Source organism: Manis javanica, chromosome 3 (genome assembly GCF_040802235.1).
Source record: "Manis javanica isolate MJ-LG chromosome 3, MJ_LKY, whole genome shotgun sequence".
In the NCBI taxonomy this organism is placed as follows: Eukaryota; Metazoa; Chordata; class Mammalia; order Pholidota; family Manidae; genus Manis; species Manis javanica.
Genome location: NC_133158.1, coordinates 139,127,948 through 139,272,126, shown reverse-complemented (window position 1 = coordinate 139,272,126; position 144,179 = coordinate 139,127,948).

Sequence of the window (144,179 nt, the reverse complement as noted above, 5' to 3'; positions counted from 1 at the left end):
TTTTAAATTAAATAATCTAGGATATTTCCAGGTCTTAGAATTTTTGTCTTGATTTAAAAAAAAATTTTGTAGGGATAATTTATGTTATTCTCAATGTTCTTTAATGAATTATTTTATTTATTTTACAAAAAACATAGTTTTCAAAACCTAATATCCTTATCCTAAGGAAATATGACACAAAATTCACATTTTTCTTTCTGCAATGTGGACACACGAGGGTCTCATTATAAAGTCTTTATCTTTCTGCATGTATGAAATAGTTTCTTAAGTGTATCTCTGTTTCAGTAATAATTTTGCTTCATTCATCATTAAAAATACTAAACAATAGAAAATCAGAACTCTGCAGAAATTTGCAAACTGTATTTCAGGGCTCTCGCTCCACCTGCGGAGAGCTGGTGTTAAGCAGCCTACAATTGTATAGCAGACTTTTTCAATCTCTGGTACAATACAAATACAATTTCTACCAGAAACACAGTCTCTTAGTAATTTGCTCTGCAGAATTGGCTTCTTACTGGATGCACTGTTATGTTGCCTGCATTGTTGCTGATTGGCAGTCTCACCTTGGTTTCAGCCCAGCCGTTACCTGCCAACTCCACAATGAGAAAAAGGCTGCCATTCATAAAGTCCTCAGATGGTGAAATACTTCATTTTTGAATAGCTTCAAAATGTTGAAATTTGGTTTTTGATGAATTCACCTAATTAATCTCCCTGCTTTGCACTCATAACCTTATTAAAGTTTGACTAGATACAAACTTAAAGTCATGACTAATGCAACTATTCATTTAATAGTGCTGATAATATTAACAATGAATTTTTGTTGATAATCAAACAATGTATATAAAGATTCCATTTTAGAATGGAATATCATATAATGAATATTAACTTCATGCCAGGGAAATGTGCTAAGTAGTTTTCATATCTTTATTATCCTATTTCTTTCTCAGTCTTTCTACCAGGGAGATACATAGTACTTGCTTATATCCTACAGTAGAATATAAACCTCACCAAGAAAGGAGTGTTATCTGCTTCTTCATTGGCATATCCAAAGAACCTAGAACAGTGCTGGGAACATAGTAGACACTCAATAAATATCAATTGAATGAATGATTTTTACTCTTGTGTAAACTGAAATTAAAATTTAACTTTTCTATGTTATATAATTTATAAGGCTATAGTGATCATTTCTATGGGTGTTTTCTCTTAGTTATGTCACAATATTAGTCATACAACAATTAGTTATACATCACGTATTCAGCAACACATTAGATACTGAGAACTGAGAACTCTGTCTGATAACCTTTCTCTTACTCTGGAGTTGGCAGAATGCACGATAAGATTTGTGACCCACCTAAAACAGTGAAGGTGTTTTGTTGTGGTATCCTGCAAGACAATAAATCCATGGAGATATTTGTCTATCTTTCTCCCTGATGTATCTATAGCCCCTAGAACTAGGGACCAACACATAGTTGGCATTCAGATCAATAAATATTTGTTGAATAAGCCAATTGTATTTTCCATGTGAATGCTGAAATTAGAAGAATTTAAGATACATTAAAGTGGAAACCACAATTTAATGTGTTTTACTATATGGCACATTTTGTAATACTTTTCAGCAGTCTTTTCTGTATTTTACTTGATCCTAACAGTAATTCTGAAGATGACGTAAAGCAAGTGTGATTGTAATCTTTTAATAAATGTATGTGCTAAATTGTCTAAGTTCCAGTGAATTTTCTGAAAACACAGAATTAAACTGGAGAACTATGATTACATATTGATCTTTTGCCTACTTTTTAATAAAACAGGGTTTTTTAAGGCCTCAGAATTTAATGTTATCTGAGAAATTTTCATGATTTTAAATAATTATCTAAGAGCCACAAATATCATTACTTCATTACGTGAAAATAATGTCTAAAAATAGTATACCACATGAAATACCGAATATTTTTGTAGTAAAAAAGTACTGAAAGTAAAAACTTTATGGCTTCATGAATTTGCCTTTCCTTAATGTTAAAACTGCTTGAGAACAGACCCTGTCTATTGATAAGTTAATTCTTTGAATCCGGGAGCTTCTAGTACCAATTGTGAGTAGACTCTCTTGTTTAAAAATGAGTGGCAATGCTTTGATTCTCAATAACTTTTATCTTTGTAGCCTAAAACTAAAAATTATTATCTATTTTATTTATAAGCCAGGGTATGAAATCCAGAACTCTTACTCCTGTAAATTGGTCTTAGTTGAAAATAATGTCCCATGTCCATTGTTGGTAATGCTCATTTAAATAAAGTTAAGTGGAATTTTTTGTTGTTTTTTTCATTAAATTTTGATTTGTTTTGTTTTAAATATAGAACAGCTTAGATTATTTTATATGCCAGTGTGCAGTATGACTTTCTGAGAGTGAAAGTATACTCAGCAGTATTTCCCTAAACTATTTGAGCCTGAAAAAAATATTTCTCCCCTATAGGACATCTTATGGGATTACTATTCTGTGGATCACACTTTGAGATAAACTGGACCAGAGTTTACCTTATGGTTAGCTAACTCTCCTGAACTGATGGTCATACTGGTTTCTGTAATATATGGTTCTTTCACTATTTTAAATTTTACTTTGGTAAAAACACAACATGAGATCTACTCTCTTAACAAATTTTATATGTATGACACAGTATTGTTAACTATAGTTACAACATCATACAGTAGGTCTCTAGAATTTATTCCATGTTGTGTAATTGTGACTTAATGCCATTGTTGACTTGCAACTCTCCATTTCCCCACCATCCAGCTACTGGCAATCTCCATTCCACTCTTCGATTCTATGAGTTTGACTATTTTAGGTCACTCATATAAATGGAATCATGCAGTATTTGTCATTCTGTAACTCGCTATTTCTTTAGCAAAATATCCTGTGTTTTCCATGTTGCCACATATAGCAGGATTTCCTTCTTTTCTAAAGATGAGTAGTATTCCATTGTATGTATATACCAAATTTCTTTATCCATTCCTCTGTTGATGAGCATTAGGTTATGTCCACATATTGGCTATTGTGAATAGTACTTCAATGAACATTGGAATGCTAATATTTCATTGAGATCCTGTTTTGAATTCTTTTGGCTAAGTACCTAGAAATGGGATTGCTGGATGCTATGGTAGTTTTATTTTTAATTTTTGATGAATCACCATACTGTTTTCCATAACAGCTGCCTATTTTGCATTCCCACCAAAAGTGCACAGGGTTCTAATTCTTCCACATCTTACTCAACACTTGTCTTTTTTTTTTAAATAGCCATCATAACAGGTGTGAGGGGAATATCAATATAATTTTGACTTGATTTTATATTACCTTGATGGTTAGTGATGTTGAGTCTCCTTTCATATACCTCTTAACCATTAGTATGTCTTTGGATAAATGTCTTTAGCCCATTTTAAAATCAAGGTATTTGTTTTTTTGCCATTGAGCTCTATGCATTCTTTATATTTTTTTATATTAACCCCTTATCTGATATATGATTTGCAAATATTTTCTCCCATTCGGTAGGTTGCTTTTCACTCTGTTGTTTCCTTTGCTGAGGAGAAGCTTTTTAGTCTTGTGTAATCCCGCTTGTCTACTTATGCTTTTGTTGCCCGTGGTTTTGGTATCATATTGATGAAATAGTTGCCGAGATCAATGTCACAAAGCTTTTTTCCTATGTTTGTTTCTAAGAGTTTTACAGTTTTAGGTCTTACATTTAAGTATTTAATCCATTTTTCTGGAGAACCTTAAGCAATACCGTGAAAGATGGATTCTATAATCTAAGTAAAATCCCCCAGAAATGTCAGCCAGGGTAAGGCATTGGCTGAAGCACCCTAGGAAGCAGTAAAAGAAATCCCGGGATTTGTGTGGGGCAATGATACCTGCCATGACTATGCATCCTACTTTTATTAGTTAATCCATGTCATATTTGACTCTCCTTTATATATTCTGGGAAACTGCCTGCATATAGATAGCATCTCCATTCAGCTTTTCTCTCCCAGCCAATACTCCAGCCAATCCTTGAAAAGTTTGAAGTTCTGTACATGCGTGTAGAAAAAATCTTGTCTCTCTTATCTTACAGTAAACTTGTTTCTTATGAATTTTATTCCCCTGTCTAGCTCATAATTTATTCTAAACTAATTTTTAGCCTTCTAGATTTACTTAATTTTTATGTATGTTCCTTACCTTTTACTCTCAACAAAGCTATTCCCTATGTCAAATTATTGCAGTGTTCTTTTTGGGGAATTATGTCTCCAAAAAATTCAGAAAGACATATGAAAATTACATAAATAATCCAAGAGATGATCAATCTCTTACTTGAAGCTTAAACAGTTACTTACTTCTTAGCAAAGATTGGGGTACTTAGTACTGATAGTACAAAAACTCCCTTTTAAATAGAATCAAGAATACAATCATAAAGCTTTAGTACTGGAGGCTTCCAAAAGATAATCTTGTCTAATATACTTTTTCTCCTTCCATGTAAACTGAGGAAGGATATATGAAGTCAACTGAGGAATAGAGGATATATGTGAGACAACTTTTTACTTTACATTTTAACACCTTAATCAGCAATTATTTTTAGTTGTAGCTCAGTATAAAATCATTTATATATGATACATTTTTAATGTTGAAATATTATTGCTCATGAATCTAAATTCAACTCAGAAAATGCTTCAGATGCAATTTTCCAGTAAATGTTTTATTAAAAGGAATGTATCCTTTATGGATAACAGACTATTATGAATAAAATATAGACATGATTTTAAAAATCATTTATCATTAAAAACTTTTGAGAAAACTGTAATAATGATGGTTGTTACAATATCAACAGCATAGGCACATTAACGTATTTAATCCTCAAACAATCCCATGAGGTCAGTACTTTTATTACCTCTATTTTACGTATGAAGAAACTGTGGAATCTAAGCCCACAAAATTGTCTTCCAAACCACTGTTTTTTTCTGTAGAACAAATATATCTGAACACCTAACTACTATTAAAAACAGTTGAATACACATTTAAACCATTCCCATTGACATTTGCTGGAGACTTATGAATTTACAAATACTGTTTCAATACTTTTCTTCTTTTGTGTGTGAACACAAAAGTCTACAGTTATTACATGTAATTTAGTGATCAAATAAAAATTCTTGTATTTCAGCATGAGACTCTTGATCAGTTTTTGAGTAATGCAATTTGCTAATTGAATATGAAGATGAAAGTCCTGATTCACTGCCAAAAGGGCATATTTGTGGGGTTGATTTTGCAGTTAATGAAGGATTGCATAGGTTATAATCAGTTTAGGAGAAAGGACATTGACACAGAAGTTAGGTACCTAGGGTTTAATTTCTGCTTTGTAAATAGTCATTTGGATTTACCCAGGTCACAACTCTGTGAGAATTATTTCTTCTCTTTTAGAGTAAGGAGGTTGGAGTTTTGATCTAGATCAACTTGAAAATTCTCTCTAGGTCTATGACCTGGGCCTCATTAATGGTGTATGCATATCAAAATTAGGCCAAAATGAAATCATTAGGTTGGTTTTTGTATGTGATAGATACTTTTGGATTTGATATTCCAATTTTTAACTTCCATTTTGAGATCTTCTTGCTCTATGCTCTTCCACAATCTTTTGCTCTTAGAAAAGAACCAAATTGCATGGAGTGAATAGAGGTAGTTCTTTGAGTATTTTTAAATTATTTAACAACTAAATTACACGGATTTAATAAGAAATTAAATGTCTACATTTTATAAATCTTAAGTCAGTTGTCCCCTGCTTGAACAGGAATAACAAATAAAATACATTATCATACCTTATCTATGTAGACAAGTTATGTAATGTGTCAAGAGAGAAGAATGAAGCTGCCCTCTGAAAAAGATGCCCTTACTTGTTATTCTTCACTGTAATCCTAGAATTGTGTGCCTAAGAAGTTGGAAGCAGGCTGAAACAATTGGAAAACACTGAATTAGTGGGAGGTATGGGAGATATTTGCAACAGCTGAAGCAAAATGAACTTTTCTGCAGAGAAAAGCAGCTTAGTTACAACCCTCTGAGCTTAGATGTCAATCCATCTGCAAGCAGGACAAGTGTGGGTGATATACAGAAAGGATATTTTAAAATCTGCTTGAGTTTGCCAATCTGCAGATTTGCCCAGGGAGCCTCAGAAATATCATGATAGAACCAAAGAAATTTTATCATATTTGTGCAGGACTTGAGAGTCATGGAAACTAATTGGACAGTCTCCCAGTGTTAAACAGAAGAAGATTTCATCATTAATAATTACTATGACAGAAAGCTATTTTAACTGTTTTTGTCTAATGTCTGTTGCAGTGATTAAGTAAGTAGGTGTATTAGTTTTGCATGAACTTGTGATGAAAAAAGCATTTTTCTCATATGCCCTTATAAAGATAAACCTCCTCTCTGGTAACTGGCTGAATCTCAAATTTGTTTTCAAACATGGCTGTGCTGTCAAATGGAAGTGTGCTAGGAACATTTCTTTCTAAAGTGAAGCATTTCATTTTGAATACTCAAGAAAATCACAATGCCAAGGGCTTTATTCCTTTAAAGTGAAGGTATGTTTAATATTTTTAATTATACAAAATATTTGTGACACGAAATATAAATAATGTACCTTTGCTTTAATAAAAACAATCTTTTTGACATCAAAGTGAAACATTCATGTATTAAAAATAATACTAATGCTCACTGCATGCATTATTGTTTTTTGCAGACATCAGCTGAATCACTATGATTTACTCCAAATGAGATATTTTTAGTGAAAATGTATCACATAGACAAGCTAACCCATTTCCAGTAATATTGTAACAGCTTCAAAAAGAGACACTGTGGTGTTAAAGAGAAGCATATGATTTTTGATACCAGTGCCAGAGAGCTACAGTTTAATGTGTTGAATCAGTACAAGTGATGACATGAATGATTAGATTTTACAATAGCAATTTAATTTGAAAGAAGGAAACTTTCATATTCAGGGACTTAGCTAAAACTCCACAATAAGATTATAAAGGATTAAAATTTGCTAAAGAGTTTTCAGATAACTATTTGTTTTTAAATAAAAATGACCTTTAAGGTATGGTGATTAATTTTATATCCAACTAAATAGTTTTGAGTTAGTGAAAGTACTCTAGATGGAGTGTAAGAAATCATATTTACTTTTGCAAAAATATTCAATATGTAACTATTGAAATGGTCAACCTAAATCTTATTTATTTAAGGATGCTAGATTCTAGCATCTCAGATTACAGTGCTGTTTTAGGACAGGTGGATAAATAAAACAGGTTATGTTTATTAATAGTTGGTGAATTAAATAAATAATCAAATCCATAGCACCCAAAATAGGATAGAATTCATCAGAGGCTTAATTGGCTTGCACTCTTTTAGAATACATTAGTATTGGGGCACACCTTAGTAAAGGACTAGCAATAACACTGTGAGCCCAACTCTCTTAGATCCCTGTTGTTATCAGACCCCAATCTTCACTGCATATTGTCAATGGAGTTACTGTTCTAAGGTCTATGGTCCAACTGCAAAAAAATTGAAAGAAGCTACATTAATAGTAAAAGTGATATTTAAGAAAGGATCCCTGGTAAATGTTAGAAGTAACTTTTTTATCATTACTTGGCTGGCTCAAACCACCTCTAGATACAGTGTACTAAGTATACTTGGAAACTTTAGTTTCTGTTTCTTTTTGCAATGAGTAGCGTAGGACATGCTCTGCTTTTGGGGGAAAGACCCATGATTATAAACTGTGTGAAGACTGAGGTAGTGTCTGCCTTTTTGAACCACCCCCCAACCCCTAGCATAAGGCCTTAATACAGTAGGCAGTTCCTCCCTAAGGAATTGTTTGTTAATTAAATGATGGCATGGGCCCACAGCTAGTAGCCAGGAGAGAAGGGGATGCAAGCCCAAATTGCTAACTCCATGTTTAGTGGGCTAGATACTATACTGGATTTGTGACAGGGTAAAAGTACCAAATTCATAGATATATTTCTCAGTGAATTTGAACATTAATATTGAATAAGTTTTGTGTATACTGAGTAGCTTGACCAAATCACTTGATGTGTTCCTGTGATGTGATTTCATGGCTTGATTTTTGGAAATGCATTTAAGTTATAGTTTATATGGTATGTCATGATTCTGGAGAGCTCCTGGCTAAAGCCAATGATTCATTTCTTAGAAGGAAAATTAAATTTTCCAGGGAAACTTTCTTTTTCCACAGAGTTTGTATCCCCCTACTTAAAAATGCCTGTCTTTGTTTTAACAGAAAAATCCAAGACCAAATGTCAATAAACATCAGCCGTTTCCCATCTCCAACTCTCAATCATCACTTGACCAGTTGGGTCACTGTTAAGAAATTATCTTAAGTATTTTCTGAATCCTTTTTAGTTCTTTAAGTTTAATAGCAATCAAGTTATGTAAATACTATCTTTTTTTAATTCTGAAAACAATTCCATGAAATAGATTTATCATCCCAATTTGAGATGAGGAAATTAGTCACAGAGGGAATTCAAACTTAGGTCTTCCCATCTTAAACATACTCTTAAGTGATTATTCTGCAATAAGATTAAGAATGACAGAATACTATTACTCATAGCATTTTGTTAACATTAAATATGAGAAAATATTACTATGATTAATGATATTTGTAAACTAAAAAGTAATGTAAGCATCACATGATATTAGTATCATTTAATCCAAGCTTCAGAGTACTGCAACTGGAGAAAAAAATATCCTGAATTGATATGAAATTCTACAAATAACAAAAATATCAAAATTTTCCCTGTTGCAGAATTACAGGAGCACTTAAATACTTTGGAATTAACTTTTATGATTCTATGAGTTTTTAATCCTTTAGATTGTGTAATCTTTTTAAAGTACAACCATGAATGTTATTAGCACAGTGTAGATGGAACTTTCTGTGGCATTTTGAATAAGGATTCTCATTCTACATGGAGATGAAGACTAGCCAGGCCAACATTACCCCTCTCAGAGCTTCATCTGAGAAGGAGAATCAGATAATATGTGGGGTCATACTTGTAGCCCAAGATTTCTTTTTTTTTCATATTTTCCCACTGTATTTGGCAAATTTGATACCAAAGCTTACAAGATGGAATTTACCTGAAATTCCAGCTAAGAGACAGACATTTGACCAAGATTCACCCAGTGAAATATACCTTCACAATGTTTCAGTTCTGCAGGTAAAAATAGAAGAAGGAGGCTTTGGATGAAGCCATACCTAGTGAATATGGCAGAGTTTGGCATAGACACTGAGTATGAGAAGGACAGGATCCTTGTTGAAGTTAGAGTCCCATGTTCATTCATAGTTTACAATGCTTATGCTGGGATCAAGCCTGCTAGTAGTTTAGTGGTGTGATTTGGGTATTATTTCTGGTGGCACAATCTCCAAAGCCAGTTGTCTGGCCTTCCTAGAACTTCTGAGGGATACCTTATATTGTTTAAGAAATTCTTCTGATTCCCCTAGTTTGATTTTGTTATTTTTTTGTAGCTAATAAACCTGACTTAAATAAATAAGCCTATTCTACATAGCAGGATTTTGTTAGAATAATTATCTCCTAAAATGTCCAGGGTCTTAATCCTTGGAACCTATAAATATATGAGATTGCATGGTAAAAAGGGACTTGTGCAGATGTGAATAAGAACACAGACATTGGAATGAGGAGGTTATCCTGAATTATCCAGGTGCATGCAATCTAATCATGTAAATCTTATAAGTAAAATCCTTTTTCTGTATAGCTCCAGAGAGAAAGAGACAGACAGACAGAGACAGAGATATTACGGATTTTAGGCATAACAATGATTCTATCCATTGTTGGTGGAGATAGAGGAAAGGGACCATGAGCCAAGGAATGCAGATGATTTCCAGAAGGTCAGAATGATGGCCCTCAGCTGACAATGAGCAAGGAAATGAAGACATTAGTTCTAGAACTGAATGGAACTGAATTCCTCTAACAAACTGAATGAAGAAGAAAATGGAATCTAGAGTCCAACAGAATTCTAACTTATAAAACTGTAGTATAATACATTTGTAGTGTTTAAAACCATTAATTTTGTGGTTGTAGAAAACTAACAGGGCTAGAACAAATTCACTAGTTCATGGAGTAGTGTCTGACTGAGAACATGGTCCAGCATTTGTATAAAGCTAGCAGAGTCAAGCCAGTCTCTGAAGACATTGACAGACTAGAGAGTCAAATTCTTAGTCATGAACTACAAAGTTATAATCATCTATTCTTTTACAGTCTATAGTAGAATCATCAGGTGTGCTGTGAGATTACAGAGCCAGCATGCAGTTCACGCGGGCCACCAATACTATTTCATTATGCCTTGGTTCTTGTTATAACCAGCTTCATGTGCTTAACCCTTCTCTGCTCTGGATCCTGCCATATTTTGTTCCTGTCACTCATTCTTTTGTTTGCTGCCATGAACCTTGCCACAGCTTTGCTAGCTGTCACTTTGGCCATGACATACTCTAGTTCCAGCTTGACTGTCATTTTGATTCTTCTCTTGCAGAATGCTTTGTTCCACTGTCTGCCCCAGTCTATCTCATAAGACTGTCACCTTGATCCCTGCGCCCAGATGCTAACTCACAAAGATCTTTGTGCTTAACTCCAGAGACAAACTATAGAGCACAAATAAACAGTGATATTGGTTACGGCAAAATTCAGAGAGAGAACATGAAATACAAGATGTGGATTGAATCAGGAGATATTGAAACTAGCGCTAGCAACATTGGACAGTTACATTGTTAACACTTCTGCTTCTCTATATGTAAAATTTGGATAATAGTACTTTATAGAGTGCAATAGTACTGAATAAAATAATACACTTAGAGCTGTTGGTATAGTCTCTGGAACACAGTAAATGCTTTACAAGTGAGAACTATTTTTATTGGTATAGGGTATACATGCTAGCATACTTTGTGTATACAGAAAGCGTACTGAGGGGGAGGGAAAGAGAGGCTTATCTTCTTAAATTATTCTCTCTCAATTGAACTGTTGTCTTTGTTGAAGGCAGTCCTTTGATTTTGAGATATATCTGGTCATCAACATTTAATATTCTAACAATACACAGTTAATTTTCAACTAACAAAATTTTCAACATTTAATATTCTAGCTATTAATACACAGTTAATTTTCAACTAACATAAAATCAGTAAGAAGGCACTTTAGGATTGAGACTTAGCTTAATGGAAAAATTGGTGATCCAAAAAGCCTTGTTTTTCAAAGTGTGGTTTGTGAGAGCATGTTTAAATGCAGAATCGCAGACCCTACCTGAGGCTTGGAATCTGCATTTTAATAAAATCTCCAGATGATTTGTGTGTATCCTAAGGTATAGAAGCACTGATGTAAAACACAAACAATAATTGGAAAGGTAGCCAAATTAAAATTTTAAGCTACTTAAAGTTATTGTTACAATAAAACAATCCTTATGCTTTCTCCATTTATTATATCATGTATGAAATGAAGACAATATGCCATCAGTTTCATAAGGTTATGGTGAAGATTTAATGTCCCATATCATTATTAATTAGATTATACATGTAATACTCTGTAAGTCGCCTGGCCAATAATAAGTGTTTATCAAATGTAAATATCATCAGCATTCCTCTTTATCAGCCCATTCTTCTACACAAGGCTTCCTCCCCCCTTGTCCAACAGTCTTATTTAAATAACATCTATATAATAACTCAGGGGTACTCTGGTGCAGCTGATCATTTGAAATGGCAACCATAGTACATCAGGAGAACCAACACATTTTTTATCCCTCTTTTAGGTTGGGCAGAGGTTATAAGATTAAAAAAAGGGTCCTACCTTAACCTAATTAAAATACCTAATCTTTATTGAATATTTTATATGATTCATTTCTTGCCCATAAATGTCCTTCAGCTCTAGATATTTAGGCTTGTGAAATGTTAGCCTATAAGAAGGAAGCCACATATAATATATAAAATAAGAAAAGAATGATTAAAATATGTAGATTTTTATATCCCCTATGGAAATGCAAATATGAAATAGAAAAATGGAGTCCTCATTCAGAAGACAGCAGGACCTGAGTTTGATTTCTGTTTTCCTTACTGAGACATTTGGCAAATCAGTTAACTGCTCTGAAGTTTAATTTCATTCCACCTTGTATCATCAGTAGTCCAAGACCATGAAGTATATCCTAAACATAAATTGAAGGAGTTAGGCAATATATACTGGTGACCAAGATGGAACAGAACAAGAGATGAAGTCTTATATAGACCTCATCTATACACATCTGCTTTAAAGGATTGTTTTTTATTAAATGTAAATACCTCTTCCATGCTTCTGGCACATAGTGGGCATAAAGGAAAATGTCCTTTTCTGTCTTTCAGATTTTTAAACACTCAAATAGTATAAGGTACATGACAGTATTGTGTCTCTACATATTAATGTGTATTTCCTATTTTCCTCACCCTCTTTACTTTGTTTTCCAAGGCCATTTTGCCCCCTCTCAACCTGTTCATGGGTAGGTACAAACCGAGAGTTACATGTAAGTATGTGACAGAAAGATTCAACTACCTACTTACAGAGCAACCTAAGACCAGCTAAGAGTGGAACAGCATATAGAAAAGAATGTGGGGGTGGTTAGGGGAGACTCTGATTGGAAGAAAAAGAGGAAAACTCTAGACATTGAAAGAAAACAAGGAAATAGTACCTTTCTTTTCAAGGGTTAGAGCCACAAGCAAAAGGGATTGAGCATCATTTCTCCAAGTGCAGACTCTTTTTTTTTTTTTTTTTTGATATGGTCCATTGGTATGGACTCTAGAGACAAAACTCTGTCCCCATTAAATATATCCTGACAACATAGGTTGAAGGAGATAGACAGTATATTGGTAATTAATTTGGAATCAAACACACCAGATGGGATTTCATTATGAGCAATAGCAGGATCTAATATGCTGCCAACAATAATTCCTGTCTAGTTCTTGACTCAAAAGAAAGCATAGACATACCAGTTATCTTGAAAAGAATCATAATTGAGGCTACATCTTCAACTGACTCTGTCTGACACTTGAATGTGGAAGATTTTGAACTTCTTCAGTTTATAAATTTGAGTGACTACTAGAACTTTAAGTAGTTGTACAAAGACTAGAAAATTGTTAATATCATGTAATGTTTCAAGTGCATGTATTATTACAGATTATTATAAAGAAATTACTTTTACTGATATATTTTGATTCATGTATATAATATTTTTAGAATTTATATATTATGTTTCTTTACTGTATTGTTAAACTGACATTTGACCTAAAAACCTACTCAGAACCTAAAAAAAAAGATAATTTTACATGGATATTTAGTTGTATTTCTATATGTATTTTTGTAAACTGCTAGGGTAAAAGAGTTTTAAACTGATTATTCGGACTTAGAATTTTTGTAATAGCAGATTAGGTAATTTGAGCCAATCTTCATACTGAAGACAAAATTAAAAAGCTGGAAAAAGGTAAAAACAATTGCTTCAAATCATTGTAGAGCTAACAAGGCCATGAAAAGTTACAAGGCTAATATCTGAAGGGTGGAAATCTAAAGACTGTTTGGTGCCACTTTCTCCTGAGGGGCATTTGTGTGTTTTCAGAGTTAGCTCAGTGTTAGAGCATCTGAGCAGACCTATTGAAATTCTCTCAAGACTTGGGGGAAACTTAGGTGACTAACACATAGTTTAGCTCTCCCACAAATTGCTGCCTAATTTCATAGCATCTCAAACTTGAAACTGAACTAATCCCAGATTCCTAATGCCTCCAGCTGCATTTAAGAGTTTAAATAACAACGTTTATTATATTCAGGAAGATAAGTAATAAGATTGAAATTTTTGGAGGACTACAAGAAAAAAATTAATAATCAAATGATTATTTCATAACTTAAAAAAACAAGAATGAAATCTAGGAATTTAATAGATTGGTTCAATAATATAGATATGCTAAGAAATAACTAGTTTGAACTTGAAATAGGTTAAAAGGAAATTTCCAGAATGAAGCAAAGACAAAGTATGTTAAACACAGAAATGTGTTTAAGAGATAAACAGGACAAAGGGAGATGATCAAATACATATGTAACTGGAATCCCAAAAAAGGATAGAGAAAATGGGTTAGAAGCAATGTTTGAAAGATGATTTCCAAGAATTTTCCCAAACTGACCATAACAAATAATAACTGCAGAGACTTTATGAGTGCTAACAAAAATAAGTTCGAAAGAAAATATCTCCCCTAGGTAAAATACAGTAAATTCTCTGGAAAATGAGAGAAAGTGTAAAGGAATATTTAATATCAGAAACTGTAAACATTAACACACTAAGAGGATATCATAAACAATTTCACTCTAAATTTTAAATTTTAGATGAAATAAACAGACCTAAAAAAATACAACAATGTAATATAATTCAGCCATAAAAAAGTAAATCCTGCCATTTGCAACAACATGAATGAACCTGGAAGATATTACTCTAACTGAGCTAAGCTAGAAACAGAAAGTAAGAAACTGTGTGACCTCGCTTATATGGTGAATCTATAAGTGTTGAATACATAGCAGCAGAGGGTAGAACAATAGTTACCAAGTGTGGGAAGGTGGGATCATTGGGAGATGTTGGTTTAAGAGCAAAAAGTGGCATTTATGTTGAATGAGTAAGTCTAGCTGCCTAATGTATGGCCTGATGATTATAGTTAATAATACTGTATTAAATACTGGAAATTTTCTAAGAGGGATTTCAGAGGCCTCAAATACATAAAAATGGTAACTATGTAAGGAGTCCATATGTTAATTAGTTTGGCTATAGTAATCATTTCACTGTGTATATGTATATCAAATTATCATGCTCTACCAATTTTTATTAAAAGTTTAATTTTTTAAAGATTTGCATTCTTTCTGGGATGTAGTAAGTGTAGAGATTTTAAATCAATCCCAAGTGGGTTTTCATATCTTACTGTGACATGAAAGAAGTATAGCCAGAAAATAATAGAGTAGGAAACCCTAATGGTATTTGGAAAGAGGGAAAAATATTAATAAGTACCCAAGAAAGCATTGATTATAAAGGCAAAGAATGATGAGCTTCACTCCATTAAATTAAGAACACCTATTTGGAAAAATACTCTGCTGACAGATTAAGAATGTAAAATAAAATATGAGAAAGTATTTCAACATGTGTGCATGTGTGTGTACTTACCACTTAATAGGAAAAATTAACAAGAGACATGAAGAGACACTCTCCAAAAGAGAATATCAAAGTGTTCTGTAAATTTCCTTAAAAAGTGGCAATTTATTAATATTTGGGGACATATAAAGACTTTTATAAATTACCATGTTTTAACCCACCAGAACAGGTAAAATTAAAAGAACTATAACACAAGTTATTGGAGAAGATACAGAGTACCAAGAACTACCAAATGTTCCTGGTGGGAGGGTAAATGGTACAAACATTTTGGGAAAGGATTTAGCATTGTCTGCTTGTGTCACAGATCTATATATCAACAATTTCACTCCTGGGTATGAGAGAAAGGGAAAGGCATGCACAGAAAGACTGTATAAAAATTGTTCATAGCTGCCCTCATTCAACAGAATCTATGCAGTAATGAAAATGAATTCAATGAACTATTGCTACAAAAACAAAAAAGAGTATGAGTTTTAAGTATACAGGTTAGATACCAAAAAAAAATATACTGAATAATTAAATTTATCTAAAGTTCTAAAACTGGCAAATATGAACTAAAATATCAGATATCAGAGTATTGGTTACTTTTGGGGAGGAGGGAAGTGCTAAGGATATAGAAGATACATAAAGGGGTTTCTCTTATGGTCTATTTCTTGACCTGGATTATTATTACATGATTGTTCTCTGTGAAAATTTGTTGCACTATAGATCTGTTTTGTGCACTTTTCTGTGTATGTATTATATATACTTCATTATACAAACATTTTAAAATCTTGATTGTTACTATATAGAAATACTTTTAAAAATAAATACTTTGATTAGAAAAATTTAAGAGAAATCTACCAATATAGAAAGTATACTAATCCATTTGTTTAGTTAGGTGTTGCATTTGTTTATGTGTATGGAAACCAATAGGAATTATCTCACTTATGTCCCAGTTTGCTTGTGCCAGTAACAAAGGACTAAACTACCTACCTGGTAACACCTTAACTCTTTCAGTCCAGTAGAGGTTGTTTAGCAAATTACCTCTTTGAAATGAGTTGAATCATCCAAATAGATTTATATAGCCTTATACGCCAAATGTAAGTGATAAAGCTGCCCCTACATTTAGGATGAAACAATGGACACTGACTTATTTGAAAAATTGAGTTTTATCTGCCAACAAAGGAAAACAGTGCTATTTAGAAAATACAAGCACAATGATTATCATTGTATTTCACATTAACTGTGTATGGGGCCTGAAATGAATTGCCAGTCTCTTTTATGAATTCCTCTTAGCAGATGGCAACTACTCCTCACAGCTATTAATATATTGAAAATGCCTTCCTCCGAAAAATGTAAAATCTTTTGCTTTGGTCAGGAATTGGGTGCTGTATTAAGACCTAGGAGACCTGTGTAGATTTATTGTTCTATTGCCAGTTAAATTAGCAGCTTGTATCTAACCCTATGAACTTCCTACAAATTCCTTCTGTTACAGCTTTACTATTGAACATAGTACAATACAGGGTTGAGTAATGATCTGGTTGAGTAACTGACTGTAAAGATATGCAATGAAGATAATTATAAATTACTCTCCTAATTGAAATAAGCATAAAATCTATACATTTAGGATATAAAAAATGAAATCAAACAAATATTCATTTAGACTTTTTGGTTCTTTGTTAATCAATTAAAATAAACCTAGGCTTTAAATTGATTTTTATTTGAGAAAATTCATCTTTTAACTAGTTTTAGGGAGGATTTATTTTTTCTGTCACAAAATAAACATAAACCAACACTAGTATGTTTTATTATTTAATACTTCAGAAATTACAGAAGCTGAGATAATGAAGAAACTAAGTTTCAGGTCAGGGTTTCAAATGTCTTACAATATAATTATTTAAGTATTCAAGAATTCAGTAAGTGCTAAAAAGACATTCTAGAAGCTATGTATATAAAATATGTTTTTCAAGGAATTCTAATAGTTTTCTAGAGGTTTTATCACAGCAATTAAACAAGGTGGGGATGGTTGTCAATTGCACACAGAGAAATTCAAAATACTAGGGAAAAATCTTGTAACAATACCAGTATTGCCAATAAGTTAAACCTTGCAATTACCTACAGATAATACACCTAAGTCTAAGTAAGAATGATGTAGAAAAAGTGGATGAAAAATTGTCTTCAATGATTATTGGAAGTAGCTACTGTAAAAGTTCCAGACTGTAAAGAAGCAAAAGCAATTTTAGACTTTTAAAGAAAACAGAAATCCTTTGAGTCCAGAGTATTTTGCCTTACCTTACACCAAAACCTTCTGAATAAATAGGTATTTAATTGTGTGTGTGTAAGCCATAAAATGTAAATGGAAAAAAACTCGAATTATAATTATGATATCTTTATTGTTCAGGGGCTTTTGAAGCTTGAATTTCTTTCAAATATTTATTTCTCTGGTCCTTTGGTATATTAACATGTATTTAGGCTTCAACTATAGTTAATGATGTGCACCTAATTTTAGTTTGTAACTTTGCCTGAAAATGGAGCAGAATGTATGTCCTTGACCAATGGGAAAACTGCCATCGTTTTCCAAATTTACACCCGCTAACCTCACTTTTGGTCTCTATGTTGCCTTAATTATTTTGTTCCAAAAGTGGGAAAGAAGATTTTATTGTAGAGATGAAGTGATATTTTGAGGAACACTCCAGAAGTTGACTGTGACTAGAAACAGTCACAGATAAGGGAATGCAAGAAGTGGTATGATCCAGGAAATCAGGATACTCAAGAAATCGGGATACAGATTAAGAGTTGAATCATCCTGACTTTTTAGTGAGATATATACCAACCTCTAAGTATGAATGGTATTATTTTTTGGAGCAAGAGTTTCAGTAGGTGATAAAGGTTCATCATTTCTAAGAGAGATACAAAACAAAACTAGCGCTCATGGTACTTTGTGCTATGTATTTGCATAACTGCAATCACATGCTAATAAGCCTCAATAGATGCATCTTATTCAAATTTGAGTTGCATTAGATATTGTACTAACAAACAGCACAGGTGTTAGTTTCTTTTAGTTTAGTTTTTTTTTTTTTAATTGTATCGTGGAAAAAACACATATACAAAATTTGCCATCTTAATCCATTTTTAAGTATGTAGTGTTAATTGTATGCATATTATTGTACAACAGATCTCTAGAACTATTTTATCTTGCAAAATTGAAGATCTTTATGCATGGATCAACAACTCTCCTTTCCTTCCCTCCCCTCACCCCTTGGCAACCAGTATTCTACTTTCTGTTTTCAAGAGCCTGATTTTTTTCTAGATATCTCATATATACGGAGAATCATACAGTATTTGTATTTTTGCAACTGGCTTATTTCACTTAGCATAATGTCCTCAAGGTTCATCCATGTTATGCCATGTGGCAGAATTAACTTCTCTAAGGCTGAACAATATTCTAGTGTATATGTACTACATTCTCTTTAGCCATTCATCCATTGATGGACATTTATTTGTTTGGCTAGTGTGAATAATGCTGTAATAAACATGGGTATGCAATGTTTGTTTTTAAAAGGAGTTTCACTAATTGTGTGCTCTTTGAGATAAGTCCATCATGTTAAAAGGTTGTTTTTGACCCCTGTAAGAGAGACTTCAGTGGAGCAATATGTGGGATAGACAAATAAAATGAGCTAATTATTTATAATTTTAGTAGAAGAAAAGAGATTATCAGGGGGCAAAAATACTGAACATAAGGGGGTGTAATTGAGGAAGCAAAATTTTATAGAAGACCAAAGATAAGGTTTGGACTTTAGGCTTGGATTGCAAGAGAGAAACTTCTACCTCTGAGACATGAGGCAAAGAAGTACAGTTTTTATGTATGTATATGTATATATATATATATATTAGGTAAAGAATTTCATGCCTAGAGTCCTCTGGTTTCTTTATGAAATAGAAGGCTAAATTATTTGTTTAAAATGAAGGTAACAAACTGTTGAGGAATAAAAAAGATAAAGCAAATTTTAACTTAGCTGAATTAGAGAAGGAATGGTTAAGATATTTAAGAATATTTCAAATCACTTTTAATACCACCACTGAAGTTAGAGAGCATATATGTATTGACAGGGGTGCTGACCTGACCTGCATAATTTTCTCCAAGTGTTTCCAGTGGTTGAATTACTAACAGAAGTCGTAGTTGTACCAAAATTGATTTATTCTTTCATTTTTACTCATTTAAAAGTATACTAAGTGTTTATTATTTTCTAGGACTGGGTTTTGCACAAGACATACATGACAACAACAAAAAAAGCAGAACCCACACATATCAGTTAGGGCTTACCCAGAGAAGCAGGGGCAGTAGGATTGACAAGCAGGATGAAACCTCCCTGGCATGGGCTGAAGCTCTCATCCATACGGGAATATCTTCTCTCTTTAAGGAAAACCTCAGATTTTCATTAAAGGCCTTCCAGCTGATTCAGTGAAGCCCACCCAGTTTGTCCAGAATAACCTCCCTTGTTTAAAGTCAACAACTAGAAATTGGCAAAATACCTTCACAGTAACACCTAGGTTAGTGTTTGACCAAATCACTAGGGACTATAGCGTCGCCAAGTTGACCTATCAGAAAAGCTATTTTATCATATCACCCTTATTTCCTAGGTCAGAGTAAGATAGGTAGACAGATGATAAGAGTACAGAAGGCTTGTACTGTAAAAGATGTGGGAACTTTTGAGTACAGGCCATGGACATAAGGAAAGGACAGCTGTCTCTTGAGTAGGAGCTAGCCAGAAAAGGTTCGCAAAAGGGATGCAGGCAGAGAACACATCAAAGATCCAAAGAGAGCATCTCATTCAGAGAGTAATAAGTAATTCAATTTATTTCAGTTGTGATATATGAGATGGGAAGAGATGAGGGAGTCAGTAAGAAGCAGCTGAAGTCAAATTATAAAGGATAATATATACCATAATAAGAGTTTTGGATATTATCTTGAAAGTTATGCAAAGCATTCTGGGTTAACTGAGATATGCACTTGAATTACTAGCACAATGCTCATTACATACTATATCCTCAGTAGAAAAGATTTTTTATTGTATAAATGGCTTTAAGAAATAAATTTGACATAGTAAATTAGCAGCAGATTGAAAGAAAAAAACAAGACAAGAATGAGGCCATGGGGTTATTACAATATTTTCGATTGGAAATGATGTGGAAAGTTAAATACTGAGAATGTAAAGACACAACAAGATCTGTTTGAGTGACTGAATGTGGGGGCAGACATAAAACAAGGGATAGTAATTATATCCTTAATTTCTGGTTCAGTCTAGTAGGAAGATAACTATATCATTCATCAAGGGTATGGCAGGCAGAGAATTTGAGTGTTAGATGAGATCATGAGTTTAGGATTGGACATGTAGAATATAAGGTGCTTTAGACACATCCACATGTCAGAAATGTCACATAAAATATCACATTGGATATCCAATGTGACTCTTCAGAAGTCAGATGTGAAGTCATAGATCGGTAGTTCTCAAACCCTTGTATGCCTGACATGAGAGAAAATCTTGTTAAAATGGAGCTTTCAGAACTGTATTCCCTATTCTTGAGGCCATGTCCAAGAATCAAAAAGTAATTCATGGACCAGCTTAGAGTCATGCTTATAAAAATTTTACAGGAGGTGTCAACAAGTAGAAATAAGTCAAAACTGAAATAGTGGAATTCACCTAGGCAGAGTAGGAAATGAGGAGAGCTAAGAATAGCGCCCTGAAGGAGATCCAACAGACTGGCTGAGAAACTTGATTGACCCCTCACTGGCAGCTGGAAATGGTGGGGAAGAGAATGCTATGAGAAGCACTAGGAGCGTGGGAAGGAGAGCTTTATCCAGAGTGACAATCAGAAGCAATGCCAAGTGGGGCAGAGCAATCAAGGATGGTATTCATCTGTAAGGTCTCATATAATATATCAGCAAACTCCTTGAAAAGGCAATTTTCAATTAAGGCAAAGTAAAGTAATGGAGATAGTGTTAGAAGAGATTTGTTTATTCATGGAACAATTATTTATCTAGTTCTTATTCTTACTCTAAGTCAGCCTCTGTTCTAAATACTGGGAATGTACTGGTGAACACAATGAAAAAAAATCTAAAGTGGGAGATTTTCAAAAAGCAATGGATATACATCTCTTAGATGGTGAGAAGTGCTGTGGAAAATAAAGCAAGGGAAAATGCAATGCCAAGAGAAAGAGGGTTACTTTTTGTAGGGTGGTTAGGGAAGCATCATTAGTAAAGTGGCACTTGAAGAATGAGCAAAAGTACGTATAGAAGCAAGCCACATAGTTTCTGGATAAAGAATATTACAGGAAAAGGAAAAAGGAAACATGCTAAAGCCTTGTGTTTTATGCAAGTATTAAATGTTTCAGCATTAGCAAGGAGACCAGTGTGTGTGAGGGGTAGAAAAGTAGGAGAATGGATAGAGAGATAGTAGGGTTCCAAAATATGTAAGACTTTGCAGGCCTTTTCAGATTATTTAACTTTTATTCTAAATGAGTTGGACTGCCACTGGGGAGTTTTGAAAATAGGAATAAAATTATATGACCAGTGTCTCAACAAGATTATTCTGGCTATTGATTGAGAAAAGACAATTAAAAAGTAAGAGTGAATAAAGAGAGCCCAGGTGGAGGTTACTGTTCACATAAGTATTCAAGTTAGAAATGGTGGTTTGAGCCAAGGGTAGCAATGGAAGTAATGAGAAGTGATTAGAATTGTTTTATATGCTGAATATAGTACTCAGTGCATTCACTGGTGAACTGGATGAAGGTTATGAAAGAAATTATCAAGGATAATTTCAAGTATGTAGGCCTAACCAACTAAAAGGACTGAATTCTTATATAATGGGGAAGAAGATGGTAGAAGGCACAACTGGATCAGGGGTTCTCCAGAGTGGGATTTGATTAGGTGGTCAGTATTAGACATACTACGCTTCAAGTGTTTGTTTAAACTTGCAGGTAGTGATGTTGAAACAAAATTGTTTATGTGACTCTAAAGTTCAGGGAAGAGATTGGGCTGGAGTTAGAAATTTGGGAACCATCATCATATAGATACCATGAAACTGGAGCAAATGACCTAGAAGTTTAGTGAAAAGAGAGAAGAAAAGAGATCCAAGGACTGAGACTTGGGCCACCCAATATTTAGGAATCATGAAATTGAAACATGAAACAGAAAAGTAGACAGAAGATATAGTCAGGGATGTAGGAAAAAGACCTTGATCTCCTGGGCCATTTCTATGAACTTACTAATGTATTGGTATTTCTTCCATTAAAACACTCTGTTCCCACATTTTCCTCCAGCTCTCACCACATTTTTTTTTCCATCCTTTTAAGCAACAGTTCTTGAAAGAGTAGTCTTTTCTCACTGTCCCAATTTTTCTCTTACAATTCTTTTTTGAAGTCACTCCAGTCAGGCTTTTGTTCCAACAAACCACCAAAGATGTGCTTTTCAAAGTCACCAATGACATCCACATTGTTAAAGTCCTGGTCAGTTCTCAGCTATCATTTTGCTTGGCTCATCAGTATCATTTAATGCAGTTAATGCTTTTTTTTTGAAATGTTGGCTTTACGTGGTACTCTGTTCATATACATGTATATTTGATATAATCTATTTTTTTTCTCAAGGCTTAGGCCTTAGAATCCTTCTTTTTAATATCTACACTCCCTATGCAATCATCCACTTTCACAGATCTATCTACTAATGGTTCCACAATTTGTATCTGCAGCCTATATTTTCTTTGAACTATATACTTCTATATAGAACTCTCCAGTTAGCATCTCTACTAATCTAATCTTAAACATCTAATGGCATCTTATTGTAGTATATTCAAAGCTGATCTCATGATAATTGTCCCAAATAGATACACAGTGTCTTCTGTATCTCAGTAAATGTCAACTTTATTTTTCTTGTACTAAATCAAAAACCCATACATCATACTTAACTCCTTTCTCTCATATCCAGTATTTGATACAACAGTGAGTCTACTTTCAAAATATCTTGAAATTATGCTATTCTTCTCAATTCCTCCAATGGCTTTCCTTCCCATTCTAAATAGAAACTAAAATCCTTAAGTGGTTTACCAAACCCAAAAGATTTGATTTGTCATTATATGATGTTTCCTCCTTGCTCTAATCTACTTGAGCTCAACCCCATTGACTGTCTTGCTGTTCCTCAGACATACCAGGAATGCTCTTGAATTAGGACATTTGCACTTGCTGCTCTGTCTTCTGGGAAGTTCTTTCCTTGACGTAGTTTCCTAACTTTTTCAGATCTTTACTCAACTATCATTTTCTCAATGAGACTTTTCCTGGTCACCCTATGTAAAATTGCCTGCATTATTTTTCACTTTAGTAAGTAGATATATCTCATATATTTTACTTAATAATCCTTGTTTATTATGTTTTCACCCAAACTAGAAATAAGTTCCATATTTCCTCAGTCCAGAACAGTACCTGAAGGTATAATAGTCAAAAAATAGTTGTTAAAAAATGAATAATGAATCTAACCTCTTTCTCTTGCATTATCAGCATCTGTCTCTTTTCTAGACCATTCCTATCTAAAATAATTTTAATATCTTTCATCTTAAAAAAAGAATCTCCCTTATAATTCTAACTTGTCCTAGTTACTACCCACTTTCTCTGTTTCTTTGTTAGCAAAACTTAATGTAAGATATATCTTCATAGTTACTATTTCTTCTTCCTAACAACTCATCTGCATCATATCTGGGTCCTTCCCATTGATGACATTTTTGTTGCTAAAACAAAAAAAAAGTGTTCACATATTTGTCCTTGTATTCCAACCTCTTAGCAGAATTCAACAAAGTTGAACATTGTCTACATCTAGACATGCCTTATTCTCCTGGCTTTTGGATGACATATCTGTACCTCTTATCTAAGATGTTGGTCTTCTGTAACAGTCTCTGTCCCTTGTATGTCTGATTGACAGACATAATTCATATGACTGATATGGATCTCCCAAGAAGTGTTGTGAGAGTGAAATTTCAAACTCATTGTTCAGTCAGAAAGAACTCACAGTTGTCAAATTAAAAATGAAGAAATGTGTTCAAACATGTTGAAAGCCAAAGTATAACAAAAGTTCACATCTCCGCAGACCTAATTCATTATGAGAGAGTCTCTGCTTTACTTTCAGAATATCTTGTGTATCTGTCTTTGTCTTTAGCTCCACTGCATCACCTTAGTTCAAACTACCATTATCTCTTATCTGGAATACTGAAATAGCTACTTGCTCTTCTGTGGCCACATCTTTTCCTGTTCAATACATTTCCCATAAAGTAGCTGAAATGATTTTTTTTAATATTAATATTCAACAACTTAGAAGACTTGGTGGTTTCCCATTGTATTTTCATGAAGTCATGATCTTACATGACTCCTTTAACTTCATATAGGTCTCAAGCATGTTCCATACTTTTCCTAATTGTCAAGAGTTTTCCTGTCCTTAAATCTTTTCCCCTTGTTCTTTCTTCCCTTTGCCTGCAATATTCTGTTCCTGACAATGTGCCAATGAGAACTTCGAGCTAGTTTCTTCTTACTATTCAGTTCTCATCTGATAAGTACGTCCTTAGACAAACTTTTCCTAATTAAAATAATTAGGGCTTCCATCTATCAGATAGTCATTTTAGTGCATTATACTTTTTTTTCTTCATGGCACTTATAATACTGTTTCTTATTTTTTTGTTCTCCCCTATCTAGAATGAAAGCTACACATATCTCTACCATGTCACTAGGGCCTAAATGTGACACATAGTAGGCACTCCAAGATGACCCCTTATGATCCTCACGTCCTGATATTTGTGCTCTGTGTAATTCCTTCCCTTTGAGTGTGGCTGATTTATTGCATGCTTCTAATGAATAGGATAAGGCAAAAGTGATGTGCTGTCACTCCTGAGATTAGGTTGCAAAAAACTGTGACTTCCGTTTTGGGTATTGCATTCACTCACTTGGTCTGAGGAAATCCAGCTGTCATGTGTGGCAAGCTGATGTGGTATAGAATGGATGTTTCCAAGCAGGAGCTACTGAGGACCTGAGACCTGTCAATAATCATGTGAATAAGTTTGCATAGGGTCTTTCCCAGTGGCGCTTTGCAATAACTGCAGCCCTAGGCTGCAATTTTTTGAGAGATGCTGAGCCATAACCAGTAGGCTAACCAATACAAATATTCCTGACCCAAAAGAACTGAGATAATAAATGTGATCTGTTTTAAACCATGAAGTTTTGTGACATCTATTACACAACTATAATTAACAAATACAGCAGGAAAATCTTCACTGTGGTGGATTTGGAGAAGGTATTGAATGGAAGAGTTTCTGTAATCAGAAACCAGAATAAGAGAAGACAGTTACAACCCCACAATTCTGAGAGGACCACAGGATAGAAACTTGTTAAGGAAAAACACTACGTATATTTTATTTACTTCAACGTTTTACCTTGTGTCACCACTTTTTTAGATGCCAAGGCATTTTTAAAACTACCTTTCTGATTTTATTTCCCCCAGCCACTTATGTAGCTAAAACAGTGATAGAGGGACAAGTGGACTGGAAATGGAGCATTAATCTGAAGAAACACAAACATTTATCAGATTAGACAATAAACAGCAATGCACTTTGATGTAGCCTAAGAAGAAAGTGTATCTTGCATAATGTAGTTTGTCAATATTAGGGTTCTGATTATAATATATATTTCTGATTCACAAAGATATATTATTATGTGATCTTGAGTATTTATATTTGTTGATTCCAGTCAAAATAACTGAGATATTTCAACTGAACTTCAAGTGTTCATAAAAACTTCATTGTTTATATTGGAAATCAAACATTTTGAGTACCCTTTGCCAAGATTAGTTTGAAAATTAGCTCTCTGAAAGTGTTGATATGTGTATATTTCAAGAGCATTCAATTATGAAAATGAAAAAATACATGACATTGTCAGTTCATTATGCTAGGAATACTTGAAGGATGAATTAAATTTTATAAAACATATTAAATGTACTATGTAGTCAATATATCTTTAAGATACTTCAAATGTATGAAAAGAAAAGAGCATTTTAATTTTTTGTCTCCAAAATGCAACTTTATTCTTGGCTGATTCAACATAGTAGAAATAATTTTGACATTTGTAGTTTCTAGATGTGGTTTTATATAAGAATAAAAATCCTTGTGGGAGATGTGTTTGTGGATTTAAAAGTTTATATTGAATAATTTGTAAGTATGAGAACTACTTTTACAACTGAGAAAAAGGCAGACATTTGAAACTGAATTGAAAGACTAAATCAACAGCATCTGTAACTTCTGCTGATATGATTAGCATAGACTTGCCTATGATATTACTCTTAAGCATAGAAATAACATCACATCAACTAAACCAAGAAAATCCCATGTCCATGGCAATAAAGACTGGCAATTAGTGGAGTGTCAGTAGCAGTGGTAGGGCTGACAGAATTTCCAGATTAGCTCTTTGTTTGGCAAATCTTAGGGGGACTTTTATAACTGTCAGTTGTGATTTAATTTTTTTTATATTATAAATAAAAGTTTAGTCTATAGTAAAGTTCATGCAGGTATCTTGATTTATTTTTTTAATTGTGTAATTCTATTGTGAAATATAAGTTGGTTTCATGTATTATATCACATATTGACTAACATTTATAGTAGACAAAGTCAATCTATTCATTTGAGAATTATATCATAATTGAAGCTATGCAATAAATATTTTGACTGAATTGTTCTTTATGATTGGTAATTAGAAAGTTCATGCTTAACTGTATACATTTAAGACAAATTACCAGTGTGAGAATCTCAGAGTAAGCCTGTTAAGGCAAATGTGAATATCAATTTTGTTATTGTGAATTAACTAATGTTTAGAACATGTTTTAAGATTTAAAAATTTTTAAGTTACATAAGAAAAAATAATCAGTGTTCATATATTCCCATCAAGTACTTAAAAATACTTAGAATTCTGTTTGATGATGACCACAATATTTTCAGTACTAGGGTGTATCTAGAAGTCCACAGTATTGTAGTCTATCATGAAATATAGTAAGTGCACCCAATGGTCATAGGATTAAAAATGTGACTCAAGGTAATATACATATTATTTTTCACCATTGATATTTTGTTTTTAAATGTGTTTATTCTTGAGGCATGTTTTGGCATTTTTCTTTAGAATTTTTGTTGTTGCTGGGGTAGGATTTTCTGTAGATCTGACTTTAATTCATTATTTGGGTATAGAATGTTGCTTAGAAAGGTTAGAGCAGCATTTTGAGCCATTGAGAAGAAAACTGTAATATTAAGACAAAATTTTTAAGAGATGAAAGGTTTATATAAAGTAAAATTGTATCTACAGTTACGATAAAGAAAGAATAGTGCTTTCAGGGTTTACTGCATATACTTGCTTGAAAAGGAATTTCCCTCTGGTTTGGCATTATAAAATTATGTGAGTTATGGAGCTTTTGTATTTTCTTTGGAGTCATCTATCATTGGCTATGTCACACATAGCATTTGATGATACTATGCACCAAGAGGTGTGTTCTTTTGACCCAATTTTCTACATTATGGTATTCATTGAGGATCAGATCATACCCACTGAGAATTCTAATGTAAATAATAATAATAAAACATTATTGCTTTTAAAGACATAGGGTTAGTTTGTGTCATCTTCCTTGAATATATGAAATGCGATATCCTGTTTAAATGCCACTAATTTTGAAGGTGATTTAATCTTCTCTGAAGATTTGCTTAATAATTTCCTATAACCTTGTGCTGACATATTCTAGAATTTTTAATGGAAAACATTTAGTTCTAGGATTTTTATGGCTGAACCACTATTGGACATATCTAGTATGAAAACATTGAAAAATACAATATAGCAAAAGCAAGCCATTCACAATAATACATTAAAACAACAATTATCAGAATTTACTACTTATCTATAGTTTTGCAACACAGAGTTTTTCAGTGATCTTTTTCTTATTAAAATATTGCAAAGAATAATTCATTATATAATTATTTCTGTGCTCATATTCATTATTAAACAACTCCTGTTTTTCAAATTTTCAGGGACAACCAACCATAGATACAGAGTTTCTGTTTTTACTTTTATATAAGTCTTTTTATATAAGGTCTTTTATATAAGTCTCATCATTAATTTCATCCCCCAAAACACACATTCAATTCAGAGTTTCCCTGGTTTGATGAGTTTACTAGAAGGTCCATCTTTAAGAGTAACAATTAGTAATGTTTTGATAGAATGTTTCCAGGAAATTGCCATGTTCATAGATCATTTTACTGGGTGTAGGGAAATCTAGATGATCATTTCCATTTTGTATGTGGTCTGAAAATTGTGCTTACCTGGTTGGCATTTTCCAATTCTGCATACCAGTCCTTGATGGAAAGTCTCATAATTAGTTTTTATTCCTTGGGTTCAGGATATCTTGCTATTGTCCTGCAGTTAGGTGACAGCAGCTACACAGTGTCTCTTTGCATAAGAATGCACTTGTCTGGTAGGTTCTTTTGAAATTTTTCTGTTTTTCGACTGAAATTTTCTACATGTATCTGTCTTAGAAACTTTTTTCATTCATTCATTTCATTCTTCATAATTTGTTTCCATAAAGTGGTTTTCTGTTATAAATTATATTATTATTGAAATTATAACTATTTTGAATCATAATTATTATTGTTATTATTTTTTTTGAGAGGGCATCTCTCATATTTATTGATCAAATGGTTGTTAACAACAATAAAATTCTGTATAGGGGACTCAATGCTCAATGTGCAATCATTAATCCACCCCAAGCCTAATTCTTGTCAGTCTCCAATCTTCTGAAACATAATGAACAAGCTCTTACATGCTGAACAAGTTCTTACATAGTGAATGAGTTCTTACATGGTGAACAGTACAAGGGCAGTCATCACAGAAACTTTCAGTTTTGATCACACATTATGAACTATAAAAAATCAGGTCAAATATGAATATTCGTTTGATTTTTATACTTGATTTATATGTGAATCCCACATTTCTCCCTTATTATTATTATTATTATTTTTTAATAAAATGCTGAAGTGCTAGGTAAATGCAAGATAAAGGTAGAAAACATAGTTTAGTACTGTAAGAGAGCAACTTTAGATGATAGGTGTGTGCCTGTAGACTAAGTGTTAATCCAGCTAGACAAGGGCAATAAAACATCCACGGATGCAGAAGATTTCTCTCAAAACAGGGGGGGGAGGTTCTAAGCCTCACCTTTCTTGATCCCCAATTTCTCATGTGATGACCCCCTGCGACTGTGCCTGTCTTAGGTTGTTCCTCCCTTGAGGAATCTTACCCGTCTCTGGCTAACCAGTCATCTTCCGGGGCCATACAGGGAAATGTAAAGTTGGTAAGTGAGAGAGAGGCAATATTGTTTGAAAAGGTGAGCTTTTTACTTCTTTGCAGATTTATGCCCTGTGGCTTTTATACCCAGTATTTGTCTTGAGGTATGCCACTTGGAAGAATGATGATACTCGGTAAATTCGATATGAGGCACGAATTCTATTTAAGGGTTGTAATTAGGAAGGAAGAAGAAAAGCTATTGGAGTAGCAGATGGAAGATAACATGGTAAGATTGATTATTTCTTTGACATATCTTCTTGTACAGTAACATAAGCATGTATAGGTTTTAAACTACTAATTAAATTACATACACACATTAACATAATAGGAATACAGTTACATAACCAAAGCAGACCTATAATTACCAGCCATCTACAGTGAAACCAAGAAAACCAGTTAGGCACCCTAGGCATTTGTGAAAACTTATCTATGATATGGTGGATATTGTCCAACTGAACTTGAACAGTCTGAGAGAAATCAGACAAATTAAAACAACCTATTCCTGGGGACTCTTCACATCCTATATGTTCTTTTAACAGTAGATAGTCTGTAGTCATAAGATTTTGGAGTGCTACAACTTGCACTTCTCCTAATTCTTGGTTGAGTTCCAACAGTATAGATCCAGTCAAATTTGTTGTTTTACTGTATGCACAGGCCAGCTTAGATATCTCCTTCTTCATTCCAATGGCAAGTCCAGGAACCGGTGGGATGGATGCAGCTACAACTGCAGGATCGCCTGGATCTTTGTGGAGGTTTTTGTTGATCATCTTCTGGTATGACTCTTCCAGAGACTGCTGAAGGTGGAAGTTCTTCTTCATATCGTATCTTAATTCATTTTCTGGATAGCCAAATTAGGCTTTGATCCTCTGTATAGACACAAACAGACCCTTTGCCCACACTTTGATATGCCCTTTATACCATTGGGTAGAACTCATTGGAGGTCACCACACAGGAACTGCTTTTTTTTTTTTTTTTAAGAGAAAGGAATATTATCAGAAAAATCTACCTCCATAGCCGATCATCTGACACCCTTTAAGTGATCAAAATTAAGGATATTTAAAGCATGCATTAATCATTGATTTACAGTTAGTTTTACCCTATCAGGTAGTAATCACCCTTTTTTCTTTCTTTCTTTTTTTTTTGTTATCATTAATCTACACTTACATGAAGAATATTATGTTTACTAAGCTCTCCCCTATGCCAGGTCCCCCTATAAACCACTTTACAGTCACTCTCCATCAGCAAAGCAAAATGTTGTAGAATCACTACTTGTCCTCTCTGTGTTGTACAGCCCTCCCTCCCCTTTCTCCCTCCCCCCATGCATGCTAATCTTAATATCCCCCTTCTTCTCCCCCCCCCTTATCCTTCCCTACCTACCCATCCTCCCCAGTCCCTTTCCCTTTGGTACCTGTTAGTCCATTCTTGGCTTCTGTGATTCCGCTGCTGTTTTGTTTCCTCAGTTTTTCCTTTGTTCTTATACTCCACAGATGAGTGAAATCATTTGGTATTTCTCTTTCTCCACTTGGCTTATTTCACTGAGCATAATACCCTCTAGCTCCATCCATGTTGCTGCAAATGGTAGGATTTGCCCTCTTCTTATGGCTGAGTAGTATTCCCTTGTGTATATGTACCACATCTTCTTTATCCATTCATCTACTGATGGACATTTAGGTTGCTTCCAATTCTTGGCTATTGTAAATAGTGCTGCGATAAACATAGGGGTGCATCTGTCTTTCTCAAACTTGATTGCTGCGTTCTTAGGGAAAATTCCTAGGAGTGGAATTCCTGGGTCAAATGGTAAGTCTGTTTTGAGCATTTTGATGTACCTCCATACTGCTTTCCACAATGGTTGAACAAATTTACATTCCCACCAGCAATATAGGAGGGTTCCCCTTTCTCCACAGCCTTGCCAACATTTGTTGTTGTTTGTCTTTTGGATGGCAGCTATCCTTACTGGTGTGAGGTGATACCTCATTGTAGTTTTAATTTGCATTTCTCTGATAATTAGCAATGTGGAGCATCTTTTCATGTGTCTGTTGGCCATCTGTATTTCTTTTTTGGAGAACTGTCTGTTCTGTTCCTCTGCCCATTTTTTAATTGGGTTATTTGTTTTTTGTTGAGGCGTGTGAGCTCTTTATATATTCTGGACGTCAAGCCTTTATCGGATCTGTCATTTTCAAATATATTCTCCCATACTGTAGGTTTCCTTTTTGTTCTATTGATGGTGTCTTTTGTTGTACAGAAACTTTTCAGCTTAATATAGTCCCACTTGTGCATTTTTGCTGTTGTTTTCCTTGCCCGGGGAGATATGTTCAAGAAGAGGTCACTCATGTTTATGTCTAAAAGGTTTTTTCCTATGTTTTTTTCTAGGAGTTTTATGGTTTCATAACTTACATTCAGGTCTTTGATCCATTTTGAATCTACTTTTGTGTATGGGGTTAGACAATTGTCCAGTTTCATTCTCCTACATGTAACTGTCCAGTTTTGCCAGCACCATCTGTTGAAGAGACTGTCATTTTGCCATTGTATGTCTGTGGCTCCTTTATCAAATATTAATTAACCATATATGTTTGGGTTAATGTCTGGAATCTCTAATCTGTTCCACTGATCTGTGGCTGTGTTCTTGTACTAGTACCAAATTGTCTTGATTACTGCGGCTTTGTAGTAGAGCTTGAAGTTGGGGAGTGAGATCCCCCCTACTTCATTCATCTTTCTCAGGATTGCTTTGGATATTCATGGTCTTTGGTGTTTCCATATGAATTTTTGAATTCTTTGTTCCAGTTCATTGAAGAATGTTGCTGGTAGTTTCATAGGGATTGCATCAAATCTGTATATTGCTTTGGGCAGGATGGCCATTTTGACGATATTAATTCTTCCTAGCCACGAGCATGGGATGAGTTTCCATCTGTTAGTGTCCCCTCCAATTTCTCTTAAGAGTGGCTTGTAGTTTTCAGAGTATAAGTCTTTCACTTTTTGGTTAGGTTTATTCCTAGGTATTATATTTTCTTTGATGCAGTTGTGAATAGAGTTGTTTTCCTGATTTCTCTTTCTATTGCTTCATTGTTAGTGTATAGGAAAGCTACAGATTTCTGTGTGTTCATTTTGTATCCTGCAACTTTGCTGTATTCCGATATCAGTTCTAGTAGTTTCGGTGTTTTCTGTACAATATCATATCATCTGCAAATAGTGACAGTTTAACTTCTTCTTTACCAATCTGGATTCCTTGTATTTCTTTGTTTTGTCTAATTGCCGTGGCTAGGACCTCCAGTACTATGTTAAATAACACTGGGGAGAGAGGGCATCCCTGTCTACTTCCCGATCTCAGAGGAAAAGCTTTCAGCTTCTTGCTGTTCAGTATAATGTTGGCTGTGGGTTTATCATAGATGGCCTTTATTATGTTGAGGTACTTGCCCTCTATTCCCATTTTGCTGAGAGTTTTTATCATGAATGGATGTTGAATTTTCTCACATGCTTTTTCAGCATCTATGAAGATTATCATGTGGTTTTTGTCTGTTTGCTAATATTTGACTGAGTATTTTTGCATCTACATTCATCAGGGATATTGGTCTGTAATTTTCTTTCTTGGTGGGGTCTTTGCCTGGTTTTGGTATTAGGGTGATGTGGGCTTCATAGAATGAGTTTGGGAGTATTCCCTCCTCTTCTATTTTTTGGAAAACTTTAAGGAGAATGGGTATTATGTCTTCCCTGTGTGTCTGATAAAATTCCAAGGTAAATCCATCCTGCCCGGGGTTTTTGTTCTTGGGTAATTTTTTGATTACCATTTCAATTTCTTTGCTCATAATTGGTTTGTTTAACTTTTGTGTTTCTTCCGTGGTCAGTCTTGAAGGCTGTATTTTTCTATGAAGTTGTCCATTTCTTCTAGGTTTTCCAGCTTGTTGGCATATAGGTTTTCATAGTAGTCTTTAATAATTCTTTGTATTTCTGTGGAGTCTGTTGTGATCTTTCCGTTCTCATTTCTGATTCTATTGATTTGTGTTGATTCTCTTTTTCTCTTAATAAGTTTAGCTAGAGGCTTATCTATTTTGTTTATTTTCTCAAAGAACTAGCTCTTGGTTTCGTTGATTTTTGCTATTGTTTTATTCTTCTCAATTTTGTTTATTTCTTCTCTGATCTTTATTATGTCCCTCCTTCTGCTGACTTTCGGCCTCACTTGTTCTTCTTTTTCCAGTTTCGATAATTGTGATGTTAGACTATTCATTTGGGATTGCTATGCCTTCTTCAAGTGTGCCTGGATCGCTATATACTTTCCTCTTAAGACTGCTTTCGCTGCATCCCACAGAAGTTTGGGCTTTGTGTTGTTGTTGTCATTTGTTTCTATACATTCCTTGATCTCTATTTTGATTTGTTCATTGATCCATTGATTGTTTAGAAGTATGTTGTTAAGCCTCCATGTGTTTGTGAGCCTTTTTGTTTTCTTTGTAGAATTTATTTCTAGTTTTATTCCTTTGTGGTTTGAAAAACTGGTTGGTAGAATTTCAATATTTTGGAATTTACTGAGGCTCTTTTTGTGGGCTAATATGTGGTCTATTCTGGAGAATGTTCCATGTGCACTTGAGAATAATGTATATCCTGTTGCTTTTGGATGTAGAGTTCTATAGATGTCTATTAAGTCCATCTGTTCTAGTGTGTTGTTCAGTGCCTCTGTGTCCTTACTTATTTTCTGCCCTGTGGATCTACCCTTTGGGGTGAGTGGTGTGTTGACGTCTCCTAAATGAATGCATTGTAGTCTATTTCCCCCTTTAGTTCTGTTAGTATTTGTTTCACATATGCTGGTGCACCTGTGTTGGGTGCATATATATTTAGAATGGGTATATCCTCTTGTTGGACTGAGCCCTTTATCATTATCTAGTGTCCTTCTTTATCTCTTGTTACTTTTTTTGTTTTGAAGTCTATTTTGTCTGATATTAGTACTGCAACCCCTGCTTTCTTCTCACTGTTGTTTGCCTGAAATATGTTTTTCCATCCCTTGACTTTTTAGTCTGTGCATGTCTGTGGGGTTGAGGTAAGTTTCTTGTAAGCAGCATACAGATGGGTCTTGCTTTTTTATCCATTCTACTACTCTGTCTTTTGATTGGTGCATTCAGTCCATTTACATTTAGGGTAACTATTGAGAGATATGTACTTACTGCCATTGCAGGCTTTAAATTTGTGGTTACCAAAGGTTCAAGGTTAGCCTCTTTAGTACTTTAGTATCTTACTGCCTAACTTAGCTCACTTATTGAGCTGTTATATACACTGTCTGGAGATTCTTTTCTTCTCTTCCATCTCATTCCTCCTCCTCCTTTCTTCATATTGGGTGTTTTGTTCTGTGCTCTTTTTAGGAGTGCTCCTATCTAGAGCAGTCCCTGTAAGATGCCCTGTAGAGGTGGTTTGTGAGAAGCAAATTCCTTCAGCTTTTGCTTGTCTGGGAATTGTTTAATCCCACCATCATATTTTAATGATAGTTGTGCTGGATACAGTATCCTTGGTTCAAGGCCCTTCTGTTTCATTGTATTAAATATATCATGCTATTCTCTTCTGGCCTCTTGGGTTTCTGTCGAGAAGTCTGATGATAGCCTGATGGGTTTTCCTTTATATGTGACCTTTTTCTCTCTGGCTGCCTTTAATACTTTTTCCTTGTCCTTGATCATTGCCATTTTAATTATTATGTGTCTTGGTGTTGTCCTCCTTGGATCCTTTCTGTTGGGGGTTCTGTGTATTTCCGTGGTCTGTTCGATTATTTCCTCCCCCAGTTTGGGGAAGTTTTCAGCAATTATTTCTTCAAAGAAATTTTCTATCCCTTTTCCTCTCTCTTCTTCTTCTGGTACCCCTATAATACAGATACTGTTCCTTTTGTACTGGTCACACAGTTCTCTTTGTATTGTTTCATTCCTGGAGATCCTTTAATCTCTCTCTGTGTCAGCTTCTATACGTTCCTGTTCTCTGGTTTCTATTCTTTCAATGGCCTCTTGCATCTTATCCATTCTGCTTATAAATCCTTCCAGGGTTTGCTTCACTTCTGTAATCTCCTTCCTGTCATCTGTGATCTCCCTCCGGACTTCATCCCATTGCTCTTGCATTTTTCTCTGTGTCTCAGTCAGCATGTTCATGATTTTTATTTTGAAATCTTTTTCAGGAAGACTGGTTAGTTCTGTCTCCTTCTCAGGTGTTGACTCTGTGATCTTTGTCTGCCTGTAGTTTTGCCTTTTCATGGTGATAGAGATAGTTTGCAGAGCTGGTACGAGTGACAGCTGGGAGATCTTTCCTTCTTGTTGGTTTTTGGCCTTCCTTTCCTGGGAGAACATTGACCTCTAGTGGCTTGTGCTGGGCAGCTGCGCACAGACAGGGGTGTGCAGACAGGGCTTCTGCTTCCTGCCTGGCTGCTATGGAGTTTATCTCCGCTGTTTCTGTGGGCGTTGCCTGGCTCGGGCTGCCCCTTTGCGAGGCACTGGGTTCTCGCAGGTGTGGATGTGGTCTGGATGTTGTCCTGAGTCCTCTGGTCTCTATTTTAGGAAGAGTGTCTTTGTTATATTTCCATAGATATATGTGGTTCTGGAAGGAGATTTCCACTGCTCTACTCACGCTGCCATCTTGGCTCTGCCCCGAATCAATTATTTTATCCTGTAGCTACACAATATGTAATTTATGATTATTCACAGTCACAAATTTATACTAACATCATAGAATTTTATCTCCTACCAGATTAGTAATTAGCTATCAGTGAGACCTCAAGGTAGACACTTCATTCAGTTTTTTGTTTTCTGGTCCCTGTTATCAGCTTCTTTCTCTTTTTCCAGTAAGCTTTCCAAAGATATGTCTTACTTTCTAATGCTCTCTTACCACATATGCGTATTGTTTTCCTGGGAGAGCATTTATAAATGGAAATACCTGGACCATTTTTCTCATATTATGTTTTAATTATTGTGATTTATAATATGCTAAGAATCCATCAAATGCTTCCCTTTTCTATATTTTAGCATTCCAGAAAAGATGTATAAACATAATTTGTATTTCCTTATCATTATGTTTTTATATAGCCTATTATACTACTGTTTTAGGAATTTCCGTTGTGTATATTTGTATTAGTTCCAGTCTTAACAGTGAACTCAGAGGAACACCCCCACACACATACAAATAAAAACAAAACTTCTGAAATCTGAATAAAAAATGTCATTCACCTTAATAATCATTGTGACTGCTAAATAGTACCTATAGAAGATTAATTGTTTCTTACATTTGGATTGTATGACTATAATTCTGATTGGAAAAGTAAAACTCTTAAAATATTCCGTGAACATGTTTACACATCTGTATAGTCAATCATTGCCATCTATTAGTATGAGTAACTACTAAAGCATTTTGTATAAAATTTATTGTAGGGCAAAAAATAGTATTGTGTACACTTTATAAAAGGGTTATATGTTCAAAGGTATTTAAATTTAATAGGAAATTTGGCTCTTTGAAGAATAACAATTCAAAAAAGGTATCTCACTTGTCTTGCAATATTTAAGCCAGTGATCTTTCCAATTATGACTCATTGTGGCTCCATATATATATGAACTGGATATAAGCAGAGTAAATAAAGTTCAATGTTACATAAGTTGAATTTTTACCATCAACTGGCTAATGATAAACTTTTTTTTAATATACATACTTTAAAACATCATCAAAAATGAACTGAAATCTCCTAGGGATAAAATAGGTCTTTAGAGATCATTTATAATTTCAAGAAAGTATTGCAAGACTGACATCCTTTATACTTTCATAGACTTCTAGAGAGTTTCTATATATTTAACAGTTTTCATTGTGAGAAATGTTTAATTATTCCTAACCTAAAATTCTCACATTTTAGTTTCAGATGCTGCTGCTGCTGATGACTATAATTATTTTGTTTCCAGCCTCAGTAGAGATGAAGAACTTTCTCCATCTTGTGCTGATAATGTTTCATATTTTTGAAATCATTAAATTACATCTCAGCTTTCTCATTGCTTTTAAATTCTTTTATTATCTCATTAACATCTTCAGCTTTTCCATAAGAAATTCTGACCTTTGCAGATTGCGGTCTACTTTACAGATGATACAAATATAATATAAATTAATGTATATCATGTCTATAAATTTCTGCTTGTTTATCTGTAATCATCTCAGAAATCAACCAGCTATATTGTTACCTATTTTGTAGAATGTTTGTGATTGACTACTGTAAAAACTGGTTGTTAGCATACCCCAATTTTGGATTTTGGAGCTGAAAGACACTTTTAAAGGAAGTGAGTTATTTTCAAACAGCATTCAAAAAGTAACCTAAATTCTCATCCAATTTGTGAATGTCTGGAATGGTATGAAGTACATTATGTGGTTAATGAAGTATAGAAAATTCATTTTAAGTGTAAGGTCCAGTCACACCTCAAAAACACAGTCATTCTTCTGAGGAACCAAACATGAGGCACAGAAAAATGTGAAGCAATGTGTATTAAAATATCATGACCATTATTTCAGGAATGATGTGGTGATTGACTAGGAAAGAGTGGAAGAGTGTGAGAGAGCCTATTGGCAAGCTGGAAATACTCTAAAGTGTGGCTTATGGTTAATAAAGGCCCATGAATAAGCATGAAAAATTCATTTAAACCTTTATCTTCATTTTACACTTAGGTCTTTAATCCATTTTCCATTGATTTTTGTGCATGAGGTAAGATAAGAATCCAATTTATTTTTTTGCATGTAGATGTCCAGCTTTACCAGCACAATTGGTTGAAGAGACTATCCTTTCCCCATTGTATATTCTTGGCTCCTTTGTCAGAAATTAATTGACCATATGCTTATTTCTGGGCTTTCTGTTTTGTTCCATTGATCCATGTGTCTGTTTTAATGCCAATACCATACTGTTTTGATTCCTTTTACTTTGTAGTATTGTTTGAAATGAGAAAGCGGGATCCCTTGGCTTTATTCTTCTTTCCAAGATTGCTTTGACTATTCAGGGTCTTTTGAGATTCAATATGAATTTTAGGAATTTTTTTTTTCTAATTCTGTGAAAAATGCCATTGGAATTTTGATAAGAACTACATTGTATCTGTAGACCACTTTGGGTAATATGGGCATTTTAACAATATTAAATCTTCCAATCCATGAATATGAAATATCTTCCCATTTATTTGTGTTTTCTTCAATTTATATAATCAATTTTTAATAGTTTTCATTGTAGAGATATTTCACACCTTGGTTGAATTTATACCTAAGTATTTTATTCTTTTTGATGTTATAATAAATGGATATATTCCTAGAAACATAGAACCAACATGAAGAATGACAGTCATGAAGAAATAGAAAATCTGAATAGACCTATAACTAATAGAGTTTGAATCTGTAATAATAATCCCTAATAAAATAATCCATTTACTGAGCAATTTAACCCCTACAATTCCTAAATTTTGGTATTAATTTGGACTCATAGTGAAATATAATTGGCAACTCACTCTAGTTCATATAAATAAAAGAATTAGTGTTCATTGTTCATTATAGAGATTGACTTTAATTAAATCACTAAGAAATTTACTAAGAAGTTCACAAAATCAAGGGCAATAGACTAATGGATTTTGGAATTTGAATCATGTCTCTATGGAGATGACTGGAGAAATCTCTGAGTATTCTCTCTACATGTCTAATTTATTTATTTTCATTTCTCTACATAGGTAACCTTTGCATATCACCCTGCATGATGTATAGCAATTAGCTCCATTAGAGAAATGCAATAAAAAACTAAGTGGAAATACCACCATTCACCTAATTGAATAGCAAACCAACAAATAACAAAAAAAATGACTATCATATTTTATTGAGCTATAGGTGATATATATTATATTTGTTTTAAGTATACAACATAGTGATTCTACAGTTAACTATCTCATTAAATACTCAACCCAACTATTATAGTTACCATTTGTCATCACAGAATGATGTTGTGGAATTATTGACTCTATTCTCTGTGCTGTACTTCCATCCCCTTGACTAATATCTTTTATGATTAAGATTTTGTGCTTCTTTATCCCCTTTACCTATTTCACCTACCCATCCCCATGGTAACCACTAGTCCCTTCTCAGTGTCTATGGGCCCACTGTTGTTTCATTTATTTTGTTTGTTTTGTTTTGTTTAGATTCCACATATAAGTGAGAACATATGGTATCTGTCTTTCTCTGCCTGGCTTAGTTCATTTAACATAATACTTTCTAGGTCAATTCATTCTGTTGCAAATGGGAAGATTTATTTATTTTGTTTGCTTGTTTGTTTACAGTAAAAGATGGCAGAGTAGGTTGGCAAGGCAAAAATCTCCTCTCATGTACACACTGAGGAAGAAACTACAGCAAATACAACTAACCCTGAAAATTCCCTGAAGATTGCAGAATGGACCATCTTCACCTGGTGAAGAAGAGGACCACACTGAGAAGTGGAATGGGGCAAAGTCATGATTGAGAAGGACCTTAGTCCTTTCCCCATTCCAACCCACAACTGGGAGGGAGAAGAAGAGGCGATAAACACCCAGGAATTTGGCACACTGGGCCCTGAAGATCTTCTCTGGGAATATGAGGTCCACTTTGCACTGGGCTTTGGTGATTAGTGAGGCTGGACACCAGGGATATATGGAGCTCTCCAGGAGTCCAAGACTACTGTTGCTTGGGGAGAGCAGGCACTCTCTGTTGTTTCCACTGAGACCAACACAGAGGTGGCAGTTTGAAAGATTTACCAGTAGTGGACATATGTCAGAGGTGCAGGGGTCACAGGGAGCTCAATTGATGGGAAAGAGCAGGCAGATGACACTTTCCCAGCCCTCCCTCAGCTCAGTTGATCAGGGGTTTGCAGGAGCCATCTCGGAAACTCTCCATCACTCTGACTGGTGGCTCAGCCCCCCATGGAGGCACTCCCCAGTATATTTACCCTGCTCAGCACACAACACGGGAGCGGTCTGATTTTGCTGACTGGCAGGCAGACAGTGGATGCTTTCTCAGCTCAAATCAACTGGCCAGATGCTTACAGGAGCCAAGTCTAAACTCTACGTGTGCCATTGGCTCAACCCCATCACCTCACAGCATGCCTTCCCTGCCTGAAACACTTGCCCAGCAGCTGTCCACCATGGCTGACTGGAAGGCAGAGGACATTGCTGACCATAGTAAATCCTAGCAGAAGTACCTCACATCAAATAGAGGGCACAAAGTGGTTAGCTATGGGGATCAGCCATTGCCAGCAAACAAGCAGAAAGGCAGGCCCCACCAACAGCAATGGTGGCATAGCTGCAAAAGAGAACCAGGCACTGGAGAGCAAGGCCTTTAGTGTCCGGGAACCACAAGGAGCCCATTTTATAAAGTCATTACTTTAAAGACCAGGAGGCAAGTCTATCTAATACAAAGGAAGGAACACAGAAACCCAGAAAAAATGATAAGGCAAAGAAATATGTTCCAAACAAATTAACAAGATAAAACACCAGAAAAAGGGCTAAATGAAACAGGGATTAGAAATCTTCCTGATAAAGAATTCAAAGTAACAATGATCATGAACCTGGGGAAGAGAATCAATTATCTCAGTGAGAATTTCGCCAAAGAAAATATGAAAAAGAGCCACTCAGAGCTGAATAATACATTGAATGAAAAAATATAGAAGGAATGAATAGCAGATTGCTAGGAGCAAAGGAATCAGTGTGATGGCAGATAGAAAACTGTAGAGTAACCAAGCTGAGCAACAGAGAGAAAAAATAATTCCTAAAAATGAGAAATGCTAAGAGCTGTGTGACAACTCTAACCAAAATAATATTTGCATAAAAGGGATCTCAGAGGGAGGAGAGAAAGATAGAGACATAGAAAGTCTATTTGAAGAAATAATAGCTGAAAACTTCTCCAAATTGAAGAAGGAAATAGACATCCAAGTGCAGAAAACCCCTAATAAGATGAATTCCAGGGAGACAACACCAAGACATATAGTAATTAAAATGGCAAAGATTAAAGACAAAGAGAGAATCTTTAAGTTAACTAGAGAGAGTAAACAATTATCTGCAAGGGAAACTCCATAAAGCTTTCAGCAGATTTCCTAGCAGAAATTTTAGGCCAGAAGGGAGTGGTATGAAATATTCAAAGTATTGAAAAGGAAAAAAACCTACAACCAAGAATTCTCTACCCAGCAAGGTTGCTATTCAGAACTGAAGGAGAGATTAGAAATTTCCCAGATAAATGAAGTAATAAATAAAAGTTAAAAGAATAAACCACCACTATGCTGGTCTTACAGGTTATGTTAGAGGGACTTCTTTAGATAGAAATGTTGTTACATCTAAATATTTTTCATTACTGAAAATAAACCTATGGTAAATTTAGACTAATCGCAAAGAATGTATGAAGTCAAAAAAACAATAGTAGTAAAGAAATTGTACACAAAATTAGTCAAGGGATACACAAGAGATGTAGATTATAACATCTTATACATAAAGCATGAGGAGGTAAAAGAATAAAAAAGTACTACTTTTAGAATGTGTTTGAAACTGAGTGACCATCAACTTAATATAGATAGTTACATATTTAGGAAACTATAAACCTGATGGTAACAAATCTAAAGTCTAATAGAGACACAAAAAATATTAAAAAAGGAACTCAAGCATAGGATGCTGAGTTTCCAAGGATTAAAGATGGTGATGTACGAGGTGAGACAGAGGCTTCCTCCTAAAACTGCATATAATGCAAAAATATAATTAATACAACTAATCCTGAAAGAGCAACAGGAAAGAGGGCTGTGCCAGACTGCATACACCTGGAAAAAGAAGAAACCTGTCAGAAAAGGGTAATGTACCAAAGCTGTGGCCTGGCAAGACCCAAGCCCTTCCCCCACACCAGCGCAATGGTGGGAGGAAGAAAAATGGAGTGGGGAGGGAATGGAGGCTTGAAACTCCTGAAGATCTGCTCTGGGATCACAAACCTACATTTCATGATACTTTCATGGTCCTCTTGTGATTAGGGGGATTGGAAAGCTAAGACAGGCAGAATACCTGGAGACACTGAGATTCCAACCACCTGTGGAAAGCAGGGATCCATATCTGGCTGCTCTGGGATGAAAGAAAGGCAGGCAATCGGAGAGACTTTGTAACAGTGAGAGGCCTGCTAAAGGGGCAAGGATTACACAGAGATTACTGGTTAGGAGAAAGGAAAGGTAGAAAAAATTTTCTGGGTGAACACTGCCCAGCAGGTTGGGAACTTTCTCGATCTTCAGGTGCTCCAGGCCTCTGCCTAGCTACACAGCTCCAAAGCCCCCTTCGTGATACGCAGCCTAGTGCTCCATTCTCTCAGCCAGCCCCACCTGGCTCACAAACTGGCAAATCCTATCCTGGTGTTAGGCCAGCCAAAGGTAAGCCCTGTCTATAGCAGCTACAAATGCAAAGCATAGAGGCACGGACCTGTGTGCTCGGACCACTGGTTGTCAGTGGAGACAGGAATAGCAGCCGGGAAGGAGGAAACAGCTCTTGCCTCCCACCAGGCACCAACACTGCTCCCATTACCCCGAACATTGCTTCACGGGCAGAGCAGCTACAGAGAGTAGAGCTTTGGGCACTAGAGGGTGCCATATACAAACATGAAATGTCAAAGGAAACTGGTTCAAAGCAAAATTAGGAATATAAGACGAGAGAAAGATTCAAATGAAATCGACCTCATGAATCTTCCTGAAAGAGAATTCAAAATAAAAATCATTAACATGCTCATGGAGGTACAGAAAAGTATTCAAGATCTCAGGAATGAATTCATCAGCAATCCAATCATTATGGAGCACAGTATAACAAATGAAACTGTTGCATTCCTATACACTAACAATGAACTAGCAGAAAGAGAAGTCAGGAAAACAATTCCATTCACAGTTGCATCATAAAGAATAAAATACATAGGAATAAACTTAACCAAGGAAGTGAAAGACCTATACTCTGAAAACTATAAGACAGTCATGAGAGAAATTAAAGAAGACACCATTAAATTGAAACACATCCCATCCTCATAGATAGGAAGAATTAATATTGTCAAATTTGCCATCCTGCCTAAAGCAATCTACAAATTCAATGCAATCCCTATCAAAATACCAACAGCATTCTTCAATGAACTAGAGGAAATAGTTCTAAAATTCATATGGAACTACAAGACCACAAAGAGCCAAAGCAATACTGAGAAGAAAGAATAAAGCTGGGGGTATCTTGCTCCCCAACTTAAAGCTCTACTACAAAAACAAAGAGCCACATTAGTCAAGACAATTTGGTACTGGCACAAGAAGAGACCCATAGATCAATGGAGCAGACTAAGAGGCCAGATATAAAACCAAGCATATATGGTCAATTAATATACAATAAAGGAGCCATGGACATACAATGGGGAAATGACAGCCTCTTTAACAACTGGTGTTTGCAAAACTAGACAGCTACATGCAAGACAATGCAACTGTATAATTGTCTAACCCCATACACAAAAGTAAACTCAAAATGGATTAAAGTCTTGAATGTAAGTCATGAAACTGTAAAACTCTTAGAAGACAACATAGGCAAATATCTCTTGAATATAAACATGAGCAACTTCTTCCTGAATGCATCTCTTTGGGCAAGGGAATCAAAAGCATAAATGAACACATGGGACTACATCAAATTAAAAGCTTCTGTATGGCAAAGGACACCATCAACAGAACAAAAAGGCATCCTACAGTATGGGAGAATATATTTGTAAGCAACATATGCAACAACGGGTTAACATCCAAAATGTATAAAGAACTCACATGCCTCAACTCCCAAAAAGCAAATAACCTGATTAATAAATGGGTGGAGGATATGAAGAGAGATTTCTCCAAAGTAGAAATTCACATACCCAGCAGACACATGAAAAGATGCTTCACAACAATAATCATTGGGGAAATGCAAATTTAAACCACAATAAGATATAATTTCACACCAGTAAGGATGGCCAGCATTGAAAAGACTAAGAACAACAAACACTGATGAGGATATGGAGAAAGGGGAACCCTCCTACACTGCTGGTGGGAAGGTAAGCTAGTTCAACCATTGTGAAAAGCAGTATGGACGTTCCTCAAGAAAACTAAAAATAGAAATACCATTTGACCCGGGAACTCCACTCCTTGGAATTTACTCAAAGAATGCAAGTTTTCAGATTCAAAAAGACAGATGCACTCCTATGTTTATCACAGCACTATTTACAATAGCCAAGATATGGAAGCAACCTAAGTGTCCATCAGTAGATGAATGAATAAAGAAGATGTGGTACATATACACAATGGAATGCTATTCGTCCATAAGAAAGAAACAAATCCTACCATTTGCAATAACATGGATGGAGCTGGAGGATATTATGCTCAGTGAAATAAGCAAGGCAGAGAAAGACAAATGCCAAATGATTTCTCTCATTTGTGGTGTATAACAATGAAGCAAAACTGAAGGAACAAAACAGCAGGGGACTCACAGACTCCAGGAAGGAATGAGTGTTTACCAAAGGGGTGGGATGTGGGAGAGTGTATTGGGAGGGAGGGAGATGGGGATTGAGGAGTATTATGTTTAGTACACATGGTGTGGGAAGTCACGTGGAAAACAGTGTAGCAACGAGATGGCAAATAGTGAATCTGTGGCATCTTACTACACTGATGGACAGTGACTGTAATGGGGTGTGGGTGGGGACTTAATAATATGGGTCAATGTAGTAACCACATTGTTTTTTCATGTGAAAGCTTCATAAGAGTATATATCAATAATACCTTAAGAAAAAATTAAGAAAAAATAGGAAACCAAGCGTAACACTAAAAGCCATCAAATCACAAGAAAAGATTACAGAGGAGAAAGAAAGGAATTGAGAGGAACTACAAAAACAACCAGAAAACAGTTAATGGCAATAAGTACATACCTATCAATAATTACCTTATATGTAAATGGCTTAAATGCACCAAATAAAAGGCATAGGTGGCAGAATTGATCAAGAAGCAAGACCCATTTATATGCTGTCTACAAGAAACTAATTTCATACCTAAAGACATTAAAAGCCTAAAAGTGAAAAGATGGAAAAAGATATTCCATGCACATAAAAGGGAAAAGCAGGAGGAGCAGTACTTATATCATACAAAATGCACTTCAAAACAAAGTAACAAAGAAGGACATAACATAATGATAAAGGGATCAGTCCAACAAAAGGTAAAAATTATAAATATCCATGCACCAAACATAAGAGCACCTAAATATGTAAAACAAATACTCACAGACATAAAGGGAGAAAAAAACAACACAATCATATTAGAGGGTTTTGACAGCCTACTCACATCAATAGACAGAACATACAGACAGAAAATAAATAAGGAAACAGAGGCATTAAATGACACATTAGACCAGATAGTGTTAGCAGATATACACAGAACATTCTGCCCCAAACAGCAGGATACACATTTTCCTCAAGTGCACATGGGAATGTTCTCCAGAATAGATAACATATTAGGGAACTAAAAGACCAAAAAACTCAGAAGAATGAAATTGTATCAAGCATCTTTTCAGACCATAATAGTATGGAACTAGAAATTACATAAAGAAAACCAAAAAAAGAAAAAAAAAAGCAAAACTTTAAACAATGGAGGCTAAACAACATGCTTCAAAATAATCACTGGATCAATGAAGAATTTAAATAGGAAATCAGACAATACATGGAGACCAAAGAAAACAGAAACACAATTATTCAAAATAAGTGGTATGCAGCAAAAGCAGTTATAAGGTGGAATTACATAGCAAAACAGGCCTACCTCAAGATAAGAACAATCCCAAATAAACAATCTAACCTCACAACTAAAGGAAGTAGAGAAAGAAAAACAAGAAAATCCAAAGTTAGTAGAAAGAAGGACGTAATAAAGATCAGAGCAGAAATAAATAACATTGAAAATAAGAAATCAATAGAAAAAAATTGGTGAAACCAAAAGCTTTTTCTTCAACAAAATAAACAAAATAGAAAAACTCCTGGCCAGACTTATCTAGAAAAAAAGAGGAAACAGATAAACAAAATCAGAAATGAAAAGAAGTTACAACTGACACCACAGAAATTCAAAGAATTACAAGAAAATTCATAAAAAATGATATGCCAATTAGTTGAACAATCTAGAATGGACAAATTCCTTAAAACATACAGTCTTCCAAGATTGACCCAAGAATAAACAGAAAATCTGAACAGACCAATTTCTAGTAATGAAATTTAACTGGTAATCAAAAAACTCCCAACAAATAAGAATAGATGGCTTCAGAGATGAATTCTACCATATGTTTAAATAATTCCTAATACCCATCCTTCCTAAAGTATCTCAAAAAACAGAAGAGGAGGGAATACTTCAAAACTCATTCTCTGAGGCTAGTGTCACTCTAATATCAAAACCCAGAAAAAGACACTACAAATAAAGAAAATCTTGGACCAATATTGCTGATGAACAGATGAAAACCCACAGCTAACATCATACACAATAGCAAAAAGCTGAAAGCTTTTCCTCTAATATCAGGAAAAAGACAAGGATGCTCACTTTTACTACCTTTATTCAGCATAGTACTGGAGTTCCTTGCCATGCAATCAGACAAGAAAAAGAGATAGAATTCATCCAAATTGGTTAAGGATGAGGTAAAACTGTCACAATTTTCAAGTGACAAATTACTATATAGTGCATCCCTATACACTAATAACTGGTAGAAAGAGAAATTAGGAAAACAATTCCATTTACAATTGTATCCAAAAGAATAAAATACCTAGGAGTAAACCTAACCAAGGAGGTGAAAAACATGTACTCTGAAAACTATAAGACAGTGATGAAAGAAACTAAAGAAAACAGAAATAAATGAAAATCTTCCCATTATTATGGATAGGAAGAATTAATATTGTCAAAATGACCATCCTGCTTAAAGTAATTTACAGTCAGTGCAAACCTTATCAAAATGCCAATGTAATTTTTCAATGAACTAGAATAATCCTAAAATTCATTTGGACCCACAAGAGACCCCAAATAACCAAAACAATTTTGAGAAAGAAGAACAAAGCTGGGGTTATTGCACTTTCTGACTTCAAGATACCCTACAAAGCTACAGTAATCAAGACAGTATATTAATACCCCAAGAACAGACCTGTATATCAATGGAACAGAATAAAAGGCCCAGAAATAAACCCATGTGTATGTGATCAATTAATGTATGTCAAAGGAGGCAAGAATATACAATGGGAAAAGACAGTCATTTCAGTAATTGATGTTGGGAAAACTGGACAGCTACACACAAGATAATGAAATTGGGTTACTGTCTAATTCAATACACAGAAGTAAACTTGAAATGAATCAAAGACCTGAATATGAGACATGAAACCATAAAACTCTTAGAAGAAAACATAGGCAAAAATTTCTTGAACATAGCATGAGCAGTTTTTTTCCTGGAAACATCTCCTTGGCCAAGGGAAAAAAATTTGAAAATGAACAAGTGGGACTACATCAAACTAAAAAGTTGTTGTACAGCAGAAGATACCATCAACAAAACAGAAAGGCAACCAACAGTTGGAGAACATATTTGTAAATGATACATCCAATAAGGAGTTAACATCCAAAATATATAAAAACGCATCCACCTCAACACCAAGGAAAACAAATAACCCAATTAAAAAATGGCCAGAGAACCTGAATAATCGTATTTCCAAAGAAGACCGTAATAGTCATCTACGCACATGTATGTTTGCTGGTAATTTAGATGTTTAGATATTTGCTGGTACAAGTATCAAAACATTCTTTGAGTTTAAAGGTGAGCTACTAATTTACAAATGAAATTGTTTAAAATCTGATCATTCTGTCACAGAAATTATTTTTGATGTATGATAGCTAGAAAATATTTTCCCAACAATAAATACAACTATCCTCTCGATCTAGAAGTTAAGTTTTAACAATGAATGCAAAAGTAAATGCTTTTGGGGGAAGAAGAAAGATTATGTTATACAGAGTTTTGAATATGAAATTTGGAGAATTTTTTTGTTACCATGAAATTTCTCAGGAACAATTGAGCATGTTATTTATAAAAACCTGACACATTTAAATTTAAAGCAAACACACTCTGACATTCAGGATTTTCTACCTTGCTTAAAAATCACCCAAAAGAAAACTGTAAGGGGGTTTTAATAAAACACCTCTTAAAAATATTAAGTAAAGCCTATTAGAGAACAAGAACAGTTAATTGAAATCACCAAAGACGAAAAGTTTCCAGCCAGATCTCCATAGATACTTGGATAGTTGTTGGTTGTGATTTAAAAATGTTAGCAGGTTTCTTTAAAGTTTCCCCCTTAAGAAGCTAAAATACAGATTTAGAGTGCATTTTCATAGTATAAAACATAATCACTTAAAAATTCCTAGAATGTAGGGAGAAATTAGGAAGAATTAATACCTCAATATACCCTAGTTTCTGCTTATTTTCTAATTCATTGTAATCATACTATATACAAAAAGGATCTTTTAAATGTATGCTTTGAAATATACATAAGTTAAACACTGATGCTATTAGGCTTTTCATTTATTACTATCTATGTTACTTTTGTATTTATAAACTACACTATTATAGAATTTTATCTTATTTTACAAATCCCCCAATATACCTAGTGCTAGGCTAATAACATGGAATAAATTAACATGAAATTATCTAGCATCTATATTAGATCTATGTACAAAATAATAAAATATAACCTCTCTTACCCCCTCAAACAGTTATGAGAAGTGGGCATAAATTAGAAAAATACAATATATTAGAAAATACATTAGAATGAAAAGAGAAATTGTTTATATTTCTCCAATTTTTTATTTTTTGGATGAATTATTTCTTTTTGTGAACTCTTCTGGGGGTCTCTATATTGATGAATTAAGCTTTAGATATTTTTGTTTGGAAAAAAAAAGGTGGGAATTAAAATAGGGTTTATCATTGCACTTCATAAGATGTCTGTCTTTAACAGAAAAATTTTAGCCAAAGACTTCCTAGAATTAGGCAGATGTTTCTCTCATTCATAGTGGATACCCTATTATAGTCTTTATCTCCTTCTTCTAAAACACTGACACTCTTTTTGGCTTGGCAACTCTCTCCTCTATCTGTGTTTAGTTTCAGTAATTGTGCCACTATCTACTTGTAAAACAAATCTCATTTGATTACTAGACCAAATTAGCCTATTTGTGTACAGAACCCAAAGGACTAGAATTTAATCCCTTGAGTACTTAACATCTAGTGAGTCAGGAGCAAAGCTAAAGTCAACTGATGATCAGAGGCACCAGGGCCTAAAATCGTGGGCAGAGCTGAAAATGTAGACTCTTTGTTCTATTGAAAGCTTGTCCACAAATTGTTTTTCCTCAATAACCTCCAAGAGGGACTAAGTGAACACAACTCAAAATGCCAACAGACAATTTTAACCATTAGTAAGAGTGCATTGGTGGTCTCCTGTTATTAAAATTCCTAAATTTAAATGAACAGTGTTCAGCTGGAATTTCTATTCAGTTTGCTTATTTTGAAATAAAAAGCGGGAATTGTCTCTCTGGCTGCCTTCACTGCATAGTCTCATTTGAGTGCTTTTTGTTTTTCCTTTCTTAAGATTCTTTAGCTTTATCTGAAAAAGGGGAAGTTTTCTTATTAGCTAATTGTCAGTCCCAAATCCAGTTTTTGTACTGTTCTTAGCTTTTTTATTTCCAAGTCCATATTCAAATTTCCTCAGTCCTCTTCCCCTCTTGAACTGGTAAGGAGTCAGGACTGATGATGACCCAATTATTGTAAGTATGGAAGGTAACTAAAATAGACATTGGTTGCAAAATCGAATAAACCAAAACAAGAAAAGGGAGTTAAGAGGCAATATCAGGCTTTTAGAGGATCTCTGTATGACTATTAACATCAATGAAAGAAAGGTAAGTCTGGAAACATCTCATCACCTTGGAAGTTAAGTGAGTACAGTATAACAGTATAGTTCTTATACCATATCCACAATCAGTGAATTTGCCATAATGAGACCAGTTCAGGGGCGTTTGATGTTTATTTTCAACTGGTTTACCTATTACTCTTGAAAATTTTTTTAAAACATCAAGCTGAAGGTCAAAGATGGTTCCTTTTGTTTTTATTTTTTGAATATATGTAGTCTTGAGGATATGTTAGTATATAAGAGGCTGTTACCTGTTTCAGCTATTTCTCAGACATACATACCGGTGTGTACTGGCAGTGCGACGTCTTCACCGAGAAGTGAACTGTAGAAGCTTAGTGCAAATCCAGATCCTTCCAGCTTCTCTTAAGATGGACTTGCTGTGGTATTCCTAGATGGAAGTGAAAGAAGCCTCTTGTTGCTCAGATTTTTAAAATCCATGGGCTTTTTTTATCTCTCGATACTAATGTCTCAGGGACATGCTAACTGTGATCTCAAGCCATGACCAGTATTGGTTACTGCCACAGGGGCTGCATCCTCTTCTTGCTATGGTGCCTGGATTCAGAGTTTATGTGGTCCTTCTGTTGAATTCCTGGATCTGGGCCCCAGTCCTGAATCTCCTAAAGTGGATCTTTGTAGGTCTCTGTATTTGGCTAATAATTAGATTTTTCAGCTTTATACCAGTTTAACTTTAGGACGGTCAGCTGCTTTCCTAGGAGTCTCAGCTTGTCTGATTTCCTACTGTATTAATCAGGATAGTGAAGTAACCAATGGCCAAATTCCAAAATGAACTAGCTTAAGCAAAACTAAAGTGCTTTCCATTACTTTCCCCTATCCCCACCTTCTTAGTCTTCGCTTTTTCTATAGTCCGTTTGGTTACATCCTGCAGATAGACCTCCTCTACTCTGAGGGAAAATGATCACTGCAGCAGCAAATTCAGATTGGCCTACTTAGAATCCTAGGAGGAAGCAGAAGGAAAGCTGCTCTCCACCTGCACTGGGAAACCATTGCCTGGATAGAACTGTAGCTCCTGGGTCACATGCTCCTGTATGCTAGTCCCATTCACCGGGCCTGAAAAGCCTGAGTCATATGCACATCCCTGTGGTCAACAAGGAGGGATGGGGCTGATGGAAGAGGAAGATGGAGAAACTTCTGGGCTGAAAAAACAAAAACAAAACAGGTTATTTGCCAGTCAGTTTCCTTAACTTTAATATGAGCATAATAAAAATACAACCCTATGGGGCTACTTTGAGGAATAAGGAAGTACATACAAGTACATATTGATCACGTAGAATAGTGCCTGGCATATAGTAAAAATGATGTAAGTATTAGTAATAATAATTATGATAATATCTCTAAGACTCAGTTGTCTGTAAAATATGAGATATGCTCTAGATGAGGGTCTCACATTCAAATGCTCTTACGGACTACATATATAACAAATTAATGAAGCAATATGAGGAAATGGGGTGCTTAAGGCAAGTAAAGGCAAGGGTATGCTGGTCATCTGCAGGTGGAAGTCATTACCCACCTTCAATTGATTTCTGGTGTGAATATAGTACCATTCCAATCAGATCTTCCTATTTTTCAAGGGGTCCAGATAAATATTTTTATGTCCAATATCCAAAGTTTTAATCCAAATTATTGCTTTCAATTAATAAGGACAATGGAATTCAAAATCTTTTATTTCCTTAATCATGCAAGTTAGTCAATATGAGATTAAGTGCAAATTCTACAAAAAAGAAAGAAAAAGGAAGAAGAGAAGGAAAGAAGATAGAAGAAATGATTTATTATTTTGAAGCCCCTAGATATGTCTGTTATCAGTGAATTCATCACTATTTAATATTTTCAGGTTAACTATTCAAGATCTTTATGCTTTATTCAAAAGCCTCCCATTTATAGTTGGAGAATTTGCCACTAGGTGCTGCTACTTCTGTTTTTTTGACAATCAAATGGGTCAGCACATTTATTTAGCTTATTAAGAATGTAATCGTTTAACTACAATGAGATTATTTCACACCTAGTCAAATTGCTAATATTAGAAATACAGCATCAAATTTTGGTGAAGATGTGGAGTGTCTGGAATTCTCATGTATTGCTGGTGGATGTTTAAAATGGATGAACTACTTTGCTGTTTTACATTTAAAGTAAACATATCTCTAGCCTATGACCTAGCAATTCCACTCCTCCTTACTTAAACAAGAATTATGTAAACATGTGTCCACAAAAGCCTTGTACGAAAAGGTTCAAAGCAGCTTTTTACATAAGGGCCCAAACTATAACAATACAATGTCTATCCATTCATAAATGGATAAATAAATGCCACATATTCTGACAGTGAAATGCTATTTAGTAATAAAGAAGAATGGACTTTTAAAGTACACCACTACATAAATGAATCTCAAGAACATTATGTTAAATGAAAGAAGCCATTCACAAAAAGTGCATACTACATATTTTCATGAAGTCCAAAAACAAGCAAAGTAGATCCGTGATGATAGAAATTAGAAAAGTCATTACTCAGGAGCGGGGAGATTGATTGGGAAAGAGCCCAAGTGAACTTTCAGGAATGTTGGAAATGTTCTTTTTCTTTGCCATGATGATGATGTCACAGCTTTATAAATTTATCAAAACTCATCGAACTATATACTTCATATCTATGCATTCAAGTATATGCAAAAGTTACCTTAATAATTAGTAAATATCTGTATATTTGCTTCATATTTACAAGATGATTAGTGAAAATATCACTGTGTATTATTTTTAATGAAATCATCATATTATTGTGCCCAGGTATTTCGCAAAACATTATTCTTAGTATCTCATGAGGATGTTTCTGAATGAGATCAACATTTGAGTCAGTAGACTGAATACAACAGATAGCCCTCCCTAGCGTGGGTGGGCTTTATTCAATCAGTTGAAGTCTTGAATGGAAAAAAAGGCTGAGTAAGAGGGTAATTCCTGAGTACCTCTTGCCTGACTGAGTGGGACATTGTTCTTTTCTGGCCTTAGGACTCAGACTGAAAGACAGGCTCTTCTTTGGTCTCAAAACTACCAGCTTTTGGACTGGACCTTAAACTATCAGCAATCCTGGTTTTCAGCCCTTTGGTCTCAGACTGGAACTACTCACCCCCTCCTTGGTCTCTAGCTTGCTGACTGAAGACATTGAGACTTCTCAGCCCTCCTAATTGTGGAAGCCAATTCCTTATAATAAATCTCTTTATATATACTAATATTCTAATATTTTTATTAGTCAGTATATGTGTATGTGTGTGTGTGTGTATATATATATATATATATATAGAGAGAGAGAGAGAGAGAGAGAGAGTGCATCAATTCAGCTTAACTGCGGGTCTTGTTAGAAATATGGATTAAATGTGTTTTCCTTATGGATCCATAATCAAAGAGGTTGATTTTGTTCTATGATCAAATTTTGATTGGTAATACATGATTATTATCATAAAAGAGATTGTATTTCACACCTTTATTTCAGACAACTTGTTACCTAGTCTTGTGCTCTGTCACTCTCTCTTTGTAGTGGAGATACTTGTCCACTTGCAAGCTAAGTCCCTCTGCATAACTTTTACCTTGCTTTAAGCATTTAATTCTTAGACTTAAACCTCATTTATTTAATTAACTCTCAACTACACAATTCTCATCATTTTCTTAATCAACACCATCATTAACTTTATCATCATCAGAGAGTTAGATTAGTGGTTAAGATCACGGACTTTGCATCTTGAATTGCTAGCTGTTTGATCTTATTTAACCACTCTGTACTTAGTTTCAATTTCTGTGGAAATGATACCTATCTTATATTGTTGTTAGCATGAACTAACTTAGTGTTTTTCAAATAGTAGAGTACTGGACGTAAACAAAGTGACATCATTATCAAAACTTAAACTATATTGACACATTGCCTTCATTACAAGGATATATTATGAGTTTGCTATGGGCTTTCAGGACTTTAAAGATAAAAAGAGAGTGAGAGAGGAGGCAAGCTTTTCTAGTTTTATGAAGCTTACAACCTAATGGTGGAAGTTAAACACTCACACATTCACACATAAACCACAAGATTCATTACAGTCATATTGTTAAAAAAAATCTTGTATATGAGGTTAAAATATAAAGTATTAATAAGTATGAATTTAGTGTTATCTTAAATTATACCATCTCCTAAAGCATATTTTAGAACAAAAAGATGTATCTATACAAGTGTTAAAATCGTCCACTGTTATATGAAATGTGAGATGCTATTTTCATCACCATTATCATGTAGACTAAAATGCCTTTACAAAAGAAACTGAAGACCAACAAAACTGAGTTGTCAACACTAACTGAATCAGTACAGACCAAAGACCAAAACCTAACTTGGGTGACTTCCAATTAATATTCTTTCAGATAAAATATTGCAGAAATGCAGGAACTAACAAGTCAGTGGACTGAAGATGAGTTAAATTGGAGAAGAGCAGAGTTTTGTTTCAGATCATTAGGTAGAGAGAGACATGGTTAAGTTGAAGGAATAATTGTGTGATTTTGCCTACAATGGCTATTACCTTAATTTTAAACTTAAAAAATACATGAATCAAATGATATTACTAATTTCTTTGGCTGGGTTTTCAATTTCACCATATTCACCAAACCATGATTTGTTTTACTAATAAATAGTGCATCTTTAGTTACACCCGATCCCTCACGAAGCTATGGATGGAGTCAACTCTCCCATAAAAGTCCAGGTCCTTCTAACCATACTCTGAACCTCTGGCTCTCTTTCCTTTTAAAAGATTAAGTGTTCTTCCCTCCATTTTTTTCTCTCCATTATAAATATCTCTCCTAAATCACATTCCATCAGCATACAAATATTTCCTGTCTTTTAAAAAAGACTTTCTTCGAACCTATGTATCTTTCTAGCTTCTATTGTATTTTGTAGGCCCCTTCAATGGCAAACTTTCTCCAAAAGGTCTTCTAGAGTCAGCATTCTCACTTTCTCTCTATATACCTTTTTTTACCTTTCCCCAGTATGATTTTCATTCCTTTACTTCCTCTGCCATTGCTCACCCTACGCTTATCAGTGACTTCTAACAGTTGCCTCATCCAGAGCTCACTCCTATAGGCTCAATCTTCATGGGATCCAATAATGCTGACCTTACTTAATTGCTTATTGTGACAGATTTTATTTTCCAAAGACGGCTGCGCATATATTTCTCACATGCTCTTCCAACAAAGTGGCACTGAATGATGGAGTCTATGTTTCCTCCCTTCCATTGAGAGATGGGGGTCTGTGTTTCCTCCCCTTGAACTTCAGTGGATCTCTGAAAGGGTGTTGACCAATAAAAAGGTGGTGGATTTAATGTTGCATGGCTTGTGAGCAAGGTAAAAGGTGATGTGGCTTCCACCTGGCCCTCTCTTGTGACACACATCTGTGAGCCCTGAGCTGATGTAAGAAGTCCAGTTACCCTCAAGCCACCATTCTGAAGTGATTACATGGAGAAACTACATGACAGAGAAAGATGCTCTAGGACCTCCAGTTCTTCCAACACCCAACTGTGAGTCTTTCTAGTATAGGCACCAAACATATGAGTGAGAGAGCAAACTTTCACGTGATTTTATCTTGTTGCCCAGACTACCCCAGCTTATACTTTGTAAAAAGGAGTGGAGTAGAGCCTTGCTCAGGATGCAGAGTCATAGAAAGAGGAAAAAAAGTAGCAGCCTGTTTTAGAGTTTAGTTTTCATTGTACAGCAATAGTAACTGAAATAGAAGTATTGGACTTCTGCAATAAATAGGCAGTTTGGATTTCCCCCACCTTCGCTAGATGCTCCTAATTCTCTTTCTTTGGCTCCTATTTCTGTGACCAACAGCCTGATATCACAATGTTCCAGGATCCTGGGATGTCCATTCTTTTCTATACATATGCTGTTTACTTGCTTTATTTCATCACGGCATCATTCAAACCATGGCATTTGATACATGGATGGTGTCTTCTCCCTACCACATTACATTTCTATTTCTGATGTCTCCTCTGGGTCCTCTTGATTCTGGGCTTATATATGAAATAGCCTACTTAATATTGACACTTGGATATTTAATAACTCAAACTTAACATACAAAGCTGAGCTCTTGATCTTTTCTCCCTCAAAAAAAAAAAGAACAGAAAACTTATTTATTCCCTAGTCTTGCTCATCTCTCTAAATAGGATTACAATTCACACAATTTCTCCAGCACAAAATTTAGAAGAAAAATTTGATTCCTTACTTTCAATGACTGCAACTAATCTTTTTCCACTGAATATACCTCTACTATGTATTTCCAAACTTTTCTTTATCTCTGTTTCTGCTCCTTAGTGCAAACTGTCATTATATCTTTCCTAAACTACAGAAATAACCACTTCAATAATTTCCCTTTTTCCATTCTTAACACACATTAGTCTGTCTTTTACATGGTAGTCAGTGGTCTTCTTCAACAAAAATCAGGTCACATTACTAATGGGATTCAAAGCCATTCATGTCTTCTCATATGGGCAAATTTTATTTTCCAAAAATGGCTCCTATATTCTGCTCTTCAAATGTTACTTGATATTTCTGGCCCTGAAAGCTGGGAAACTACATACCTTCCCTTTAAATCTGGATAGACCTGATTATAGTGGAAATGATTTGTAGGTGATAAAATCAGGTAATACCATTTTGGCTTCCCTTGAGTTACTTGCTTTTGAACCCAACCCCCAAGAATGAATAAATTCATGCAGCCTGTGGAGAGGCCTATATGGAGAGGGACTGAGGTCCCCAAGCCTCAGCTAAGTTCCCAGCCAATCACTAGGATTATTGTGTCAGCCATTTAAGTGAGCCATTTTGACATCTGGAATCTAAACTGGCTATCCACACCAAACTCTGCTGAGATTGCAGAATTATGAGCAAAGGAAATTGCAGTTGTTTCAAGTAACTAATTGGGATAGTTTTTTTTTTAATAGAATAATAGAAAATTCACATGGATTTCAGTATCTCAAAGTAGATGTTGCTATTAAAACCCTAAAACATGTAGCCTTGGCATTGTAAATAGGCCATAAGAAGAAGCCAGAAAGCTTAGCAAAATGTTAGCAAAAACTTAAAGAATCTTGAGGAGTCTGTCTCTAAAGCTCAATGGGAAATAAGGAAAATGTGATTGGTCAGTGTTTGTAGTGATGGAAATTTGGGCAACACTATTACCTGAAGGAACGTGGAAGATAGGAAATGTTCCAGTGGACTCAATGATCAAGCTAAGGGAATTTTCAGGCAGAATACTGGAAGTGTCACCTGGCTTCTTTTTATTGCCTATGATATAATGTGAGAAGAGATGAATGAACTAAAAAGAACCCTCAAATATAGAGGATTCAAAATTTTCATAGTTTCAAACTAAATCTGTTTCCCTTTCCAAAATTCTCTACTTGGCAAATGATACTCACACTAAGAACTGGCTTAAGGGAGAAGATCAATTGTACTATAAAATCCATTATTAAAATCCCAGAGAGATCTGAGATGGTTCTTCATAGAACCTTTCAAATAGACAAAAGTCGTAAAGATCATAATGGTGCATTTACAGTCCTCTCCATTATACAATAAGGCTTACAAGAATTAAGGATGTTGTCCCACAGCAGTGTCACAGCAAGGTCAAGGAAAAGCATGGCTTAGCTGGAAAAGATTTGTTGTTACAGCTTTTGTCTGATGGAGTGAATTGAAAATCAATATACACACAAAGCCCACCAAAATTGTTAAATTGTATCAGATTGTAATAAAAGGAAAAGAAACAGCACAATATGGGAAAGGGTTAGAACCCTGAAACCTTTAGAAGCAGAAAATTGGTGTAAGAAGGTTTAGTGAAAAGGAAGGTGAACTCAGACAGAACGAACAAAAAGTCACTGAGATGAGCTGCAAGCCAAGGAGAGTAACTTCCAGGGAGTAGGGCTTAACTTTAATCGAGGAACTGTCATGTGCCTGGCTGGATTTCACTACTGATCTGGGCCAGTGACTACTGTGTTCCTCCTTTCCCCTCCCTGTCGTTTTGAATGGGAGCATCTATAACAGTTATCCAGTACTTGCCCCACCATTTCATTTTGGGTATTTGGAAACCTAGAAAAATTATCTCTTTATGTCACATGTGTCAAATGTAATCACATTGTTAGAGTTTTGGAGAGCTGTATTTGAGGAACTGCATGCAAAGAGTTTCACCTATCTCCAGATCCGATTTAGATGATAAGATTCTTACTTTATGCTGATGCGGTTATGGAATGAGATTTTTTAGTCTTGGAAAAGGGATGAATGTGTTTTACACATAAGAGGTATGTCCATTCTTGTAGCCTGAAGACAAAACTGCAGATCATGTTTTTCAAAGGTGGCTGTGAATCAAGCCTTCCTATCTTGCTTTTTCTTCTTGTAATATGACTCTGATGCTCCTCCCATCAAAAGCTGTTTCCTTCTCTTGAATCTAGGCAGGGTTGTGGCACTGGATGCTGAGTGACTTTGAGAGTAGATCAAAAAGCATGATACATCTTTCCAGTCACTTAGAATGCTTGCTCCTAAAACCCAGCCAGTATGTTTGTATAGTCCTAGGGTACTTGTATGGAGAAGGTCATGTGAGTAGAACATAGGCTCCTGGCCTTCAGTCCTGACCGGGCTACCATCTGATGGCTAGTACCAACCTGGTAGTCATGTGAGTAAACCATCTTGAACCTTTCAGCCCACAGCTTGACTACTCTTCAGTTGATGCTGCAGATTCTTGAACAAAATAATTTATATTGTGGTTTAAGCCACTAAGTTTTAGTTTGTTGCACAGAATAGACAACTGATACAACATTGAACATAGAATCAAATTAAGCTTCTACTCTATGAATACTTGCAGTCTTATGAGCTCTGTGTGATCCAGGTTCTGCCTACTCCCCAGCCTCATGTCACACTGTTTTCTACTCTGCTCACTTTGTTCCAATCACACTGACTTTTCTGCTGTTTCCTAAAATCTAGCTTGGTTTCCATCTTTAGATATTGTCATTTTCATCCCCTTGATAAGAATATTCTCTCTCCAGATCTTGTGATTCAGGATGAAGTGTATAGATTACCAGGAACTCCAGCCCATTTACCTGTTTATTTTTATCATGACATTTATCTCTAACTATCTATCTTATATCTCTTCCATCTATCTTATCCCTCCCACTCTTAGACAAGCTCTATAAGAAAAGGAACTCTATTCTTCTTGTTTTCTTCTCTTATCTCCATTACTTGGAGGACAGTGCTTGGCACATAGTAGGTAATCCACAAATATTTGTTGAGTGACTAAACCAGTGGACATAAAAATTAATTCAGTTTTATACTACAGAAAAAAATAGAAATCTAAGATTTATACAATGCATGTTTGCTAGAAAAAGTGATGCTTTTTTTGAAATTAAATCCATTACATTGACTTAGGAAAATGTTCATAACCTTGTGATATCGTGGAAAATAAGTTGATTTCTATACTACTTGGATCAACTCTATAACTTACTGATATAAGTTCCTCAATGTCAATAAATGGTATAAAATAAAATCAAGTTTTCAGATAAAACTTAATACATTTAGTTACTTTATTTTTTTCTATTGATATGAATGTTTTACTCCCTGCAAGACAAATACAGTATAATTCTGAAATTTTCTTTTTTTAATGTCATGTTTGTTATTTAGGATTAAACTACTTAAATTTCTTTTAACTATTAAAAAATTCATTTCCAAAGAGGAAAGTGTGTATAGGTAATAGCCAATATAAGAAAAGACTAAAATTTCCAGGAATGTGGGATGGGGATCCTTAGCATAATAGTTATAATAGCTTTTCATCTAATCAATGTGTAAAACAGAAAAACAATTTTAATTTATTTACTTGGATTTACTTCTAGCACAATAACTAGAATAATCTTTGTCACCAGGCAGCAGGCACCACCTCTTCAGAGCCCCAAAATAAGCAAGAGGAATTGCTGTAGTGCTTTTTTTTCCATGGGTGGAGTAATAGGGTAAAGCCTCATTAGCATCTAATTCTGAGAGAATCAGAGGATATGTTTATATCATAGCCTGATGTTTGCAGCTTTCCTTAATTTTCTTTGGGATTTTCTCAGATAGACCCACTGGGAGAGATGTACCAAATCCTTTAGGTTTGAAAAGCATGAAGAGGCCAGCTAATAGTCTTCTACTCTGATCATATACATTTCTGTTCTGAACACCCTCTACCGTTGGCTCTTGCACAAGAACCTCTTGAAATTAGTTGGTAGATTCTAATTGACTATTATTTCTTGCTCATTTTCTTACTAGTTTTATGAGAGGCTAAGTCTTCAATAGATTTTGCACTTATGTCTTATTCTATTAGCCTAATCATACTGCAATTCCACTGAAGCACAAACACAGCAACAGCAATCATTACTTAATTCTAATTCCTAACTCACTGTAAATAAACCAGCCCATGCTTTTACTAACCAATTTCCAGTGCACATAAATAATAACAAATATTTAGCTTATCACAGTGCCTAACTCTCCCTGGTGAACAAAAAGATTATCTTGTTGGTTCACAAGATGTCCCATTAATTTCCATACACTTCCCTTATGCTTATTATGTACAGTCATTCCCCCGCCCCCTGCTTCCAACCGTTGGCTCCTTATCTTCTTTATACTCCTGCTTAGCCTTGTTTCTCTATTAGGGACAGCTTTTTGGTGATCCAGCTTCCTGCACTTTCCTTATCTTCGAATAGTCTCATAGCATTTTCCATCATTCTCCACATATATTACTTGCTTTATGCTGTACTATATTTGTAAAATACATAAAAGATTGGTAGTATTTTTATTTTACAGATGATGAAACTGAAGTATGGAAGATAAGTCACTCCCCAGAGGCCATGATTTGTGGGCCCTTCAGTGGGCTTAATGGGAGGAAAGCAGAGGTGAGGTGCCAGAACAGAGGAGCTAGCCAGAGCTGAGGTGAGTGATACAGACCTCAGAAAGAGGGAGCCCAGTGGTCCAGAACATAAAATGACCTGAGGAACAGTAGAAATATAAAGAGTGAAAGACCTTAAAATTGATGACTCTTCTGTTCTGATAACTTCAAAGTGCATTTTAATTCGAAATCTCTATCACTTCATTGCATGGGGACAGATGAAAAACACACACACAGAGCATTAATCTCTTCCTGAAGCCTCCCCAGTTCACAGCATTCCTGAGGTTGAGACACAAAATACCATGAACATGTTTAGTTTTATATTAGTTATTCTCCTTATAATAAACTTCATAAATTCAATTTCATATATTATATAACTTCATCTATATAACATTGTTTAGCTGACACATTCTATTTATTAAATATTAATCACACATTTTAGTGGCCTGAAGTAATAAATGTGTTATGCTTTACCTATTAAGCAGAAGTGATTTCGGTAAAAATCATGATCCTTATTGCATGAGAATATCATCAATAGTGGACTTAAGGATGAAATTATTTCACTTGCTTTAAATTTATAAATTTCCCCTGTCCTCTCTGTTAGCCTCACGGTTGGGTATCTGTCCGATCGTTTCTTCTTTCTTGTTTACAGGGTCAATGTGAACAGTTGCAGAGTCTGTATATGATGCAAATCCAAAGGATATTTCTGGCCATTCTAAAGAACACAATTCTGAAAAAATACTGTCGAATCATTGTGTTGTATACTTGAAATTAATATAAGATTTTATATCAATTATAGTTCAGAAAATATATATGTGTGTCTGTATATATATATATATATGAATAAATAAAATGACCCTGCATCAGTCATCAGTTCCATATAGCAACATTTCCATTACGGTCCTTTGCAAAACATACTCTATTACAAAGAGAAAACAAACCTATACCTGCTAATAAGTAGAAGATTCATTTGATGAATGTCCACAACGAGACAAACTGTTCAAGAAGACCTGGCACCACTCTGAGGGAGCTTACATTCTAGTATGGGGAGGGACAGATAATAAAATAAAGCAGAATATTGGGGAGTAATAAGTGATACGAAGGAAAATAAAGCCAGGTAATAGGCTAGACTGAAATGGATTGTGTTTTAGGGGGAAAAAAGCAGGAGTGGAAATATAAGCAGAAAACATACTCTGTAAGAATATGAAGAATATGTATGAACAGAAACCAATGACATGAATTAGTGAGCCTGTCATACAAATATGTGGAGGAAGAGCACTTTGGGGTGAGCGACAGCAAGGGCAAATGCCCTGAGACCCGAGTGTGCTCAGCGTATTTAAGGAATAGCAAGGGAACCATCGTGGCTAGGGTGCAGTAGGCAATGAGGAGAATGACAGGAAATGAGAAGACACAGAGAAATCTAGAGGTAAGGCCAAGTAATAACTTATAAGCGATAAGAACTGAGGAATTTATTCTAAGCGTTATGGGAAACCACTGAAAGTTTTTAAACAGAGGAGCCACATGATCTGATTTGCCACTTAGAAGTCTCATTCTTGCTGCTCTATAGAGAATAGACTGAGAGATGTGCGACAGTGAGCCATGAGGCTAGACAGGCAGCACCGAAGGCGCTGTGGGGAGAGGTGAAGGCGACTTCAGTGCGGTTTGCCGGAGGTGGTAGGGACAGGGAGGGAAAAGGAGAACTTGCGCTAGAGGTTGCTCTGATTACCTTTGCTCTGACTACCATTTGCTGAGGGATTAAACATGAGGGTTAAGAGAAAGAGATAAAATTGTGATATTTTCATTATGAGCAACTGTATCAGTGGTGGTACCATTTTCTTTCATAGGGAGCATTGGAAGGCAAGAAGTTGAAGGCAGGAAATAATAGGAATCAGGAGATAGTTTGGAGATATTGTTGAGGTGCCTAAAAACACCCAATTAGAGGTTATTGTAGTTTGTATTGGGTTAATTGAGCTAATATGGAATTCTGTTTCCCTATATCCCTTCTCTAAATGTATCAAAAGAGACATTTTGTGTGACTTTTGGAGGGCAGAAGTACAGAAGTACAGCATCCATGTTCTTTTTATTCCCAGAAGTATAAGGCCAGGAATGAGGTACGTTTGCAGTGCACACGTATGCTCACTGATCTGCTGACTCACCCTGCTGGCGTGAGGCTGCAGTCAACTCTCACAAACGTAAGAAGTATCAACAATGGACATCCAGCACGGCCATATATCCATTATAATGAATACATGGATAGTGAGACTGAAGCAGATTAACTAATGTGACAAAGGTTGAAGTCATAATTAAATAAACAATCCTTCACTAAAAAGGATATCAAATACCTTCACACAAAACTCTAGTGGTGCTGGAGCCTGGCAGGTGCTGGCAGCGCTCTTAGAGGCTATAGAGTAAAACTGCCGCAGTTTTGCTGGGTGTTAAAAATAGCCCCTGGTCAGACACATGCCATCCGCCAGGATTAAATGGATCACTCGGCACCTGCTTCCTGTACCTTTTTTCTATTGCTTCATGTGCTTTCCCAGATACTGATAGGTCCGTGGACCTTGCTTCTAGGTGTATCAGTCATCTATGCCCAGGGAAAAGGTAATGATCCCTGGATCCAGATATGAATGGTAGACATATATACAGCATCTCAGGATTGAGCTTCCTCACTAATAATAGCTATCTCATACCGAGTTCTCTGTGCCAAGCTCTTGCAAAATACATTCCAGACTCTTATCCCGTTTAGTCCTGGCAACAGTAATATAAAGCAAGGCCTAGGATTTTGTATTAGAATAAACTTAGTTGTAAAGAAATTAAGTAAATTGCTCTAGGTCTTACAGTAAATGACAGAACAATATGGACTTTACCAGGTGTCACCTGACTCTAATGACTGACTTCAGTTACTATACTGAAGTGCTCCCAGGGGCATAGGAGAAGCTTGGGGGAAAGCTTCTTTCTTGCAGAGACTGCTGGGAGTATATGATGAGTTGCTTTGAAGTTGAACTCTGATGTGGCCTCTAGATTCTTTGAAATCTTGAAGGAGGGAGCAGAACCTACAATAACTCTTGTGATGTTTCAAAGGAAATTGCAAGTTTCTGTTTTGAAATAAAGGTAATAGATATATCTTCAAGACAGACTCTTTTAATCTAGAAAACTTACTTGAATGAACCATATAATTAGGTGAATAAAAAACAGACTGCACTCTCAGAAAAATTATTGCCGACCCTTTATTATAAGTAGTGATGCTCTGTATAATACTGAAAAATGTGGTCACTGTGATACATCTCTGCAGACTAGCATCTTCTAATTTTTTTTGTTAATAGGTTAAGGCTGGACTGTTCTAGAAAACAAAAACTTGTCCTGTGGAGAATTCTGAATAGTTACTGATGGAAAATTAGAGGCTGAATACCAAAAGGCAAAGGAGCTATTTTCCTGAGAGTCCTTCTGGGACCCCGAGAACAAGCAGTGGTGAGCTAGGCTGACACAAAGGTGATATATGGGGCTGGAGGAGCCATAGCTGGAACAAAAAGGCAACAGGTATAACCCACCAGGAATATGTAACCATCATAAGTGTGCATGTACTAAAAACATAGCTATAAATCATATAAAGCTAACCTATTAGAAATAGAGGAAATGTCACTAAATAATAGATTAAAAAATTTCCAGTAAACCGAGATTATAGCTTTTTTTCCCAAAACATTGGACATACATATTGAGATATATTTTGGGATCATGGAATATATATTGGGAAAGAAAATCAATAAAATGCAAACAAAATTCATATGATATGTTAATGGAAGACAATGAAATAAAAGTTAAATGCAAAAATAACCAAAATTAATGTTTGAAAATAAAAGTAAAATCTTTTCTGTATTATTTGTGTTAAAGAGGAAATCAAAACTGAAATTGTAGATTATTTATAAATAAATCTGACTACCTATCAAATTACATATTAAAAATCATGGTCAGAAGAAATTGTACAGCATTAAATCCATTTTTTAAAAACCTGGTAATTGATGAGATCTGTATTCACCTCAGGAATCTAGCAAAACAAACTTAATTTTTTGTCACTGTGTTACATAAAACTGGATCTAAGCACACTTTTTTGCCTCTATTAAACAATACAGAGAACAAGTAAAAATAAGTCAGCTTCTTGCTTTAGGAAATACAGGCTCTTAGAAAATAAGACAGTGAAACAACTAAAATAGCCTTTTAATCAAAACTAATAGTTTGTTCATCAATACTCATTTCAAGACCCTCACTTCATAGTGCCCATCAATCCAATACTACTATTTGTTAACCCCTGTCAAATCTCTACCAATTTCCAGCCTGGCAAGACTCACTTTAAAATCATCCAGTCCAGTCACTACAACTTAATAAACCTCCGTCTCTCCTTCTGACTTTCCCTTCTAAAGCAATGTGCTGGTCCTCAATGTAGTATTCTTTACTGCTATTAGGTCTAATAAACAGTGACTCTATTTCTGGAGGAATTTAGGAAGTTAACAGTAAATGGCAGATAGAGAATGAAATTCATATAAAAAATTATTTAAATGATAGAGAAGTGACAAATCTTTGTTACAGAAGAATTCCAAATAGTATATGGAGATACTCACCCCCCAGGATATGGAGCTTATTTCTCATCCCTTCTTTGCATGTCTGCCTTGAGGATGGGCTAGACTTGCTGATATCATCCAAGGACTTGTACAGGGAAAAGGAAAAATGTTAAATTTACAGTGGAGGAACCTGGCAACACTCTTTTAAATGATGAAGGTTAACATTGGCAGTGATGCCATGTGGGCATTATTACCCCCCGATGTGATATGACAGGAAGAGCGCTGCCTTCTATGGCATTCTTTCCCTAAGCCCAGAACTCCGTCTAATCAGGAGACAAACAATAGACGTATCCACATATGGGGACATTCAACAGTATACCTGCCCAGTATGTCTCAAGACGTTCAAGTTTATTTAAATCAGGAAAGGTTGAGAAATTCTCATAGCTCAGAAGATCACAGATCAGGGAATGGGACAACTATATGTACTGAAAAAGCCTGATTTGAAACCAGGAACACTAAGAGGACATAAAGGAAGAATTGATGAAATCCAGATAAGTCTGGAATTTAGGAATAGCAATGTTCATTTAAAAGAACTTAAACTGAGAACAAAAGTTACTTGACATATACAAAAGAAACACATCTGATAATTCTGGTAAAAACAAGGATAAAAAATTAACTAGCAGTTTAAAAGATACACAGGCAAAATCAGAGCTGATTTTAAAATGATACTATTGGGAATTTTATCATTCATTTTGAAAATTTAAATGAAATGAAAAATTTCCTTAAAAAATAATTAAAAATACCAGAACTTAATCAAGTCTGTTGGAAAGGCTATGCAATCAGTAGCTGGATTTAAGTGAAAGGGAATAAAAGTTGACCATCAGGAAAGGGTAGAGTATATAATCTTTACTTGGGAAATACAAGCCATACAAACAAACTGATATTAGAATTGGTTGCAGCACTAATACATACAAAGTTATTTTTGGGGATACTCAGCAAAACAGTGTTAGGAGAAAAAAAGATCCAATTAATGAAAAAACAACTACAAAATATGTAGGAATACTCTAAACATGTTTAAGTTTTTTGTGAAAAAATATAAAGCTTTATTAAAGAACAACAAGAAAAAAACATGCAAAAGTGTAAGGATACCAAGCCTATGCCAAATGAATTCTATACATCCAAGACAACTCTAATCATGACCATAAGCAGTGTGGCATGGAAATTGGTTGGCTATTTCCAAAGTTTATCTGGAAAAGTCAATATGTAAGGAAAATCATAAATATGTTGAAATGTTAGAAATAAATGGCTCAAAGTGGTGGGATGCCTCTGGCAGATAGCAAACGTACTATACAGTTACATTAACTGAAACAATACAGAGGAAGAGTAGTGCATGTATAGACACTGGAGAAATAAAATTTGCATAACAATCCTAAGGATACTCTGGGAAGGAAAATACCTCCCTAAGTTCCTAGTCTCTGAGATTTGAAGATTTATAGTTCCAAAAGGATGGACTTGCATGGCCCTGACCAAGATCTACTAGCATGAAAGGTCACTGGAGGCCACAGAAGGAACTCAACAGCAGTAAAGTGGCATCATCTCAAGAACTACATGGTTGTTTATTGGTCAGGCTCATTCAAGAATGTGTATGGATGAAATAGGAAGGTTCTCTGTTCTCTGGATCCAGCCAAGGTGACTCTGTGGTACTGGCCAGGGTCCTCCAGAGAAACAGAAACAACAGGAGATACACACACACACACACACACACACACACACACACACACACACACACACACCACACAACAGGAGATATACACACACACACACACATGCACATACATGCATATATAATGTATAAATATACATAATAATCAACATATTAATATAAAATTTAAAATGTTAATTTTTATTTATAATTTATGTATAAATAAAAAGCATATAATATAGAATTGTATAAATATATATGAAAATATATATTAAATCTATATAAATATATTATGTAATGTATACATTATATATATAACCTATATGTAATACATAATATATAAATATAACATAATTATATAATATATAAAGTATTTAAATATATATTGAATATATAATTGTATATTGTATATACATATATACAAAATTCCCTCTCTTTCTGGGGAGGTCAGGTATTTTCTGTTAAGGCATTCATTTGTTTGGTTTAGCCCTGCCTACATTATGGAGGTTAACGTACTTCACTCAAAGTCTATTGATTTAAATGTTAATCTCATCTAAAAACACTTCCCAGAAATATCTAGCTTAATTTTTGCACACACTTGGGTCCCATGGCTTAGCCAAGTTAACACACAGAATTAACCATCATGACTACATTTCACTTTAATGCTGTCCACGTGAGTATGAACTATTACAGCTCTCTCTACCTGAGGGTCCAGGGGCAGGAAGTGGTAGAATTGCTCTCATCAGTTTTGGGTAGTGTTTTGGGTCCTTCATGTGCAAAATGATAAAGAGGGGGATTCCATTTATCTAAGTATTATGGGCTGATGTGGTTTGGGCTAATAAAGGAAAAACAACAAAAAAGAAAGGTACTGCAAACTAATTAAATAGGTCAACAAGGTTACATCTGAAGCAATGTATGAAAAGGAAAGAGATGAATAGAATGTTTTAATATGTTGACTAGACTCTTCTGCTCAAGATAGCTTAGGAACAACATAATGACAAATACAACTATGTGTATTTACTTTTAAAGTTATTTATGGATAACTACAGCCATGATTAGTTGCCAAATGGCAAGCAACATAGTAAACTATGCATTAAGGGCCATTATATATTAATAAATTATCAAGTCAGTGAGAAAATATTTAAATACACCAGAACAGTGGGCAAAAAAGTGAAAGTAACTCAGAGAACAAATAAGAGCAACAATCATCTGGTAAAAGTCAAATGTGATAATAAGGTGATAAGGAAATATATTTTATGGTCATAAATTGCAAATCAAAAACAATGTAAATCAAAATTTATCAGGCTAACTTTAAAATATTAAATAAACCAATGATTAGTGAACACATATGGGGAAACATACACAGTTGCTGGTAAAGTAAGTTGGAGGACAAAGTAACTTCCCCTACCAATATTTGAAATGTGCAAACACTTTGACTCAAAAATTCCACTTGCAGATTTTAATCCTAAAGAACTCCCCACTTAGCTGTTGATTATCCCATCATTTTTAGGAAAGAAAGAAAATGAGTTCATCTTCTATTTTATCAGTATGGGAATGGTTCAGTAAAGGGAAGCATATTTACAGTTTATATTAGCAGGCTGCTGTGAGAATTAGATGTTCTGATGTCCAGCAGTACACATAGTCAGGTTACATCTTAATATATTCTTAGGTATTTTTCTTATAAACACGTATGTACACAAATATACATATACATGTATACTTGCATGTGCAAGTCCTAAATTGCACACATCAAAATGCTCACAGATTATAACTAGTGTATGAGAGCCTGGACATATGAGAAATTTACTTTCATTTTATACGTATCTGTATTAGTGAATATTTTCAATGAGCAGGCACTTCTTTTAAGGTTACTTATTTTACATTGTAGGTCGGTGTTATTAGAAGCCTAATACCTTCCACATTGTGCCTCAATAAGGTAAGATGCTAGCTATTGTCTCATTTATCACCCCAAACGTGACTGCTTTCCAAGTAAGCCACTGGGTGCAGCATAACAGTTACGTTATGATCACTAAATATCTTTAATGCAGTGTAGAATGATTAAAAATGTTAGACAATGAAATGAATCAAAAAAGAGTGAATAAATGATTTAACAGGAGAAAAGATGAATGAAAGAATAAGCAAAATAAGGTAACAATAGAGAAAGTAAAGAAAAACAAATATGATTTATTTGAAAGTTACAATCTTCTGAAAAGAATTAAAGAAATAAGAAGATAAACTAAACATCATCATTTCTCTGGGAGGAAGTAGAAAGTATTAGACATCAATGGAAATTATTTAATATTCTTTACCTATCTTACAAACAGAATATGATAACATATCATTAAATACAATTAATTAACCTTGCTATAAATTGCTTATTGTAGTAATATTTATTCCATTCATTAGATATCTTCAAAGCATTAGAATTTTCTTACCATTACATAGAGATATCATGAGTAGAAAAATAGCTATTTTGCTGAAAGAATTGAATTATCAGTTTTTCAAAACATGTCTAGACTAATCATATTTAATATGAAAACTTATTTTGAAAAACTATGTACTCTCCTTGGTTATTTGTGTATTACTTTTCAATTAATAGCTTTCAGTTGGCAAGAAAAGAAAGTACTTGCTATGTTACATTTATTCCTTCTGAAGGCAGTCATTGCTGGAAAGATGTGACATGTGTGGTTCAGAACACAGGGTACTTAAAATGCATCAAACACACCCATGCTGACATTGGAAAGCTGGTTTGCATCCATTACCAAAAATGTGTTAACCTTGCCACATTGTTTCTTCAGAAAAAAAAACAGTCGTATTAAAAAATTGTAACTCTGAAACGTTCCAAAAATACATGCTGAAGACGGGAAAATGAAATGCTGGCTTTAGGAATTTTTTAAACATTTTCTTTGTTGTTTAATAGCTTATTTCATTTTTGATATTTAATGGAGTGGCTAATTAATGCCACTGTAATTTTTTTGAGCTGTACAAAGTTTAACTTTTTTACTTCAGGTAGATTTTGTTCAACCTCTAAATAATAAACTGTTTCTAAGTTAAAGTAAGAAATAACTAGAAAGATTCATGTGATTTTCAGTTTTCTTTTAGAGAACTCTGCTAGCAGTATCAGGTTCCTGGTTTAGAAACTGGTAATGGGTAGTTCACTCTTGAAATGTTTCATTAACCCATATCTTAAGTCCACTCTACTTCAAGAGTCAAAAACTATAGCTAATAGATTCAAGTCTGGCCCATTGTCTATTATTTTTATTTAATCTTTTTTATTTTGGTATCATTAATATACAATCACATAAGCAATAGTTACTAGATTCCCCCCATTATCAAGTCCCCACCACATACCCAATTACAGTCACTGTCTATCAGCATACTTAGATGCTATAGAGTCACTACTTGTCTTCTCTGTGTTATACTGCCTTCCCCCATGCCCCCCCCACATTATACGTGCTAATCATAATGCCACTTATTTCCCTTCTCCATCTCTTCCCTCCCACCCTCCCCAGTCCCTTTCCCTTTGGCAACTGTTAGTCCATTCCTAGGTTCTGTGAGTCTGCTGCTGTTTTGTTCCTTCAGTTTTTGCTTTGTTCTTATACTCCACAGATGTGTGAAATCATTTGGTACTTGTCTTTCTCCCCTTAGCTTATTTCACTAAGCATAATACCCTCTAGCTCCATTCATGTTGTGCAAATGGTAGGATGTGTTTTCTTCTTACGGATGAATAATATTTCATTATGTATATGTACCACATCTTTATCCATTCATCTACTGATGGACACTTAGGTGGCTTCCATTTCTTGGCTGTTGTAAACAATGCTGTGATAAACATAGGGGTGCATATGTCCTTTTGAAACTGGGATACTGCATTCTTAAGGTAAATTCCTAGGAGTGGAATACCTGGGTCAAATGGTATTTCTAATTTTAGGTTTTTGAGGAACCTCCATACTGCTTTCCACAATGGTTGAAATATTTTACATTCCCACCAGCAGTGTAGGAGGGTTCCCCTTTCTCTGCATCCTCACCAGCATTTGTTGTTCCTAGACTTTTCTATTTTGGCCATCTTAACTGGTGTGAGGTGATATCTCACTGTGGTTAAAATTTGCATTTCCCTGATAATTATTGATGTGGAGCATCTTTTCATGTGCCTGCTGGCCATCTGAATTTCTTCTTTGGTGTCTGTTCATATCCTCCACCCATTTTTTAATAGGGTTACTTGCTTTTTGGGTGTTGAGGTGTGTGAGTTTTTTATATATTTTGGATGTTAACCCCTTGTCAGATATGTCATTTAAGAATAAATTCTTCCACACTGTAGTATGCCTTTTTGTTCTGCTAATGGTGTCCTTTGCTGTACAGAAGCTTTTTAGCATGATGTAGTTCCATTTGTTCATTTTTTACTTTGCTTACCTTCCCTGAGGAGATGTGTTCAGTAAAAAGTTGCTCATGTTTATATTCAAGAGATTTTTGCCTATGTTTTCTTCTAAGAGTTTTATGGTTTCATAACTTACAATCAGGTCTTTGATCCATTTTGAGTTTACTTTTTTGTATGGGCTTAGACAACAATCCAGTTTCATTCTCTTGCATGTAGCTGTCCAGTTTTGCCAACACCAGTTGGTGAAGAGGTTGTCATTTCCCCATTGTAATTTTCTTTTTTTGTGTGGTGTCTTTGCCTGATTTTGGTATTGGAATGATGCTGGCCTCATAGAATGAGTTTGGGAGTGTTCCCTCCTCTTCTACTTTTTGGAAAACTTTAAGGAGGATGGGTATTAGGTGTTCACTAAATGTTTGATAAAATCCAGCAGTGAAACCACTGCCTATTTTTATAAATAAAGTTTTACTGGGACACACTGGCCCAGTAATTTACATATTGTCTATGGCAGCCTTTTGGCTGTAACAGCGTGGTTGAGTATTTGCAAGAGACCATATGGACTGCAAAACCTAAGCTATTTATTTTCTGGCCCTGTACAGAAAGTATTTGCTCACTCCTGAACTGAACTAACCGACCTTTGTGTCCTGCTCCATCACTGTAATCATCTAATATTCAAGAACCATAAAGAAAACACATAGACCACAGAAGGTTTTCTTTTATTTGAGAAATGTAAATAATCTCTTTGAAGGAATAAAAGTATTCTCCTAGATCATAGGTAATGATTTAATTTCATTATAGATGTGAATAAACATATAACTATTTATAGCTTTTAAATTACAGCTTTACTTTATCCAAGATGTATTTTATGTATTAAAAAAATAAAATTAACATTAAATGGGTTTAATGATAATGTTACTTTGCACAAACTAAATCAGCAATGGAGGCATGAAAATGGCACTACCAGATATGACATAGGGTCTTCTGGGTTTGGCACACAGGCCCTACTGCACCCCATGCAGTGACTCAGGTCTCTGTTTTTCTCCATTCATTTTATGAAACTTCCATCAGATCAGAAAAAGTTGGCATCATTTGGACTTGACTTCTTAAGTAAGCATATCATAAATGGAAAAAGATTATATGATTGATGTTCTGTAACTACCTCTATTCTTTTTTCATTTTCGCAGGACCATTAAATTATTCTCTCAATGCACCAACTCATTTCCAAACTGATGAGCAATCTAGGCTCTGGAATCCCAGGGCAGTCCTTGGTTATAATGACCATCAGGTAACCTGATGTGAGCTTACATATGTATATATTAGAGTGTTACTAAAATGAAGAGGAAAATTAAACTATTCTCATCAAGAACACGTAGATTGCCAGAATATATCTGCATACCTTCATTGTTCTTAAGAAACACTGACCCACAGCAAAGCTGAAAATTGAATGCAAGTTGTTGGTCACTTACTTCATTCAGTAAGGCAAGGAGGAAAGATGCAATAATGTTACTTAATGCTAGAATAACTTTTAGTACAGACTTCTAAAACTTAAGCAGAGAGTCAAAAACAGGTCCCTCTATTTCAACAGAACTCACACTCCTATAAGCAACTGAACACATTTAGTAAAATAAAAACATTAATAGTCAATTCTGCATAATACAGAATTATGAATGAATTAAGGAATATGGAAAATAAGTTTCCTGGACTGTGAGTGCTTATTAACCTCAAAAAAAGACAAAGGTTACTATATCAAATAGTTATGTAGGATAGGGTCTCAATTCTCTGTATGACTGTCAAAACACATAAAAAATAATAAATTATTTAAAAAATTCTGAAAGAGTTTGATTAATTAAAGGAAATGGTATATGGTACAGGCATTTGTTATGGTAAAGTGTTACTTGCTGTGCTTAATAATAAACCTTAGTAAAATTCTGATTAGGATAATGCCAGAAAAACTGGCCATTATCCATTATATTTCATCAAAAAAGGGATCTCAAATTTTAATTTATGTTAGACATATCTTGATGCTTGCTTAACACCTTTAGAGAGGATTAAGTTAGATAATTATATATATATATACATACATATATGTATGTATATATATATATATATATATGAGTATGGAATTACTAAATCAATTAGGAAATTATGATCCTTCTGGATAATGCATCTCTGATTTGAACATGTTCCAGGTACCAGCAATCTCTACTGTTTAACCAACTGTTGTGTTGTATAACAGACCATAAAATTTTCCTAGGGTGCAGATGACTAAAAATGATGGCCTGGACTCAGTTATAATTACTTTTATTTGATTATCTTCCAGTTCAGCGAATAAACAGAGCAGCTGATGTCAGTGAGATAAGAGGGTAGGTGGTGGATATGATGACACAGTTTTGCTTGTGCTTCAGCGTTCGGTAGCTGTGGTAAACCACTGAGAATGAAATGTTGCTAGGGCAGAGTATGGATCTCTGGGCTCACTGCCTTTTATATCCCCTTAGTCATTTTAGCTCCCAGAAGCAACTTACACTTACTATCTTCAAAGACAATAACTCCATTATTCAGGAACCTGCATCCCCACACCATCTCCACAGGGCCTCAGTGGTTCACCTTTATGTGCACAGCAGAACCTATCATACAAATAATATTCTGCTGTCCTAATTATCAGTACATGGAAAAATATTAGTGACAAATGGCAAATACAGGTACAAGGAATAAGGACAATGAGAAAGAAAAACAATAATATATTTTTAAATTAAAAAATTCCTTATTATTTTGGGAAAAATGCTTTAGATTATTATCCTATCATAGAATATTCTGCAAGTTTCTATGATTTTTAAATTTTATTAACAGTCTCCACAATATACTAAAGCAAGTTGGTATATGAACAAATTTAGTTATCACAAATGCAATAACAGCCACATTTATATCAAGAAATGATATATGAACTCCATCTGATATGGTAGTAGTATCTTTTACGTTCCCCTTGCCTCTCAGAATAGATCGTGACACATTATGAAATAGATTTCCTTTAGTTCATGACTTGTTCAGTTGCAAATTCATGTAAACTACAGGACCAGTTTGGCACCTGCTGTGATCATGAGTCTACTGCTGTTTCTCTAATCAGAAAACATTCCTATTAGATAAACCATCTGGCTTGAAAGCATCCCTTTTGCATTCAAAATGGTTTTGTTAGAATTCAGCCAAAGTATATCTTAAAAAGAAAGATGTGTCAGCAATACTAGTCTGTTTACTAATGGAATAGTCCTCTATTAAAATACCATTTGTGGAATAAAAGCCATAGAATGACAATATTACACAACATGAGTATGTTCTAGTTACATATGAAAATGGGGGAGGTGGCAATATTTGTCTAAGGCCATCCACTGAAATCTGTTGGAATTTACTCAGTCATAGTCATCATCTGATCAGAGCTAACTGAACTGCATGTTATTTTGAATGCAATTATTTTCATTGAAGTGTAACATATGAATGTTGCTTCGTGACCATCAGAATTACCTGTGGGTGCGACAGTACTGCTTGGTTATCAGCTGAATCCTGTTTATTCTTCTGGATGCAAGTCATTTTTACTTACGCTCATGTTCTTCAGAATATATATACATTTATATATGTATATACGTACATACATATTATATCATTTAATCAAATAACAATAATGATACCATTCTACTTTATAAATAATTCATAAGAACCTAAAATATCTAACCTTAATATTTTGAGCGAATTTTGGACACTGCTAACAGAAAAATAAAATATTGAAGCATGGGACTCTTAATGTGAATTAAAGCCTAATGATTATATGGAAAAATGTGCATGCTAAAAAGAATGCTGCTTTTTGGTATTTTCAATTAATGTGTTTATCAAAATATTATAAGCATACACTTGGTAAGATGTTCTTAGTTATATTTCATAAAACAGAGACATGGCTTCTGCCTCCAAAGAGTTTATACCATTTGCAGAGGCAAGACTAATATATAAAAATAACTGGCTAGTCCTGAAAAAGTGCCTATAGATTTTTGAGATTCAATCGAAAATATCACAAAGATCAGAAGAGGGAAAATCAGAGCCATGCAGGTAGAACTTAGAATTGTTTTGCTGGTCAAGTTGGTGTTACAAGAGAAGGCAAAATGGCGCTTAGAGGAACCACAAATGGAAGAGCAGAAATGTCAAGACACAGGTGACATGATCTTTTATATAGCACGTAATGGGATTTGGTTACGTCAAACCGATGGTATTGAGAGCTATCCAGAGTCCTTGTAATGGAGTTGAATAATTTAATACTTGCTCACACAAATCAATACTGTCATGTTTTACTTTTATTTCCTCATTTGGACTGGAAGCTCTTTGCCCACAGGGCATATATTATATTCTGGAACACAGAGTAACTTACTATGTGCACTCACATGATATTTTTTTCAAAGAATGAATGTTTAATACCTCTGTCACTTTCTGGTAAAAATCAAAAAACTTTTTATATTGGAATCTCTGAAATGAGTATGAAGTAAGCTTATTGAGTTTTTGTGAAGATATGGTCATTGCTAAAATGAAAGAAATGATAAAGATGAAATTTGAGAATCCCAAGAATCTCCTCAAATCACTTTCTTCATCCTACCTTATTTCTTCTTTTTGCTTGCTTTAAATTTCCACCATTGGAATCACTCTTCTGGAAAATACAGCAAATGTAAAATCATTGTCTCCAGGAGGCTCCTGAGAACATGCTATGTGTTTTTGGAACTGTTGTGTTATCTTGATCTAGAAATTGATGCTGGGATGCTTTGACATCATACTATTAACAGGGACATTTTCATCAGATTTGGTAAGTAACAACATTGAAAGCAGAGAGGCAAGTTTTGTTCTGGAAGAAAATGAGGATGCACAGTTAAATTTCAATAGACCAGAAGAAAAGTTACAAATTTCTAGGAGCCCCATAAGTAGTTAAGCAAAAGAAAAGAAAGGCAAACTGCGTCCAAACAGATGTACTTGTACATTCAGTGTTTGTGTATGTGTGTGTACACATTCACTGGTACATGTTATATCATAGTTGTCACCTGTAAATGAGCCAGAAAAGTATAAAAATAATAAATAATAAATATATGATAATAATTATTTTGAATAATTAATGTTTATCTTCAATCTCTATATAAGCATCTTCTATTTTCTGTTAAGTTCTTACTCAATAAAATTACTTAGGCAAAGAACTTGTTTCTGTTAGACACCAAGTTTAATAAAACTGACATATACCATTTATAGATTACTTACATATGTCAGCTCTGTGCCAAGTGTTTATATATTCATATTTTGTCATTTGTTTCTAACCATATTCCTATTTTTTTTTATAGATTAGGAAACTGTTCCACAGAGATACAGGATCCTCTGCAAGGCTGTAGAGTGGGGCCTATGAGTTTAATCACTCTGCATCCCTGATTTGTACTGACACAAAACTACAAACAAAGGAAGAAGTGGTGACTTTCATTGTTTCTTTTATTGTTATGATTGATGGTTTCCAAACCTAGTGGACTTCCAAATCAGAATATAGTGCAGCAATGTACAAACAGTAAAGTTGGAGTGAACAACAAATAATTGTTGTCACTTAAAGGATGAGAACCCTGTTTGAAGCAAGACTTCTTGAAAGTGATCAGTAAACCCAGAAGTGTGGACCTAGTAGTTAACAGCATCTGTATCAGAGTTATTAAACCTTCAAGGGCTTGTTGAATACTCACAAGAATATAGCAATGAATTCTTATCTCTCCAAAAAAAAATGGACAAAAGATGAAAGTACTATTTGTGAATGAGCAATTGAATAATGATCTGTTTTAACTTTGGTTATGTATTTATGTTTTTTAATCATTATGGATTTCCATGTAGTCACCTCAGAATAGTATAGTAGTTCACATTCCAATCTCTGATATTTGTGCCTGATTTTGAATCCCATATCTGCCACTTTCTACCTTCATGACTTAGAATAAGCCACTTAATCTCTTTGTGCCTCAATTTTCTCATCAAAAGTCCATTTGAGGATTAAATGAATTAAGTACTTAATTAGAACAATGCTTGACACATAGTGAGCACTGAATATTGTCAGTCACTATTATTATGGTTTTATATAGGTACTCGCAAGTGAGAAAGGTGGATGTACTGATTCTTTCAAATCAACTAATTTTGAACTGTGCAAAGGTAACATATCAGTTAACAGTGAAAAAGAAGAATGGAAAAAAGGTTTTTTTCTATCTAAACCGTCCTGGAAATTCTAAGTCCCTTCTCTCCTACTTCTATACTGCTTCATATTAAGAACATTACTCTCCTCCCAGTTGAGAATCATAAATTCTAATGAGAGATCTTACAGGACTTTCTCACAAATGTGAATGGTGTGGAGGCAGAAAAAATCAGAAGCATTAATTTAAATAGGGTTGGATCACGTGATCTTAACTGCCTAAATAACAGCTTTCTTCACCTAAGATTTTTGCTTGTTTTCTTAAACAAGCTGTGAACCTTGCTGCAGAGTGTAATCTCAGTAGTGAGTAGAATAGCCACTCCACGTGCCCTCAGTTCTCCAAGCAGCTGCTTGTGTAGCGAAGGTCCAAAAAAAAGTATTTTCCTGGAGGAGCAGGAATATTATCTCTTCACTGGCAAGATCTTCATATAACTCATTGCCTCCTTGCCTTTGACTTGCCTTTAATGATTTGCAAAAAACATGAATATGCCTATTTTTAAATATGACAGACCAGAGATGTAAATTATCAAAAGAGCATCAAAGAGCATAAACTCCTCTAATAGCGGTAAACCCTCATGAGACGGCGGCTGCAGGATTATTTTATGGTCACATTTTGTTAAATAGAGAAAAAAATATTTTTTTGCATTATCATGAAAGAAAACTGTGAATATGTTTACACTCACCTAGTTGATGTCTTATTTTCCTATTTAGTTCTTAACGATTTTTATTAGTTTCTGTTGTTGGTTAAATTATGTTCCCCAAAAAGGTAAGTTGAAGTTCTAACTGCTAGTAATTGTAACTTTGTTTGAAAATTGGGCCTTTGCCAATAATCAAGTTAAGATACAGTCAGAGTGAATCAGGGTGCTGCTAAATCCAACGACTGATATTCTTTTAAGCAGAGGCAGATTTGGACACAGAGACATAGACATGCAGAGAAGGAAGATGGCCACCTGAAGGTGAAGGCAGAGAGGGGAATGCTGTGTCTAGGGCCAAGGAAAGCCAAAGATTGCCCTCAACTGTGAGAAGCTAGGAAGAGGCAGGAAAGCATTTTTCTCTGGAGCCTTGAGAGAGAGAGCATGATCTGACATCTGCATTTCAGACTTCTGGCCTCCAGAACTGTGAGAAAATACATTTCTTTTGCCTTAAGCCACCATTTCATGGTGATTCGTATGGCAGTCCTAGGAAACTAATAGAGCATCTTCCATGCCGTTCCAACCACAGTGACCTTCTAGATCCTCAAACACATGAAGTATTTTCTTGACTTACGCAGGCTCTTCACTCTGCAATACTCTTCCCCAGACCCCTCCATGCCTACCTTATGCTTTTCATTAAAGACTTACACAGGCCAGAAACTGTTCCTGATGACCTGAATTAAAGTGGCTGTCATTTACTTTCCACCATATCAGCCTACATAGAAATTACATAAGATATTTTCCTTTTTTATCTATTTTTTTCTGCCTGGGCTAATTGATTTTTCGTTCCTCTACCATTAGACTGTAACCTCTAAGAGGACAAGAATTTTATGTTTGTTCAGCACTTAGAACAGAGTCTACAGGATGTAGACATTCAATATTCACTGAATGAATTAAGTCATAGGTTTTTTTAGCCTTTGAAACAGAGTGCTGTGGTGTTAATAAGACAAGCTCCTGAAATATATTAATTTTTCGATTTTACAAACAGCTATTGTAATCTGCATGAGCATGACATTTACAGTATTTCATTTTTTTTAGTAAAATTGGACTTGCAATAACTTATTTCACAGATGTTCTTTTACATGTCAATAACTAGCAGATATTGCCATTGCATTAGAAAATGAAAAGTACGTTTTCCACTGTTAATTTTTCCAAGTTATTGACAGGAATATAAGCTTTTAGCAAATTTTTCTTTCGACTAGCCAACAAATTCCTAAAAGTAGTAGCTGATGTATTCTGCAATGTTCACAATCCCATTTGCTCTTTCTTAATAATCTTAATGCAGTTAAGCATAATGAGTGAATATGTAATAGTGCACTTGTGAAGGAAGATGATAGGTTGGATGGAACTGAGAACTTCTCTAATTTCCTCTCCAGGCAGTATTTTTCATAAATGTTTCCATCACAAATGACCTCCTGTAGTTGATAAGTTGAGTGCAATTTTTGCCTACAGTTTTATACAATATGACATTAACAACCACTCTAAAAATGTTCTGGATTTCTTAGACATTTTTTATTCTTGAAATTACCATTATACGTTGCTATTGTCTCTGATATTCATCAGAGTTTGTTTTGGGATTGGTTCTTAAAAAATTGTAAATCAGATTTGCAATAACCTAAAGCCATGTGTGTTATTTTGTCATGTTGCATAGTTTGATTTACATGCATTAATTATGTTTGTTATTTCTTTGAAATGATACCTTGAGCTCATTCCCCAATATTAATTTCTAGTATTAATTTTTAACTTTCTATCCACTTTGTTACTCTGTTAGTTGACCACATCACCCCATGTTTTGTTTGCCCAGTTGTTCAGCTCCTTTAACTTAGGAGGGCTCCATTCTCTCTCTGTTTCTTTTCCTCATCTCCCATATCCAGTTCACCATTATTCATCATATGAAATCAATTTACTGGTTTCATTCTTAACTTTATCTGCTATTCCTCCCCTCCAAAGCTATCACTGGGACAACTGAATAAAATGAGGAAGGACTCCCTGCTCTAGCTTCAGCTCTACATGATTTATTCCCTTACACCTCAGTGATTAAAAAAAGTAAATCTTATCCTGCTACTACCATGCTTCATACTCTGAAATAAAGTATCACTGTGCTTAGCTCAGACTCCTTACTAGGACCCTCAGAGGCTATAAGTCCTGCCAGCCTCTCAACATTGGCTTACTTTCTGTCTTCTGCTATGAAAAGATCATGTTCAACTTAAGGCCTTTTAATTCCCCCTGCTTTGCCCAGATCTGGCCAGCTGCCTTCTCAGCCTTATGTTTCGGCTCAAATACCACCTTTTCAAAAACACCAGTCTTTAATTTCCTATCTAAAACATTCTCCTGCCCTGTCATTCTCTGTAATAGGCAACTCTTCACACTTACTCATTTCTAACAACACTCTTGAGTTTGTATATCCTCCTTGCATAACATGTATTTCAGAACATGTGGGCTTTAGTCCTACTAGTCTAAATTAGTGGGATTAAATCTTTAAAAATCTAACCCAATAGTTTCAACCAATGGCAGATGCCCACACACAGAGATCTTGTTATCATCTATCTGAAGTTAAAACCACTTTTCTAAATCAGTCACGGTGTTTTGAGCGTGCCCTGAGTGATTCGGTGCAGGGATGGGCATGGTTGCATTTTGGTAAATGGCCTGAGAGAAAAGATTGCTTATGGGATTCTGAGAAATATTATTTGTCTTAAAAGAGGTATCAAGGAGGATCTAGGCTCTCAATGATCAGCTGGACCTCGTTGTGTAGAAATGTGAAGTTTGGCACTGTTGTAGTTATCTTATACCCATGAAGGTGGAAGCCTGAGGATAAAAGCAGACAAGCGAGAACCAGACTCTAAATGACATTGTTGAGTTAGGTAACACACTAAACTAACTCTAGTCTTTTTTTTTTCTTTTCTTTTTTTTTTTTGAGAGGGCATCTCTCATATTTATTGATCAAATGGTTGTTAACAACAATAAAATTCAGTATAGGGGGGTCAATGCTCAATGTACAATCATTAATCCATCTCAAGCCTAATTCTCGTCAGTCTCCAATCTTCTGAAGCATAACGAACAAGTTCTTACATGGTGAACGAATTCTTACATAGTGAATAAATTCTTACATGGTGAACAGTACAAGGGCAGTCATCACAGAAACTTTCGGTTTTGATCATGCATTATGACCTATAAACAATCAGGTCAAATATGAATATTCGTTTGATTTTTGTACTTGATTTATATGTTGACCCCACATTTCTCCCTCTATTATTATTATTATTTTTATTTTTAATAAAATGCTGAAGTGGTAGGTAGATGCAAGATAAAGGTAGAAAACATAGTTTAGTGCTGTAAGAGGGCAAATGTAGATGATCAGATGATCAGGTGTGTGCCTATGGACTAAGTATTAATCCAGGCTAGACAAGGGCAGCAAAACATCCACGGATGCAGAAGATTTCTCTCAAAGCAGGGGGGGTGAGGTTCTGAGCCTCACCTCTGTTGATCCCCAAATTCTCACCTGATGGCCCCCCTGCGACTGTGCCTGTCTTAGGTTGTTCCTCCCTTGAGGAATCTTACCCGTCTCTGGCTAACCAGTCATCTTCCGGGGCCATACAGGGAAATGTAAAGTTGGTAAGTGAGAGAGAAGCCATATTGTTTGCAAAGGTTAGCTTTTTACTTCTTTGCACATTTATGCCCTGTAGCTTCTATGCCCAGCACTTGTCTCGAGGTATCTTTACCACCTGGAGGAATTATGATACTCGGTAAATTCGATATGAGGCACGAATTCTATTTAAGGGTTGTAATTAGGAAGGAAGAAGAAAAGCTATAGATGTAGCATATGGAAGGAAACATGGGAGGATTGATTATTTCTTTGACATATCTTCTTGTAGAGTACCTTAAGTATGTATAGGTTTTAAACTACTAACTAATTTGCACACACATATTAACATAATAGGAATACGGTGACATAAACAAAGCAAATCTATAATTACCATCCATCTCCAGTGAAGCCAAGAAAACCATTTAGGCACCCTAGGCATTTGTGAAAATTTATCTATGATATGATGGATATTGTCCAACTGTACTTGAACAATCAGACAAATTAAAGCAGCCCATTTCTGGGATCTGTTCACATCCCATATGTTCTTTTAACCGTAGATAGTCTATAGTCATGAGATTTTGGAGTGCTACAACTTGCACCCCTCCCAACTCCTGGTTGAGTTTCAACAGTACAGATCCCGTCAAATTCGTTTGTCTCACTGTATGCACATGCCAGCCTAGACATCTCCCTCCTCATTCCTATGGCAAGTCCAGGAGACGGTGGGCTGGATGCAGCCACAACTGCAGCATCGTCTGGATCCCTGTGGAGGCTTTTTGATGATCATCCCCCGGCACAAGTCCTCCAGAGAGTGCTGATGCCGGAAGCTCCTCCTCATATCATATCTTAGTTCATTTTCTGGGTATCCAAGCTAGGCCTTGATCTTCTGCATAGAAACAAACAGACCCTTTGCCCACACTTTGACATGCCCTCTATACCACTGTGCAGAACTCATTGGAGGTCAGCACACAGGAACTGCTTTTTTTTTTTTTAATTAAGAGAAAGGAATATTATCAGAAAAGAGTACCTCCATAGCTGATCATCTGATACCCTTTAAGTGATCAACATTAAGGATATTAAAAGCATGCGTTGATCTTTGATTTACCAATAGTTTTATCCTATCAAGGAGTAATCCCCCTTTTCTTTCTTTCTTTCTTTCTTTTTTTCTTTCTTTTTAATTTTTAATCTACACTTACATGAAGAATACTATGTTTACTATGCTCTCCCCTATATCAGGTCCCCCCTAACAACCACATTACGGTTACTGTCCATCAGCTTAGCAAAATGTTGTAGAGTCACTACTTGTCCTCTCTGTGTTGTGCAGCCCACCCTCCCCTTTCTCCCTCCCCCCAATGCATGCTAATCTTAATACCCCCCTTCTTCTTCCCCCCCCTTATCCCTCCCTGCCCACCCATCCTCCCCAGTTCCTTTCCCTTTGGTACCTGTTAGTCCATTTTTGGGTTCTGTAATTCCGCTGCTGTTTTGTTCCTTCAGTTTTTCCTTTGTTCCTATACTCCTCAGATGAGTGAAATCATTTGGTATTTCTCTTTCTCCGCTTGGCGTATTTCACTGAGCATAATACTCTCAAGCTCCATCCATGTTGCTGCAAATGGTTGGATTTTTCCACTTCTTATGGCTGAGTAGTATTCCATTGTGTATATGTACCACATCTTCTTTATCCATTCATCTACCGATGGACATTTAGGTTGCTTCCAATTCTTGGCTATTGTAAATAGTGCTGCAATAAACATAGGGGTGCATCTGTCTTTCTCAAACTTGATTGCTGCGTTCTTAGGGTAAATTCCTAGAAGTGGAATTTCTGGGTCAAACGGTAGGTCTGTTTTGAGCATTTTAATGAACCTCCATACTGCTCTCCACAATGGTTGAACTAATTTACAATCCCACTAGCAGTGTAGGAGGGTTCCCCTTTCTCCACAGCCTCGCCAACATTTGTTGTTGTTTGTCTTTTGGATGGCAGCTATCCTTACTGGTGTGAGGTGATACCTCATTGTAGTTTTAATTTGCATTTCTCTGATAATTAGCGATGTGGAGCATCTTTTCATGTGTCTGTTGGCCATTTTGTTTCTTTTTTAGAGACCTGTCTGTTTAGTTCCTCTGCCCATTTTTTAATTGGGTTATTTGTTTTTTGTTTGTTGAGGCATGTGAGCTCTTTATATATTCTGGATGTCAAGCCTTTATCGGATCTGTCATTTTCAAATATATTCTCCCATACTGCAGGTTTCCTTTTTGTTCTATTGATGGTGTCTTTCGCTGTACAGAAGCTTTTCAGCTTAATATAGTCTCACTTGCTCATTTTTGCTGTTGTTTTCCTTGCCCGGGGAGATATGTTCAAGAAGGGGTCACTCATGTTTATGTCTAAGAGGTTTTTGCGTATGTTTTTTTCCAAGAGTTTAATGGTTTCATGACTTACATTCAGGTCTTTGATCCATTTTGAGTTTACCTTTGTATATGGGGTTAAACAATGGTCCTGTTTCATTCTCCTACATGGAACTGTCCAGTTTTGCCAGCACCATCTGTTGAAGAGACTGTCATTTCCCCATTGTATGTCCATGGCTCCTTTATCAAATATTAATTGACCATATATGTTTGGGTTAATTTCTGGAGTCTCTAATCTGTTCCACTGGTCTGTGGCTCTGTTCTTGTGCCAGTACCAAATTGTCTTGATTACTATGGCTTTGTAGTAGAGCTTGAAGTTGGGGAGTGAGATCCCCCCTACTTTATTCTTCTATTTCAGGATTGCTTTGGCTATTTGGGGTCTTTGGTGTTTCCATATGAATTTTTGAATTATTTGTTCCAATTCATTGAAGAATGTTGCTGGTAATTTGAGAGGGATTTCATCAAATCTGTATATTGCTTTGGGCAGGATGGCCATTTTGACGATATTAATTCTTCCTACCCATGAGCATGGGATGAGTTTCCATTTATTAGTGTCCCTGTTAATTTCTCTTAAGATTGACTTGTAGTTTTCAGAGTATAAGTCTTTCACTTCTTTGGTTAGGTTTATTCCTAGGTATTTTATTCTTTTTGATGCAATGGTGAATGGAATTGTTTTCCTAATTTCTCTTTCTATTGATTCATTGTTAGTGTATAGGAAAGCTACAGATTTCTGTGTGTTAATTTTGTATCCTGCAACTTTGCTGTATTCTGATATCAGTTCTAGTAGTTTTGGAGTGGAGTCTTTAGGGTTTTTTATGTACAGTATCATATCATCTGCAAATAGTGACAGTTTAACTTCTTCTTTACCAATCTAGATTCCTTGTATTTCTTTGTTTTGTCTGATTGCCGTGGCTAGGACCTCCAGTACTATGTTAAATAACAGTGGGGAGAGTGGGCATCCCTGTCTAGTTTCCGATCTCAGAGGAAATGCTTTCAGCTTCTCGCTGTTCAGTATAATGCTGGCTGTGGGTTTATCATATATGGCCTTCGTCATGTTGAGGTACTTGCCCTCTATTCCCATTTTGCTGAGAGTTTTTATCATGAATGGATGTTGAATTTTGTCAAATGCTTTTTCAGCATCTATGGAGATGATCATGTGGTTTTTGTCTTTCTTTTTGTTGATGTGGTGGATGATGTTGATGGATTTTTGAATGTTGTACCATCCTTGCATCCCTGGGATGAACCCAACTTTGTCATGGTGTATGATCCTTTTGATATACTGTTGAATTCTGTTTGCTAATATTTTATTGAGTATTTTTGCATCTACATTCATCAGGGATATTGGTCTGTAATTTTCTTTTTTGGTGGGGTCTTTGCCTGGGGTCTTTGCCTGGGGTCTTTTGGTAGGGTGATGTTGGCTTCATAGAATGAGTTTGGGAGTATTCCCTCTTCTTCTATTTTGTGGAACACTTTAAGGAGAATGGGTATTATGTCTTCTCTGTGTGTCTGATAAAATTCAGAGGTAAATCCATCCAGCCCCGGGGTTTTGTTCTTGGGTAGTTTTTTGATTACTGTTTCAATTTCTTTGCTCGTTATTGGTTTGTTTAACTTTTGTGTTTCTTCCTTGGTCAGTCTTGGGAGGTTGTATTTTTCTAGGAAGTTGTCCATTTCTTCTAGGTTTTCCATGTCATTGGCATATAGGTTTTCATAATAGTCTTTAATAATTCTTTGTATTTCTGTGGAATCTGTCGTGATTTTTCCATTCTCATTTCTGATTATGTTGATTTGTGCTGATTCTCTTTTTCTCTTAATAAGTTTGGCTAGAGGCTTATCTATTTTGTTTATTTTCTCAACAAACCAGCTCTTGGTTTCATTGACTTTTGCTATTGTTTTATTCTTCTCAATTTTGTTAATTTCTTCTATGATCTTTACTATGTCCCTCCTTCTGTTAACTTTAGGCCTCATTTGTTCTTTTTCCAGTTTCGATAATTGTGATGTTAGACTATTCATTTGGGATTGTTCTTCCTTCTTCATGTGTGCCTGGATCACTATATACGTTCCTCTTAAGACTGCTTTCACTGCGTCCCACCAAAGTTGGGGCTTTGTGTTGTTGTTGTCATTTGTTTCTATATATTCCTTGATCTCTATTTTGATTTGTTCATTGATCCATTGATTATTTAGAAGCATGTTGTTAAGCCTGCATGTGTTTGTGAGCCTTTTTGTTTTCTTTGTAGAATTTATTTCAAGTTTTATTCCTTTGTGGTCTGATAAATAGGTTGGAAGAATTTCAATATTTTGGAATTTACTGAGGCTCTTTTTGTGGGCTAGTATGTGGTCTATTCTGGAGAATGTTCCATGTGCACTTGAGAAGAATGTATATCCTGTTGCTTTTGGATGTATAGTTCTATAGATGTCTATTAGGTCCATCTGTTCCAGTGTGTTGTTCAGTGCCTGTGTGTCCTTACTTATTTTCTGCCCGGTGGATCTATCCTTTGGGGTGAGTGGTGTGTTGGAGTCTCCTACAATGAATGCATTGCAGTCTATTTCCCTCTTTAGTTCTGTTAGTATTTGCTTCACATATGCTGGTGCTCCTGTATTGGGTGCATATATATTTAGAATGGTTATATCCTCTTGTTGGACTGAGCCCTTTATCATTATGTAGTATCCTTCTTTATCTCTTGTTACTTTCTTTGTTTTGAAGTCTATTTTGTCTGATATTAGTACTGCAACCCCTACTTTCTTCTCACTGTTGTTTGCCTGAAATATGTTTTTCCATCCCTTGACTTTTAGTCTATGCTTATCTTTGGGTTTAAGGTGAGTTTCTTGTAAGCAGCATATAGATGGGTCTTGCTTTTTTATCCATTCTATTACTCTATGTCTTTTGATTGGTGCATTAAGTCCATTTACATTTAGGGTGACTATTGAGAGATATGTACTTATTGCCATTGCAGGCTTCAGGTTCGCGGTTACCAAAGGTTCAAGGTTAGCTTCTTTAGTATCTTACTGCCTAACTTAGCTCACTATTGAGCGGTTATATACACTGTCTGGAGATTCTTTTCTTCTCTCCCTTCTTATTCTTCCTCCTCCATTCTTCATATGTTGTGTGTTTTGTTCTGTGTTCTTTTTAGGAGTGCTCCCATCTAGAGCAGTCCCTGTAGGATGCCCTGTAGAGGTGGTTTGTGGGAAGCAAATTCCCTCAGCTTTTGCTTGTCTGGGAATTGTTTAATCCCGCCATCATATTTAAATGATAGTCGTGCTGGATACAGTATCCTTGGTTCAAGGCCCTTCTGTTTCATTGCATTAAGTATATCATGCCATTCTCTTCTGGCCTGTAGGGTTTCTGTCGAGAAGTCTGATGTTAGCCTGATGGGTTTTCCTTTATAGGTGACCTTTTTCTCTCTAGCTGCCTTTAAAACTCTTTCCTTGTCCTTGATCCTTGCCATTTTAATTACTATGTGTCTTGGTGTTGTCCTCCTTGGATCCTTTCTGTTGGGAGTTCTGTCTAATTCCATGGTCTGTTCGATTATTTCCTCCCCCAGTTTGGGGAAGTTTTCAGCATTATTTCTTCAAAGAGAGTTTCTATCCCTTTTCCTCTTTCTTCTTCTTCTGGTATCCCTATAATACGAATATTATTCCTTTTGGCTTGGTCACATAGTTCTCTTAGTGTTGTTTCATTCCTGGAGATCCTTTTATCTCTCTCTATGTCAGCTTCTATATGTTCCTGTTCTCTGGCTTCTATTCCTTCAATGGCCTCTTGCATCTTATCCATTCTGCTTATAAATCCTTCCAGGATTGTTTCACTTCTGTGATCTCCTTCCTGACATCTGTGATCCCCTTCCGGGCTTCATTCCACTGCTCTTGCATTTTTCTCTGCATCTCATCCCATTGCTCTTGCATTTTTCTCTGCGTCTCTGTCAGCATGTTCATGATTTTTATTTTGAATTCTTTTTCAGGAGGACTGGTTAGGTCTGTCTCCTTCTCAGGTGTTGTCTCTGTGATCTTTGTCTGCCTGTAGTTTTGCCTTTTCATGGTGATAGAGATAGTTTGCAGAGCTGGTACAAGTGACCGCTGGAGGAGCTTCCCTTCTTGTTGGTTTGTGGCCTTCCTCTCCTGGGAGAATAGCGACCTCTAGTGGCTTTGTGCTGGGCAGCTGTGCACAGACAGGGCTTCTGCTTCCTGCCCGGTTGCTATGGGGTTTATCTCCGCTGTTGCTGTGGGCTTGGCCTGGCCGGGGCTGCTCCTCCAGAATGGTGGAGCCCCATTGGAGGGGGAGCGGCCGGGAGGCTATTTATCTCCGTAAGGGGCCTCTGTGTTCCCTGCTGCCCAGGGGGTTAGAGTGCCCAGAGATCCCCAGATTCCCTGCCTCTGGTCTAAGTGACCTGTCGTGCCCCTTTAAGACTTCCAGAAAGCACTCTCCAAACCAAAACAACAACAGCAACAATGAGAGAGGGAATAGGAAAAAAAAAAAAAAAAAAAAGGAAAAAACACGCGATTTTTTTTTTTTTTTTTTTTTGTCCTCAGGCGCCGGTCCCAGGCACCCGCTCACTGGTCCTGCTGCCCTGTCTCCCTAGCACCAGGGTCCCTGTCCCTTAAAGGCTTCCAAAAAACACCCACCCACCAGTCCCGCAGGGAAAAATGCATGATATTCTTTGTCCTCAGGCGCCGGTCCCAGGCACCCGCTCACCAGTCCTGCCGCCCTGCCTCCCTAGCACCGGCGTCCCTGTCCCTTTAAGGCTTCCAAAAAGCACTCGCTAAAAAGAGAAAAAAAAAGGGGAAAAACACATGATTTCCTCCTTCCTCAGGTGCCGGTCTCAGGCACCCGCCCACCAGTCCCGCAGGGAAAAATGCGGGATATTCTTTGTCCTCAGGCGCCGGTCCCAGGCACCCGCTCACTGGTCCCGCCACCCTGCCTCCCTAGCAACAGGGGCCCTGTCCCTTTAAGGCTTCCAAAAAGCACTTGCCAAAAAAAAAACCGCTCCAGTTTCTTTCCACCCGCCGGGAGCCGGGGGGAGGGGCGCTCGGGTCCCTCTGGGCTTGGGCTTGTATCTTACCCCCTTCATAAGGCGCTGGGTTCTTGCAGGTGTGGATGTGGTCTGGATGTTGTCCTGTGTCCTGTGGTCTCTATTTTAGGAAGATTTTTCTTTGTTTTATTTTCATAGCTCTATGTGTTTTTGGGAGGAGATTTCCACTGCTCTACTCACACCGCCATCCTGGCTCTGCCTCCTTTTTGTTTTCTTTTTTATGTGAGATAATACACCTCACTCTTACTTAAGTCATTTAAAGTTGGGTCTCAAGGTGGCTTAATTGATAGGTTTTGTATTTCATTACCATACCCAGTTATCTTAATGCAGGCAATAAAATCTGAAATTAACTGATTTATTTATGCATTTCCTTTTTATTTTTTATCTTTCCTTCACTGAATTTTAAGGAAAAGAACATTGTTTCTTTCATATTCATTTCTGACCCAATGCTTAGAATGTTGTTTGGCACATAGATACTAAATGAATATATAAAAATATATAATGACTACCTCAAATCTATCAAGTTTATCTCCCTAATATCTAAAGGTAAACTTCTTTATGCTCATTTACTATCACAACTTTGTTAGTCTTTCCAGGAGTACTTTAATATTCTGTATTGTAATATCTCTTTTACAGTTTATACTGCACCAATTCATCTTCCACACTGCTGCTAAAGCAGAAAAGATCTTATCTGCTCAAAATCCATCTAGAGTGCCCTGTTGCCTACCAATGCAAATTCATACTCCATTGCATGGCAGACATCAGGCTTCTACCTGCTTACCCAGCTTACGTGCTTGCAGTCTGTACTAGAGTCAACACGTAAGATATTGAGTCTCTTCCAACAAACCATGAGTGGTAGGAAGATTCCTAAAATGGTTCTTAGAGTCATACTTCCTGGTATGCATGCCTGGATTAATGACTCCCTTTGAGTGTGGATGTTCCTGACTTGATCAGGTGAGTCCTCTTAAAAGAAGATGTAGAAATCAGAAATGGAAGAATTCAAACATATTCAAAGCTGCAGTCCTGTAACCGTAAGAAATTGAATTCAGCCAACAACCTGCATAAGCTTGGAAGTGGATCCAAAGCTCCAGAAAAGAGCCCCAACCAGGCTGACATTTTGATTGCAGCTTTGTCAAGCACTAAGCAGACAATTCAGCCAAAACATACTCAGATTTCTGACCAATACAACTGGGAGATAATGTATGGGTGGGTTTTTTTGAGCTGCTGTTTGTAATAACTTGTTATGCTCAATAGAACATTAACACATCATGCTTTTTCTATTCTCCTTGCTATTCACTCATTGTCCCCTCTAATTTCAGTCTATATGTGCTGGTAGTTACTTACCAATCCTTCAAGATCCAACTTAGACATTACTGCCTTTAGGAATCCTTTCTCTGCAAAACACCTTTCTCCCACACCTAACTAGTTTGTTTCACCATGCCTTATTCTCCTCCTCAATGGTTATCATTGTTCTAACATTTCCTTTTTCATATGTCTATTATTTTTTAGTAGTAGTGCTGTCATTTTGAGCTGAAGCTGTGAAACCTGTCTTAACAAGACCAGTGTCATACTGAAACCAGGTTATCAGGAAACTCCTGATAAAAGCTTATCCTCAGGATGCTGAAGATATTTGATTGACTCAACAGCAGTGTCTCAGGTTCTCGTTAGGGTATGGTATCAATGTTACTGTCACTCAGATTCCTCCCCACATTAACCTGCAATGAATTAATGATTAAGTGCACAGCTGGACATGGACAGAGAAGGCAACAACAAAATAAAATTTTAAGAATTGATTTGTGGTTTACAGTGTATCATAATGACATCTCTATTGCTTTTGCTTCCTCTCTACAATCATTCCACAACAATGAGAATTATAAAAAAGAGATGAGAAACATAGCTCCATCTTTGATAAAACTATAAACTATCTGTCACTTTAAAAAACACATGAATAATACCTGCTAAATCCAGTGAGTAATAATACAATGCAGGAAAATGCTGAGAAAGGAAACCTAGAGCCCACCACCAGTTAAGGCTGCCATAGAGAGTCTCCTGTGTACGTGGCCATCATGAGGAATAAAATTGCATTTCTAGAATGGCAGGCTGTGGGAATTTCTCTAGACCTTTTTTTTAGATTACAGAGGAGTAAGAAGATAAGGCTGAAGAAGAAAGCACACAAACATGGCCAATGCATGGAAAACAATTTGACAGAGAGGCCAGATGAAGGAAAGCCTTTGAACTGTAAGGAGCTCTGAAACTGCTGTTTTCTCTCAGATGGGAGAGAAGTGAGAGCTAAACAATCTCTCTCTGTCTCTCAGTATTTGTATGTGTAGATGTGTACACATGTGTTTGTGTAAATCATATATATATGTACATATGTACACAAAAACTAGAAACCTTGTGTCATAAGAAATTTCCCTATGAACCAGGGACATATCCTGGTAGTCTGTAAACTATTTCACTCTTAGACCACAGAAACCTCCTACCAGGAGATATTGATATAGGCAGAATTCACATCACTCAAAAATAATACTTTAAAATAATCAACTCAGCCTCCACAGGTATTCTACAAGATAAAAAATAAGGAACAGAGAAAAGGGAAATAGCAAATAAGGAACACATAGAAGAAAAATATCACCTTGGAGAAGACACAGAATTTTGGCCAAGCTATATGGAAAATGCACCAATCAAAAGTAGGAGCTCAAAGCAAACATGTAAGAGAATGAGGAAGACATTGGATAAATAGAGACATAATACATACACTCAAAAGCCTGCAGAGCTCAAGAGACAAGTAGAAGAGAAAACCTTCAGAGAAATGAGGCTACACAGAAATCATCAAAGGGAAATACACTTTGCTGGAAAGGAAGTAGAAAGCCAAACTAGGAAAATAGACTAAAATGGAATTAATGTAAAAAGACAATATGATTAAAGGTGTTAGAGAGAACTAATTCATAAATGAAACACAGAATTGGTATCCTTATTACAGTGAACACTTAAGAAACATGGGGGTTAGGGCTGCTGACCCCTGTGCAATCAAAAATCCATGTATAATTTTTGACTACCCCAAAACTTAACTACTAATAGCCTGCTGTTGACCAGAAGTCTTACTGATAACATAGTCAATTAACATATTTTGCATATGTATTATCTATTGTATTCTTACAATAAGGTAAGCTACAGAAAAGAAAATGGTTTTCAAATAGTCTCAAGTCTCCAAAAATTTTTCTATTATACTTATGGGGGAAAAAATCCACTCTTAAGTGGAACCAGGTAGTTCAAACTTGTGTTGTTCGAGTTTCAACTAAATTAATTTAAAGAACTACAAAAAAATAAGTCTGAATGGCAAAGTAAAATCAAACAAGATCCCGTATATGACATGTTTAAAACTAGTAATTGAGAAATAAAAATTAAGAAGATGGAGAAAGCTAGCAGTAAATAGAGCAAGAAAAACAACAGAAAAGTCAAGAGATATGGTATTAATGTTAGGTAACATTGATTCAAAGCAAATGCATTAAAATAAAGGTTCAATTCATAACAATTTTGCAGTCGTATAATATTTCATGAATAAATATAACAATTAATGAAGCAAAAACTACAAGGAAATTTTCAGGAATAAGATATTTTAATTAATTTCTCTCTTTTGCCAGTGACATTTCAAATAGGCCAAAAATTAAGCTACAGAAGTCCAAAAATATGTAAAGTATATCTAGTTCATATGTAGCTTCAGAAATAGACCTCAGGCCTTTATAGTAGATCATTTTCCTAGGAAATTGAGGTTCCATTTTTCAAAGTCTCAGTAAAAACCCAGAAATGTGCATGGGATGTTATCAGTTGCATGCATGTTAGAAGCAGGACTATTTATATCACAATCTCCTGAAGAGTTTGAAGGAATCAGGAAGGTATAAAGTCCTATTTGAGAACTTACGGAGGCAATTTTTCTGAAGGACTTGAAGGGGTCTTCTCTTTGAACAGGTAGTATTTTAGCAACCTGTTCCTCTGGCAGAGGTACATGGAGCTGTCCATGAGCAGATGAATTGCCTCCTTTGTTGGATTCTTAGTCTCATCACTTTATCCTTTTGAAAATTATGCAATTACATGTTTTTTAGTGTAATTCCAAAAAATTAAAAGGATAACACAAATAACCAATAAGAGTTTAAATCAGCAGTTCAAAGATAATTCAATTTTAAAAAATCAATAAGAAGGATTTACTATAACTATAGAGGAAAGATTATACCTACTGGTACTGAAAACTGTTTTAATCAAATGCTACATCCATACTGGATAAGACTGCTAAAGTATATATTTACATAGATTAAAGGCAAGTCCTCTCTATATGTATATATTTTGCATGTGTATATAGATGTTTATGTATATATATGAATATGCATACATACACAGGCATATACGTATGTATCTTTTGTGAGGGAAAGAAGAATTTGTATTAAATTTTAGAACAAATGAAGGCATTGACTACCATCACTTATATTTAATATTTTTGTGTACTAGGTAATGGAATTTACATGAGAAAGAAATAAAGTATGCAAGTTGAAAAGAAAGTGAAGTTAAATTATTATTTATTATTTATAGATATAGAATATCTGTGAAACCCAAAAGAATCAAATAAAAAGCTATTACAATCACAGCAAAACAAATATTGCTATAAACAAGTAAAAAGAAAAGTATCACAAGCAATAGGAGATTACAGTAAGGTGGTTGATGCAAAAATCAATAAACCAAAATGAACAGTATATGTATATATAACAAAATCTTGTTAGAAAAGATAGTGGAAGAAATATTTCATTTATAATTACAATTTCATTTACAGTTTATGCAACCATACGTGTGAAATATCTAAATACATGTAGCAGCATTTTACAAAGAGACCTTTATACTGATACTATGAGGTCCAAAATGAAACTGGAATCATTAGAAAGGAATGCCTTCTTGTAGGATAGAAAAACTAAGTATTAGAAGAATCTTTCTGAATCCTAAATCAACATGCAGGTGGTGATCCCTGCAGTCTACTAAGAAGATATTTTTTCATTAGTGGCAAACAGATTCTAAAATTCATGTGGATACATGAGTGTTTAAAATTAGCTAGGGAATTTTGAAAGGTAAGCATTAATCAGTTGGATTTAAATACCTGAGGATATTCCAGTGTATTCTAAAATTTATAAATCTTAGTTATTAAAAGAGGGTAGCACTGATTCATAAATATAACAGTGATGGATAAAAAAGAGTTCAATGTTAATGTAAATAGGTATGGGAGTTTGCTATATGATAAAAGTAGAATTTTATATCACGGGAGAAAATGTAGATTAATGACGGTGCTGAAACAATTGGTTAGGCATGTAAAAAAATAAGTTTACACACATCCTCATTTCTTATAATCAATTCTAATTGGAGCAAATAATTAAACTAGGGAAATGCAAGAAGAGGAGAAGGAGAGGAAAAGAAAGAGGAAACTGTTAAGTTATTAGAAGAAAATTATATTATTTCTTTGTGTTATTGTTTTAAATAATTTTGAAATAAAGAAGCCCTCTATTGATACTAAACAAAAATCCCAAGAACTTGAAACCACCTGCAATATATTTAGTTACAAAGACAGAACTGAGACCACCTATGTCAATATGATTTAATTGTTTGCTTCATAAAATTCTTGCCCAAGAAGATAAGACTAAAAATCAACAAATAACTTCACTGTTTGCTTTCAGAAAATCTTGCAAATCAATGCATCTGGGCAAAGAGTTTGTTCACCTGGATGAACAGCTTACTTATCAAGACAGTAATTTGCTTACCAAGAATTGCTTCAATACCCTTGACTTTGCTGTTTATAATTATGTCATGAACTTTGCCTAATTCCAACCAGTTCTCCACCTTGAAAGATACAACTTACACCAAGCAAGTGTAGACCCGTAAACCTTCTGAATACTACTTCCTAACATCCTCCTTTTGAGATACTGCTAAGATTTCACAAGGTGGTGTTTTTCATTCTATGGTAAGTTTATTAAATGCAACTTTTCTTGCTCGAGAGGTTTTTCTGGTAGTCCATTGTGGACAGTTGATGACCTGAAACCACTTAAAAACTTAATATGGAAAGCAATATACAAATCAAAAGAAAAATGATAGACTAGGAAAAAGTTCTGAGTATTCATCAGAGAGAAAATGCTATGTACCTGAATGTTTTAAAGCCCTAACAAGTTAATGAGAAAAAAAGTAGTTGGAAACAATTACATATATGAAAAAAAGTTTGTATCGAGTGAAAAAAAAATAGTTATGTTCATGAAAATAAGCTCAACCTAAGTTATATTACCAAAAATACATATTAAAACTATAAGGAAATTCTATTTTTCACCTTTTAGATTGGCAAAGATCAATAAGTAGTATAACTGGGAAAACCAAATTGTTGTAGTTTATTTGGCTACAGCTTCTATGGATGCAACATGGCAATATTTATTACATGGACTTTGACTAAGGAATTCTACTTCCAGGAATCTATCCTGTAGATATTCCCATAAGTGGAGAAATACATATGTATGAGGTTATTCATTTTAGCTCTCTCTCTAAACAGCAAAAGATTAAAACATTTAAAATATCCATTATTATGGTATAATAAAAGTCATATTGAAGGCACTTATTGTAAATAATAAGACATGTAAATTTTTAAAAAATGTTAAGTTTAAAAAAAATTGCACAGGAATATGATTTTTATGCTATGATTTTAGTGGGAAAGCACATAGATGTATTATTCAAAAATCCATATTAAAAACTGTTGCCACTGAAGTTAACTAAATGATTTAGGAACAGAAGTACTTTATGTTATAAACTCTTCCAAACTTTTTGTCCAGAAATGTGCATTTATTATTAACCTCCCTTCACCCCGATGAAATTGAAAATGATAGTTCATTGCACTAAAAACTCTGTAAGGCATTGGAACATTAGTATTGCTTTAGAACCAATGGAATGCAATAGACTTAAAGGCAGTAAGAGATCTTTTTTTCACTTCTGTACAGTGGACAGTAGGTATAGGCACATCAAGTCTTTGGAGAAGCGAAGCTCCTTCCCATTAGCACATTTGCAGCAGGATATGAGGGCCTCATGGCAACAGAAGTTGTGCCCAGGCAGAGGCAGTGGACATATGCTGCTGAAAGCGCTGGCAGGGCAGCTTTGTGCAGGCAGCACAAAAACTTGTCATTGGATCTAAGGAAAGACAAGTTCAGCAGGAAAATGATAAGGTGTATTCACCTTAATGTAGTCAAGTGGCATATGAGCATGTGTGAAATCCCTTTGCAGGCCCACCCCTAAAGAATCCCCAAACTGGAGGAGATTTGGCAAGAAACATAGTGTAATACATTATAATTATTTTCTTGTAGTTTTTAGGACTCATGATTAGGGCCAAGTCCTCAGACAGTGGTGGATTTTAATATAATTAATAAAAAATGGTCCTTATATGCAAAAGGGCCAGATAAATTTAAGGATATTCTGGCTTCTCACCCACATGCTCAGGTTGAGTTTCACAGTAGTGTTTCTGAGTAATTCTACTTCACTGAGCAGAGCAGGGAATGGCTAACAATGGGAGTGTTTGGGAACAGGTGGCCCTGAATATTTCATCAGTTCCTCCACTGCCACCTGCTTAGGCAACTTCATTTCACTTTCATCTTCACTGCTCTATCCACCACAATCCTGTTTGCTTTGGTCATACTATTCTTCTGGGTCCTTGTTCGAAGTCATTTGCCCCTGGAGGAGTCACTGGAGCTCTTCTCCCCAGCCTTGCTCTCTCTGCACAACCAGGTCATGCAGTGAGAGGCATCTTTTCAAAGCAGCCGAGCACCACAGATATCAGCAAAGTCCTCTGCTGCCTTGTCCCTTCCCCTCTCACCTCAGATTTGAAAATGCCAGGGCTTAAAACAACCAGGATCCTAGGAAGATTATTCAACAGTACACAACTTGAAGTTAATTAATTCTCTATCATGTAAACACTACATTAAGGTTGAAACCTTATATAAAGAATTGGGTGGAGTGATGATTTCAGTCTACAGTTAATTGTGTTTGTCTAAATTTCCTTAGGCTTTACCGCCTTTACCACACTTAGAATTAAAGATAAGAAAGCACTTTTAATTTTTTGTTGTTTTGTATTGGTTCAATCTGTATTTGTGGCTTATTTAAAATGCCTTTTTTTAATGGAAACCTGAAAACCATCTGAACTAAAAAGATTGTATTTTCTATCAAAGCATATGGTATTGAAAAAATGCTTTATGCAGGAAGCAGAAGGAGAATAATGCCTCTTATTGGTAAATTCTATCTTAATCACACTTTATTAAGTGGTTTCCATTCTTCATGGACAGAAAGGAACCAGAACTTGATGATTTGGAAAAGTCTCGGCCTATCTATCCATTAACTGTGGATCCAGTACTTGACTTGAAACATATATGCCCCTGAACTGGGTTGACTAGTGTTCCCCAGAATTCATGCCCTACTGGAACCTCAGAATGTGACCTTATTTGGAAACAAAAAAGCTATGTGAAGACATACTGTCAAGATAGCCAGGACTGAAGCACAGATAAGGAACACCAGGGAATGCAAGCAGTGCCATATGTAAAAATAGGCATGAAACAATTTCTCTCTCATAGTCTCCAGGAGAAACCAATCCTGTCAACACTTTGAATTCAGACTTATATTTTCCAGAACTCTGAGAGGATAAATTTTTTTAGTCACCTAATTTGTTGTATTTTGTTAGAATAGCCCTAAGAAATCAATGCGGATTGTGGTATTAGGGAGTGAGGTGCTGCTCTGACAAATAGTCTTCAAGTAGCTTTGAAATTGGGTAAGGGGTAGAGGAACTTCATAGAAAAAAAACATGTATTTCCTTAAAGAGAAACACAGATGTTACAGGTGGTTCTGGTGTAGGCTCAGACACAAGTGAAGAGGACGATAGAAGAAGTTTCTTTCATCTTAGAGAACACATGAACAAAATGTTCATCATGAACAGTTTTAGTGGAACTCTGAATATTACAGGTGCTCCTTGTGAGTTCTCAGAAGGAAATGAGAAACATGTTATTGGGCACTAGAGGAAAGATAGTTCTTGATTCCTATTATAAAGTTGCAGAAAACTTAGTTGAATTGTGTTCTAGTGTTGTATGAAAGTAAAACGTATGTAAGCAATGACCCTGGATACCTACTTAGCTGAGGAGATTTCTAAGCAAAATATGGAAAGTGTGGCCTGATTTTTTTCTTGCTGTATATTGTAGAATGCAAGAGGAGAGAAGTAAATTGAGGAACAGACTATGAAGGAGAAAGGAACCAGAACATGATGATCTGGAAAAGTCTCAGCATATCCATATGACAAAAGGTGGGAACTAAGGCATTCACCGGAGTGAGCTCCAGGTCTGTAATCGAACAATTTTTGATGAAGAGATTAGCTGTGTGTGACTCACAGAGCTAATGAACCATCACAGCAGACCGGGAGGAGAGACAGGATGATCCATGGAGAGATTCTCTTGTGTAGTGGTGTGGATCCCCTTGACACACAAGGAAGGCTGACAAGATTTTTGATGACTTTTTACCAACAGAGGCACTGACAGCCTCACTGAAAGGGTCAGAGATAGAATGAAATGACCAAAGAATGGCTCTGAAGGGGGCCTGGAGGCTGTTTTGGTGTTTGTGTGTGTGTGTGTGTTTTGGTGGTGGGATATGGGCCCAGAGAGAGAAACATCTAGCCACAGAGAATTATTACCAGGCCTTGAAACCTAATGGAACTTTCCCTGCTCAGTTGTGAACTTGTTTTAGGCCAGTTACTTCTTTATGCCTTCTATGCTCTCTCTTTAAGAATAAGAATGTTTATTGTTTGCTTGTCCCACCACTGTATTTTGGAAATAGACAACATGTTTTCTAGTTTTACATGTCCACAGGTAGGGAGGAATTTTTCCCTAACATGGATCATACCCAGAGTCTCAACCATACTTGATTTAGATAATTTAAGTGATGGAATTTGTAACTTCTTGAGTCAATGATTAGAGGTGTAGAGTTAATATGGGAATGGAGTAAGATCTTCAGGGATGTTGGAATGGGGTGAATGTCCTGCGTGTGGGATAAGTGTGAATGTGGTGGGAACAGAGGGCAGACTGCATGTAGTTGAATAGTGTTCCCCCTAAAATTCATCTCTACCTGTAACCTAAGAATGTGACCTGCTTTGGAAATTGGGCCTTTGTAGATGTAATTAGTTAACATAAGATGAGGTCATGTAGGATTTGGGTGGGACCTAAATTCAATGACTGGCATACTTAAAAGAAGACCATGTGAAGATGGAGATAGAAATTGAAGAGGTGTGTCTAGAAACCAAGAAACACCAAGGATTACCTGTAAGCTAAGAAAGAGGCATGGACAGTTTTTCCCTCAGGGCTTCCAGAAGGCCCCAAGCTCCCAAACATCTTGAATAAAGAGTTGTAGTATCCAGAACTGTGAAAGAATAAATTTCTCTTGTCTAAAGCAATCCAGTTGGTGGTACATTATTATGGTAGCCTTCAGAAAGTTTTACATCTTCTCAAAGAAATATGCAATATTTTATGTTCAACTTAATTTCATTGTTATGCCAAAATTTTTACTTCTGCCCACATTATTGAAAGCAACTAACACTTACTGAACATTTCCAGATTTCCTGACACTATGCATTAATAATCCTTACAACAACTGTAGAATAATTATCCCTACTTTACAGATTAGGATATTCTAATACATACTGGGGTGGAAGGGTCTTATAGGATTAAGGGGGAGAGTCCATATTTAAATTTATTTCTGCTAAATTCAAGTGTCTATAGGCTACCTATTAATTTATAAAGAGATAAACTGAATTACTCTACCATATAAGCAGATTTTAAATCACACTGAGGAAAGAAAAGAAAAGTGTGCAATCTATGTGTGTTTAACTTTCTTTTCCAACCCTGAAGATGTTGCCCAATGTGTCATCAATCAAAATGAGGTTACAGATTCATTTAGAGGTACAAGCACATTCAGGTGTGCCATATAGTCAATTCCTTTTTCAATGAGCATTCTCCCTGATGCTACAAAGCTTTTATGTTCAAGTGTCTAATGACAAGACCATTACTTCAGGTATTGACCAAAACTTAGAAGAGCAACAGGGAGGCTCTTCTAAAGGTGTTATTACAAAGTGGAAGCATTGAAAAAACACATTACTCTCTTTTAAGTAGAGTTTGCCCTTTGCTCTATATTAGCTCATGTCTGTGAACTTTAACGATAGAGTGATTAATAGCAAAGTAATTCTTACTTTTTAAAAAGAGCATCTGTCACAATCATGGTGCCAATGTTACTGTTGTGGCTGTTCATTACAAATATAATAAGAGTTTGGGTTGAGAAGTGAGATCGTGTGGCTCACTGCAAACTTGAACTGCATTCAACATTGGGATTCAGACCTGCTGAATGTCAGGGGGATTCATGTGGTAGAGGACTGGAGAGGCTTTTGTGAGAGTATTTATTTTAAGGGGTGACAAAGATATGAGAACAGCCCTCCTCTATTCACAAAACCTGAGATCTCAAAAATGAGGTGTATTAAGTTTGTTAAGGCTGCCATAACAAAGTAATAGATTAGGTGACCTATACTCACAGTTCTAGAGGCTAGAAATTTATTTTCTCACAGTTCTAGAGGATATAAATTTGAGATTAATGGGTCCCAGCAAGGTTGATTTCTTCTGAGGCCTCTCTCCTTGGCTTGTAAATGACCATCTTCTTCCTGTGTCTTCATGTGATCTTTCCTTTCTACATGCCTGTGTCCAAACTTCCTTTTCCTCTAAGTACATCCATTATTGGAATAGGGCCAACCCTAGTGACCTCATTTTGACTTGAATAACTCCTTAAAAGACCTATCTCCAAATGCAGTCACATCTGAGTTATGGGGTTAGTGAATCCTGAAGTTAGAATTTCAACATATGAATTTTGGGGCGATATAAATTGGATAATGATAGGAGAGATGATTCCAAATATATTGTACATGTTAAAAAAATGAGTCCCTGACCTGGATACTTATAGATTTATATCTAATTCCTCTGGAGGGGTTGAGAGATACAGTTTCTGAGGCATTATAGTAACCATGTGGTAAAACGTAACAGCAATTCTTGTGCCTTTACCAAATTGTCTTGATTAGTGTGGCTTTGTAGTAGAGCTTGAAGTTGGGAAGCGAGATCCCCCCTACTTTATTCTTCCTTCTCAGGAATGCTTTGGGTATTTTGGTTTTTTTGTGGTTCCATATGAATTTTAGAACTATTTGCTCTAGTTCATTGAAGAATGCTATAGGTATTTTGATAGGGATTGAATTGAATCTGTATATTGCTTTAGGCAGGATGGCCATTTTAAGAATATTAATTCTTCCTACCCAAGAGCCTGGGATGAATTTCCATTTGTTAGTGTCCTCTTCAATTAATCTTAGAGGAGTGTCTTGTAGTTTTCAGGTATAGGTCTTTCACTTCCTTGGTTAGGTTTATTCCTAGGTATTTTATTCTTTTTGATACAATTGTGAATGGAATTGTTTTCCTGATTTCTCTTTCTGCTAGTTCGTCGTTAGTGTCTAGGAATGCAACAGATTTCTGTGTATTAATTTTGTATTCTGCAACTTTGCTGAATTCAGATCATCTGTGGAGTATAAAAACAAAGAAAAAACTGAAGGAACAAAACAGCAGCAGACTCACAGAACTGAAGAATGGACTAACAGTTACCAAAGGGAAAGGGACTGGGGAGGATGGGTGGGAAGGGAGGGATAAGGAGGAAAAGGGGGCATTACAATTAGCACACATAATGTGGAGAGGGGCATGGGGAGGGTAGTATAACACAGAGAAGACAAGTGGTGATTCTATAGCATCTTACTATGCTGATGAACAGTGACTGTAATGGGGTATGTGGGTATGTGGTGGGGACTTGTTAATGGGGGTAATCTAGTAACCACAATGTTGTTCATGTAAGTGTATATTAATGATACCATTAAATATAGATAGATAGATAGATAGATAGATAGATAGATAGATAGATAGATAGATAGATAGAAAATAAAAAACATAACAGCAAAGTGAGAGAATCATTTTTCACTTCCACAATGAACATAGTGCTCATGGAGAATCCACTGGGTTCAGAGTGATAAAGATGACAAAAGAATAAAATAATTCCACTGACACAAGCAAGAACTTAACCCCCAATTATTTCTACCTGTACCTATCTTAAACCCAACTGATCAACAGCTACTAAACCATGGATTCAGTCCTGTTGTCCCTGCCTCTTGTCCTATGAGTCACACAACCTCAGTTTCTTCGTACCTTTCAATAATTTGAATGGTGAAAATTCTCTGAAAAGAAACTGGCCTTTAAGCTTCTTGTTCTCCATAAAATAGTCATGAACGAGTCCCGTGTTTCCCACATTTAATAAGAGGTTTGAGCTAATGGCTCTTTTTTCCTTCTTCTACAAGAGCCACACTGGCTCTCTGAGATACCCCTCTCTGCAGGAATGGAAGTCCCTGCCAGTGGAACAGGCAACAGCAATGCCCAGCAAAGCTGACCGTGTCCGCGGCAGCAGTAGGATAGGTGCACACAAGGTCGGTGCCTGATGGCGGCGGTTCAGCCACGGCGGACAGATGGTGAGTCAAAGTGCCTCTCTACAGTTTTCAAACAGAATGACCTTTGCAGCAGACATCCCTGTGGGAAGCTGAACTTTTAGATAAAAAAGGGGCAGAATTCATGTGGTTACAGGACTTTTCTATGACTGAACATAAAATAGGCTTTGGGAGTACATATGTTTTAGGACACTTTAACAGGAACTGAAGTTTCAGTGACAGCAAATGAGAGGACAGTTGAGATAAATGGCCCACTATTACTGATCGGACACAGACAAAAACTTTGTATCATTTCTTTGAATGATACTTCCTAGAGTTGTGTTCTAGGGGAACCCTTCTATACGTGTCTACATTCTATCATGTTTATATTCACACTGCATTCTACAGAAAAGCCTTTTCTTGCCTGGAATACTGCAACTGCTCATGTCCATGAAATATGAACCAACTTCAAGTCCTAATTTGAGTTTCCTTAAGAAACAACTTACATGTACATATTAATTTTTGCAGTTTACAATGCATTTTCACATTATATTCTTATCTTTTTATCCTCACATACCCTATTAGGTAAACACTATATTGTTCATACAAAATGAAAAAGGAAATTGAAGAGTCATCTTGGTATTTCTACTGTAACATATTACAATAGCACAATTTCCAGCACATAAGTGCTCAATAAATATTTGATACCCATGGAATTATTCATGCATAGTATAAACCTGTAAAAAATGTATGTTCAAATAAAGATTTAATTATGATAAAATAGATGTTTTAGATCTTCATGGATATGATAACTTTGTTCAGCATCAGCCACACCAATCAGATGAGCAGAAAGGTGCCTGTGTTTCTCAATTTCATGAAGATAAGAAAGAGCCTTAGGGTCCCCAAACTCCTTACTAAGGCCTGAGACAAAGAAGACTTAATTTAGTACCATGCTCAATAGCAAATAACTGATACTGTGGGGTTTTTCCCTCCAGCAGACTGACAATGGGATAGAATTAGAAAATAACTTTCCCATCTTAAGATGAAAATCCATTCACTCATTCAATAAATTTGTGTTGAGCATTTAGTAGGTGCTAGGTACTATTCTCGATTCTGATGAGTTAGCAGTAGGAAAAAAAATTCTTGCACAGAAAGGGTTTAGATTCTATATTCAGTTACTTCCCCTTAGGGTTTGCATTACAGTGATTTAACTTTGGAAATCATCCTCTAGTTACTTCTATGATTTTATAATTGAAAATAGTAATGGGTCATGATTATCCCCTTGCAAATAACAGAATTCTAACTCAAACAGGCTTTGAGAAAAAAAAAGAAAGAATCTATTGGGTAAACATGGCTGAGTATAGGAATTTATGTTGAATCAAGAGGTCCCTGTCTTTCCCAGTATTTAGTATTTATTCTGATTTTCCTCATTTTGGCTTTGTTTGCTGGCAGGCTTTCTGGGGTCTCCTAGACCTTCAGGCTTTCATTGTAGTAATTTAGTAATTCCAGGGGAAAGAACCTCTATTTTTCTATAGCTCAAACAAAAGTCCCAGGAATTATAATTACTGGTCATAATAGGTTGATATGTCCATTTATGAATAAATTACTGATATCCAATCAATGATTCCCTCTCTTCAGCCAGTGGTAGGACTCATTTCATTGGTCCAACATAAACTCCTAATAGATTAATTAGTGATTTATTGTTGCACCAGAAAAACAGCTTAACTACATACCAGCTCTTGATGCATACTGAAATTAAGTCACTTTTCATGGTGAAGTTCAATGACTTTGAAAACAAAGCCAAATTGGGCCTTAGGTTCCTGAGTTTCCAGCTGGAATATTTCAGTTGTATTTCACTGTCAGTTTGTATTATGAAGGGCAAATAAGGTCATGAACTTAATTGTTCTTTGAAAAAGTAATAATGTGCTGAATGAACTGCAATTATACATGATCCCTAGGCAATAATCTTGAAAGTTCCAGATGTACTGACTTAACCTGGAGTAAGACTATGAGAAGTTCTTTTAAGGTAAAGACTGAGAAGTGTTTGTTTCTGCTTTAGCAGGGTTCCAGGGCTCTCCTGAAAGGCCCTTCATCAGTGGTCTTTACTTAGTCCACTCACTCAGCTCTTCCTAGGCTGTGAGTAAAATAGCACCTCACTAGGAACAACACCCTGGCTTGGTGGCCCTCTCTCCAACACTCTGACCTACTTATCCCTTAGGGAAAATTGTTCCTTTTTTTTTTTTATTAAGGTTTCATTGATATACACTCTTATGAAGGTTTCACAAGACAAACAATGTGGTTATTACATTCACCCTTATTATCGAGTCCACCCCGTACCCCATTGTAGCCACTGTCCATCAGTGTAGTAAGGTGCCACAGAGTCCCTGTTTGTCTTCTCTGAGTTACACTGTCTTCTCCCCCAGAAGAATTAAATCTCTTCTATCTTCTAGAAATATATGTTCCTGTTCTTATCTGGCAAGAGACACTTATGTCCTATTAAATCTATATTTAGGAACATCAATGAACTTAAAACTATTTTTTTCTTTGAGGAAAAGGAAAGCTTTAATGTTCAACATTTCTGTAAAGTGAGGAGAAATTTTGTGTTCCATCCTTTTAACATAGCCAAGCAAAGAAAAAATACAGTTACATTTTCACTTTAATGAAATGGAAACATTCAGGAAGAATTATATGTTACAATTTTAGAAAAATGTAAGTAATTTTTCTATTATAAATTAAGAGGTTTTTAAGAAATGTGATGGAAGTTTAACCTTTTTAAGAACTATATCACAAAATATTTATATAATCAAAATATATAACTTACAAAAATCTAAAAGGAGCACTTACTTGAAAAGTTGATCTTACTATACCATTAAAAGGCAAGATTGCTAATGCTAGTAGACAGTTGGGAATTGTAAAAAATAACAAAACTGAAATTCTTGAACTAAGAAAATATTATAAAAGAAATTAACTCATAGATAGCCTTAAAGATTAGACATAACTAAGGAAAAAACTACTAAGCTCAAAAAATAGATTATAAGGAAATATCTGTAATAGATCACAAAGAAACAAATGTTATAAAATACAGAAGAAGAGAGAGTTAAATATAAGAAGATATAGTAAGAATTCTAAAAGAAGAGAAAGAGAATGTGCCAAAACAATATTTGAAGTTATTTAGTTGAGAACTATAAAAAATAAATCATACCCAGACAAAAATAATTGCCTGGAAATTTCAAGTAGGACAAATAAAAATAAATTTCTACCTATGCATATTATAGTAAACTCCTAAGAAAATACTAGCAAATGAAATTCAGATGAATATAAAAATTATTATATATATGTATGCACATATATGCATATTTATATAAAATAAGTAATTGAATTTATTACAGAAACAGTTGGGTTTTAATATTTAAATACCAACTTTCATCATATCAATAAAATATAGGGAGAAAATTGTCACTAAAAATGTAGAAGTGGCTATGGAATTGGAAAATGGAGAGGCTGGAAGAGTTCTGATGTGTGTAACTCCAGAAAGGAAATATATTCCCATGTCAAGAAAAATAACCTTTGAAGCCAAAATCAGTCAAAGGGAGAAATAAAATGGGAGAAACCTTTTTATTGCTTATAGTCATCCACTTCTACTCACCCATGTCTCTTACACCCTGGCTACAAAATAGGGACCCCACCAAACCTCTCTGGTCCAGATATATACCCTCTCTCCTATCCCCCACTTATAATCACCTATTGATATAGAGATGCACTAAAACCAGGCAAGAGATTCTTGAAATATTGCAATTTTACCTGCAATGTGCATGTTAGAAAAGCTTAAGTTGCCCTGAAGAGAATGTTTATAGGAATATAGACATTAAAAAGTGACTCTAGTGAGGTCTCTTGGAAGACCTGGAAATGAGGAACATGTTATTAGTCGCTAGAAAGGTGATTGTTATTGTAAAGTGCAAAGAACTTAGATGAATTGTGTTCTAGCACTTTGTGGAAGATAGAAATTTAAAGTAATTGTAACGGGGGGAAAATACTAGGGCAAAATACCTTTGAAACAGAAATTAGTCAAAGGGAGAACTAAAGTGGGAGAAACCCATTTATAACAAGCAGTCATCCACTTCTGCTATCTCCTGTGTCTCTTGTGACCCAGCTGTAGAAAAAAGGGGCCCCACCCAGCCTCTCTGGCCCAGGTATGCCCTGGCTTGCCCTTTGATCAATAATTGCCTATTGATTTGGAGATGGACTACTACTCTTGGAAATACATATTGATATGGAGATGCACTAAGGCCAGGCAAGAGATTCTGGAAATATTGTAGTTTTACCCACAGTCATGAACTTGGATTTTTAACTAAGAAATTTCAAAACAAAGTGTTGGCCTAGTTTCTCCTTACTGCATAAAGTAAAATGCAAGAAGAAAGAGATAAATGAGGGAAGCAGAATTTGAAGATTTGGGAAATCCTCAGACTATCCATATTGCAAAAAGAGAAGGTGTGTTCTGGAAGCAATACCAAAGATGTGGCTGTAAAATTATTTGCTGAAGAGTTCATGGGTGGGGCAGAAGGGCAGTTAGAGAGATTCCAAATAGGGAGAAGGATTTGACATGCCACTGATGACTTGAAGATGCAAGGTCTTGCCAAGTTGCCTCTAGGATCTGAGAGTGACCTCTGGCCAATATTCAACAAGAATATGGGGACCCCTTCCCACAGCCATAAGGAAGTGGATTCTGCCAAGAATAAACTTGAAAGAAGATTCTTCCCAAGAATATCCAGGTAAAAGCCCAGTCAAGCTGACAGTTTGATTCCAGCTTTGTGGGACCCTCAGCAGCAAATCCAGTCAAGTTGGACACCTGACCTACAGAACTATGAAGCAGCTAAGCAGAAAAAGTTAAGTGATGCCTGCTAGAGAGCTTGTTCTAGGGTCTCTTTTGCTGCCTCTGAAGAAGGAAGCTGCTTGAAACCTAGCTGCAAAAAACTAAATGCTGTTAACAACTGCAAGAGTAAGAAAGCATATCCTCCCCTAGTTGAGCCTTCAGATGAGAACCGAGCTCTGGCTAACACCTTGATTGCAGTTCTGTGAAGCTCTAATTCAGAGAACCCAGGTAAACCATGCCCAGACTTCTGGATCCAAGAAATAAATGTATGGTTTTTTTGAGTGGCTGAAAAGAGAGGAAGAGAGATCATGGATTAGATTCATGGATTTAATGAGCCATCTCAGCAGCATCCAGAAATAGAGATGGGATGATACCAACAGAGACACTGCCCACTTAGATTAAAGGTGACAGAGACAAGACAGAATGAAAGAACGCTGTTGGATTTCTGGAACTCTGCAGGACAGAACAATAGGGCTATTTGGCAGCAAATATACATTATCCTTCAAAAAAAGAGAAGAAAGACCCTGAAGGTAATTCAGAGATCTACAGGATTACCACTCCCAACACAGGCCCAGAATGTGTAAGTCCAGGGGGCAAGGCTGTTTCCTCCTTGGTTTCAGCAAACCAGGCTCAGGGTAAGGCCATCACTTTTTCATGTGGGGACAGGGCCATTGCTCAGGACTAAGAGGGCAAGACTATAACCCTGGTGGGCCCAGAGGCAGAACATCAAGCCAAAGAGAGTTACTGTTAAATCCTAAAGTGTAATGAAATTTGCCTTGCCAGTGAGACAGGGAAAAGACAGGGGGCAGCTGCTGTCTAGTTAGAGCAGGATAAGGGCCTCTGGAAAGGATGAAAACAGCATAATTGCGGTTGGAAAAATGTAACAGTGTACCAGGAAGTTCTCACCAAAACTCCTTGTTAAGCTAATGTTTCACTAACAGTTAAAGCCATACCGACACTTTGAGATAAACATGCCAACTTAAGAAATATGAGTGACCTTCAGTGAGACTGGTTGAAACAAATAGACAGCATTCAGGCAGGAACTAATTAAAAATAGACACCTCAGTTAAATCTGGGATATAAAACCCCTACAGAAAGCCCAAACATGGCACTCTTGTCCCCTCCCAATGCATACTGGGAGTTCTGTACTTTTGCTTTTTCTAAATAAAGCCTTTTCTCCTGCTTGCCACCTTGAGCATTTGCAAAGTTCATTCTTCAACTCCATGAACAAGAACCCAGTATCACCATATTTTAGACTTCCTTATGATGCCAGGGTTCTTGTTCACGAAGCCGAAGGATGAGCTTCACAAACAGTCAAGGTAGGAGAGCAAGGCACAGGCTTTTATTTCGAGATAAAGTGAAAGAACAGAGCTCCCGGCTTATGCCAGGAGGGGACAAGAGAGTCCGCGGTGGTGTGTTGTCTAGGGGATTTATAGGCAGTTGAGAGACCAAGAGTTAGGGAGGTGGATTCACCAGACGGTCTCTAAGTGTTTATTTTCAAAGAAATACTAAGTTTCTTATTGGTTTTTCAGACTATTTTGCGGAGTTAACATAAGAAATTTACTGTTTTGATCCTTTCTCAGAATAGCAGTTTCTTGGTTTGGGAGCATATCAGTCAAGGCTGCTTGTTTTGCTTTCAAGGTGAGCTGAGTTACTGACTTGATTAGGGCTGGAGGAGGAAAAGCAGCATCTGGGTAAAGTTAAAGATAAACTGGGCCTTTGAGCAGGCTAAAGTAAATTTTACAATAGCCTCATTTAGTTGGCACAAACAAGACATGGGCTATGCGGAGGTACTTTCTTATCTGGGGGATGTTCAAACATTCCAGGCCAGGTTGCTCCTGGCTTTTTAGTTTTAACTAATCTTCACTGAAGAATGCTTATATTCTTAGTTTGATATTTTATTTTAGAGAATTAATGTGACTCTGTCTTTGTTTAATTGTTTAATATGGAGTTTTGGTAGGGGTCTTTTTCTGGAGGCCCTTACCCTACTCTGACTACACCCATGGTCCCCATCTCACTTAGACCCGTTTACCCCTTCCCTCTTTCTTATTTCTCCCTTTTGGAATGGAAATGTCTATCCTACATCTGTCCCACCATTATATTTTGCAAGCATAAACTTGTCTGGTTTCACAGATCCATGACTGCAGATGAATTGTGCATCAAGATGAATCATACCTTAACTCTCACTTCTAGTTGATTTAAATGATGTTTAGGTGAAACTTTTGACCTAGACTTGATGCTAGAATGGGTTAAGACTTTGGGGTATGATGGGAAGGGTGTGAATGTATTTTACATATGGGAAGGCCATGAATTTTGGGAATATAATGGGTGGAATATTATGGACTGAATTGTGTGCCCCAAAGTTCATATATTGAAACCCTAAGCCCCCATGTGACTGTACTTGGAGATAAGCTCTTTAAAGAGGTAATTAATATAAATGTCATTATAATAGTCAGGACTTAGTCCAATATGACTGGTGTGCTTGGAATAAGGAGAAGAGATGCCAGGGATACACATGCACAGAGGAAAGTCCACTCGAGCATACAGAGGAGTTGGCCAACTGCAAAACAAGGAGAGAAGCCTTAGGAGAAACCAAACCTATCAACACCTGGTCTTTGACTTACAGCCTCTAAACTTGGAGAAAATAAATTGTTCGAGCCATCCAGACTGTGATATTTGGTTATGGCAGCCAAACTAATAAATCAGCCAAAAAAATTAAAACATGGCATTAAAAAAAGAAGAAAAACCTTTATAATAGCATTAAAAATACTTGGAAATAAATCTAATATCTGATGTGAAAGACTGTGATCTTAGACTCTTTTTGTCCACAAACAGACCCAAATGGAAAAATATAAACATATATATGAAATCCTATACAAACAAACAAAAAAACCCTATTAAACTGTATTGCCTTTCAGAGAAGACAGTAAAGATTCCATAGCATCTTACTCCACTGAGGGACTGTGACTGCAGTGGGGGTTGATGAGGACTTGATAATATAGGTGAATGTTGAAACCACAATGTTGTTCATGTGAAATCCCCACAAGACTGTGTATCAATTATACTTTAATTTAAAAAAACCTTGATAAGAACAACAGTAAAAAAAAAACCCTCAGCTTTATATTTCTGGTTTCCCTTATACTTCCGGTTAATAATAAACAATAGTCCATTGGTAGAATGGCTTCTGTACCAACTGGCATTAAAATCTGACTTTGTATAATAACTGTTTCTGTCTAAATACCATTTTTCTCTCTTCATTTTTCAGGGGCATGATTCCCCAGCCACACTTTAAATAATCAAACAAATTTCTTGTTTATCCCTTGTTTCTTTGGAAGTTGTTTCTGTATAGAAGCCTTCCTCTGCTGGACCTTTAGTGATGGTGCTCATTTAAATAAATGATAAGCTGTCATCTCACAGCTCTGACCCTGACCCTCTTCTGTAAGTCTGTTCCCTGTGGGACATTCTTCATTTACCTGTCTCAAAACTATACTCCCCTTTGAAATTCTAACTAATATATCTAGCTCCATACTTAACATCTTTGCTTAGATATCTATTAGACATTTCAAAATTAACACTGCCAAACAGAACTATTAAAATCCCCCACCACTATTCCCTCAGCCTTGCACATGTCCATAAGTGGCATTACCACACAACTTCCTCAGGCCCAAAACCTAGGATGTATGGTGTGTCTGTGGATGTGATTCTCATCTAGCATTTTCTGTTTTAGACACTGCTGTTAGTATATATATGAACCCATTTAATCTTCCTAATAATCTTATGAAGATAATATTTTACAAATGAGGAAATTGAAGGACAGGGGAATTAAATGATTTGTCCAAGCAGTTACACAGCTGATACAAAATCAGTATTCACACAATCTCCAGAATCCATGCTTATAATCACTCCATCATCTATTAGAAAGTCTTATCATCTCCACATTCAGATAATCTAAAATCCAAACATTCCTTACCACCTACTTTGCAATGTCCCATATTCCCATAATAGCTTCCTTCCTAATTTTCCTGGCTCTACTCTCACCCAGTAAAGTCCATTTTTCACACAGCAGCCATGTGAGCTTTCTAATGAACCCATCTGGTACTTAAAACTCTTACTGACTTCCTAGTACAACTGACACAAAATCCAAACATATTACAATAAACCGTATGGCTATAATGTGGTCCCTACCTACCTTGTTTGCATCTCCTTTGAATCTCTTCACTGTGCTCTGACAGGCTTCTTTTTATTCTCTTTAAAACCTTCCTGTCAGGACTTTTTCACTTCCTGTTTCTTTTGTTAATAGAAAGCTTCCCTCCTGGACAATCATAAAATTTCTCATTTAGGTCTCAACTCAAACACCACCCTTTTTCTGACTACCCTGGCTGAAATAACTCCCAGTCTCATTACAGCATGTATGAATACTGGAACTTACTTACATTTAAGTGTATTTTTATTATCTTTCTCCTCTCACTAGAACTTAAAATTTCTTAAGGATAACAGCTGTTCGTTTTTTTCCACTATTATATTTTGAGTCCTTAAAACTGTATGTTGACTGATTTATAGCTGATTACTTCCTGAAGGGCTAATATTTGTTTCATTTAACCCCCTCAGAGTTCAGTATTTATGTGTTTGATTTTTTGTGGCAGCTTATCAATAAATTGGCTTTTACCCCCTCAAAAATAAAATTGTATTGTCTTTGTAGAAAAGAACGTGGTACATGGAAGTTAGGGGTACAGAGGAGAATTTCCCTACATATGTCACTTTTTCACATGTATCAAAATTTTTTACGTGAATGTTACTTTTTCAGAAAGTAAGCTTTAGTGATTTGCTTTTTTTAAATAAAACAAATAAAATTGACTTATAAGAATTCTTTAATAATGTAACATTTGTCAGTCTTTCTGCAACAATGATTCAGTGAAACAAAAATGGAAGAAACCACCACCAAAGTATGTTGTTGCTTTCAAAAATTATCTTCAAAGTTGCTCTCAACATTTTCATATTGTCAGTTCCACTTAAAATATTCACTTTTTTTCATTAATGAATGAATCACAGTTCCTTAATTTATATCCACACTCCTCTATCACATATGGATTTATGTTAGAGTGAGGACCATTTGAGTTTTTTGAACTTACAAATTCTTCATTCTCAGAAGAGAATGGAACAGGCATAATTTGTTTTATTGCACTTTCATTTTATTGTGCTTTTCAGGTATTAAATTTTTTACAACTTGAAGGTTTGTGGCAACCATGCATTGAGCAAGTCTAGCAGCACTATTTTCCAACAGCATTTGCTCACTTCATGTGCCTATGTCCCATTTTGGTAATTCTGGCAATATTTCAAACTTTTTCATTTTTATTATATTTATTATGGTGATTATGATTTGGTAAAGTCTCAAATGATGCTTAGCATGTTTTAACAATAAATTATTTCTTAATTAACATGTGTACATTGTTTTATATATATATAATGCTATTGTACACTTAATGGACTATAATATAATGTAAACATAACTTTTATATTCACTGGGAAACCAAAAAAATCATTAGACTCACTTTATTGCAATATTTGCTGTACTGCAGTGATCTGGACCCAAACCTGCAATATCTCTGAGGTATGCCTGTTTTGTGTTACTAATGTGATACAGGACAAAACTTTTCTCCAAGTTTCTATATTCTTTTGTAAAATATTTACATGCAATTTACATTATAAATAATATCTTCCACATAACTTTCTCCTGAAATCTATAATAACATGTATGTTCAGGCATGTACTTTGGTCTGAAAGCAGAATCAATAAGGTATTATAGGAAAGAAGGCAGAAAGAAATTCACCAAGTTAACTTCAGCATAAGATAAATAATTATTTAATAATGAAATGTTGGTTTTAAAACTTGCTTAATGACAATACTAGTGGTACCAGTTTTGGCCTTTTCAATAATTGGAAGTTGTTTCAGTGTGTGCTTGATACCATATTTTATGTTACAGATACAAAGTGGATACTACATTATTCTTCCTAGAAAGAAGTTTATAAATTAGTGGGAACAATAGAAAATACAAACCATAATTACAAGTTAATGTTGTAAGTGTTCAATAAATGTATGTATTGATGTTCTAATTGTGAAAAGCTGAGGATAGGAGGTTTAGTTATTTGTATTATTTTGAAACAACAGCGACAGTATCTAAGGACAAACAATACTTCATATTATATTTGAAGGTTGAATAAAATCTTTGTACTCTCACCCAAAAGATTCTATTTTCTTGATGATTTTCTTATTGCTGTGAAAATTTGTTTCATATTACATGTTAATTTCTAATCATATCTTATACTGTGATAAACCTCAGCATTTCTCTCATGCAGTTCTCTCCTCTGATATTAATTTTATTCCTAGTGTTTTCTGATGTCTATAAATAATCCTATACTTTCTTTCCCTTAATTTAAAATGTTACTCTTTTATAGACATATCTCCTGTTCAAAATGTTTCTCTCCAACAGCTCTTAAGTTGGCAAATACAGGCCATTGATTATAACATCTGCTTATCTCATATGAACATTGTAAAGATATTTACTAAGCCACATTGATTTTTTTTTCTCTTTTAAGGAAAAATTTTTGAGCACATACAAAAAGTAATGGGAATAGTATAGTGAACTATTACCATCCCCAAACGACCAACATTTGGCTGATTCTGCTCCATACATTCCCCAATCACACTCAGTCCATTTCCTATCCTTCCATGTTGCTCATAATTAATCCAAAAGTTATGTAATTTAATCCAACAATATTTTAGTATGTACTTAAATATATATAAAAGATCAATTTTCTTTCATTAAAATATCACACCTAAATATTGAGTATTTTAATAAAATGTTATGTTTTTAATTTAAAATACTTCAATGTTCAAATTTCCATTTGTCTCATAATTTTTAGTTTAAATAAGTTGACATATTCCTACATTTAAAATTAAAAATATTTTTCTGTATATCTTTTTTATTCCTTGAAATTAAAATGAGAACCTTAGTTTCTTCTATTACAATTTTCCACATTTGAGATTTTTTCCCACACTTGAAACTATACTATATATATATATAGTGTAGTTCAACATGTTACTCAGCCATCTTTACTATCAATCAGCAGTTATAACTAAACTGCATGTTAATAAATGTTAACATGTATAAATGGCTGTACTTGGCATGAATAAATGCTGAAGTACATAAATTAAAAGTGTTATCCATAAGATATTTTTTCAGTTGCTAAACAGATCCTAAGTAGATCCTACATCTTTTTATAAAAAAGGGTATTTATTCCACTTGGCTTGTGTTTCTTTTCTGGATTCAGAACCTTTTGTAAAGACAACATTCTGGCAGACTGCTCCCCAGTGAACAAAACATACTGCACTTATTTTTTAATAACACTGAAATAGAAAATTCAAATTTTGAATTGAAATAATGGCACTGAAAGATTCACATTTTTCATTTATAATTTTTAGAGTCAAGTACACATTTTAGAATTCAGCTATTTGTTAAAGTTTGTTTATATGCTCACAAGCCAGTTAGTCATTATTTTATTGAGGTATAATAACCTTCTATGTGTGTTTCAGATACTTTTTTGCACATTATTGTAAACATTGCATTTTTTTACTATTTAATATACTGTGAACATATTGATTATATAATTATTGAAGAAAAGGTGGGCATACTACAAAATAAGTAAAAGAATTCCTTGTATTTGTACATTGGGTGAGCAGTTTTTAGTTTTTAGTTTTCCTATCAGCTTTCCCAATAGAAATAGACCCACTAGACTGAGTTGCTTCTTATGTATTCACTACTTCTACTTAGCAGCGTAGAATATTTTAGTTTACTTTCATTTAATGAAATAATTAGTTTAGTTAGCTTTCAACCTCTCATCTTCCATTGATTTCTGTTTATCCCATTTATTCCTGTTTCTTTTTCTCTTTCTTTCCTGCATTCTTTTGTATAGAGTTTTGGTGTCTGTGTGTGGTGTGTGTGCCTGACTTTAACTCTTTTATTGGTTTTTAGCTATAATTTTTTTTTATTTTCTGGTTGGATTAAAATATTCATTCTTAATTTATCACAGTTAATATGTCATTACATCATATATTAATATAAGAAAATATAACTTGCTTTTCCTGACTTTTTCGATGCAGGAATACAATTTATTTCTATGTATTTATAAACTCCACAATACAATTTTATTATTGCTTTGTGCTTTAGTTTTTACTACCTAAGTTAAGAAATCAGGTGAAGAAATCTTAAATTATTTCAAATATTCACCATTTATAACATCTTACTTTTTCTATATTTTAAGTTTGCATTTATATAACCTCCTTTAGCATAAAGAACACTTTTTAACATTTCTTGTGTTTAAAGTCTGCTAATGACTAATTCAGTTTTTATCTGTAACATTTTTGAAATATATTTCCATTGGACATAGAATTCTACACCAAGAGATTTGTTTTCCTTTTAATATCTTAAAGATGTAGTTCCACTTTTTAAACTTCATTATTTCTTATGAAAGACCTGAGGTTTTCTTATTATTGTCCCTTGTAATGTGTATTTTGTTCCTTATCATTTTTAAAATGCCTCATTTATTATCTTAGGCTGAAGAAATTGACTATGACATGCCTAGGTATGAGGTTCTTTGATCCTGAAAATTGATATTTTCCATCAGACTTAGGAAATGTTTAAATATGATATCTTTTTATTCCCTGATCTCTCTTTTCCTCTAGGAAGCTAATGCACAAATTTTAGATAGGTTAATACTATACCACAGATCACTGAGGCTGTTGATTATCCTTCCTGTTTTCTTTCTCTTTTGCTTCAGTTTGGTTAATTCCCAGTGCCATCAATGAACACTTATGTTGTTTGCACATCTTGGCTATTGTAACTAATGCTGCAGTGCATATGGGAGTGCAGATATCTCTTTGAAGTATAGATTTAATTTTCTTTGCATATGTGCTCAGAAGGAGGATTGCTGGGTCATCTGGTAGTTCTATTTGTAGTTTTTTGAGCAACTGCTCTACTGCTTTCCGTAATGGCTGGACCAATTTGCAATCCCTCTAACAGTGCACAGTGGTTCTCTTTCCTCTACACCCTTTCCTACACTTGGTGTATCTGCTCAACAGCCATCCTGACAGGTGTGGTTTTGATTTGCATTCCCTGATAGTGATGTTGATTAGTGACGCTGTTGTCTCCAGTAGTGGGCTTCTGTACCCAGCAAGCTTGTCATTTTCTGAATGCCTCTCTTGCCAATTTGGGGGCTAACAGTTTCTTTTGTTACCTCAGTTCTCTGATGGATCGAAGAAGAGCTGCTGTTTTTCAGCTTCTTCAGCTTTTTACTTGTTGTGAGGAAAGGAATGATGGCTTCCAAGTTCTTAACATGTCCAAGCTCACTTTGGAAGTCTTCACCTCTGGTTTTTAATTTTTGTAATTTATTGAGTATACAATTCTGTATTGGGAGTCATATTCCTTCAGTCCTCTAAAGATATTGTATATTATTGTCTAGCTTTAAACATTTTTATTGAAAATAAAGTGCCACTCTTTCTCTGAAGGTAATGTATTTTCTTCAGTCTGCTTTTAAGATTTTGCCTCTGGCAAATCTACCAACCTCAGTCTGACTGCATATTCTGAAACAACCCTGTGACCTAGCTCCAGGACTCCTAAACTACTGTCTGGGAGGCAATCCAGCCTGCCTCCAAGTAGGCATGTCTGTCCATACCCCTGAGACAGTTTCATTGGAATACTTAACTCTAACTGAGGAATTGCAGGAGGCTTAGTGTGAGAATTAGTTTCAGAATTAAAAACTCTAGAGGTACCAGAGTTTAATATGTTTTACTTCTAGAAGCTCTACCAAGTTCTCACTTTGAAGAATGCAGGGAACTTCCTTCATGCATCTAACAGGAGAAGGTAGGAAACCATTTTAAAGTATGTGCAATGTATTCTTTCCTTCATTATTTTTTTGTAACAAGACCAGGCTTCAATGGGAGCTACTTTACTGACGTATTGTAGGGCATGAGGAAGGCCCCTTCTATATTTCCCATCTTACCTACAGCAGATAAGAAGGCTGAAAAGTCTGTTCAGGAGTACAGACACTAAAAGGCTGAGGTCTAATAAAAAATTTAGAGTAGTATTGCTTCCCCTGTCACCTATCTGTAAATCAATAGGGCATCTATACAATAAAAGATGATTTCAATTAAAAGAACTGCAGGTTTTGTACCTTACTTAAGAAGTTACTAGGGAAACCCAAACACAATAGGGGAGACAAAAACAAATACACTAGAGAAAATTTTAGTCTCTGACAGTTATGGCTATAGCAAACAGTAAACACAACCTAACTTCTGGCATATAAACATAAAACATTATGAGAATACTAAAATGAGGAGAAGAAAAGTCATGATGCTTGAAATTTTCCAAAATTACTAACAGACACTAAACCACCGATCCAGGAAGTTCAGAGTAACCATGAATAAATACCAAAAAAATCTACCCTTAGACATGTCATATTTAAATTGCAGGGAACCAGTGACAAAAAGAAAACCTTGGTAGAAGGGAGGAATTGGGAATACTGCGTTACAAGGAACTTGACTTCCATGAAAGAGTATAGTGTTATATAAAGTGGACTTAGTCATAAATGTACACTACAAACCATAGGGAAATCACTAAAATTTTTTGAAATAAGTGTGCTTGATTATTTTTAGAAAACTAAAGATTCCCATTATACATAAGTTACATCTTTTGTATATTTGTCCCACAGTTCTTAGATATTCTATCCCATCTTTTTCATCTATTTTTCTCTCTGAGTTTCAGTTTGAAAAGATTCTACCAACATCTTCAAGATTACTACTTTTCTCCTTATCGAGTCAGAGCAAGCATCAAAATCCCATATATGGCAAAGATTTTGAATTGTCAGATCTGGAATTTAAAATAATTGTGATTAATATGCTGAGGTATCTGATGGAAAAGGTGGAATATTGAAAAAATATACTAAGTGATTGATATTTAGTGAAATAAATAATTTTTACTGCTTGATCTAAGACATTCTTAAGTGAAACTGGGTTTTATTTATTTATATTTTACTTCAGGTTTGTTGCTGTGAAGGATTCACTGGTTGCTAACAGAGTTAGGGTGCATTACTTTGACTGATGTTTAAGTGCCTGGAGCTTTGGGTGCCTTTACTTTTGAACAGTCAGTGCCATCACAATGGAAAAGGCAAATAATGTCTTAGTATTATTAGGAAAATTGTCTTAGCCTCGTGGATGCCCCTTAAACAGTGTTGCAGACAGCTAGGTTTTCTATATTTGAGAAATGTTATTTCTTATTAAAAGGAAATCAAGACTTGAAGATTAATGCTGCTATTTTAATGTTGCATAGAGCACATTTTATTAAAGCAGTCAATGACAAAGCTCAGAGCATCGGGCTTAGACAATAAATTTGGACTTTCACAAGACAAATGTAACAGATCAAATTGGTTCAACTTTATTTTTTATGTTTTGGAGCTGTCATACAATTAGATCCAATTAAGGGTTCTTCTAAGCATGGAATTCTTGCTTGAAAAATTGAGGAATGTTAAACAAGTGTCTTAATACTGTAATGGTTTGAATGTGTACCTTATCTTCATCATACCATTCAAGAAGGAACAATCTACAAAACTTTAGACCAATCTTCTTATCTTAATATACAATGATTTTTATTTTAGTGAAGATTTTTACAACTTGCTATAAAGTTAAATTTGTAGATGTAATTTCTAAAGCCATAATCATATTTTCATTGGTTTTGATCTTTATTCTGATTTAGCTTGGAGGAGACCACCAAAATTACTCAGTGTGCAACAGCTCCCTCTGGGTGAGATTTTATCCTTTAAACTAGAATGTAAATTAATTCACTTGAGCCATGGAGTGTTCACCTGAGCTGCAGTGCATCTAGGTCTGCATTATAATGTAGGCCCTTTTTATTTATGGATAATAAAAAAAGAGAAAAGAAATAGTCTTATATTATGTTTCATGTATTTTCTTTGATTCTTCTTGAGTCTATACATTTACAAACTAATAGCTATATAGTTCATACTATTATTTTATAAACTTTCTTCTTAGTTCACTTGCTTATAACCAACCAGTATTTTTATGTATGTATATAAGTTAGTATCAACTATCTTTCAAATACAGATTATATAAGCTTCCAAGTTGTCTGGAATCATATCACAGAAAAACACATGAAGTAAATGACCACAATTCTCCGTAAAGAAAACTAAAGGGAAACATCTGAGTTTTAGTCCAGAAAATTTTAGATGCTTGTTATTTTATTCTTTTACAAAGATCACATATAAAACCAATAGTGAGAATTAAAAGATACAGATTGGGCTTTTCTAGTAATTATAGTAATGCATGTAGAAAAATTGTTAATAGCTTATTTCAGAAAACACTTTATATGTATATTAACTCATTTAATTCTCACAAGTCTAGAAGCTAAATATTTTTTTTTATCTCTGATTTTCTGATGAAGTCATTGAGACACAGAAAGAATTACTAACTTTCCAAGATCACACAGTTAGAAAGGTGGAACCAGACTTCAGGTCCACACAATCTGATCTTAGAGTCCATAACGTTAACCTTCATGCAATTTTTTTTAAGGAAAAATCACCTGGAAGTGACAATGAACCACTGAAAGAATAATAATAAAATTATCTCCATTTTCAGAGATACATGAAGTATGGAAGAATTAACATCCTTTTCCCCCCAAGAAAGCTTCAGGGAAAAAAAGAAATGTCAGGTCTCAGCCTCAGTCAAGGACATGAAGGAAGAATTCTGAATAGTTTCAGCTTAAGAAAGATCTCTTTATAATGAGCAGGGGCTTCAGAGATCACTGTGGAAGTGTTTCAGAAAAGCAAGGGCAGAGTAGATATAAGAATATCAGTTAAGTGAGATTTACGAGGATGGGAAGCATGGCGATACTAACTGGCCTTGCAGTGTCAGGTTGAGTGGAGCCGTGCCTACATCTCTCAGTTCACAGCACCTGCTTGGGATTCTAAGTGGGCTATTGAGGAGGGGTAGTGTTGGCCCTGAAAGGTCCCTCCCTTCTCCAGTGACTGCAGAACACCCCTCTTGGATAAATTAACAATGGCTAGTACACAGTCATATAGTCTTTCTTGATTATTTGATTTCATTATTTTTATTTTTCAAAGTCCTACCTTGTTGCATTTCTTTTTTAATTATTTGGAAAATTAAATAAACATAATTTTAAGGATGCAATTAATATACATATGCCCACTATTAAAAAATTTTTAAATGTTTTTTATTTACTTCACTTTATTCTCTTTTTAAAGAAATAATAATTTACAGTTAAAACTTTAAACCATATTCTCCTTTTTTGTCTCATGTTTTTTTTTTATTTCTATCCCCAGACGAAACCACTAATTTTTAATTTGATGTGAATACAAATTCTGTTTCTACAGTAATTCTATGTAAGAGTACTATATACTTCATTAAAAAAACATAGTTAATTGAAATTTCTGCACATTTTATGTGTAGTTTTACTTTCAAATAGAAAAATTAATGAGATAAATACTATAATGAATCATGGTTAAAAAATTTAAATGAAATGAGCTCTAGGGAGAAAATTAACAAACATCATTGAAAATCATCAAAGAAGTTTTGAATAAATGAAAAGATATTCATGTTTGTGAACATAAAGGCTCAATATTGAAAATGTTAAATTCTCCCCAAATTAAAGTATAATGATATTACAATTATAATAAAAATTCAATAGCTGTTTAAAGGATGTCTTGATAAATTGATTCTAAAAGTCTTACAAAGGTAGAAAAGTTCAGTCCAAGATTCCCTAAGCCGATTCTGAAAAAAGAAGAAAAAAATTAAGGGTGGTGGGATGCTCTCACAATAAATCATTGAGTACAATCATTTCTACCTTGGAAAATATTGCCACTCGTTTTCCAAAGAAATATATGGGAACTAGGTAAAAAAAAAAATCATTTGAGTAAAGGACCGACTATTTGATAAAGTGCATTAAAGCAACTACCTAATGGAGGGGAAAAAAATAGCTTCCTATCTCATACTAGCATAAAACAAATTACAATTGGGATAAACATCTAAAATGGTAGGTACTCGTTAGTACTGAAATGATGTATATAAGGAAACTCAAAGAATGGTTTCTAGGCAAGATGCAAAACAAATCATAAGGAAAAGATTAATATATTCAACTATATAAAATGTTAAACATTTTTATGACAAAGTATCACATGCAACTGTGAATGAGAGAAAGGCCAGAATAAACTGTTTTCCACAGATCTGACATAGAAAATATTAAGTGTCAAAAATATTTACAGTATATTTATAAATCAATAATAAAATATACTAATAAAATATACTAAGGAAATGGGCAAGAATATGTATAGATATTTCAAAGAAAATAAAGGAAAGATGTTTAATAAACATATGAAGAGCTACTTAACACAACTAGAGCTTCGGAAGATGCAAATTAAAACAGCAAGATACAGTTTTACCTCCTTTAGATGGGCAAATAATTTAAATTTTTAACAATATGAGCTATGTATGAATATATAGCCAAGTGGGATACTTTAACCCTATTGATCACAGTATAAATCACAACAACAACTTTGGAAAGCAACTGAAAATTTTTAACAGTGTTGAATAAGGTACTCTAAATACTCAGAAATTTTACTTCTTATATATGATGTATAGAAACTCTTCACTTTTGTACAGAGAGAATGTATAATAGTATACTTTCCTGCTTTTTTAGTATTCCACTAGGGCTCAAGTGTTTAGGTTCTCAAATATTGCAAAGGTTTTGATACAATCAAAATTACTTCTATTTGTATTTTAAAACCCCATGGGTCCAGATGCATTACCAGTCTATGGTATGTACATTTTTTAAATGCATGGGCTATGTATCTTTAAAATTTAAGCTATTGTTGATGGTTTTGAAAAGCATGAATTTACAGTGCTATTTTGAATGAAAACTCAAGCAATCAAATTTCACTTAATTTTAATTAAATGAGCACTCTCCAAAATATTTGATTTTTAGAATAGAACATACTGCCTTGTCAAATAGCAAGACTTGTAACTGATAAAATTTCTGTAGAGATTAGAGAAAATAATGGAGATCATGCTTCTCTATGAATTAAGAGTGAATTTGACTGTAAAAAACAAAACTTGATTAATATTAAAGCAGATAGACATTTTCTTATGTGAAACCAAAGAGTCCTAAGATAGCCAGCTTCTAAGATTGAAACAGTGGATGCAGAGTCACATGCCGCCTGTCTCCATATCTTCAGACTTTTCTTCTGTTTCCCCCTTGTTATAAGATGGCTTTTTTATCTGAAGGAATTCAATCAACATTTCAGGGACGGGCATGATAGGCAAAATAGTATGTATGATGGGCAAAAGGCAAAAGGAGTTAATGCCAGTTTTTCTATTTTTATCAGGAAATCAAAAGTTTTCCTAGAATTCCCACCCAGTTTACTTCTGTCTGGATCTCATTGGGACTAAATGGATCACATAGCTAGTCAAAGGGAACCATCCTACCAGGACTAGATTAAACCAATCACAACCATCCCTTGTGAAATCCTACAGATTAAGGAATCTCCATACAAACTGAACAGAGCTTTCATAGAAAAGGGGAGAGTAAACATTGTTCAGCACACAGCTTTTTCTCTGTGATCCCATAACTTTTACACTTTATCCAATAGAGATTTATCTACTTGACTCTTTAACCTAAATGTTCCAAATCTGTTGAAACAAAAGCTATATGTTAATTTTTTTATGGACCTAGTAAATAGGAAAGTCTCTCCCCACCCCAACCCCACCCCCCACACAGGGAGTCAATGAGCTTTTTTAAATTAATGAATGCATTAATGTTAAATAAATAAATCATACATCAAATAGGTGTTTCTGCTGGGTAGTATTTATATTTTCTTTCAACTCTAAATTTCCTTTAATCTAGTAAGATTATTTTATTTCCAAGATTATGAATAAAAATCTGATAAAAATATTATTTCCATGTATTTTAATTTTTCTAACTTGTGATCCAAAGGAAACTAAGGCAAATACTTATAAATGATGAATGAAGTTTAGGGGATTTTGAAAAAGTACTGAGTTTGCTGATCAGTCCATCCCTTAAATGATTGCATATTTGGTACCATGTCTTCTTTACAAACAACAAAGACAAAAGATTGACTATCACTTTTCTTTCTGGAAGCAGTAGATGCTAATGACTTATATATAGAGTACTTTATTAAGAAAAAAAGTCTTTTTTTAGTATCATTAATCTATAATTACATGAGGAACATTATGTTTACTAGACACCCCCTATCACCAAGTACCCCCCCCACAAACCCCATTACAGTCACTGTCCATCAGCATAGTAAGATGCTGAAGACTCACTACTTGTCTTCTCTGTGTTGCACATCCCTCCCTATGCCCCCCCCACATTATACATGCTAATCGTAATGCCCCTTTTCTTTTTCCCCGCCCTATCCCTCCCTTCCCACCCCTCCTGCCCAGCCCTTTCCCTTTGGTAACTATTAGTCCATTCTTGGGTCTATGATTCTGCTGCTGTTTTGTTCCTTCAGTTTTTCTTTGTTGTTATACTCCACATATGAGTGAAATCATTTGGTACTTGTCTTTCTCCACCTGTCTTATTTCACTGAGCATAATACCCTCTAGCTCCATCCATGTTGTTGCAAATGGGAGGGTTTGTTTTCTTCTTATGGCTGAATAATATTCCATTGTACATATGTATCACATCTTCTTTATCCATTCATCTATTGATGGACACTTAGGTTGCTTCCACTTCTTCGCTATTGTAAATAGTGCTGCAATAAACATAGGGGTGCATCTGTCTTTTTCAAACTGGGCTGCTTCATTCTTAGGGTAAATTCCTAGAAGTGGAATTCCTGGGTCAAATGGTATTTCTATTTTGAGCCTTTTGAGGAACCTCCATACTGCTTTCCATGGTTGAACTAATTTGCATTCCCACCAGCACTGTAGGAGGGTTCCCCTTTCTCCGCAACCTTGCCAATATTTGTTGTTGTTTGTCTTTTGGATGGTGGTGAGGATGCCTTTTTGTCCTATTGGTGGTATCCTTTGCTGTACAGAAGATTTTCAGCTTGATATAGTCCCACTTGTTCGTTTTTGCTTTTGTTTCCCTTGCCCAGGGAGATATGTTCATGAAGAAGTCACTCATGTTTATGTCCAAGAGATTTTTGCCAATTTTATTTTAAGATTTTTATGGTTTCCTGGCTTTCATTCAAGTCTTTGATCCATTTTGAATTTACTTTGGTGTATGGGGTTAGACAATGATCCAGTTTCTTTTTTTTTTTTTTTTTTTGAGAGGGCATCTCTCCTATTTATTGATCAAATGGTTGTTAACAATAATAAAATTCTGTATAGGGGGGTCAATGCTCAATGCACAATCATTAATCCATCTCAAGCCTAATTCTCGTCAGTCTCCAATCTTCTGAAGCATAATGAACAAGTTCTTACATGGCGAACGAATTCTTACATAGTGAATAAATTCTTACATGGTGAGGAGTTCAAGGGCATTCATCACAGAAACTTTCGGTTTTGATCACGCATTATGAACTATAAACATTCAGGTCAAATATGAATATTCGTTTGATTTTTATACTTGATTTATATGTGGATCCCACATTTCTCCCTTTATTATTATTATTATTTTTATTTTTAATAAAATGCTGAAGTTGTAGATAAATGCAAGATAAAGGTAGAAAACATAGTTTAGTGCTGTAAGAGGGCAAATGTAGATGATCAGGTGTGTGCCTATGGACTAAGTATTAATCCAAGCTAGACAAGGGCAGCAAAACATCCACGGATGCAGAAGATTTCTCTCAAAACAGAGGGGGTGAGGTTCTAAGCCTCACCTCTGTTGATCCACAATTTCTCATCTGATGGCCCCCCTGCGACTGTGCCTGTCTTAGGTTGTTCCTCCCTTGAGGAATCTTACCCGTCTCTGGCTAACCAGTCATCTTCCGGGGACATACAGGGAAATGTAAAGTTGGTAAGTGAGAGAGAAGCCATATTGTTTGAAAAGGTTAGCTTTTTACTTCTTTGCAGATTTATGCCCTGTGGCTTCTATGCCCAGCACTTGTCTCGAGGTATCTTTACCACCTGGAGGAATTATGATACTCGGTAAATTCGATATGAGGCACGAATTCTATTTAAGGGTTGTAATTAGGAAGGAAGAAGAAAAGCTATAGAGGTAGCATATGGAATAAAACATGGGAGGATTGATTATTTCTTTGACATATCTTCTTGTAGAGTACCTTAAGCATGTATAGGTTATAAACTACTAACTAACTTGCGCTCACATATTAACATAATAGGAATACGGTGACATAAACAAAGCAAATTTATAATTACCATCCATCTCCAGTGAAGCCAAGAAAACCATTTAGGCAACCTAGGCATTTGTGAAAATTTGTCTATGATATGATGGATATTGTCTAACTGTACTTGAACAGTCTGAGAGAAATCAGACAAATTAAAGCAACCCATTTCTGGGATCTGTTCACATCCCATATGTTCTTTTAACCGTAGATAGTCTATAGTCATAAGATTTTGGAGTGCTACAACTTGCACCCCTCCCAACTCCTGGTTGAGTTCCAACAGTACAGATCCAGTCAAATTCGTTGTCTCACTGTATGCACATGCCAGCCTAGACATCTCCCTCCTCATTCCAATGGCAAGTCCAGGAAATGGTGGGGTGGATGCAGCCACAACTGCAGCATCGTCCGGATCCCTGTGGAGGCTTTTTGATGATCATTCCCCGGCACAAGTCCTCCAGAGAGTGCTGATGCCGGAAGCTTCTCCTCATATCATACCTTAGTTCATTTTCTGGGTAGCCAAGCTAGGCCTTGATCTTCTGCATAGAAACAAACAGACCCTTTGCCCACACTTTGACATGCCCTCTATACCACTGTGCAGAACTCATTGGAGGTCAGCACACAGGAACTGCTTCTTTTTTTTTTTTTTTTTAATTAAGAGAAAAGAATATTATCAGAAAAGAGTACCTCCATAGCTGATCATCTGACACCCTTTAAGTGATCAACATTAAGGATATTTAAAGCATGCATGGATCTTTGATTTACCAATAGTTTTATCCTATCAAGGAGTAATCCCGCTTTTCTTTCTTTATTTCTTTTTTTTTTTAATCTTTAATCTACACTTAAATGAAGAATATTATGTTTGCTATGCTCTCCCCTATATCAGGTCCCCCCTAACAACCACATTACAGTTACTGTCCATCAGCTTAGCAAAATGTTGTAGAATCACTACTTGTCATCTCTGTGTTGTGCAGCCCACCCTCCCCTTTCTCCCTCCCCTCCCATGCATGCTAATCTTAATACCCCCCTTCTTCTTCCCCCCCCTTATCCCTCCCTGCCCACCCATCCTCCCCAGTTCCTCTCCCTTTGGTACCTGTTAGTCCATTTTTGGGTTCTGTAATTCCACTGCTGTTTTGTTCCTTCAGTTTTTCCTTTGTTCTTATACTCCTCAGATGAGTGAAATCATTTGGTATTTCTCTTTCTCCGCTTGGCTTATTTCACTAAGCATAATACTCTCCAGCTCCATCCATGTTGCTGCAAATGGTTGGATTTTTCCACTTCTTATGGCTGAGTAGTATTCCATTGTGTATATGTACCACATCTTCTTTATCCATTCATCTACCGATGGACATTTAGGTTGCTTCCAATTCTTGGCTATTGTAAATAGTGCTGCAATAAACATAGGGGTGCATCTGTCTTTCTCAAACTTGATTGCTGCGTTCTTAGGGTAAATTCCTAGGAGTGGAATTTCTGGGTCAAATGGTAGGTCTGTTTTGAGCATTTTAATGAACCTCCATACTGCTCTCCACAATGGTTGAACTAATTTACAATCCCACTAGCAGTGTAGGAGGGTTCCCTTTTCTCCACAGCCTCGCCAACATTTGTTGTTGTTTGTCTTTTGGATGGCAGCTATCCTTACTGGTGTGAGGTGATACCTCATTGTAGTTTTAATTTGCATTTCTCTGATAATTAGTGATGTGGAGCATCTTTTCATGTGTCTGTTGGCCATCTGTATTTCTTTTTTAGAGAAGTGTCTGTTCAGTTCCTCTGCCCATTTTTTAATTGGGTTATTTGTTTTTTGTTTGTTGAGGCATGTAAGCTCTTTATATATTCTGGATGTCACGCCTTTATCGGATCTGTCATTTTCAAATATATTCTCCCATACTGTAGGGTTCCTTTTTGTTTTATTGATGGTGTCTTTCGCTGTACAGAAGCTTTTCAGCTTAATGTAGTCCCACTTGTTCATTTTTGCTGTTATTTTCCTTGCCCGGGGAGATATGTTCAAGAAGAGGTCACTCATGTTTATGTCTAAGAGGTTTTTGCGTATGTTTTTTTCCAAGAGTTTAATGGTTTCATGACTTACATTCAGGTCTTTGATCCATTTTGAGTTTACCTTTGTACATGGGGTGAGACAATGGTCCTGTTTCATTCTCCTACATGTAGCTGTCCAGTTTTGCCAGCACCATCTGTTGAAGAGACTGTCATTTCCCCATTGTATGTCCATGGCTCCTTTATCAAATATTAATTGACCATATATGTTTGGGTTAATTTCTGGAGTCTCTAATCTGTTCCACTGGTCTGTGGCTCTGTTCTTGTGCCAGTACCAGATTGTCTTGATTACTATGGCTTTGTAGTAGAGCTTGAAGTTGGTGAGTGAGATTCCCCCTACTTTATTCTTCTATTTCAGGATTGCTTTGGCTATTTGGGGTCTTTTGAGGTTCCATATGAATTTTAAAAGTATTTGTTCCAGTTCGTTGAAGAATGTTGTTGGTATTTTGATAGGCATTGCATTGAATCTGTAGATTGCTTTAGGCAGGATGGCCATTTTGACGATATTAATTTTTCCTAGCCAAGAGCATGGGATGAGTTTCCATTTGTTTGTGTCCTCTTTAATTTCTCTTAAGAGTGTCTTGTAGTTTTCAGGGTATAGCTCTTTCATTTCCTTGGTTACGTTTATTCCTAGGTGTTTTATTCTTTTTGATGCAATTGTGAATGGAATTGTTTTCCTGATTTTTCTTTCTGTTAGTTCGTCATTACTGTATAGGAAAGCAACAGATTTCTGTGCATTAATTTTGTATCCTGCAACTTTGCTGAATTCATTTATTAGTTCTAGTAGTTTTGGAATGGAGTCTTTAAGGTTTTTTATGTACAATATCATGTCATCTGCAAATAGTGACAGTTTGACTTCTTCTTTACCAATCTGGATGCCTTGTATTTCTTTGTTTTGCCTGGTTGCCATGGCTAGGATATCCAGTACTATGTCAAATTACAGTGGGAAGAGTGGGCATCTCTGTCTTGTTCCCAAACTTAGAGGAAAAGCTTTCAGCTTCTCGCTGTTAACTATGATGTTGGCTGTCGGTTTGTCATATATGGCCTTTATTATGTTGAGGTACTTGCCCTGTATACCCATTTTGTTGAGAGTTTTTATCATGAATGGATGTTGAATTTTGTCAAATGCTTTTTTAGTGACTGTGGAAATGATCATGTGGTTTCTGTCCTTCTTTTTGTAGATGTGATGGATGATGTTGATGGATTTTCGAATGTTGTACCATCCTTGCATCCCTGAGATGAATCCCACTTGATCATGGTGTATAATCCTCTTCATGTATTTTTGAATTTGGTTTACTAATATTTTGTTGAGTATTTTTGCATCTATGTTCATCAGGGATATTGGTCTGTAATTTTCTTTTTTGTTGGAGTTTTTGCCTAGTTTTGGTATTAGAGTGATGCTGGTTTCATAGAATGAGTTTGGAAGTATTCCCTCCTCTTCTATGTTTTGGAAAACTTTAAGGAGAATGAGTATTATGATAAAGTCTTTTTTTTATTAAGAAATCTATCTGCTAATATTACCTCAAGCTACTAATTCATAAGGGATCTCTTTTTTGCCTTTGATGTTGCATACATCATACATGAAAATAAAGAACAGGGATTTTATAAATGGTGGGAGATATGTATAATTATCAACTGATTATTCAAAAGGGACAAAATTGGAATGATATTTTTAAAAATTCAGAGTCTGTAGTGAAGAGTATGGGAAAATGAGACCACCAAATTGTCTTTTCTAAGGTTGTTAAATTCCTGGAAAATTACTCATAATAGATGATTCTACTTTCTAGGCCTAGGATATCTTTGTATAATTATAGAAATCTTAGTAGATTTCTAGACCTCTAGACCAGCAGTATAGTATCATCTGAAACTTGTCAGAAATTCTTGCTTCACCTTTTCCAAATTTGCTGAATTAAAACCTCTGGGAATGGAGTCCAATATTCTATATTTCAGTAAGCTCCACAGATGATTCTGAGGCAAGTTAAACTTTTCAGAACACTGCCTCTGAGTCTTCATGCATAGAAATTCTAGATTCTTCCCAGATATTGATTGTATCACATAGGGAAATAATCTGATTTTGTCATAATATAATTCTTTCTTTTTAATTTGTAGGATCAATTATAGTTCCTAACCACAGTGGAATTTTGTGCTTAGTCTTATAATTCTGGAGGGAATACTTCCAAACTCATTCTATGAAGCCAGCATCACTCTAATACCAAAAATTCTGGAGTAGTAAAGCAGAAACTTTACCATCATGTGAAAAAAGAAACATGTTTTTAAAAAACTGCTGTGATAATAAATCCCAGAGAAGGAGACATTTTGATGGCTAATAAAATGTGTGAAATTTTACTAAGAGTGATCATATTAAGTGTTTTGAATAATATGGAACCTTCTATCATAGGTTTTTAATATTATTCAGTGTTAACACTTTTCTGCCTAACTTGTTGCCTCTGAATGTGAGAGAGAAAAGCAGTGCATAGAAGCCCATGTTAATAATGGCTAAATGGCAGGAGGCAGAGCCAAGACGGCGGCATGAATAGGACAGTGGGAATCTCCTCCTAAAAACATATATATTTTTGAAAATACAACAAATACAACTATCTCTAAAAGAGAGACCAGAAGACACAGGACAACATCCAGACTACATCCACACCTGTGAGAACCCAGCGCCTGCTGAAAGGGATAAGATACAAGCCACAGCCCGGCAGGACATGAGGGCCCTCACCCCAGTTCCCAGCGGGAGGAAAGGAGTTGGAGCCGGGAGGGAGAGGGAGCCCAGGACTGCTAAACACCCAGCCCTAGCCATCCGCACCAGAGTGGAGACACAGTGCATGCGTGGGGTGCTGGAAACTAGGGAAGCAGGACAGTAAGACCTGTGAGTGGGTCCCACAGCCGGTGCCCCTGGGACAAAGAAAATCAAGTGCTTTTTGAAAGTCTTAAGGGGACAGGGACCCCACCACTGGACGGAAGCAACCCGGGTCACAGTCCAGCAGCTGGAAATTCCAGGGAACTCCGGGCACACTAACTCCATGGGCAACAGCTCTGAGACCCCTCACGGAGGTAAACAGCCTAACAACCCCCTGTCCATTACCCCTCCGGGGCCCCACCAGAGGAGAGCAGTGGCCTGAAGCTGGCCACATGCACAGCAAGGGAGCTTCCTCCATACTGTCCGGGCAAGATACAGAGACCCAGTCTACACGCAATTGCCCAACACAAGCCACTAGGGGTCCCAGTGGTCCCAGTAAAGAAAGGCCAGGAGAAAGTGGAAAAAGTCTTGGCTCTCCCAGCTGACAGAAAGTCAACAGCTCACCATTGCACCAATCAACATGAAAAGGCAAAAAAATTTGATCCAGCCAAAACTAACCCAGACATCTTTGACATCTGCTACATCTTCCCCTGAGAAGGAACCTGGGAGATAGGTTTAACCAGTCTTCCTGAAAAAGAATTCAAACAAAAGTCATAAATATGCTGATGGACTTGCAGAGAAATATGCAAGGACTAAGGAGGGAGAATACAGAAATAAAACAATCTCTGGAAGGACTTCAAAGCAGAATGGACGAGATGCGAGAGACCATTAATGGACTAGAACGCAGAGAATAGGAACACAGAGAAGCTGATGCAGGGAGAGATAAAAGGATCTCCAGGAATGAAAGAATTCTAAGAGAGCTGAGTGACCAATCAAAATGGAACAATATCCACATTATTGGGGTACCAGAAGAAGAAGAGAGAGAAAAAGGGATAGAAAGTGTCTTTGAAGAAATAATTGCTGAAAACTTCCCCAAACTAGGGGAAGAAATGGCCTCTCAGACCACAGAGATACACAGAACTCCCATGACAAGGGATCCAAGGATGGCAACACCAAGACACATAATAATTAAAATAGCGAAGACCAAAGAGAGTATTAAAGGCAGCCAGAGAGAAAAAACAGGTCACCTGCAAAGGCAAACCCATCAGGCTATCATCACACTTTTCAACTGAAACCTTACAGACCAGAAGAGAATGGCATGATATACTTATTGCAATGGAACAGAAGGGCCTCGAACCAAGACTACTGTATCCAACACGATTATCATTTAAATATGAAGGAGGGATTAAACAATTACCAGACAAGCAAAAGTTGAAGCAAATTGCCTCCCACAAACCACCTCTACAGCGCATCTTGCAGGGACTGTTCTAGATGGGAGCACTCCTATAAAGAGCACAGAACAAAACACACAACATATGAAGAATGGAAGAGGAGGAATAAGAAGGGAGAGGAATAAAAAATCATCAGACTGTGATTATAATAGATCAATAAGCAAGTTAAGTTAGACAGTAAGGTAGTAAAGAGCTAACTTTGAACCTTTGGTAACCACAAACTTAAAGCCTGCAATGGCAATAAGTACATACCTTTCAATAATCACCCTAAATGTAAATGGAATGAATGCACCAATGAAAAGACACAGAGTAATAGAATGGATAAAAAAGCAAGATCCATCCATATGCTGCTTACAAGAGACTCACCTCAAACCCAAAGACATGCACAGATTAAAAGTCAAGGGATCAAGAAAGATATTTCATGCAAACAGTAGGGAGAAAAAAGCAGGTGTTGCAGTACTTGTATCAGACCAAATAGACTTCAAAACAAAGAAAGTAACAAGAGATAAAGAAGGACATTACATAATGATAACGGGCTCAGTCCAACAAGAGGATATAACCATTATAAATATATATGCACCCAATACAGGAGCACCAACATATGTGAAACAAATACTAACAGAATTAAAGGAGGAAATAGAATGCAATTCATTCATTCTGGGAGACTTCAACACACCACTCACTCCAAAGGACAAATTCACCAGACAGAAAATAAGTAAAGACACAGAGGCACTGAACAACACACTAGAACAGATGGACCTAGTAGACATCTACAGAACTCTACATCCAAAAGCAACAGGATACACATTCTTCTCAAGTGCACATGGAACATTCTCCAGAATAGACCACATACTAGGCCATAAAAAGAGCCTCAGTAAATTCCAAAAGATTGAAATCCTACCAACCAACTTTTCAGAATACAAAGGCATAAAACTAGAAATAAATTGTACAAAGGAAGCAAAAAGGCTGACAAACACATGGAGGTTTAACAACATGCTCATAAATAATCAATGGATCAATGAAAAAATCAAAATAGAGATCAAGGAATATATAGAAACAAATGACAACAACAACACAAAGCCCCAACTACTGTGGGATACAGCAAAAGCAGTCTTAAGAGGAAAGTATATAGCAATCCAGGCATATTTAAAGAAGGAAGAGCAATCCCAAATGAATGGTCTAATGTCACAATTATCGAAATTGGAAAAAGAAGAAGAAATGAGGCCTAAAGTCAGCAGAAGGAGGGACATAATAAAGATCAGAGAAGAAAAAATAAAATTGAGAAGGATAAATCAATAGAAAAAATCAATGAAACCAAGAGCTGGTTCTTCGAGAAAATAAACAAAATAGATAAGCCTCTAGCCAGATTTATTAAGAGGAAAAGAGAGTCAACACACATCAACAGAATAAGAAACAAGAAAGGAAAAATCACAATGGACCCCACAGAAATACAAAGAATTATTAGAGAGTACTATGAAAACCTATGTGCTAACAAGCTGGGAAACCTAGGAGAAATGGACAACTTCCTAGAAAAATACAACCTTCCAAGACTGACCCAGAAAGAAACAGAAAGTCTAAATAGACCAATTACCAGCAATGAAATTGAAGCGTAATAAAAAACTACCAAAGAACAAAACCCCTGTGCTGGATGGATATACCTCGAAATTTTATCAGACATACAGAGAAGACATAATACCCATTCTCCTTAAAGTTTTCCAAAACATAGAGGAGGAGGGAAAACTCCCAAACTCATTCTATGAAGCCAACATCACCCTAATACCAAAACCAGGCAAAGACCTCACCAAAAAAGAAAACTACAGACCAATATTCCTGATGAACGTAGATGCAAAAATACTCAACAAAATATTAGCAAACTGTATTAAAAAATACATCAAGAGGATCATACACCATGACCAAGTGGGATTCATCCCAGGGATGCAAAGATGGTACAACATTCGAAAATCCATCAACATCATCCACCACATCAACAAAAATAAAGACCAAAACCACATGATCATCTCCATACATGCTGAAAAAGCATTTGACAAAATTCAACATCCATTCATGATAAAAACTCTCAACAAAATGGGTATAGAGGGCAAGTAACTCAACATAATAAAGGCCATATATGATAAACCCACAGCCAACATCATACTGAACAGAGAGAGGCTGAAAGCTTTTCCTCTGAGACTGGGAACAAGACGGATGCCCACTCTTGCCAGTGTTATTCAACATAGTACTAGAGGTCCTAGCCACGGCAATTAGACAAAGCAAAGAAATGCAAGGAATCCAGATTGGTAAAGAAGAAGTTAAACTTTCACTATTTGCAGATGACATGATATTGAACATAAAAAACCCTAAAGACTCCACTTTGAAACTACTAGAGCTAATATCGGAATTCAGCAAAGTTGCAGAATACAAAATTAACACACAGAAATCTGTGGCTTTCCGATACACTAACAATAAACTAAGAGAAAGAGAAATCAGGAAGACAATTCCATTCACAATAGCATCGAAAAGAATAAAATACCTAGGAATAAACCTAACCCAGGAAGTGAAAGACCTATACCCTGAAAACCACAAGACACTCTTCAGAGAAATTAAAGAGGTCACTAACAAATGGAAACTCATCCCATGCTCCTGGCTAGGAAGAATTAATATCATCAAAATGGCCATCCTGCCCAAAGCAATATACAGATTCGATGCAATCTCTATCAAACTACCAACAGCATTCTTCAATGAACTGGAACAAATAGTTCAAAAATTCATATGGAAACACCAAAGACCCCAAATAGCTAAAGCAATCCTCAGAAGGAAGAATAAAGTGGGGGGGTTATCACTCCCCAACTTCAAGCTCTACTACAAAGCCACAGTAATCAAGACAATTTGGTACTGGCACAAGAACAGAGCCACAGACCAATGGAACAGAATAGAGACTCCAAACATTAACCCAAACATATATGGTCAACTAATATTCGATAAAGAGGCCATGGGCTTACAATGGGGAAATGACAGTCTCTTCAACAGATGGTCCTGCAAAACTGGACAGCTACACGTAAGAGAATGCAACTGGATCACTGTCTAACCCCATACACAAAAGTAAATTCGAAATGGATCAAAGGCTTGAACGTAAGTCATGAAACCATAAATCTCTCAGAAGAAAACATAGGCAAAAATCTCTTAGACATAAACATGAGTGACCTCTTCTTGAACGTATCTCCCTGGGCAAGGGAAACAAACACAAAAATGAAAAAATGGGACTATATCAAGCTGAAAAGCTTCTGTACAGCAAAGGACACCATCAATAGAACAAAAAGGTATCCTACAGTATGGGAGAGTCTATTCATAAATGACAGATCCAATAAAGGGCTGACATCCAAATATATAAAGAGCTCATGCACCTCAACAAACAAAAAGCAAATAATCCAATTAAAAAATGGGCAGAGGAGCTGAATAGACAGTTCTCTAAATAAGAAATTCAGATGGCCAACAGACACATGAAAAGATGCTCCACATCGCTTGTCATCAGAGAAATGCAAATTAAAACCACAATGAGATATCATCTCACACCAATAAGGATGGCTACCATCCAAAAGACAAACAACAACAAATGTTGGCGAGGTTGTGGAGAAAGGGGAACCCTCCGACATTGCTGGTGGGAATGTAAATTAGTTCAACCATTGTGGAAAGCAGTATGGCAGTTCCTCAAAATGCTCAAAATAGAAATACCATTTGACCCAGGAATTCCACTTTTAGGAATTTACCCTAGGAATGCGGCACTCCAGTTTGAAAAAGACAGATGCACCCCTATGTTTATCGCTACACTTTTTACAATAGCCAAGATATGGAAGCAACCTAAATGTCCATCAGTAGATGAATGGATAAAGAAGAAGTGGTACATATACACAATGGAATATTACTCAGCTATAAGAAAAAAACAGATCCTACCATTTGCAACAACATGGATGGAGCTAGAGGGTATTGTGCTCAGTGAAATAAGCCAGGCGGAGAAAGACAAGTACCGAATGATTTCACTCATATATGGAGTATAAGAACAAAAGAAAACTGAAGGAACAAAACAGCAGCAGAAGCACAGAACCCAAGAATGGACTAACAGTTACCAAAGGGAAAGGACTGGGGAGGATGGGTGGGAAGGGAGGGATAAGGGCGGGAAAAAAGAAAGGGGCATTAAGATTAACATGTATAGTGTTGGGGGGCACAGGGATGGATGTGCAACACAGAGAAGACAAGTAGTGATTTTACAGCATCTTACTATGTTGATGGACAGTAACTGTGAATGGTTATGTGGCAGGGACTTGGTGAAGGGGGGATTCTAGTAAACATAATGTCCTTCATGTAATTGTAGATTAATGATACCAAAATAAAATTTTAAAAAATTAAAATAAAAAATAATGGCTAAATGCCCTCTGGCAATTGATATATTTACCTTTAAAAAATGTGTATGCCCCTTGGAAATATTGCCTCAGAAAAGTAGAATTTAGATACCATAATATTTTGTTTTGTTCTGTACTATGCTACTACTTACTGTCTCTTAGAAGAATAAAATAATTTAGGATTTGAAAAATTATCAGTAGTTGTAAAAGTGTAACCTGATTTGAATCTTGCTATTTTTAAATTTTGTTTTGATATAATGTTTTCATAATTAACTTAATTTTTCTGTAAATGATTTGTGAACTCTAGAATTTATTGTCTTTATTTTCAACTTTTAATTGAAGTCTAGTGGCATATACTAATTTTTAGATGTATATACATCACAAAATTCTTAGCACAGTAAGTGTAGTTACAAAGTTGAACTGGAAGTTTATACATCTTAATTCTTTCACCTATTTTGCCTATTCCTCTGCTCCCCAACCTTCTGGCAACCACCAGTTTGTTCTCTGTATTTATGAATATGTTTCTAGGTTTTTTGTTGAGTTGTTTTGGTTTTTAGATTCCACATGAAAGTGACATCATTTGGCACTTGTCTTTCTCTGTCTGACTTACTTCACTTAGCATAATATCCTCTAGGTCCATCCATGTGTCATGAATGGCAAGACTTCATTATTTTTATGGCTGAGTAATACTCCATGTGTATATGTACTACATCTTCTTTATTCATTCATCTATCCATGGCCACTTAAGTTGTTCTCATATCTTGTCTATTGTATATAATGCTTCAGTAAACATATGGGTGCTTATGTCTTTGTATATTAGCATTTTTTATTTCTTAGGTAAACACCCAGAAGTAGAATTACTGGATTGTATGGTATTTCTATTTTTACTTTTTTGAGGAAACTCCCTACTGTTTTCCAAACTAAAAAGTTTGGAAAGTTTGTCCATTAACAAAACAAAAAGGTATCCTGCTGAATGGGAGAATATATCTGCAAATGATTATCAGATAATAGGTTAATATCCAAAATATCTAAAAAACACATACAATTCAACACCAAAAAACAAAGTCCAATTAAAAATTGGGAAGAGGAGTTTACTAGACATTTACCAGTGAAGGCATACAGATGGACAACAGATAATAAAAAATAAAATTGTTCAACATCACTAGTCATCAGGGAAATGCAAATCAAAACCATAACGAGCTTACCACCTCACACAAGTCAGAATGACTAGTATCAAAAAAACAAGAAATAACAAGTGTTGGCAAGATGTGTAGAAAAGGAGAACCTCATGCACTATTGGAGAGAATGTAAAGTAGGACTTACTGTCTTTAAATATCAGAGTTTCTAGGTGGTTTTAAAGGTTTTTAATGCTACTCTACAATTCCTAATGATAGGAAGGATTTTTGCAACCAACTGTATTATCACAATACTGTCACACACCCAATTGGACTCCTTTTAATAACATAAATAAATATAAGTGATAATTTTTCTGTAATTAAACAAATACAATTAATATTAAATAATAAACAAAAATTGACCATAAAAAATGAGGACTCCAATTGAATCTCAGAATTAAGGAATAATAAAAGTTCAAACTGGTTAATTGAGTACAAAAGACACGGGATTTTGAATACTCTTAAGACTACTATGAAATGAAAAACACGTTTTTAATTGATGCAGTAAGGTCTATCTTTAAATGTTTAAATGGTAGAATGGAAGAGAGAGATACAGAAAGAAGAATGGAAAAGAGGTGAGATATATAAAAATTATATATATATATACTTGCGTATTTATATATATATATAATCTAAATTATATAGATCTGTATATAAACAATCTAAATTATATTAATAAATCAATTTATAAAGAAAACTACCACTAAGCCACAGTCAAAGAGTGTCTTAATAAATATGCCAGTGATATGTGGACTGTCTTTATCCTGCAGATTTGGAGAGGGAATTAAAAGCTCACAATACATGTATTAGAATCAGAATGTCCTTTGACATTGCTATTGTCAGAATCAAAATGAGCGATTTCTATCAGGTGTTCTAAATTTATCTAGAAGTAGCAATGGCATTGACTTTTAATTGTCACTGTAAAGTATAATTTTTAAAAGAAAAAGAAAACTTAAAGAACAAATGCTGAACTATTCTGAGAGGACAAATTAACTGTTGTATAATAACTACATTAATAGGCTGATGTTGCAGTTATTCAAAGATTTTTTAAAAAATCATTTGTTTAGGTTTCTTATTTTAAAATAGACTTTTTTGTGTATGTATGACTTAAAAAAAATTTCGAACTTCAGAAAAATATGATTCCTTAACTAACAGTGGCAAGAAGTGCATGATGCCTAAACAATCCTTTGTGTAAGAAACACTCCTGTTATTATTTGTTGAACAGAAATTATTTTAAAAAAAGAATAATGCATTTGTAGACTGCATTTACATAAATAAAATGTCACTAAGTAAAGTATACTTGTCTTTCCTTAGACTAAACATATTTGTAAAGGTAAATAATGTCAGAAATAGAGATCACAACCTACTAGCACCAAATAGAGAGCCCAGTTCTCTGTGTGTGTGTGTGTGTGTGTGTGTGTGTGTGTGTGTGTGTGTGTATGTGTGAAATCTTGTTAAAGTCATTTTCATCTCACATACTTCCTAGCCAGAACCATATATATAGACCAAGGGTGATGTAAGGGTAAATATACATCAGAAAAAAAAATTCCCTGGTACAAAAAAGGAAAAGAGACTCTTTTCCTCATCCCTTTTCTTTCAGAGCATTTCATTAAAAAAAGAGAAAAAACTCATAATGATGAATTTTTGCTCTGTCTCTTGGAAATGTATGTAATCTTTTTGAAACTTAAATAAGCCTCTTACAAGCCAAAAATATCTTTCTCAAGGACCTGAGAGCCATCTCTTTAAAATGTAATCATCCCCTATATCAGTGTCCATGAGAGGATGAGGGTCTAACCACACATGAGCTCCTTGCTCTGAAATTACCTCCTGCCATAAACATACACATTTATTTTTCCTTTGGATAAAACCAGTTCACTAACACAAGTGTCATCCCATTTACAGATAAATTTAGGATAAACTGTGTATGACAAATGCCTCTGTCAATTTCTCTTACTTGAAGACTAGTGATTGTTCATCTTGAAAACACACATGCACCAAGTTTTACCAAGGCCTAAGAAAAAGCTATGAAGAAACTGTTCCTTGAGCTAGTAATTCCCAATCTATCTGGGTTGTATACCCATCAAGGACAACATAGGTATTAAAATAGATGAGAACAAAAAAAAATAAGGAAAGAAAACATGCATGCAATGGCTTGTACCTGCTTGTCTGTATAAGAAGGTGAAAAATCTGTCTTGCAGTTTCTCAGTAGATCGCCTGCAATGTGGATGGCATTTGCTTTAATGCTCATTCAAGTAAAGAAAAAAAAACTACTTTTTTTCCCCTTTTACTTTTGCAGAACATTCTTCTGAGATTGGGAGGGAATTTTGTTTTTAACTATATTTCCCCAACAGTGTGTAACAGAGATGATGACACACAAATACTTATTGACTGGCTGAAGACATTTTATTAATGCAAACAAAACAAGTGACAAATACTTAAAGAAAAATATTTTCTACTACACAATAATTGTATAACTCTTAACTTCTTATTTTTTGTTTAATATGAAATTCAACTCAATCTGAAGGATAAAAAAGTAAAACAAGCAATATATGTGAGAAACTCTCTCCAGCATAATTAAATAAAAAAAAAAAAACGCGAGGGAAACAAAAATACCATTTGAATTGTAAAGTAATGAGGAAATATGTAAAGGATAATGGAAAAGTTGGTAAATAAAGCAGCAATGGTTTCGAACCATTAGGTACAACAGATTCTTCATGGTCCTGGAATTTTTAAAACTTACTCTCAAAGAAGGAAACTCATAAATGTGAAATAAGGGCATAGGGGCCAAAGGATAGTGGGATAGTGAAATAAATAGTGCAGGTAAAAATAGAATAAAATAAATAAAAAGAGCAGCAACATTTTTGAGGATGCTGAAACTGTATAAAAAATGTGAACAAATGGTAGACGGTTGCATAGCTGAACAGAATTACGTATGTTATGGATTAGATAGTATTTAAGATTAAATCAATTAAATTAGCACTCTGTTGTTTATCATAAATTATTGTACACTCATGAATTTTCTTATACTTTAATATATTGATTCAAGGTGCAGGGAAGGCTTATTTTGAAAAAATTTGAAATATGAAAAAAATGAAATGAAATACACTTCATTTTAATGAATTTTCTGGAATACCTACAGCAGGTGAGGTACTACAGAAGAAAAAAAATCTCCACTGTCAAGCACAATATGCTATATAAGGTAGACATTATCTAGACATTTTATCATAATTTTGTAATTGCTTATGATAGAAAAAGAAACTATTGTGAGTATTAGCCATCACAGTGTAATTTTGGAAAGGTTTAATGGCAGCGCAACTAAAGGCATAATCAGCAAAATCTCTCAACAACGAAAGCATATTCACTAACAAGAACAATTGTCAAGCAAAAAAATTATAAACGGACACCTAGATTTCAGCAAATGTAGTCCCCTGAGCAATCCTTAAGATGAGTCACTGTGGAAATTTACAATAAAGACAGATAAACTATGGTAAATTCAATTATTGTCAATGAATATTAAATACTTTTTGCTTTGTTTTGTTAAAATATTTTATCTGTGGTCATACTTCTTTCAGTGATATCTAATAAATTAATCTCCAACTAGGAGATTAAATCATGTATTAAAGAATCTTACCTGTGTTTTCTGCAAAAGGCACATGAAATGTAGAAGGTGCATGTGTTCAAGAAGCATGTAATGTATTCCTGAATGAAATGGGGGGTGGGAGGGGAGGTGGCATTACAGACAAATAGTTACGAAAGGATGGTATATAAGTTTTGTAAAAGAGACAAAATATGTGATGTTTTCTACTTTATAAAGGATTATAAATCTTTATCTCCTAGGGTAAAATGGACCTTGTGTTGCTGTCATATTAGGTAATTGTAGGTAGTAATCTATTAATAGTTTACTGCATTTAATTGATACATTTGCATCGTTCTTCACTACATTGTGTACTACTTGAGAAGAGAGACCATTCTTGCATCATTCCTGAATTAATTCATTAGATAATGAATAATAATTAATACTGTGGCAGATTTGGGGAAATCAAATTTGATGTTACAGTCACTGATTAACCTGTTAAAGAATACTACTCATTTTCAAACAATTAACTTCTGCCTGGTATCCCTGAAGCATTTAATTGATTGTCCCCCATCCTCTCCTGTCACCTCTTCTACATGATTGTGACAGTGCATGTGCTACACGTGCTACGAACATAATAAAAAATATTTCCACAGAGTATATAGGTCGCTGCAATCATAGTTTCCTTTCCAATTACCAGAATATTTACTCCAAGATACAGGAGTATTTGCAGGAAATGCTGAAGGAGTAGAAAGGGACACTGGTTAGTGCCAGATAAAAAAGAGAACAACTGAGGAGGCTAAAATACTGAGTTTTGCATCTTTTCTTTTTCTCATCATTAAGGTTTTGAGAGACTTTACTCTTTGCTTCAAAAAATTCTTGAATCTCATCAGTCACTATAAAAAGAACAAAGTTCTAAAGTGATTAATCTGGTTTATTTTTTTCTTTTAACAGACCTTACCATTTGCTTTCCCAAGTACAGCTATTTGTAGAATGGCCTATATCAGACATGAGAAACTTCTAGAGAGGAATAAACTGACATTCAAGTCATATGGGCAAAAACCAAGAACCCATATACCATTTCTGAAGAATAAAATTAAGAGAAACTTGTTTCTCAGCTCAAATAAACGATTTCTTCAAGTTCGTCCTACATATGTTTCAAATTTTATCAATCAATTTATTTTTTGCCAGGTGGGACATGCTAGAGATTTATTCTGATAGTTATGTACTTACTGCCATTTTCTTAGTTGTCTTCTGGTTGTTTTTATAGTTCCTTTCTGTTCCTTTCTTCTCTTGTTTTTTGATGTTTTTCTTTAGTGTTGTGATTGGATTTCTCTTCCTAATTTTTTGTGTATCTATTATAAGCTTCAGATTTCTGGTTAACATAAGGTTCAAGGATAGCTTCTTAACTATACAGCAGTCTACTTTAAGTTGATCGCTCTGTTTCAAACACAATCTAAAAGTACTTATTTTTCTTCTTCCTCCTCCACACTATATGTATTAGATGTCAAAGTCTGCATTGTTTTGTGTATTCCTTTGACTGATTTTGTGTATAGTTGGTTTTACTACATTTCTTTTATTTTAATTTCTTACTTGCTTGGTAAGTAATTGGTCTAGTACATTATTGTAGCTTTATTTTCACTAGTGAAAACTATTTATGCTTAGGAACATTTCCATCTACAGAAGTCTCTTTCATATACCCTGTAATGTTGGTTTAGTGGTTCTAAATTCCTTTAGCCTTCATTTATTTGGGAAATGTTTGATCTCTCCTTCAACTTTGAATGATAACCTTGTCTCATAAAGAATTTCTGGTTGAATGTCCTTGTTTTATGCATTAAATATTTCATGCCATTCCCTTCTTTCCTGTAAAGTTTCTGCTGAAAATGCTGCGGATAGCCTGATGGGGTTTCTCTTAAGAGTAATCTTTTTTTTTTCTTACTAGCTGCTTTCTATACTATTTCCTTATCCTTAATCTTTGTCATTTTGATTATTATTACAGTTTTATTCTGAAAACCACATATTCTAGGAGTCTGTTTCCTCTTAT